This window comes from Podarcis erhardii (genome assembly GCF_964252035.2).
Source record: "Podarcis erhardii genome assembly, chromosome: 1".
Lineage (NCBI taxonomy): Eukaryota > Metazoa > Chordata > Lepidosauria > Squamata > Lacertidae > Podarcis > Podarcis erhardii.
The window spans coordinates 128,072,193-128,194,088 of NC_138497.1; the positions used below are offsets into that span (position 1 = coordinate 128,072,193).

Below are 121,896 nucleotides of genomic sequence, written 5' to 3' on the forward strand. Positions count from 1 at the left end.
GGTATGGCATAATGTTAGCGCTTTGCTTCCGCAATCTTCTAGTATGTGCCTGTGCTGTGAAAATCCTTGTCCGTTACTGTTATGCTACGGCTATCGGGACTTTGTTTTGGACATCTACTTAAGATTCTTCTGTTTATATAGGCTTTTTCTGATGTATAGCTGAACCATCATTGTCTCGCTTTCCAGATGTCGGCTAAGTATTTTTATACTGCTTTGTGGATGAGTAATGCTCGCCACCCAGATCCTTTGTTTATTGTGAGCTATGTAAGCCGATAAAAGAAAAGAAAAAGTTCTTTTGCACCTAATATTACTTCACGTCTCAGATCTCTAAGGCCGCGTACACACAATAAAGCACATTCGAAGCACAATTCCCGCCCCCCCTCAGAGAATTCTGGGCACTGTAGTTGTTTTTTTAAAAGGTATTGCTGGGAATAGTAACACTGTGGGGGTAAACTACAGTGGCCAGAATTACTTGGGGGAAAGAATGAGCTTCAAATGCATTGGAATGTACACAGCCAAAATCTGTCCAGCCAAAGATTTCTTATGGAATTATAAATATTAACAGATTGTTACGAAGGTTGTGCGGCACCCCCAATCTCTGCTGAGGGGTTGTGCTTCCGTCGGGTAAATCAAGGCACCGTGGAGGCTAGCGGCTTTGAGAAATATTGTTTATTTTACACATATTTACACCGAAAGTCTTCAGTGGGGGGGGGTGTGCAGAACATTATATTCCAAGTGTGTCTTTCATTGCACCTCTCATAGATTCAGTAAGCTTGGGTACAAAGCAGCAGTCATTCCTAGTCTCTCTCCCCCAGCCAGGGCTGAGATGGTTTTGCCAACTTCCAGTTCCCAGAACACCTTTAGATTTCAAAAAGGACCATTTTTCCTGTGACATCACGCTCCCTCCATCACCATGGCAACCTGCTCATTCTCCTGTCTCTGCCCACTCTTCATAGCATTGCAAATGGTCCTTACTGGCTGAGTACATGGTTCTCCATTGTTTCTTAATCGCTCTGCGCTTAGTTAGCCTGGCCAGGATTGGCTATGATTGGCTGTGAAAAACTGAGGGAGTTTTTCTTACATATGTTTCAGTTGAATGCCACCTGCCATGTACAAAGGCCTGGAACCAGAAACACAAAGTCTCTCTTTTAGGGTTCAGATTTCTTTTCTCTCTGGACTCTTACTGAAGTGACTTTGATGGCAGTATGTGTCTAGGCTCTGTGTTACAAAACACGTTGAGAGTTAAGAGCATGGGTAGGCAAACTAAGGCCCGGGGGCCGGATCCGACCCAATCACCTTCTAAATCTGGCCCCCGGACAGTCCGTGTATCAGCTTGTTTTTACAGGCGTAGAATGTGCCCCTTTATTTGAAATGCATCTCTGGGTTATTTGTGGGGCCTGCCTGGTGTTTTTACATGAGTAGAATGTGTGCTTTAATTTGAAATGTATCTCTGGGTTGGGACGCGGGTAGGGCTGTGGGTTAAACCACAGGGCCTAGGACTTGCTGATCAGAAGGTCGGCAGTTCGAATCCCCGCGACGGGGTGAGCTCCCGTTGCTCGGTCCCAGCTCCTGCCAACCTAGCAGTTTGAAAGCACGTCAAAGTGCAAGTAGATAAATAGGTACCGCTCCGGCGGGAAGGTAAACAGTGTTTCCGTGTGCTGCTCTGGTTCGCCAGAAGCGGCTTAGTCATGCTGGCCACATGAACTGGAAGCTGTACACCGGCTCACTCGGCCAATAAAGCCAGATGAGCGCCGCAACCCCAGAGTCGGTCACGACTGGACCTAATGGTCAGAGGTCCCTTTACCTTTTTATCTCTGGGTTATTTGTGGGACATAGGAATTTGTTCCTTATTTTTTTTTCAAAATATAGTCTGGCCCACCACATGGTCTGAGGGACAGTGGACTGGCCCCCTGCTGAAAAAGTTTTTTGACCCCTGGTTAAGAGGATCCTGCCTGTCCCCTCAGTCCTGCTCCCCCTTCAATAGATCCTTTTTTGGTCATAGCTCAGTGGTAGAGCATATTTTTTTGCCTGCAGAAAGTTCTCGGTTCAGTCCCCAGCATCTGAGGGACTGGGAATGTCGCCTGTCTGAAATCCTGGGAAGTTTCTGCCAGTCAAAATTGACAGTGATGAGCAACTGTCTGAGTTGCTATAAGGCAGATTCCAATGTGCCTTACATTTTCACTTGGAAGAGAAACTCACTTTTAAAACGTTAACAGTCCTGACAAGTAATATATATATTATATAGTGCTTTCCAAAGACTAGTTATTATCTTCATAAAGATACCATGCCACACACACACACACACACACACACACACACACACACTCCCCTCATAAGACTAGCTAGTAATATACCCAGGCCAAAAACAATTCTTTGGAGTTCTGCTGACTTCTTAAAAGCTGAGGAAGCCATCCAAGAAGTCGGTGGGTGTTCTGTCTGACAAAGGTCAGGACCAGCTCCTCTTTGTCATGCTGATTCCCCAGCCTCTGAAGATCTTCCTGACTAATACAAGGTTCTGCCAAAATCACAAGGAATCGCCAATCTAATTGGCAACGTAACCAAGCATAATTTCTAGAGATTGAACGTTAACAGTTAAGACTACAGCACATCCTTCCGTCCTGCCGCAGAGGGAAATCACCACTGCTGAAGGGGAGCGTGTGTGTGTTTTAGGATTCGCATTTTGGATCTGACAAACAAATTAAGGGTCGCGACATGTTGTCTGCACAGAGGAATCCATTTTGGGCTTTATCAGAGCCGCGTCGACTCCATTGTAAAAGGGCTCGATGGCTCTTTGTTTAGACCGTTTTAATTTCAATGCTATCGGATAGCGCAGAAGGGAGTAAACACGGAGCGTTGCCATTTCTGCTCACTGCGGTGGTGTGGTTGTGAACAAAAGCAAATTCTTCTGGGCTTCCCTCAGTTTTTGTTGATGGGCCACACAAGTGGGCAGAATCGCTCCAAATTGCTACTGTCCAGGAACATACCATCCATTTAGGTAGGACTTTTTCACGTGGTCAAGTCAAGGGAAAATCTGCGATATGATCACATACTAGGACTAGTTCATAGAGACCCTCCATTCTGAGGGCTCCACAAAACCGTTGATCACCCACTGTTGATCTTCTTGTGATCCATTCACTCCTGTTTCTGTGGCAGACAGAATGTACTGTACACACACCAGATGTAATCATAATCATAATAATTTTATTATTTATATGCCACCATTCTGACTGGGTTGCACCAGACACTCTGGGCAGCTCCCAACAAAATATTAAAAACACAATGAAACCATTTAATTATTCCAAATGATAACAGCTCCAAGAACCAATTCGTGTGGCCTCCCTGTCACCTCAAAATAGGTCTGCGTGGAATTTGAGTTCCTCCATATTCTAGCATCTCTGAGTATGTGAATCTAGCTAAAAGCTTTCTCTTTGATGGCGGGGGAAGAAATTATTATTATTATTATTATTATTATTATTATTATTATTATTATATCATTTTAAAAACCACCCTCTCTCAGCTCTGTGGCTTTCAAGCTAAATCAGCCCCTGCAGCTGCTATTAACCCGTTAAAATGTACATGGAAGGAGAGAGCCTATTCATGCTTCTCCTCTGTCTTTTAGACTTTAGACCCACTTTTTCTGCAGTGCTTTTCAGAGCACAAAAACTCACCTCTAGGGTATTTACTGGTTATTACTTTTAAAACACATCTGTTTGCAAAACTCACATGTCAGAGTACATCTTTACATTAATGGTTTGCTTCATGTTCACCTCACATGTCACTGGAAGAAGAAGAAGAGTTTGGATTTGATATCCCGCTTTATCACTACCCGAAGGAGTCTCAAAGCGGCTAACATTCTCCTTTCCCTTCCTCCCCCACAACAAACACTCTGTGAGGTGAGTTAGGCTGAGAGACTTCAAAGAAGTGTGACTAGCCCAGGGTCACCCAGCAGCTGCATGTGGAGGAGCGGGGAAGCGAACCCAGTTCCCCAGATTACAAGTCCACCGCTCTTAACCACTACACCACACTGGCTCTCTGGACGCGTAAGGTTGCCTGTTATTAAATCTTCCCTCTGAGAATGTCTGCCTGGGTCAAGGACCATTTTATAGGTGACAACCTGCAGCAACTGCCACCCCTGTTACTCGCTCAACGGACATCGAGGGCTTGGCTTTCCAGTGTCATAGACTGTGGAAAACAGTGTTGTGGCAGGATCACTTGGGGTTAACATCTGATATTTGCAACATCTGAAAACTGTTATCCCACCCCCTACTCCCAGCTGAGGTTTATTCTGCAGCTTCATAAACTTTCCATTTCAAATTAAAGAGCTTCCTTTTAAAACTATAATAAACTTTTATCTTGAAAAATGGTGTGTGCCTTTTAATCATTTCAACATATTTACTTTAATTAGGTTTTTAAAACCTTACAGCGCTGTTCTTAATTTGGGGCTGTGAGGTTTCTTCTCTACTCAGCCAACAACAGCTCCTCCTAATATAGCTGGGAGGATCCTGAGTTTGTGTGGCCTAGACGCTGCCGTCTTATCCTGAACTAAGGACGAAGGAGGAAATTGATTCTGTTTGCATTTAAAGGTGAACCTACGTAGCCTGTGCTTTCTGAAACATTATGCAAACCGAAACAGAAGCCAACCCCTGAAATTTGTGCTTCTCTGAATTTTGCAATTCTGATCTCCAACCAAGTAATACGTAAAGAAATGCATGTGCTATGTTAAAATGACATACAATGCATGTTGTTGTTGTTTAGTCGTTTAGTCGTGTCCGACTCTTCGTGACCCCATGGACCAGAGCACACCAGGCACTCCTGTCTTTCACTGCCTCCCGCAGTTTGGTCAGACTCATGTTTGTGGCTTCGAGAACACTGTTCAACCATCTCATCCTCTGTTGTCCCCTTCTCCTTGTGCCCTCCACAAATAACAATTTGTTCCTTATCTTTCCTGATCTTTCCCAACATCAGGGTCTTATCCAGGGAGTCTTCTCTTCTCATGAGGTGGCCAAAGTATTGGAGCCTCAACTTCACGATCTGTCCTTCCAGTGAGCACTCAGGGCTGATTTCCTTAAGAATGGATGTGTTTGATCTTCTTGCAGTCCATGGGACTCTCAAGAGTCTCCTCCAGCACCAGAATTCAAAAGCATCCATTCTTCGGCGATCAGCCTTCTTTATGGTCCAGCTCTCACTTCCATACATCACTACTGGGAAAACCATGGCTTTAACTATACGGACCTTTGTTGGCAAGGTGATATCTCTGCATAGATGTATGAAAATCACATGCAGAAATGCATTATATTGGGGGAGATTTCTTGAAAAAAAATTATATTAGTCAAAACAACTGCGCATAACAAAGTGTTGATGACTTTTCATGATGATTTTTTTAAAAAAATAAATTTGTTAAAAAATAGTAAACTGACATGGAAATGTGGAGAATTGAATTTAAGAAAGAAAAGGGAGAAATGGAGAGAATGGAAATGGACAGATTTATCTACCTCTTTGGTTCACCAGCTCCATTTTAGGAGCCAGCAGAGCTTGCAAAGCCAGTCTTAGCAGGTGAAAATGTCTTTGTTGGGATCCATTATCTAATCCTGCCTGACATATGTCAGAGAGTCAGGGCGCTTCCAGGCGAATTGTTTGTTGAGCATCCATCCCTAATCGTTTCGGAGGAGATTAGACCAGTGTTTCCCAACCTTGGGCCTCCAGATGTTTTTGGCCTACAACTCCCATCATCCCTAGCTAGCAAGACCAGTGGTCAGGGATGATGGGAATTGTAGTTCAAAAACAGCTGGAGGCCCAAGGTTGGGAAACACTGGATTAGACAATGCTGACTTTTCAGTGAGCATTAATTTTGCTTCATTTGTGGGGAGGTTAGATGACGGAGAGTCGGCGTAAGTGCTATCCCAAACTTTCCACAGTGAGTTTTCCCATCACTTTCCTTATCACAAAAAGGCCTTAAGATCTGAGGGAAGCAGGTTTGTTGCGCAAGATTTCCCGAGGAAGTATAACGGCACAATCTGAATTTGCCGGTGTGTGACTGAATCCCCAAAATAGTGCGTCTGGAAGCAATCTACAGTGGTGCCTCACAAGACAAAAAGAATCCATTCCACGATTCTCTTCGTCTAGTGGTTTTTTCGTCTTGCGAAGCAAGCCCACTGACGGATTAGCCGATTAGCGCTATTAGCGATTTAGCAGCTTTTAGCGGCTTATCAGCTTAGCGGATAAGCGGCTTAGTGGCTTAGAAAAGGGGGGGAGGGGGGAAAGTCGGAAAAACTCGCAAGACATTTCGTCTTGCGAAGCAAGCCCATAGGGAAATTCGTTATGGGAAGCGCCTCCAAAGCGGAAAACCCTTTCGTCTAGCGGGTTTTTCGTCTTGCGAGGCATTCGTCTTGCGGGGCACCACTGTACAGTGGTACCTCGGGTTACATACACTTCAGGTTACATACGCTTCAGTTTACAGACTCTGCTAACCCAGAAATAGTGCTTCAGGTTAAGAACTTTGCTTCAGGATAAGAACAGAAATCAGGCTCTAGCGGCACAGCAGCAGCAGGAGGCCCCATTAGCTAAAGTGGTGCTTCAGGTTAAGAACAGTTTCAGGTTAAGAACGGACCTCTGGAACAAATTAAGTACTTAACCTGAGGTACCACTGTATATGTCTATACTGTTTGTGTGCCTTTTCTAATGGGATTTCCAAATAAAATATGAATCTGTTTGTTGCTAGGAAATAATGTATTTTCCCAATTGAGGACATCAGGCCCATCAGCCAGGAGGTGGATTATAATTATGATTAGTCTTACTACCTCACAGGGTTGTTGTGGAGATCAAGTTCTCTCTCCCTTCCCATATCTCTTTCTGTTTGTGTAACCTTGCTTGAAGGAAAGGAAGGATATAAATGAAATGAAATGGATCGACATTGTTACTATGTCATCTTGCTGCAAGAAACTTCTAATTGAAGTGATGTACAGTGGTACCTCGGGTTACATACGCTTCAGGTTACATACGCTTCAGGTTACAGACTCCGCGAACCCAGAAATAGTACCTCGGGTTAAGAACTTTGCTTCAGGATGAGAACAGAATTTGTGCTCCGGTGGCAGCAGGAGGCCCCGTTAGCTAAAGTGGTACCTCAGGTTAAGAACAGTTTCAGGTTAAGAACGGACCTCCGGAACGAATTAAGTACTTAACCCGAGGTACCACTGTACAAGAATACAAAATCACATGGCAACAATTAGATAAAGCATTGAACTTTAGAAACAAATAAATCTAACAAGAAAGGACAACAGCAATGATTTTAAAAAAACAGCCATTGATCCAGCCTTCCAAATCAAGGCAGGTTTTTACCTGTTGGTGAAAGGAAGCCTGCAATGTCTCTTGGCAAGGCATTCAACAATAAAGGTAGCACCTTCATTGTCTAATGCCTCAGCAAGAGAGACCTCTGACTTCCTTCCTCAGGATCTTAGTGTGGCTTGGAAATCTTCAAGGCGGAGGGAGTTCTGAGTGGCCCCCCATGTAGTGCACATTTCATATAACTTGGTGCTTTATTATTCTCTAGCCATGGGGCCCTATCCATGTGCTCTGCAAAGATCTGAACTTTTCCACTGTCTACATACAGTACTCCACAAATGGAGCTGAAGCTGAAGCTTTTCCTTTGAAAACTGAGCATTCAAATGTTTCCTAAAGCCCTAAACAACCTCGGTCCAGTATACCTGAAGGAGCGTCTCCACCTCCAGCGTTCTGCCCGGACACTGACATCCAGTGCCGAGGGCCTTCTGGCGGTTCCCTCGCTGCGAGAAGCCAAGTTACAGGGAACCAGGCAGAGGGCCTTCTCAGTAGTGGCCCCCGCCCTGTGGAACGCCTTTCCACCAGATGTCAAAGAGAAAAATAACTACCAAACTTTTAGAAGACATCTGAAGGCAGCCCTGCTTAGGGAAGCTTTTAATGTTAGGTTATTGTATTTTAGTGTTTTGTTGGAAGCTGCCCAGAGTAGGTGGGGAAACCCAACCAGATGGGTGGGGTATAAATAAATTATTATTATTATTATTATTATTATTATTATTATTATTATTATTATTATTTTCCCCCAGATGGAATACAGTTTGAATTCAAACCAAAGCTCTTCCTACATACTAAAAACTTTAAAAGGTTTCACTCCTATGTGAATTCTCTCAGAAGACATGCTTATGGGCTGAAGTTTCCCTCCAATCAGAGCAATTCTGTGCTTTCTCTCTTATGTGGGTTTCCTTATGGCACCCTAAATCCACCATTTCCCTGCAGTTTCATATGTTTGATGTTCTGTTCCCAAGATTCCATTTCCTGTGGGAATTGCAAAATATCTTACAGGCCTGAACTTAAAAATGGAAAGCGTAGTGCTGGTGGTCAACAAAAGAGGTTTAAAGACTGTCTCAAGGGAAATCTTAAAAAATGTAGTATAAACACCATTAATTGGGAAACACTGGCCTGAGAGCGCTTCAATTGGAGAACAGCCTTTATGGAAGACAATCTTACTCAGCTACGAGTGATCGCCGAAGAAGAAGAAGAAGAAGAAGAAGAAGAAGAAGAAGAAGAAGAAGAAGAAGATTTTATAGAACCCTAAACCCACCATTTCCCTACTGTTTCATATGTTTGATGTTCTGTTCCCAGGATTCCATTTCCTGTGGGAATTGCAAAATATCTTACAGGCTTGAAAATACCTGACAGCAGGCCAGTTCAGTACTCCACTACAGAACAATGTTCTCTCCGTATCACAAAAGCTTACCTGGTGTTTTGTTGCAACCTCTCTTATTATTATCATCATACTTACGATCAAATGAACCCTGCAATGGTTCTTCAGAGGGCGGTCTCCATTTAAAGTTCACTCCTCTTCCTCTATACCAAGTGTCACAACATTAATTATTCCCCGGTGATGCCTTCTTAGGATCTGAACCTGTGAACCCTGCCTTTGTAATAGCTGCATTGCCAAATGACAAATGTACGGCTATAGATTTTCACGCCCCTAGGAAAATAATTTCCCTCCACCATGTTTGACTATCTTTCTTGAAGGCGCTTAAATACCTGCTTATGAAAATGTGGCTTCTCTGACTTTGTGACTTGTAGAAAATCGATATTTGAGCCTCTCTTGAAACAAGCCAGTAGCATCCTTTGTCTCATTCCTGCAGAGAGGAAAGAGCAAGCATGGCTATTTGTGTCTCCACCTTTGTTAGCTAGAACTAGGATTTTTCCTATCCAGCATGCATTTCCTATAATAAACTTAGAGGGGTGTGTGGGTGTGTGGGTGTGTGGGTGTGTGTGTGTAATATATATACAGTGGTACCTCGCAAGACGAATGCCTCGCAAGACGAAAAACGTGCAAGACGAAAGAGTTTTCCGTTTTTTGAGTCGTTCCGCAAGACGAATTTCCCTATGGGCTTGCTTCGCAAGACGAAACATCTTGCGAGTTTGTTTCCTTTTTCTTAAAGCCGCTAAGCCATTAATAGCCGCTAAGCCGCTAATAGCCGTGCTTCGCAAGACGAAAAAACCGCAAGACGAAGAGACTCGCGGAACGGATTAATTTCGTCTTGCGAGGCACCACTGTATAAAATTTTATATATATATATATGGATAATTTTCCATAATCAAAGTCTCAGTGTGATTACATCAAGGGTAAGTGTACTCCTCCAGGCAACAACAATAATAATAATTTATTTGTACCCTACCAATCTGACTGGGTTGCCCCAGCCACTCTGGGCAACTTCCAACATATATAAAAAAATTATAAAACATTAAACATTAAAAAGTTTCTCTATACAAGGGTGCCTTCAGATGTCTTCTAAAGGTTATATAGTTACTCATCTCCTTGACATCTGATGGGAGGGTGTTCCACAGGGCGGGAGCCACTACCAAGAAGGCCCTCTGCCTGGTTCCTTGTACCCTCACTTTTCACAGGGAGGGAACCACCAGAAGACCCTCGGAGCTGTACCTCAGGGCTGAATGATGGGGGTGGAGACGCTCCTTCAGGTATATAGCGGGCAGAGGCCCTTTAGGACTTTAAAGGCCAGCACCAACACTTCTGCTGATGCATTTAAACTCCAACTGCCACCAAGTTGGCGATGCATGAGCACACAGATGGAACTAATCTGTTGCCTCTCCACCAAATATGACCACATAGCTGCGCCATCGCGGCCACCCTTCTCTGCCCACCGCACCTCACTGACCACTCTTGAAACACAACAATGCCTTTGCTTAAATAAAGCTAAAATAGAGTTCCCTGTTGTGTACTATAGTTATCAGTAAATGGAGCTATGCAATCTGAACATTTATTTGGCTAAGGAGTTTCTCAAACTTTTAAAAGTCCCCCCTGAAAACAATTTGTGAGGGAAATTCTGTTCCCGAAAACTCTGGAAGTGGAAAAAGAAGGGGGGGGGACACACATGTGCTGCTGACTAATCATTCAGCCATCTCCAATGTTCTATCAATTGATGGACATTGACTCCCCGGTTGGCAAGGAAACCAGATGACTTGTTGAGACCAGCCACTCACCACAAATAACAAACACTTGGAGCGGTAGTCACAGTGAGTTATTCATGAGCAACTCGCAGCATGAAATCCAGTCCTATAAACAATTTGTCAAAGAATTTTTGAGTCACAGACTAATTAGTAACAACTGATGTCTGCTTATGGATGGATAAGCCATGAAGAGCAATCAGTTAAAAATTTACTTAATTAAGTGCTTGCTGGGACAGATCAAATTGATTGGGGGAGAATTGTTTGCAGAATCATTTGGTCATCTCCTTCAATATATGTTACATTTGCTGAGCCCTGTGCAGATGTTTGAGCCATGTATGGATGTATGGGATCCAGAATTCGAGACCAGTTGGGAATTGGCATCGGCTGATGAAAAGGATACAGGATTCCATTTCTATCTCACCTTCCTTCCTTGGATATCAAGTCAGTGTATACAGTGGTCGTCTACCTTGACCAAATCCAGAGCTGCCAAATTACAGAATGGTTGTGTTATTATGTGCTTTACAGCACATAATATAGGGATCTATAGTTCAAGAAGTTGGGAAGTCATCTGCACTAAGCAATAAACGTGTACAAAGGCCTACATCAATTCCTGGCTCATCCATGGACCTCTGCTCACCTGAGTGTAGGGGGAAGGAAAAGGCTACAGGGATGACAATGACTGTCTTCAGAGTAAATTAAGCCTGATCTAATCTTGCTTATGTGCACCAGAAAATCACACAGAGCAATCTCTGGACTGTGGGGAACTAACACTGTGTCTTCTAAATGTTGCTTGTTCCCTGTGGGTCTTCCTCCATGTAATCAGTTGCTGAGACTAAAGGTCCCTGTCTCCCCATAGCTGGCTCAGCTCCCTCCTCTCTGGGGCTTTTTCCAAGCAATTGGAGACTGTGCCTGTATGCAGCTGATCTCGCCTCTGCCCTTTTCATGCCTCTCCTGGTTCTGGGAGGGGAACTTGTCGCAGCAGGAAGGGGAGCCACCTATGGCTCTTCCGCAACCTGACTCATCTGTGCCTCTTTCAGTGGCGTAGCGTGGGGGGTGCAGGGGGGGGCGGCCGCACCGGGCGCAACATCTGGGGGTTAGGGTTAGGGGGCGCAAATCCACGGGTTAGGGGGCGCAAATTACTTGCCTTGCCCCGGGTGCTGACAACCCACGCTACGCCACTGGCCTCTTGACCTTCCTCTTCCAACTTGCTAGTTTCAGCTTCTGCCTCTGATTCTCGACTTCTCTCTGCCACGGATTCTCCCAGCTCACTAAACCCTGTTACCTCTTCAGCTTCTGACTGTGCTGGTCCCATGGGTTACCCAAGAGGCGGGGTCCAAGTCCAGTCCATGGTCAAAGGTGCAACGTGGAGGCAGTCCATAGTAGCTGAAGCTGGGTGCAGGGCAGGGAGTCAGGTGAAGTCAGGAACAGGCTTGCAAGCAGGGAGCCAGGGCGGGTCAGGAGCTCAGGCAGGAAAGCAGGAGAGGGTTCAGGGAGGAACTAGCAACCAACAATGTTGCTCCTGCAACTTGGGACGGGGGCTAGCTGGCTTTTATGTGCCCTGAGGCACAAGGCGGCCCTGATCCTCTGGTGACTCGCCTCTCCTGGCCTGGAGGCGAGCACTTCTCTTGCGGGAACTTAGTTCCCTCCTCCTCTCTGCCCTGAGCCTCTGCAGCTCAGGAGAGGCTGGAGAGTCCAGTCCAAGGTTGATGGTGGGGTATGGAGGCCGTCCGTCAAAGCTGTAGCTGGGTCCAAGGCGGTGAGTTGGGTGAGCACAGGAACTCTGGCAGAAGAGCAGGACAGGGTGCAGGCAGGAACAGGCTACCAACGATGTTGCTCCCACAACCTGGGACTGGGGCTGGCTGGCTTTTATCTGCCCTGAGGCATAGGGCGGCCCCGGTCCACAGGTGACTCGCCTCCCCTGGCCTGGAGGTGAGCACTCCTCCTGTGGGAACTTAGTTCCCTCCGCCTCCCTGCCCTGAGCCTCTGCAGCTCAGGAGAGGCTGGAGGGTTGCCGGACCCAGAGACAACCTCAGCTTCCTCAGACTCAGCTGATGCCTGCACCTGAGGATCCAGCACAGGTGAGGACCCATCAGGCTCAAGCCCCAGCCCCGGCTCAGCTGGTTCTGGAGGCGGGGACTCCTGTGCAGGCTGGGATTCCTCAGGTTCAGCCTCTGAGTCCGAATCCCAGGCCAACACAGCCAACTTCCGACTCCTCTCTATCTGAGTCTGAGCTCACACTGTGGCTCTCAGCCTCTAACCCTGTCCCAGAAGGCCCTTTTTCTCCTTACCCGCTTGATCACTCTCAAACCCCCTGCTTCTAGCACCTCCATTCAGCAGACTGCTCTTCAGTGTCGCACCACCAGGCTCCAGGATCCAAATAATAATTTTCCACACTTCCTCATCCAGCCAGTTCCTGACACAGCGGCTCTGGCTCCACCAACTGCTGGGGTCTCAAACTTCCGTCTTACCTGCCCCCCCACTGGTGTGAGCCACATCATATCAGCATAGGTAGAAAGCTCTTCTTGTTCTTCTTTTACAGGCCAGAACTGCATACATCATTAACGACACATATCGTTCTGCTGGAGAGGAACAAATCACATCATTTGTCCATTTTTGTAGTGTTGTCCATTTTACAGCGAAACGGTTTGCCTTTAGAATTTGGTTGCTATTCCAGTAATAGCCACACGCAGTGACCAGATGTTTTCAAACTGTTGTCACACTATAGACAAGGAAGGCCTGAATAACTTTTTGTCTGTGTTTAGTTTGTGACCATGGAAGCCAAGGCCTAGGTGATGAATGTCTCCTCCTAGGCAGCCGCCATTTTGTTTGTGAGGGAAATGCTTCCATTAGTATGCATACGAGTGTGCTCTGATTTCTTTCGGTTTCTAGCAAACATGACCCAAAGAAAGAAATTAAATTATCTATCAGGTTAAGACAAGCAATCTCTTTTACCACAGCTGTATAACTAAGTTATGTCTAATTGTTTGGAATCTTCAGAAGGGTTTGAGCATTTTTTTATTGTCTTCCTCGCCACACAATAGGCTGGGCAAGTTAAAGAGCTCTAAGTTTTCAAAGGCGAAAGCATTTGAGCATCTGCCAGAACATATCTGTTTTAACAAACAAGCTTCAGGGTACTTATTAGTTGGCTGTGGTTTGCAAGCCATGAAGCCCCTGGAGTCAGATCTGCTGATCAAATAGTTAATTTCTGTATATCACTGAGGCCATTAGATGAAAAGTGAAGCTCAACTACATATAAATATGGGTTTCGGTTATACCGCTGTAAAAGACTTTCGGCTTAGAACTCCAGCAAATGAAATATTAAACATTAGTAGAACCAACGCTTGGCTTAGAGCAGGGTTTCCCAAACTTAGGTCTCCAGTTGTTTTTGGACTACAGTTCCCATCATCCCTGACCACTAGCCCTGCTAACTAGAGATGATGGGAGTTGTAGTCCAAAAATAGCTGGAGACTCAAGTTTGGGAAACCTGGCTTAGAATCTCCTGATGGGGAACAGAGTGCCTTAGAACTTTGGAACTGGGTGCAAAATTGCTTTAATTGTCAGGAGGAGATGTCAGTGTGATGGCCTGGGATTCAGACTCAGATGCTGAACCTGAGGGATCCCAGCCTGCACAGGATTCCCCACCTCCAGAACCAGCTGAGCCGGGGCTGAGGCCCAAGCCTGAAGGGTCCTCGCCTGTGCTGGATCCTCAGGTGCAGGCACCAGCTGAGTCTGCTCTGGCTCCTGAGGTGATGGAGGACCCATTGCCTGCAGGTGCTCCACTCTCAGCCCCGTCAGAGGAAGGTGAGGTTCCTCCTCTGCTCAGACCCTGACACCCTCTGACACTTCCATCGAGGCAGATAAAGGTAGATTAAGGAGAATCCTGCACGTTGCTGAGCAATGGGCCAGACAGGCCCAGAGGATGAGCTTGCCTTCTCGACGCAGCCTTCATCTGCTTGGGTGGGATCCAGAATGAAAGGCTAGAGGGGGAAGGGCGGAGCCAGTGGTCAGTTTCAGCAACGTCTTATCTGGATTAAGAGGACTCTGCTGTGTTGTCATTTTCTGTTAATAAGGAGCTGGTTGCATTCTGTGCCTGCCCTGCGGTTGACCTGGCTCCTTGACAGCTCCTTGACACAGTGGCAGGCAGAGCTGGAACGAATGCCAAGCAGAGCCAACTAATATTTTTTTTTTAAAAAAATAATTTTTATTAATTTTACAACATAAACAAAAAACAAACAAACATAACACGACTTCCCCAAACCTCCCCTTCACTGCATCCTTGTTTTAAAATTTTTTAGCAATCCTTCATCCCTTTTTATATTTAATTCTCTTTAAAGTTTTTTAAGTTTCAATTTTTACAGCTGTAATTCTTTATATCCAATCCCTTGACATCTTAACATTCCGAAATTTTACAACAATTTTTAAGATAGATTTTGAATTTTTTCCAGTCTTCTTCCACTGTCTCTCTCCTCTGGTCACGGATTCTGCCGGTCATCTCTGCCAGTCCCATAAATTCAGTCACCTTGGTCTGCCATTCTTCCAGAGTAGGTAATTCTTTAGTCTTCCAATACTTTGCCAAAAGAATTCTTGCTGCTGTTGTTGCGTACATAAAAAATGTTCTATCTTTCTTTGGAACCATTTGGCCTACCATGCCCAAGAGAAAAGCCTCCGGTTTCTTTACAAATGTCCACTTAAGGATTTTCTTAATTTCATTATAGATCATTTCCCAGTAGGCCTTAATCTTCGGGCAGGTCCACCAAAGATGATAAAAAGTTCCTTCGCATTCATTACACTTCCAACAATTGTTATTGGGCAAATGATATATCTTTGCAAGCTTGACTGGGGTCATGTACCACCTATAGATCATTTTCATTATATTCTCTTTTAAGGCACTACATGCCGTAAATTTAATACCTGTGGTCCATAACTGCTCCCAGTCAGCAAACATAATATCATGACCAATATCTTGTGCCCACTTAATCATGGCTGATTTAACCGTTTCATCCTGTGTGTTCCATTTTAGCAGCAAATTATACATTCTAGACAAATTCTTAGTATTGGGTTCTAGCAATTCTGTTTCTAACTTTGACCTCTCCTTCTGGAATCCTAGTTTCCTGTCCTGCTTAAAGGTCTCATTAATCTGGTAATAATGTAACCAGTCTCGGACTTTAGGTTTCAATTTCTCAAAACTCTGTAGTTTCAACTTTTCACCATCATATTCTATAATTTCACAATATTTTGGCCAGTCTGAATCCATGTTCAGTCTTTTTACCGCCTTGGCTTCCCAGAGCCAACTAATTCGACCCAATCCTCCTCCCTGAGTTTTACTAGGACAACACTGAGATGAAGGAGGAGTAGGAAGCTGGGCAAAGTGCCACTGCCTGGACTGGTTGCAAGGAAGGAGGCAGGCAGGAGGGGGTGGGCCAATGGCACTTTCTGGCCATAGGTGTCTACTCTTAGCGGCACAAGTCCTTTACCCCCCCTCCCAATAATTTCTTCTTTGACGATCACTCATAGTTGAGTAAGACTGTCTTCCATAAACACGGTTTTAACAGTGAGTTTGTAAGTGACTGTAGGGGCCAATTCTGGACCCACACGTCCTTCCACAGTGGGGACATTGGTTCCTGGGCAGGAGTTGATCACGGTGTGGATTTGCCAAGCGTGCCTTCCTCTTAGCACATTTCTTCCTTGCGTTCTGAGTTTGAGTGTCTTCAAAGTCCATGACACCTTTGGTAAAGGCTGTTCTCCAACTGGAGCGCTCGTAGGCCAGTGTTTCCCAGTTGTCAGTGCTTATACTACATTTTTAAAGATTTGCCTTGAGACAGTCTTTAAACCTCTTTCGTTGGCCACCAGCATTGCACTTTCCATTTTTAAGTTCGGAATAGAGTAGTTACTTTGGAAGACGATCATCAGGCATCCGCACAACATGACCAGTCGAACGAAGGTGATGTTGAAGAATGGTGATCTTTGCTTCTTCCAGTACACTGATATTAGTTCGCCTGTCTTCCCAAGTGAAGTGTAAAATAACATATTTGAGCCACGCACCAAAGTTGGTGGGCATTGCTGCCTTTCTTTCTTTTCCACGTTTGGATTCCATTTCTCAACAAGCCCTGTAAACAAACTTGTAAAAGGGGTGCTGGATGGCAAGAGAGCTGGGATTGGGCAGAAGCCTCTGACATCATTTCTTACATCCCTTGCGATTGGAGAGGGGGAGAGAGAGAGAAAGAGAGACAGAGAGTTCTGCTAGGACGAGAAAGGAAACAGCTCTCAGGTACTTATCATTTTTAAAAAATTAAACTAGGAGCACCTAATTTAGATGACTTGGAGTATAAAGCTCTCCACCTATTATGATGATGATGATGATGATCTGGTTGTTATCTGCTTCTGCATTGTCGCCCATTCTCAATCTGCTTTTTAATGTTACTTATGTCTGTGTTTTTATTCATATTGTAACCCGCCCTGGGACTCTTTGGGAAGGGTGATTGATAATTCTTCAACAAATCAACAAATTGATGTAGTTGAATTAGAACTGGAAGGAGATTCACTGTGAAATCAGCATCACGGCGCCTTTCTAATCTTGCTTCCCAATTGTCAGGCAGTGCTGAAGTGTGTAAGAGAAAGTGCAAGTCATAGAATTTGTAGCCTGGAGAGCTCCTTGGGGAAATGTTTTAAGTGCTCAGCTCTAGAAAACAGTGTTGTCAGGAGAAACTAGACTAAATGCTAAAGGAGCGATCCCATTTCCATTAAATCAATGATGGCCAAACTTGGCCCCCCAGCTGCTTTGGGACTACAGTTCCCATCATCCCTGACCACTGGTCCTGTTAGCTAGGGATGATGGGAGTTGTAGTCCCAAAACAGCTGGAGGGCCAAGTTTGGCCATCACTGCATTAAATAAATGAAAAGGCAACTGCAGTAGTCCTGGTATGGACTGGGACCACAGCATGCCAGAAGGTGTTTTCCTCTCCAAAGAGGAGCTTTGTAGAGCGGAGTTTTCCATTCCTTCTCATGCAAATGTAATTGTGCATTTCATATGTCCTTTAACTTGACCCTTAGTCTAGGTTCTGAGGCAGGGATTGCAAAGGATTTTGGCTCCATGGACCAGATCCTTATCAGGATCATTCTCATGGGCCAGATTTCACAGACAGGTGGAGCATAAAACGATTAAAAATTAAGCGGGGAAAAAGACAAGGTAATAAGGCATTATGAACGTAAGCAGTAGGACATCACGTGTCCATCTATGTTATCAGAACCATTCCCTAACCCTTCCTTAATGTGAAAAACCATGAGTGTAGATCTGCCCTAAGACATTTTGCCAGAAGACAGCCATTAAGGGACGCAGGTGGCGCTGTGGGTTAAACCACAGAGCCTAGGACTTGCCAATCAGAAGGTCGGCGGTTCGAATCCCCACAATTGGGTGAGCTCCCATTGCTCGGTCCCTGCTCCTGCCAACCTAGCAGTTCAAAAGCACGTCAAAGTGCAAGTAGATAAATAGGTAGCGCTCTGGCAGGAATGTAAACGGTGTTTCCGTGCGCTGCTCTGGTTCGCCAGAAGCGGCTTAGTCATGCTGGCCACATGACCCAGAAGCTGTACACCAGCTCCCTTGGCCAATAAAGTGAGATGAGCACCGCAACCCCAGAGTCGGCCACGACTGGACCTAATGGTCAGGGGTCCTTTAAGACAGCCATTTGTTGTTTCGGGGGGGGGGTGATATTCCCACACCTCTTCCTTGTGTGGCCATACATCCTTCTTTGGCATCACCAAATGGGCAATCTAGGCCATGGGGAGCCTTGTGCCCTTGGAAGCAGGTGATCAGAGGGATAAGGCTGGACCAGACAGCCTGCCTTCTTCAGACATCATGATGATGTGAAACATGATGGTATGAAGACACCTAGTGGAACCTGTACATCTTGTGCATAATTTCCCTTTTCACATCCAAGCATTCGATGGATATTTCCAATTTCTTGACTTTTTGACAGCACCGAGGCAATGAGCAGGAGAAGAGTCATCCATTACTTTACTGGAAAGCCAGAAGCACATAATGTTTATTAATAAAGAGCATGGTTTACATACATTTTACTATTATTGACCATAAACTGGTGTATATTACAAGCAAGGGTGAAATTACCGGCTAATTAGCCTGTGAAGAGCATGTTTAATGGAATGTATAAATCTAGCTTCTCTGCAGCCATAAGGGTCTTATTCATTAAATGCTCACATAGGAAGCCTTTATGCTGAAACAGGGGATTTTGATACATAATTCAAGGTTAAATTATCCACCTTGAGATCTACAAAATCAAAACAGCATAATGCTCCAGTTCCTTTGACTCTGGAAATTGGGGCAGGCTTCTTTTCATCAAATTTATTTAGGGAAGGTTGGGTGGAAGACTGAGACAAAACCCCTTACATATTTCAGAAAAGTCTGAGGGAGAAGCGAGCAATCGTCTACACGGGTCACACAAATGAAGGTTTTCGCCTGGGCAAAGTCAAGCACTCCTTTAAATTGTACTGACTGATTTCAGAAGGCATTAAATATATGTGTAAGAACCTCCCATGGAATTTTAAAAGTGCTTAAGCAATGGCTGAGCAGCTGAATGGCATCTTAATTCCTGGTACTTCTAGATGTGCCCCAAAATACTATGAATGTGCATCCGTTCTGGGGAGGAGGAGGCACAATGTGACAAACTGGGGTGATTGTTTTGAACAGGAACTCCTGTGTACTTCTGCAAGAAGGAATTTGCTTTCTTAAAAAAAAAACCTAAATCAATAATAATAATAATAATAATAATATTTGCACCCCACCCATCTGATTGGGTTGCCCCAGCCACTCTGGGCAGATTCCAGCATATATACATCCTTTTGGCACAGAAGTTGTTGTAACATTTTAATTTATCTACCTCTATGCTACCTACCATATTTTTCCGTGTATAATAATAATAATAATAATAATAATAATTTATTATTTATACCCCGCCCATCTGGCTGGATTTCCACAGCCCTCTGGGCGGCTTCCAACTGAATATTAAAAACAATACAGCATTAGACATTAAAAACTTCCCTAAACAGGGCTGCCTTCAGTTGTCTTTTAAAAGTAAAATAGTTGTTTATTGCCTTGACATCTGCTGGGAGGGCGTTCCACAGGGCAGGCGCCACTACCGAGAAGGCCCTCTGCCTGGTTCCCTGTAACCTTACTTCTTGCAATGAGGGAACCGCCAGAAGGCCCTCGGTGCTGGACCTCAGTGTCCGGGCAGAACGATGGGGGTGGAGACGCTCCTTCAGGTATACTGGACCGAGGCCGTTTAGGGCTTTCAAGGTCAGCACCAACACTTTGAATTGTGCTCGGAAACGTACTGGGAGCCAATGCAGATCTCTCAGAACCTAGTATAAGACTGAGGGGGAGGGGTTAACAAAAAAAAGAGGTTTAAAATTGGGGCTCGTCTTATACACGGTTAGTGCTGAGGGGTGTTTTCTTAATTTGGAATCCCCAAAAATAGGGGGCGTCTTATACACGGAAAAATACGGTACTCCTTGTTGCTGCTTCCTTGTATAATGGCAGCCCAGGCAGCAGCAAGAACAACAGCACCACTTTCTTTTTTTAAGGTAGGCACTCCTTTTTATCTAAATCTATCTAGATACAGAGCTATAGTTTCCTTGTTCAGAATCCATCACCAAAATTCTCCTGTTTTGTCAGAAGGCATCATAGTACCACCAAAGGCATAGTGCAAGGCATGGAGAAGAAGAAGAAGAGTTTGGATTTGATATCCCGCTTTAACACTACCCGAAGGAGTCTCAAAGCGGCTAACATTCTCCTTTCCCTTCCTCCCTCACAACAAACACTCTGTGAGGTGAGTGGGGCTGAGAGACTTCAGAGAAGTGTGACCAGCCCAAGGTCACCCAGCAGCTGCATGTGGAGGAGCGGGGAAGTGATCCCAGGTTCACCAGATTACAAGTCTACCGCTCTTAACCACTACACCACACTGGCTCTCACACCACACTGCGTGACCCTCCAGATGTTGCTGGACTACAACTCCCATCATCCGTGGTCATCAACCACACTGGCAGGGGGCAATGGAAGCCAACATCATCTGCTGAGTCTCAGCTTCCCCAGAGCTGGCATAATGGAACCACAAAGTAATAATAATAGGGAGTGGGGAATCTGTGCCCCTGTGCTATGCTTCTGCCTTTGAGACAATATCACGCTGCCCCCTGAAGCATTGAAACTCCACTGGCACCCAGATCTCCCTCTGCTCACCCTCCTTCTGGCTTCTGAATGAAAATGCATTTCCACCATTGTGCCCATTGCATTGGACCTTTAACAAGAGAGAGGTCAGAACGCATGGGTGCATTGATAGGAAAAGCTGCATCAGCAGGATTTTCCCCTATCCCACCGCTGTCAGATGTCTTGCAACGGAGGAATATTGAGGGGGAAATGAGGGTGAGGTTTCCTGGCTTTACAAAAATTGGGTGTCATCCCCACTCTCTGCAAGATTCCAGGGGGTTCCAGGTGCTCACCCAGGGTCTGTCCTCCTTTAGAGAACTGAGACACAGCAGTCTGTTGTAGCTTTAAGAAATATGGTTTATTCACCTATTTACACCTTCATTCTGCATTGAGAGAGTCCAGATCTTACAGCATGGTCCTCCCAGGCTTCTCTCCCGGCCGGCCTTCGGCCAGCCTGCCCAAGATGGATCCCAATCTTTCTTCTCTCCCCCCCCCCCCCGCTTCTTCTTCACAGCACACCTTGCTAAAGAATCTCTTAACCTGACACTTCAAACCCACACCCTATCACCGTGGCAACCTCTGTGTGCCCAGGCCCAGGCTCTGAGAGGGACCATCAACTCCTTCTGTCATGTTCATGCCTGTATCCCAGGTGAGGCATGACCACTGACCTCCGACCTTCCCTTCATTTCTCCCAAAGATCTATCAAAATTTACTTTATGTCATATATAAAGGTAAAGTTAAAGGGACCCCTGACCATTAGGTCGAGCCATGACCGACTCTGGGCTTGCGGCGCTTATCTCGCTTTATTGGCCGAGGGAGCCAACGTACAGCTTCCGGGTCATGTGGCCAGCATGACTAAGCCGCTTCTGGCAAACCAGAGCAGCGCACGGAAACACCGTTTACCTTCCTGCTGGAGCGGTACCTATTTATCTACTTGCACTTTGATGTGCTTTCAAACTGCTAGGTTGGCAGGAGCAGGGACCGAGTAACAGGAGTTGCTCAGCCCGTCACGGGGATTCGAACCGCCGACCTTCTGATCTGCAAGTCCTAGGCTCTGTGGTTTAACCCACAGCGCCACCCGCGTCCCTTGTGTCATATATACTCCTTATAAATTGCTGTCTCGATGAGGATAAAGCTTCTCAACATGAGGCCCATCAGAAACACTGAAAGAAAATAAAAAACTCTTAACTTAAGAACTTAACTGGGAAGCCCACTCGGGGTCTGATAAAGTGAGCAGTGCTGGCTTACTCTAAGAGTTCCTGTAAACACTGGGTTCATAAGGACTAGAAACACATTGTTTTAAAAGCAGACATGATAAGGACTGGTGAATCCTGGCCCCCAGCATTTTAAATCCCACGCCGACCGAGTTCAGTTCTTGCAGAACTGAAAACAAGCCGTCTCCCCACCCCCAATTATATATATAACTTAGCATCCCAGTGGAGAGGGGAGGAGGGGGAAAACATTGCACAGCCTTTTGACTAAATCCTGCCTTTTGGCTCAGTCTGCTTTTTACTAATCAGACCAATATGAGCCATGTCTGGGCCAATTCTGTGATATGTGAAGGACCTTGATAAACGTCAAGCACAGGCAGGCTTCAGTCAAGTCTGGGTGGTCAGAGAATCCCAGGATGCCACTGGAAACCATAGCCCCTAACTCATCAGAAAGCTCTCCTGCTCTTATCGAAGGGCCACTTGTTTCACGCCTCGCAAAAACTGGTCCGGGCGATGCCACACAGGGGAGATTGTCACCCAGCTGAAGCCCTGCCAGTATTACGGGAAGCCTTTCCGCCAGTTCCAATCTCTTGCCACGAACTGTTTGGTGACGAGCTTGCGCTGCGGCCGACTAGTAACGAAGATTTCCTGTCATGTCAGCTGCCCAACCAGGTCTTTAGAGAAGGAAATTGGAAAGTTGGCTAAGAAAAGTCCGATTCGGACCAAATTAATTCCGACCAGCTTTATTTCCAATCTGATTTCCATTTGCCTTCTCAACAAGGCCCACGATCCCTGAACCAAACCCGTGGCTGTATATGTTAGGGGGAAGTATTTAAAGAGCATCACTTCAGCCTACCCGATTCCTGCACCAATCCATTCAGCCTCCCTGCGTGAAGATAATGCGACATGACACCATGAAAACGTCTGTAATTCCAGATTACGGATTTACTCTGTCAGAATTGAGGAGAGATTCTGGTTTTAACAAACCAAACCGTAGGATTTGTGTTCAGGAAATGTTATTTAGTAAAGCTTTTGGAATCTTTCCCACCAGGGCTGAAGCTTTTTCCCTTCCCCTTTCGACATTTGCCAGGTTTGTAGGAAGACTCTTCCACGTAATTAGAAGTTTAATGCTACCCTCTTCCGAACATAGTGGGTATTGCAGTCCCTCGCCAGATGTGTCTGTCAAAGGAGCTGCAAAAACGAAGTCAGGGTGAGAGATCTGAATACAACTCTTTGGAAAAACTTATTTAAAACGCCGTTTACCTTCCCACCGGAGCGGTACCTATCTATCTACTTGCACTTTGATGTGCTTTCGAACTGCTAGGTTGGCAGGAGCAGGGACCGAGGAACAGGAGCTCACCCCGTCACAGGGATTCGAACCGCCAACCTTCTGATCGGCAAGTCCTAGGCTCTGTGGTTTAACCCACAGCGCCACCCGTGTCCCTTTTACTTACAGTAGAGCCTTTCAAATAAGCAAATTCCACCAGGTTCCTTAATACCAGTGGTTCTACTCTGAGTTAAACTTTTCAGTGGTTTGGGATATGATAATTTGGGTGGCATGCATTTCATAGAATTGCAGAGTTGGAAGGGACCTCGGGTCCATCTAGTCCAACCCCCTACAATGTAGGAATATGCAGCTGTCCCATATGGGAATTGAATGTGCAACCTTGGCGTTTGCAGGTTTGCTCTGGGTTGGAGAGATCTGGATTTATTGTTTGTGATATCTTTCAAGGATCTGCAGAAAATCAGCAAGGACTCCTGACTCCCGTTAGTTCTACAACAGCAGCAACAAAACGATTCCCACCCAGCCATGCTAAACTGTGCTGCTGGAATGAAGAGAGCTTGGGGTAAGCAAGAGTGGATTTTGGATGCAGAAGGACTGTGAGCTCCATTCAGTTCTGGTCCTCCAAACAAATTCCTAGGCTCTGGATTATTTGATCCCACGTTTACATCTTTTGCACCTGCCTCCGATTGGTAGATCTCTAAGTTCTAATAAAACAGCAACCCAAAGTAAATCCTGTCAGCCTGGGGTCTCTCTGATGAACAGGAAGGGCTAAAAAAAAAAACAACAACCCAGGATCACGGAATTATAGAATTGTAGAGTTGGGAGACGCGGGTGGCGCTGTGGTCTAAACCAGAGAACCTAGGGCTTGCCAATCAGAAGGTCGGTGGTTCGAATCCCCACAACGGGGTGAGCTCCCGTTGCTCAGTCCCTGCTCCTGCCAACCTAGCAGTTCGAAAGCACCTCAAAGTGCAAGTAGATAAATAGATACCGCTCTGGCGGGAAGGTAAACGGTGTTTCCGTGTGCTGCTCTGGTTCGCCAGAAGCGGCTTAGTCATGCTGGCCACGTGACCCAGAAGCTATACGCCGGCTCCCTTGGCCTGTAAAGCGAGATGAGTGCCACAACCCCAGAGTCGGTCACGACTGGACCTAATGGTCAAGGGGTCCCTTTACCTTTGCCTTATGTATGTTGGAAGCTGCCTCGAGTGGCTGGGGCAACCCAGTCAGATGTGTGGGGTATAAATAGTGAAATGATCATTATGGAAGGGGACGTCCCTATTTCCATCGGAGAAATGTTGGAAGGTATGCAAGGATGTGTATGTTCTGAGAAACTCACGCTAAAATGCTATGAATTTTCGCGATGACTTAAAAATAATCAGAAGCTGTCAAGATGTGGAAAACTGATCTTAAGATTGGGAAAGAAAGAAAGAAAGAAAGAAAGAAAGAAAGAAAGAAAGAAAGAAAGAAAGAAAGAAAGAAATTGAGAGGAAGTGAAACACACATATTTGTGCATCTGCTAGCTGTGATTACAACTGGTTGCATACTACCCTGGCATTTTAAAAATGGTGAGGGGTGGCTCAGAAATGTTTTCAATGAATTTGTTTGTACAAGCTCCAGAAAAATGACATTTGGGCACTGATTGAACAAACTGAGGTGTGTGTGTAAATTGTTCTTCCCCATTTTCCAGCTTGACCCAACCGCAAATGATGGCATGGTCGGATTGCTGCAAGGATAACTAATCCACCCAATGAGATCTTATGCATTCCTAGTAGCCAGTGAGTTAAGATTGATTTCATATTGATGGACTTGCCTGGGGCCTCTGAGACACACACAGACACAATGCGCGCACACACACACACACGCCTTTCAGGGTCACAGTAGATCGCCTCCTGTTCGCCACGCATTGAAACGTTCCACTTGCCTTCCAAGGGAGAAGTCAAAAGATCCAGCCGTTTTCCCGCTCTGTATTCTAAAAATAAGCCATGGCTGTTCATTCCGTTATTTATTTTTCTCTAATTAAAAGTCACTTTAACACAAGGCATTATCTGCTTCCTCCAGGATGTGAATTAATCATGGTGTCTATAGTACTAATTGATGCAATTCTGCAAGCCCACCATGGTGCTAATGGGCACTTAATCAGAGAGTGCACAGTTGCGTGGGAGGGATTATGATGCCGGTGGTGAAACATTTTTTTAATTTTTTATTTAACGAGAACGAGAGAGAGAGAGAGAGAGAGAGAGAGAGAGGGGAAACTATGCTTTGATAGGTGCCCCATATGTGCAAACAGTTAACCTTTCAGTCCCGAAGCGCTGGTTGAGATACCACTTTCTGAAATATTATGAAATAAGGGGAAGGGGGTTTGCTTACCAAAGAAAACGGAATATATCCTTTTAAAGATAAGGAACTTGCCCGGCTCCCTGGTTATTAGAGTTCCGTTAAGGGCGAGATGGTGGTTTCGCTGCCGACATACTCCCCGGGCCCAATGTGCAGGACCACACAAGGAGAAATAATAAAAGCCACTTGATATTATTCGCACCCCTGTTATTAACGTATTAAGGCTGCTCAGCAAAGGCAGGGGCGGCGCTGGAATATCAGGCCGGCGGCTATATTAAGGTTTTGGCTCTTTTGCAGCGGTGGGACTTGGAGGTCTATTTCAGCATGGATAGCAGAGAGGAGTGCCAATCCCGAAAGCTGGTTAATCCTGACCTTCAAGCAAGGAAGCCAATAAAATCAGCTCAGGGATTTACGACAAGCAGGGGAATAGTTGGTGACATCGAAATTCTCTTCCTGCCTTATGAAAACAACAACAACAAGGTCAGCTTCTGGATGCTGGGCCCACCATCACTTTCTCTTACAATTTTTTCTCGGTGCTGTCCAGGGTTTGAGAGATAAGGCAGTTCCTGCCGGCCGGCTCGCAATCTAGCAGACATGACATGAAAGGGGGAAAAGGAACAGGGAGAGAAGCAAGCGAAACCAAGCACCAGTTGTTGAGGTTACAGTGGGACCTTGGTTCTCAAACCTAATCCATCCCGGAAGTCCGTTCCAAAACCAAAGCCTTCCAAAACCAAGGCGCCCTTTCCCATAGAAAGTAATTCAAAATGGATTAATCCGTTCCAGACTTTTAATAAACAACCCCTAAAAACAGCAAATGAACATGAATTTTACTACCTAATGAGACCATTGATCCATAAAATGAAAGCGATAAACAATGTACTGCAGTCACACAAATAATCAATCAGTAGCTGAACTGGGTTCCACACAGTCACACCCCCCCAAAAAAATATAAAACGCAAAAGAAATAGCAAAAACAAAGAGACTTCAGCATAACACTCAAAACGGAAGCATTAACACTCAAAACAGAGCATGTTCGGCTTCCGAAAAAAGTTCGCGAACTGGAACACTTACTTCCGGGTTTGCAGTGTTTGGGTTCCAAGTTGTTGAGTACCAAGGCATTTGAGAACCAAGGTACCACTGTACATCATCTCAGCAGAATCATCTGACCTGGATAGTTGGGCCCCCCTGCCTTTTAAGTAGACGTAACCCTTATCCCAATGTTGACTTCCACCAGGTAGGCTGCTTGTCTATGAAAATCAGGCAGTGCTGGCCCAAGGCATTCCGTTGAGTGAAAAGGAACCCCTATGGACCAGCAATTTACAGAGTCTGGTTTTTCCATTCAGACTCCAGTTCCTCATTTCATGTCTGCTCCCCTCTGCTTCCTGATGCTGCAGGAAGCAGGTTCCCTTCAGCCTCCCGCATGGCTGGGTGGCCCCTAAAATGGAGCTTAATGTGCACCCGGTTCCCACAGTCAGGTTCCTCTACACACAAGCAGCCACAACGACCTGTGGATTGGAGAGGGGGATAAATTCAGTTTGCACTTCTGAGGTGAATCTGCCTCATTTTCCCTTTGGTTTTTTTTTTTTTTAATTATTTTTATTTGGTTTTACAGTACAATACAAAATTATAAAAAAAAAATCAAAGACATATCCATATGCAGAGATTCCTCTGAATCTCAGGACTATCCCCACCCCCTCCCTGGAGTCCCAATTTAAACATTTAAAACTGCATTTTCTTCTAAGCTCTAAGTATTGCATCAATCAATATTTTCCACAGTAATTGTTAAAATACAAATGAAATCAAAATCCTGCCAATGTCTCCATCTGCTTACAGTGGTCTCTTAAATAACTTATAAATTTTTCCCATTTTTGGGGAAAGTTTTTGTCCTCTTGGTTCCTGAGTTTTCCAGTCAGCTCTGCTATTTCGGCATAGTCCATCAGCTCAACTTGCCATTCTTTTCTGGTAGGGACTTTATCTTCTTTCCATCCCTGGGCTAGTAGCATCCGGGCGGCTGTTGTCCCGTACATAAAATGTCTTTTCTGGTCCTTCGGAATATTGGTACCTGTAATTCCTAATAAAAATGCTTCTGTTTTTTTAACAAAGGTTTTTAAAAAAAATTTCCATTTCATTGTATATCATCTCCCAGAAAGCTTTTACCACCTTACAGGTCCACCACATGTGTTAAAAGGTACCTTTGTTTTCTTTACATTTCCAGATGGAAATACCTAAATACCTAATTTTCCCTATACCTAATTTTCATGCTCTAGCACATGCGCATGAAGGATCCATGGTTTGCAGGCACTCCCACCCAACATGTGCTAAGTAATAGCAGGACCTCTAAGAGCCTGCTGCTACCTTTCCCTTATGGTCTCCAGTCCAACTCAATGGTGTAACGTTGGAAAATGACAATCACTTCTCCTACCTAGGCAGTTATCTTTCCACAAGGGTCAACATTGATGCTGAAATCCAGCATCGCCTGAGCTCTGCGAGAGTGGCTTTCTCCCAATTGAAGTGCAGAGTGTTTGAGGACCAGGACATTCGCAGGGAAACCAAAATGCTTGTTTGCAAAGCTATTGTACTACCAACCTTAATGTACGCTTGTGAAACATAGACCACTTACAAATGCCATCTCCAACTCCTCGAAAGATTCCATCAACGGTGTCTCTGAAAAATGTTACACATCACTTGGGAAGACAGGTGAACTAATGCCAGTTCACTGGAACAAGCAAAGATTATCAATGTCGAAGCAATGATTCTTCAACTTCGTTGGACTGGTCATGTTGTGTGGATGCCTGATTATCATCTTCCAAAGCAACTACTCTATTCCGAACTTAAAAATGGAAAGCGTAATGCTGGTGGTCAACAAAGAGGTTTAAAGACTCTCTCAAGGCAAATCTTTAAAAATGTAATATAAACACCAACAACTGGGAAACACTGGCACGCGAGCGCTCCAGTTGGAGAACAGCCTTTACCAAAGGTGTCATGGGCTTTGAAGACACTCAAACTCAGAATGCAAGGGAGAAACGTCCTAAGAGGAAGGCACGCTTGGCAAATCCACACCATGATCAACTCCCGCCCGGGAACCATGTCCCCACTGTGGAAGGACGTGTGGGTCCAGAATTGGCCTCCACAGTCACTTTTGGACTCATTGTTAAAACCGTGTTTATGAAAGACAATCTTACTCAGCTACGAGTGATTGCCAAAGAAGAAGAAGAAGAAGAAGGTCTCCAGTCCACCAAAAGGCCCACGGACTTTGTCCAGGCAGTGTCAGGTACTGGCTGGATGAGGAAGAGTGATGGGAGTCGACTGCCCAAGAGGGACAACATGGAAGAAGAAGCCTTAGACTCTGGGTTGTGGTTATGGGATACAGGAGAGCAGTCTGGGGGAAGGGATGAGCTGGGAGGTGCTAGAAGCAGGAGCTTTGAGTGGTCAAGGGGTGTCGGAGAAGGAGGCCCTTCCAGGACAGGACTGGAGGCTGAGATTCACAGTGTGGGCACAGACTCAGACAGAGAGGATCAGAGGTTGTCTTTGCCACCCAGCAGCCATACAGTCCCTGTCCTACTGATTCTTCTCCTCCTCTTTTTTTTTTTTTTTAATAGAATATTTATTAAAGTTTTCACAAAGTAATACAATGTAAAAGAAAAAAGAAAAAAACAACAAAAATACAAAAATAATTAAAAACAAATAAAATTTTCATTACTTATTTTCTTTTAACTTATTTTCCAGACCTCCTCATACCTCCCTTTCTTGTATTCCAATTCATATTGTTAGTTCAGCAAATCCTCACCATTAGTATTTACTTATTTCTAAGTCTTTTTTTTTCATATCTCTTAAACATTACAGCTGGAAACCACTTAGTTTCTGTCCAACATCAATCTAACATTCATTAATTTTACAGTATTTCTGTAAGTAGTCTTTAAATTTCTTCCAATCTTCTTCCGCCGACTCTTTTCCCTGGTCTCGGATTCTGCCGGTCATTTCTGCCAGTCCCATATAGTCCATCATCTTCATCTGCCATTCTTCCAGAGTGGGTAGATCTTGTGTCTTCCAGTATTTTGCAATAAGTATTCTTGCTGCTGTTGTAGCATAGATTCTTCTCCTCCTCTGACACACCATTCTAGGAGAGTCTTGCAATGTCTCAAACTGAATGAGTTGAGGCCACGTGTTTTTGCTTTCTGTGAATAAGAGCTAGTTGCATTTCGTGCCTCCCATTATGTCCTGCTCTGTGGATGACCTATTGTCAGGGAACTGCCATCGGATCTCAGGGGGGTGGAGAGGCTCTCGGATGCTGGGGAGGGAACCAGCAGGGAAAGAGGAAGAGCTTCCGCTGAGGAAGAAGGGAAGGAGGAGGAGTCGGAGGGAAGGCTCAGGGACGCTTCCAGCGAGACCAGTGGAGAGAGCTCAGGACCTCCCCTGGGGACGCCCACTCTGCGCAGAAAGCTGACGCACAGGGAATCCAGGCGGAGACTTTCTGTCAAGGAGCTCTTATGTTGGAAAAAGTTCAGGAAACGCCCACTGACGGATCCTGCCAGTGATTAAGACAGCCACGAAGTAAGGGCTGTCCGGCTAGGGAATGTTTTAGCCAACTACTCAACTTGGAGTGGTTTGGCGCTTACGCACAAGCAACCCCTAATCCCATTACACCTATGCTTACCTGACAGCTCCTTGACAAACAGAGAGCAGGAGGCAGCTGCAGGGGGTGCAAAAGGATGGACACTTGAAGGATCTGTTTCCGCCCCACAGGGAAGGGACTGGAACCTCATGTTCCTGCATCACCCTGTGCAGGAAAATAACACTGTGTTATAGGATTGTGGAGTAAGCCTGGGTTTCACCTCTGAGGCCCTTTCAAAAGCTGTGGTTTTCTATAGGCAAAATAGGACTCCATGGAAAGAGAGACAGCTGAAGTAGTTTGTTAATTTAACAGAGGAGTCTGCTAAGTATCTATTTACATGACTAAAGAGTGCAGGTGACTGGTTGCCATGGAAACTTCTAAGTGGAAATTCTTACAGAAGGGAACAGGTCTTCCCCCTTCCCCTGACTGGAAGTGAGTGTAAGAGATCAACAGAGGAAGGCCAGTCTAGTCGGGAGCTGGGAAAATGCAAGAGCCTGATTTGTGCCCTGTGCTATGGTCTGCTTAGGATATGCGCCTGGTGGGAGAGGAATATCTGTAGGAGTGTAGCTTTGTTGTTGTTGTTTAGTCGTTTAGTCGTGTCCAACTCTTCGTGACCCCATGGACCAGAGCACGCCAGGCACTCCTGTCTTCCACTGCCTCCCGCAGTTTGGTCAAACTCATGCTGGTAGCTTCGAGAACACTGTCCAACCATCTCATCCTCTGTGGTCCCCTTCTTCTTGTGCCCTCCATCTTTCCCAACATCAGGGTCTTTTCCAGGGAGTCTTCTCTTCTCATAAGGCAGCCAAAGTCTTGGAGCCTCAGCTTCACGATCTGTCCTTCCAGTGAGCACTCAGGGCTGATTTCCTTAAGAATGGATAGGTTTGATCTTCTTGCAGTCCATGGGATGCTCAAGAGTCTCCTCCAGCACCATAATTCAAAAGCATCAATTCTTCGGCGATCAGTCTTCTTTATGGTCCAGCTCTCACTTCCATACATTGCAAAGGCACCAGCATTTTAGCCGACCTTGAGCCCCTCCAGACAGCCTGTTCATTGAGCATGCATCCTAATTTGCTTGTGCCAAGCTTACATGGGGGGCGGGTTTCCAATTGTATCCGGTCTTAATTGAGCATTTGTTCTTGCTTATTTACAAAGTGGCCATAATACAAAGAGCATTCACCCTCCGTTAATCCTGATTGGCTTGACACACATTGCTGTTCATCATTTGTTCATCTTTTCACGTCCCCCATTACTTTCCAAACTGCAAAAGTCAGTGGGGGTCTTTTGGAGGCGGGTGGAGGTTGGGTCAATTTATTGCACTATGGCGACAGAACACTTTGATCCACTTTAAATATGCAAACCCAGAGCTCTGGTCTGCAATCGGACCACAACTTGCTGACCATCCGGAGTCGCACCCTCAGTCTAAGGAAATGAAACCTGAGAAATGTGCTGGTACTCCTGAAATCGCTCACCTCTGAGACTGAGTGACAACCAGGTCACAAGCAAAGTCATTCATTGCTGTTGGAAAGACGCCCTCCAGGGCAGAAACCGATGTGAATGGCATCGTTTTTGTTATGTACTGAAGTTCTCACCCTGGGCCAGCAGGGGGATACTGTAGATAGTTATGCAAATAAGGGATCGTAAGTGACATTCAGTGATTGGATAGTTTTAGAAAATTGCTACAGTTACGTTGTACTGGAGCTCTATATAAGCAGGCTGACTGAACCCTTCAGTTCAGTTCTGTTCTGGCCTGTGAATAAACAAGAGCTGTTTGAAGAATCGCTGTGTCGTCTGATATGTTCACCCACAACTTAACAGTTTTCCTGTGGTCCATCTTGGGATCTGGAGTCCCAGTGCCTGGGCCACGGGTGAAATGAATTCTCGAGAGATCGACTTCTCTTGCCCTAGGCTAGGGCTGCGGAAGATGATAGCAGGTGCTAAGCACCTGTCTTGTAGGGCCTTCCTCTGCCTGACCTCCTCATGAGGAATCAAGGGACCTAGGTAGAGCTTCTCTCCCAGAATGAGCTCCTTTTGTAACTGTAGGTGCCAATGATTATTCAGCCTACAGGCTCCTGCGTAGATCACATTCGTACCCTACATTTAAATTACACATTGCACTTGGATGCCCAATTTGCAGTGTTTTCTCCCCCCCCTAGAACTTACATTGTTGCTTCGCCTAATTCATTCGTTTTCACATCCAGACCATCCATTTAAACTACATTTAAAGCACAACACTTCCACCTAAGAACCCTGGGAAATTGTTTGTTAAGAGCGCTGCAAATTATAGCCCTGTGAGGGGTAAAACTACAGTTCCTGTGATTATTTGGGAGAAACCACGTGCTTGAAAGGTATGTCATGGGTGTGATCTTTGCAGAAGTTAAACCATGTGCTTTAAGAGCATGGGGTTAAGTGTGGCCACACACAACTCAGGACCTGTAAGACCAAACTACAGGCCCTCTCTCGAGGTGCTTCCAGACTGCCAGAATGTTTGGCTGGGATCCAAGCACAACCCAGCAAATTCCAGCTGTGCAATTAAAGTTGATTTGACACAAAGTTGTTTCACATTATTTCCAAAATAATGCAGCAATCCCTTCCACCCAATTCGACTCTTGCCTTGTTATCCTTAGACTCAAATTTAAACAATAACCTTAAATGCAGAGATTGAGTTCCCCATTGAAATCTGGTTCAATAATATTTGGAATGTGGTTCTATCGGAATGCCTGACTCGCCAAAGAATGGTAAACAGAGGCATTTCAAGGCTAGACATTTTTGGTGACACTTGTCTTCGTTTCTTTTCCTTCATAAACGAGGCAGAACATACTTTCATTCAACCCAAAGCACAAGAATCACTGTGGAGAGGATACTTGAATTGATAATGCATAAATAAAGACTTTGCTTGTGTACGGCGTAGGAAGCTTAAAAGACAAGTTGCTGCAGTTCTAGGTTGCTGTTCTTGTATTTACAAGAAAACCAATAAAAATATTTAGGGGGAGTGGAGGTTGATCTGGCATACAAAGAAATCAGGAGGAACGATGATCAATAAAACGTATTCTCCCTAGCAGAGAGCGCGTGTTGCGGTGGGGGATACAAGCCACCTCATTGTTGCTGGGCGGATTTGCGGAGTGGCCCAGGCAGTGAATGGGTTAATTGGGTCGCTGGGGAGAATTGCTTGTTGCCAATTTTGAAGGAGGGGTCAGAGGTTTTAAATACTGGACGCCCAACTTTAGGCGTCCTCTTGGCTGCTTGCACCGGATCACCCGCCCACCCTCCCTGTATTGGGGGGGTTGTTCGCTTGACCTTGCTATGCCTGTCATGGGGTCATCTGCTTTGAGGCAGGGGCCTGGTAGGAATTTTGTCCATTTGGCTGATTGGCTGGTGCCATTCGGTTTTTGCCTACTGCGTAGCAAATCGTCACCACTTGTAAGGTTGGCGGTTAGGCATTGGTTCAAATGGTTGGTGGAGGAGTAAGTGCCTACCCCTCCAATGGTGTTGCGGAAAGGGAATTCCGTTAAAGGAACCTAGGGGCTTGCCATTCTTTTCTTCCTTGTCCCTGGCATCAGACTTGGGCCACCAGGAGCATGAGGGTGAGAAGTGAGGGACTGAGGCCCATCTTCATTTTCTCCCCAAAATTATTTCCCTCACTGGCTTCCGCTGGAATCCGGAAGTCAGTTCTGTCCCCTGGGCAAGGACAGATAGTCGGAACCAATGCCTAAGCAACCACTCACTGGTGTGTATTTAAATAAAGTTGTGGCCAAAATCGGGCCAAAAACCCAAACCAAAATTGATGTGTGAAGTGTGAATTATTGGGGGGTGGCTTGGGGACCTCGACACACAAACAGAGCCTCTAGAAGCAACTGAAGTTCGGTACTCCCTGGTTCTTGGCTTCGCTGATGTAGTGGCAGCATTTCTACATCCTCCTTGAAAACAGCCGGTCACAGAGCATGGGAAGAATCTCCTGAAGTGCTAATCGGGGCCTTGGCTGAGAGCAGAACTCTCCTGGCAAAGGTCCCGGCGTGGCCTCAGGCAAAGATGCTCTTGTTTTCCATCTCAAGGAGGTCAGGGGTTTGGGCCAGCCATTCATAGCCCGCCGCCGCCTCTCTGGTTCCACTTTTAAAGATGAAAGCCCTCAAAATAAAACAAGTGTACAAAAGGAAAATTTATTCCCATGACGAAGATCCTTGGGGAACGGCTACTGCATGGGACCCAATGGATATATTTCCCTTTGCAATTCCCCCACTCTGTCCCTGGCTGCAAGAGCCTCCCTTCCAGCCAATAATAATAATAATAATAATAATAATAATAATAATAATAATAAAATATTTACTTATTTACTTACTTACTTACTTACTTACTAACTTACTTAATGTATTTTTTGCTCTCTAAGACTCACTTTTTCCCTCCTAAAAAGTAAGGGGAAATGTGTGTGCATCTTATGGAGCGAATGCAGGCTGCGCAGCTATCCCAGAAGCCAGAACAGCAAGAGGGATTGCTGCTTTCACTGTGCAGCGATCTCTCTTGCTGTTCTGGCTTCTGAGATTCAGAATATTTTTTTTCTCGTTTTCCTCCTTCAAAAACTAGGTGAGTCTTGTGGTCTGGTGCATCTTATAGAGCGAAAAATACAGTACTTATTTATACCCCGCCCATCTGGCTGGGTTTCCCCAGGCACTCTGGGCTGCGCCCAACAGAATATTAAAAACACGATAAAACATCAAACATTAAAAACTTCCCTAAGCCTTCAGATGTCTTCTAAAAGTCAGATAGTTGTTTATTTCCTTGACATCCAATGGGAGGGCGTTCCACAGGGCGGACGCCACCACCATCTTGCTACTGATGATCTTCGCAATGGGGATTACGTTAGCTGCACTGCTAGCGGGGGCAGTCCACTTCTGTCGTATTTCATGGGATCTGATGCATCGCACACACACACACACACCGAGCTTAGATTTCTAAAATGGGGGGAAATAAAATTATGTGGTTTTAGTAGAAATGACATAAAGGTTTAGGTTAAAATGAGTTGGTGAAAGAGAGAATGTAAAATTATAGTATATTAAGACAAATGATTAAGATTAAAATAAGGTTGGAAGGATTTACTGAAATAACAAATTGAATTAGAATACAAAAAGGGGAGGCGTGAGGAGGTCAAGGAAATAAGTGAATGTAAGCAAGTGATGTACAGGTTTGACTTGTTTTTTATCTTTTTTCTTCTGTTTATTCTGGTTTTTGATGATGTTTTTTTTATTTTATATGTATTTTATATGTACTGTTTTTTCGTTTTTTCTTTGATTGTTATTATTTTCTCTTGTTTTTTCTGTAATTTTTAAAATCTTAATAAAAATGTATTTTTTTAAAAAATAGATTTCTAAAATGGGGAGGGGGTGGATTTCATCAGTGACCCCAGCTTTCATTCCTGGAAAAATGTGAATATTTGGAAGATGCTCTCGGTACCTTTTTCTGGTTCTTGTGTCAGTCCTTTCTGGTTTGAAGTTTATTTTTTTATTTTTTTTTAAATTAATTTTTATTAAAGTTTCCACGAAATTTTTATCAACACAAACAGAACATAAATACATAACAATAAAAACATAAAACACATATAATTTCGAGTCTTAATTTCTTATACCTTACTTTCCCGACTTCCTCGTACCTCCCCTTCCTGCATTCTCATGTCTATAATTATTTAACAAATCCCTCCCTTATTTCCAACTTAATTTTAATAACACTCATTTTCTTTTAACTTATCCATTACCGCTGTTAACCCCTAATTTTCTCATCCAGCATCAACCTAACATTCACTAATTTTTGCATATTTCTTTAGATAGTCCTTAAATTTTTTCCAGTCCTCTTCCGCCGTCTCTCTTCCCTGGTCTCGGATTCTGCTCGTCATCTCTGCCAAACTCATGTAGTCTATCACCTTCATCTGCCATTCTTCCACGGTGGGTAACTCTTGTGTCTTCCAGTACTTCGCGATGAGTATTCTTGCTGCTGTTGTAGCGTACATAAAAAATGTTCTATCTTTCTTTAACACCAATTGGCCGACTATGCCCAGGAGAAAGGCCTCTGGTTTCTTAGGAAACTTTCTGGTTTGAAGTTTACTTCCAACCACCGTCATTCCACTCCCAACAAGTTAATTGTAATAGATTGTAAGAGCAACACACACAGACGTACCACATTCCTAAACACAGGGCTTGCAAGGGGGAACTGCAACAAAATGTCGCAGTGTGGAAAGATCTGCTTCTATGACTAGGCAGATGGCAGTAGAGCATGAGACTCTTGATCTCAGGGTTGTGGGTTGGAGTCCTGCACTGGGCAAAATTTTCCTGCATTGCAGGGGGTTGGACTAGATGACCCCTGTGGTCCCTTCCAGATTTACAATTCTATGATCCTTTCGCTCCACTCATGTTAATTAATCAACTACAGTCATGGACGATGGCATTCTGTTGCCCTCATAGTGCCCTTCCTTCCAGGTTCTTGCAGAGCTGGAATTGAAGAACCTGTGGCTGCCTTCAGATGTCTCCTTTCTGAAATCTTTTTTATTTTTCAATGCAAAATTACAACATAAATTATACATACAAAACCAAAAAGAACAAAGAACAAAGAAAAACCATAACATTCACAATACATAACAAAACATACATAGACTCTGACTTCCTTCCACTGTTTTGGGACTTCAAATTTTCAATCTTCTTAATTGTTGTGTTATATTCATATTGCTTCTAGCTTTACACCTATTACAACCATTTCTTTGACCCTGCAGAACTTCACTCATTACATACCGATATTTTTACTCCAGAACAATGTTTTTCCATGTACTCTTTAACGCAGCCCCATTCTTTTATAAATTTTTGTTCAGACTGTCCCCTTCCTGAAATCATTTTTATTCAATTTTACAAATATGAATTTATAACATTCCAAATGCATATCCATATACAGAGATTACTCTGAATCTCGAGACTTTCCCCCATCCCCTCCATGGGTCCTATTGCCAACATTTACAGCTGCATATTATCCCACATTCTATATTTTCTATCAATCCATATTGTCCATAGTATTTGTTACATTACAATCCTACTAATGTTTCCATCAGCTTGCAGTGGTCTCCTATATAAGTTATTTTTAAAAATCCCATTCTTTTGTAAAGTTTTTGTCCTATTGGTTCCTGAGTTTTCCTGTCAGCTCCCCGTTGTATGGGACAACAGCCACCCGGATGCTACTAGCCCAGGGATGGAAAGAAGATAAAGTCCCTGCTCCTGCCAACCTAGCAGTTCGAAAGCACACCAGTGCAAGTGGATAAATAGGTACCACTCCAGCGGGAAGGTAAATGGCGTTTCCATGCGCTGCTCTGGTTCACCAGAAGCGGCTTAGTTATGCTGGCCAAATGACCCAGAAGCTGTACACCGGCTCCCTCGGCCAATAAAGCGAGATGAGCGGCGCAACCCCAGAGTTGGTCACTACTGGACCTAATGGTCAGGGGTCCCTTTACCTATGGGGGGGGACCTACCCTTTTATTCTGAGGTAATCAAAACTAAGCTTCCTGCTGGAATCACGGCTCACTTCTTGCATTGCGCATCTGGGGCCTGGTTGGAGCCACACTTGCCATCATCCTTTGAAACGCTCCTTTGGGGGAAGGGTGTGGGCCACAGAGACTCCCTCGTCATGCAGGAGGTTAAAAAGATAGATGGATAGATAGATGGATACTGTCGTGTGAAATGCTAGTTGGCCCCTAATGGAAACATTTTGAATCGCTCTTGCCACCAACTACAGCAAACAAGGCTATTCCCCCCACCACCACGTTGATTACCCTTGAGGACACTGAGGCAATTTCAGAGCTTATAAATGCAGACATTTTACGCTCCCCATCTGTAGGGAAGGGTGTCACAATAATGTTCATTTATGCGGTAGGGAGGGGATAGAATCCTCTTCACGACGGGGATTATGAAGAAGAAACACTCTCACGACGGCAGAGATCAGAGCGCAGGGTCACTGTCCTGGATGTGTTTAAAATACAACAGCCTCTAGTTTTGGTCCCGAGCCGCAGCTCCAAATTATCCAAGCCAGCTGAGGGGAAACTTTGACCCTCCAGATGCTGCTGAACTATAACTCCCATCATCCCTAGCCTTTGGCCCTGCTTGCTGAGGCTCATGGGAGACGTAGTTCCCCACTCCTGCTCAAAGTCTTCCGTGTAGGTAACCACTTTCTCCCTTATTTTATCCTGACAACAACCCTGTGAGGTTGGGTTAAGAGGAAAGAGAGTGACAGGGCCCAAGGTCACCCAGTAATAATAATAATAATATAATTTATTATTTATACCTGGGGTATGTGCTGCCCTTGATTGCCTCCTGCCTCCTATTGGAGGGGCAAGGAGTATGTGACCTTGTGCTTAAGGGATCATGGGGGCAGGGGAGCCCTGGATTCCCCTCTTCCAGAGGAGTCATTAGCTGTTGGAACCAAGGAAAGTGGTCAAAACATTGAATTTTGGCAATTATTTGAGGTTTCTACAGTTTTCCATGATCCGTGCAGGAGGCACGTTCACAACCTGCAGTGTTTACAGCCTGAAGCATCGCATCTGTGCACACACGTGATGTGATTTGGTGCTTTTGCGCATGCACTTGACATCTTTTTGTGCTTCTGCGCATGCATGAGCGCCGAAACCCGGAAGTAGCCCGTTCCAGTACTTCCGGGTTCGGCGCGGTCCACAACCCAAAAACATGCAACCTGCAGCGTTTGTAACCCGAGGTATGACTATTGGATTGTCAGAGGAAACAGTATGATACAGTGGTACCTCGGGTTACATACGCTTCAGGTTACAGACTCCACTTACCCAGAAATAGTTCTTCAGGTTAAGAACTTTGCTTCAGGATGAGAACAGAAATCATGCTCCGGCGGTGCGGTGGCAGCGGGAGGCCCCATTAGCTAAAGTGGTGCTTCAGGTTAAGAACAGTTTCAGGTTAAGAACGGACCTCCGGAACAAATTAAGTACTTAACCCCAGGTACCACTGTACATGGCATCTGCTTATTGCTACAATTTTATAGACTGCTTTTCTGAGCCCCTTTGTGTATGTATTGTGCCTGTGTCAACGGTCACTGTCCTGGCCTTAGTTAGAGGCTGTGGTGTGGATTTGGGATTTTGGGGGAATCGTTTAACTGCCCTCCCCCCATTCCTGGTTTAACAGAAGGAAAGCTGCATTCACCTGCACTGTGCAACTGATATTTCAAAAAGAGGCACAATCCAAAATAACTCCATCAGATGTACAAACACCCCAAACCAATTTCCTGCTGCCCCCATTCTGACCCAATGTCAGCTCCTGTCTCACCAAGGACAGTATATATATACGGGATCTTTCCAGAGAGGCTCAAAGGCTCTGCCCCACAAATACCCATTCATTACTGTTGCAAACAATGAAGCCATCTCATATTTACTGATTCCTTCCTTCCTTCCATCCCAGTTCTCCCCACCGCTGTGTTTATTGAAAAGGCTCCAAATGCAAGTGGTTGGGAGGAGAGAGAGAGAGGTTGCGCTAAGAGCCCCACTTGAGAACGGGAGGCCTTGCCAATTTCTTTTCACACAACAGCTCTCCTAATGCTGACTGCGTACTAACCGAAAGAGAGAGTGTGTTGGCAGATTGCGCCTCCTTGGCAGCGGCTGAGCGCGCGGCAGCTGGATGGCTTCGAGCTTGTGTACTTTGCAGCTGGTAGTTGTGGCATTTGGCAAAAGCCAACTGTCCAGATGGACACTAAATTTCCTTTAATGTTCATAACATGTCAAAAGTGAATAATCCTATGTCAAAATGGCTTAGGAGCACATTTATCTATCTGTTTACAGATACTTGTCCCTGACAGCTCGGAAGCAGGGAGAGACTCAGCGCAAATGAGTAGCCAAGCCCATTTCAGTCGCCTGCCCTGAATTTCGGTGACCGAAGCAGTGGCTCATGACTTGGGTCACAGGACAGCAGTCAGCAGTCACTCAGGTGGAGTCACCAGTGGCAGGTCGTCACCTAGAGGCCATAGATTCGAAGAATTGTATAGTTGGAAGGGACCTCGAGGATCATCTAGTCCAGGCATAGGCAAACTCGGCCCTCCAGATGTTTTGGGACTACAACTCCCATCATCCCTAGCTAACAGGACCAGTGGTCAGGGATGATGGGAGTTGTAGTCCCAAAACATCTGGAGGGCCGAGTTTGCCTGTGCCTGATCTAGTCCAACCCCCTGCAATACAGGAATATGCAGCTGTCCCACATGGGGATTGAACCTGCAACCTTGGCATTATCAGCACCATGCTCTAGGTGATGCTTGCAAGGTGGTGCTTGGAGACTTTTGTTGTTGCTTAGTCGTTGAGTCGTGTCCGACTCTTCGTGAACCCATGGACCAGAGCACGCCAGGCACTCCTGTCTTCCACAGTTTGGTCAAACTCATGCTGGTAGCTTCGAGAACACTGTCCAACCATCTTGTCCTCTGTCGTCCCCTTCTCCTTGTGCCCTCAGTCTTTCCCAACACCAGGGTCTTTTCCAGGGAGTCTTCTCTTCTCATGCGGTGGCCAAAGTACTGGAGCCTCAGCTTCAGGATCTGTCCTTCCAGTGAGCACTCAGGGCTGATTTCCTTCAGAATGGAGAGGTTTGATCTTCTTGCAGTCCATGGGACTCTCAAGAGTCTCCTCCAGCACCATAATTCAAAAACATCAGTTCTTCGGCGATCAGCCTTCTTTATGGTCCAGCTCTCACTTCCATACATCGCTACTGGGAAAACCATAGCCTTAACTATACAGACCTTTGTTGGCAAGGTGATGTCTCTCCTTTTTAAGATGCTGTCTAGGTTTGTCATTGCTTTCCTCCCAAGAAGCAGGCGTCTTTTAATTTTGTGGCTGCTGTTACCATCTGCAGTGATCATGGAGCCATAGAAAGTATAATCTCTTGCTGCCTCCATTTCTTCCCCTTCTATTTGCGAGGAGGTGATGGGACCAGTGGCCATGATCTTCGTTTTTTTTTTATGTTGAGCTTCAGACCGTATTTTGCACTCTCCTCTTTCACCCTCATTACAAGGTTCTTTACTTCCTCCTCACTTTCAGCCATCAAGGTTGTGCCATCTGCATGTGCATATAAAAGGGAAAAAAGGCTGGCAGTCTTAGTGGGCCTGGATCTGGGAAGAGGTGGGGGCTTGACTCACTCCCTGTGCAGCATTCAAGGGTATGGCTTCCCCCACCCCTAACCTAATGTGAACCCTCCCCATCTTATACTCAGCCTTGTAGATCTGTGTAGATGACAGGATATGTGTACATGAGAGAAAAAAACACCATTAGTCTTTGGTGACCTTCATTCTAACCAAAGGTATGTGATGCGACCCCTGAAATCTCTGATTGGAGGCTGGGATGTGTGTACCTGTATTCTAAGAAAGTAATGAAATTTTAAAGCATAACTTTTATTAGACTATTTAAACTGTTTTAGAAGGGTTTTTAAAAAGTGGGTATGTTTGCTGCCTTTGGGAAGAAGAGTGGGATATAAATTCAACAAATATGATGATGATGGTGATGATAATAACAAAGCAAAGAAACAATGCAATTTGGCCACTGTCTGAGGGCAGAATTGAGCCTTCTTCCCCAACCATATCCTTTCTGTTCCCTACTGTCATGTTGTCTGTGTTAAATATGGGGGAGAAAGCCCTCCTGTTTTGAAAAAGAATACAGAGGAGAGAGAGAGAGAGAGAGAGAGAGAGAGAGAGAGAGAGAGACTGAATTCAGGGGAAAGCTCAGCTATACATCTGCTTTGGTTGTGGGCAGCCATCTTGGAAACTTCCCGCTATAAACATCAATGGGGGCTGTTAGCTAAACTGTACCATTCCTCACCTTCACGTCGCATTACATGGTGCTGCTGGTGTCAATTAGCAGAGCTCCACTGCAAACCCACTCAGCAAAGCAACATCTGCCCACACCCGCCGAGCATCTGGGCGCACCACATATAAATGACATTCAAAGGTTTTTAACAGCCACAGGAGAACTAGGAAGCCTGCCGTTTTACGGATCTGGACGAGGGACCCTAGAGCAAAAGGCCGACCGCTCTGAGCTGTGAGCTCAAGTTACTGCCACATCACCCTGCTAGCCTGAACCAGAAGCAGCGCATCCTATGCGCTTGATGTGGACGGCGGCAGGGAAGGGATCCTGCATGTGTTTTGAATTACCACGGTTGAAAGGGAGCACATTGCCCTCAATTTGCTACCACATAATGGACGAAGAGGCTCCTAACTTGAGGCACGGGCGGCCAACCTCTGGGGCCTGCGCCACGGGGGGTTGTGGCATGGCTGCGCAAGAAGACATGGGCCTGGCTATGCTGCCTCTCCAGCAGAGGACGCTACGTGCTCCCTGGCTCAGAAGGCTAGAGGGGAAGTTTTTATAGGTGTTGGTAGCTGCCCAGAGTGGCTCGGGCAACCCAGCCAGATGGGCGGGGTATAAATAATAAATTTATTACTCGTATTCTTAGGGATGCGGGTGGCACCGTGGGTTAAACCACAGAGCCTAGAGCTTGCCGATCAGAAGGTCGGCGGTTCGAATCCCTGTGACAGGGTGAGCTCCCTTTGCTCAATCCCTGCTTCTGCCAACCTAGCAGTTTGAAAGCACGTCAAAGTGCAAGTAGATAAATAGGTACCGCTCCGGCGGGAAGGTAAACGGCATTTCCGTGCGCTGCTCTGGTTCGCCAGAAGCGGCTTAGTCATGCTGGCCACGTGACCCGGAAGCTGTACGCCGGCTCCCTCGGCCAATAAAGCGAGATGAGCGCCGCAACCCCAGAGTCAGTCACGACTGGCCCTAATGGTCAGGGGTCCCTTTACCTTTACCTTACTCTTATTCTTATTCTTATTATGCCAAAGCACAAGGCATTGCATATCACCTTGCAAGAGCACATTGGACTGGAATAAACACATGCTTCTGTACTGAGGTGTAGCACGCCTGGTTTGGCCAGCGCTATAGTGGTACCTCGGGTTAAGAACTTAATTCGCTCCGGAGGTCCGTTCTTAACCTGAAACTGTTCTTAACGTGAAGTACCACTTTAGCTAATGGGGCCTCCCGCTTCCGCCACTGCGCGATTTCTGTTCTCATCCTTAAGCAAAGTTCTTAACCCAAGGTACTATTTCTGGGTTAGCGGAGTCTGTAACCTGAAGTGTCTGTAACCTGAAGCGTCTGTAACCCGAGGTACCACTGTACTTCAGAAAAGAGCCTTCAAATGTTATGCAACTTCTACATGGAGTCATAAGAGTTTTAAGGGAGCGCCAGGGTCATTTAGTCCAACCCTGAGATTAAGAGACTCATGCTGTACCGACAGAGCTATTTATCCATGTGGAGGACTGCACTCACAAGCATTTTTCTGCATGTGTGTGTGTGGGGGGGAAACGACACCCATATTAGCACTTTCCTGTTTTAGGGATGCACACCTTTCCTTACACCTGAGTTTAGTCAGCTGCAGGATAAGCTGTGGGATAGCTCAGTCCAGAGAGCACAAGATTCTTAATCTCAGGGTTGTGGGTTCGAGTCCTGAACTGGGCAAAATTTTCCTGCATTGCAGGGGGTTACACTAGAGGACCCTCGTGGTCCCTTCCAACTTTATGATTCTATGAAGCTTTACCGCTACGAATGAGAGGCACTCGTGAATGAGAGGCACTCGTGAGCAGTCATCTGGCTCTGCAACTTTAATCCATGCCTCCCACTCTGGAAAATAACTTTCTTGGGAACATGTTGTTTAGTCGTTTAGTCGTGTCCCACTCTTCGTGACCCCATGGACCAGAGCACGCCAGGCACTCCTGTCTTCCACTGCCTCCCACAGCTTGGTCAAACTTATGTTGGTAGCTTCGAGAACGCTGTCCAACCATCTCGTCCTCTGCCGTCCCCTTCTCCTTGTGCCCTCCATCTTCCCCAACATCAGGGTCTTTTCTAGGGAGTCTTCTCTTCTCATGAGGTGGCCAAAGTATTGGAGCCTCAGCTTCAGGATCTGTCCTTCCAGTGAGCACTCAGGGCTGATTTCCTTGAGAATGGAGAGGTTTGATCCTCTTGCAGTCCATGGGACTCTCCAGCACCATAATTCAAAAGCATCAATTCTTCAGCGATCAGCCTTCTTTATGGTCCAGCTCTCACTTCCATACATCACTACTGGGAACATAATAAACAGCTTTCTACCGACACAGACCCTGAGGTCCATCTAAGCTCAGCATTGTCTACAACGACCACCAGTGGTTCTACAGGGTTTCAGGCAGGGGACATATCTAACCCTCCTATTTGGAGATCCCAACAGATGAAACTGGAACCAGATCTCAAACTCTACCCTTTTCATAATTCATAGTTATTTAAAAACATATTGTGTGGACAGGCGGAGTCCCCCCAACCCCAGACGACCCCCGAGTGGAATAATGACTCAAGACAATGTGCTATGGGATTAAAATTACGTAGCAGCGCCCACATACCTGTGGAGAAGAGGTTAACCTGCAAAAGAAGACTTAACTGAGGAAGGGGAGGTTGGGAGAGCCAGTGTGGTGTAGTGGTTAAGAGCGGTGGACTCGTAATCTGGTGAACCGGGTTCACTTCCTTGCTCCTCCACATGCAGTTGCTGGGTGACCTTGGGCTAGTCACACTTCTTTGAAGTCTCTCAGCCCCACTCACCTCACAGAGTGTTTGTTGTGAGGGAGGGAGGGAAAGGAGAATGTTGGCCGCTTTGAGACTCCTTAGGGTAGTGATAAAGCGGGATATCAAATCCAAACTCTTCTTCTTCTTCACTGGAGCCGACTGCCACTTTGCAGATAAGAGTCACCTTCTGTTATGTGGGCAGGACGGTCCCTCCCCTTACCTGGCCAATCCCCTGACAACGCCTCCCCAGGCAGGATTGGCCGATTGGCTGAGGTAGGCGGAGACCTCCAGGTATCCAGCCTGGGAAAAATGAAGCCAGCCTGAACTACCACAAGTCGCACTGGGATCCGGGGGGGCTGCACGCGACCATGCAAAAGGCGCCTCCCATTTGATGTGGGGAGCGGTCATTAGGAGTTGCTTAGCCACCATAGAAAGGAAAAGTGACTGACCTAGGTTAAGGTCTTGTGAGAACAGGCCACAAAGTTTGTCAAGGACATTTTCAACATGTTAACAGGGGCTGGAGGGAGTTGAATGTAATAAGTTTCAGAAGGTCACAGGTCCCCCCCACCCTGCTAATGTACACTCTTACCTGGAAGCAAGTGCCAAGGAACTCAATGGTTCTTACTCCTGAGTAGGATTGCTGTGTATAGTCACTAAACTTCAATGCATGCACTCTCTTCCTCCAGATTGTGTTTTTCACAACTTGGAATAATCCTGAGCGTTCATAAAAGAGAAGCTCAATATTTATTCCAATACACATTTATATTACAACACTGCACTTGTGTTGCTTGCACAAAATGTACTTTCCGCTGCTCAATAATGCGTTCCCACTTAATTGCTCTGATATTAAATAAAAAATCCCTGAAGAACCTTCTGCTCCCAGCAATAATTTCTGTCTTTCCTTCGGAGGCCAGGCTGACAATAATTTACTGAAATGTGTGGTGAGCAACATACGAAGGAGCATTAAGTGTTTAATATCGGTGGTTATTGTGTGAGGAGGAAGAAGAAAGCAATATTGTGGGCTGGTGCTTTTTCCAAATGGGAGGATTATGCTATAAATAGGAGATGAATATCAAAAAGTTCAGCCTCAGATATGGGAAGGCAAAGACGATTTAACAACTTCCACCCTCAGCCATTGCATGACTTTCTGCATATCTCATCTTTAGTCTTTGCAAAAATCTGGTCCATCAAACTGCCTGCATGCACAAACCTGATTCTTCTTTTTTGGGGATCATTCATAGCGGAGTAAAATTGCCCTCGATAAACACAGTTTTAACAGTGAGTCTGCAAGTGACTGTGGAGGCCAATTCTGGATCCACACGTCCTTCCACAGTGGGGACATGGGTTTCCAGGCGGGAGTTGATCATGGTGTAGATTTGCCAAGAGTGCCTTCCTCTTAGCATGTTTCTCCCTTGCATTCTGAGTTCAAGTGTCTTCAAAGCCCATGACACCTTTGGTAAAGGCTGTTCTCTAATTGGAGCACTCGCAGGCCAGTGTTTCCCAGTTGTCAGTGCTTGTACTACATTTTTTTTAGATTTGCCTTGAGAGAGTCTTTAAACCTCTTTTGTTGACCACCAGCATTACGCTTTCCATTTTTAAGTTCGGAATAGCGTACCGTATTTTTTGCCCTATAGGACGCACCGTCCCATAAGGCGCACCTAGTTTTTTGGGGGGGAAATAAAGGGAAAAAAATTATTTCCCCCCAGGCGCAGGGCTGGGGCGGGGGAGGCCCGCCCGAGCTTCCCCCGACCCCAGCCCCCAAACAGGCAGCTCTCTGCAAGCCGTGGGAGCCCAGCGCTGGCTCCCGCTGCTTGCTGAGAGGTCCGCGAAGCCTGGAGCACTGAGCTCAGTGCACGCAGGCTTCGGCATGCAGGCAACTCTCCGCAAGCAGCGGGAGCGCTCCCGCTGCTTGTGGAGGTCTGCGAAGCCTGGAGCGCTGAGCTCAGCGCGCGCAGGCTTTGGCATGCAGGCAACTCTCCGCAAGCAGCGGGAGCGCTCCTGCTGCTTGAGGAGAGGTCCGCGAAGCCTGGAGAGCGAGAGGGGTCGGTGCGCATCGAGCCCTCTCGCTCTACAGGCTTCAGCGAAAGCCTGCATTCGTCCCATAGGACCCACACACATTTCCCCTTCATTTTTGGAGGGGAAAAAGTGCGTCCTATAGGGCGAAAAATACGGTAGTTGCTTTGGAAGACGATAATCAGGCATCCGCACAACATGACCAGTCCAACGAAGTTGATGTTGAAGAATCATTGCTTCGACATTGGTAATCTTTGAGTTGGATTTGTGGCACTGCACAGCACCCTTGGGCAGGGGAAGGAGGCGGAGAAAACCCAGGTTTCTGCCTTTACTTAATGCTGATTACTCACAAGGAACAGCTGCAGAGCCACAGTTTTTTCATCCCTGCTTTTTCATTGTGGCTTCGTGAGGCATAATCTACAGTTCCCAGGATTATTTTGGGGACGTCATGGGCCTTCAGTGCAGGTGTACACACGGCCTTAAAATCAGAGCAGCTGTTAGTATTTGGGGTTGCAATGGACTGGGACGTCTCATAGGCCAGATAGAGAGAGCTGGGGGCCACATTCAGTTTACGGACCTGAGGTTTCTCATCTCTGCTTTAAAATGTGTAAAGGGCACAAGTCTCCTCCTGGGTTGCTGTTAGGCAGGATGGAACTATCCCATGGCCTCCAACATCTATCCGATGAAAATAGGGGCATCCCATTCCATAATAATAATTTTGCTATTTATACCCCACACATCTTACTGGGTTGCCCCCGGCACTGTGGGGAGCTTCCAACATATATAAAAACATAATAAAACATTAAACATTTTTTAAAAAACCTTCCCTATACAGAATTGCCTTCAGAAGGCTCAGGGGTTGGATAATTCCATACCCTCCAGCATTTCTCCCATGAAAATAGGGACATCCTACCATACTCTCATGGAGGGACGCAGGTGGCGCTGTGGGTTAAACCACAGAGCCTAAGGCTTGCTGATCAGAAGGTCAGTGGTTCGAATCCCCGCGACAGGGTGAGCTCCCATTGCTTGGTCCCAGCTCCTGCCAACCTAGCAGTTCAAAAGCACGCCAAAAAGTGCAAGTAGATAAATAGGTACCGCTCCAGCGGGAAGGTAAACAGCGTTTCCGTGCGCTGCTCTGGTTCACCAGAAGCGGCTTAGTTATACTGGCCACATGACCCGGAAGCTGTACGCCGGCTCCCTCGGCCAGTAAAGCGAGATGAGCACCGCAACCCCAGAGTCGGCCACGACTGGAGCTAATGGTCAGGGGTCCCTTTACCTTTACCATACTCTCTAACATGTCTCCAATGAAAAGGGGGACGTCCTAAGGAATAGCGGGACATTCTGGGATCAAATCAGAAACCGGGATGGCTTCTCTAAATCAGGGACGTCTCTGGAAAATAGGGATACCTGGAGGGTCTGCTATTCTCTGTGTAACCCACTGAAAAGTTATTCACTTTGAGGGAGGAAGGAGAGTCTGCATTGGCAGGTGAAGAATTCCTAAGGGAGAGTTGGCTTTGAGGCTTTGCTCAGTTACAGGTGTCTTTGCAAAGCAATTTGAACGCCCCTCCAAATTGCTTTGCAAAGACAGAAACCAGAGGCCTTCCTCCTGGGTATTGTCGGCCAGAAGGTGCTAAAGAAGGACCGAACATTCTTTATGTACGCAACAACGGCAGCAAGGATACTCGTCGCAAAAAACTGGAAAACTCAAGATCTACCCACACTGGAAGAGTGGCAGATGCAGCTGATGGACTATATGCAACTGGCCGAGATGACTGGCAGAATCCGAGACCTGGGAGAAGAGAGGATGGAGGAAGACTGGAAGAAATTTAAGATGTATCTACAAAAACATTGTAATCTGGCTGAATGTTAAGAAGGATGCTAGATTATAAAAAATCGGCCACCACTAAATTAGAATTAAAATTTGATGATAAGTGAGACTAAAGAAAATATAAAATTTTTTGGAAGAATTGCTAGATCATATTTGAATGACTGGACATGAGATTTGTAAACAAGTTGATAATTTGTTTGGAAAAAACTTTTAACGATGTAAATGGGAGCGGGAGACGTGAGGGAGTCCAAAGAAGTGATGAAACTATGTTTGTGACAGAAGTAAGATTGTTTATTATTTGTGCACTTATATTTAAAAACTTTAATAAATATCTTTTAAAAAAAAACAAAAAACAAATTGCTTTGCAAAGACACCCAGTTATTAGCCTATTGGGAACGATAATTCCTCTAAGCCTGAGAGATGTTTGGCCAGAACATCTCCAAATCATGATTTCAAACCCCATGCACTCCCATTTCTGCTGCACTGCTTTTAACCAAAGACACTGGCCAATTAGTCAGAGTTGTGTTGCCTTCTCATTAGTCAGATAATTGGCCGCAGATTTCTACCATCGCTACGTACAATTAAATATATTTTAAGCAGCATTAATCACTAATCTCCCTGCACATGTTTCAGATTTTGCAAAACGATCAAATGAAAACACTCGCAACTGATTCTGTTCCAGGAAAGGATTCCTCCCCGCTATCAGCTCCAGAATCCCACCATTTGTTGACCCCCTCCCAGGAAAAAAAGCCTGGGAAAACAGATTGGCCTTAGAAACATACACATGTTGCATATAAGTAAGTTCATCACGTAAGTCACTGAAACAGCTTAAAATGCCGTTTTAAAGTCCTTTTTAAAAAGTCATCGCCATGGTACTGCTAATTGGCTTTCAGATCGTATTTCATACACATACGTCATCATGGAGTTACTTTTATTTATTTGTTACCCAAGCAGAGCGTTATCCCGGGATGCATATTCTTTTAAGAATAAGGGCTTGGAGTTCAATTGAACTGTTGGACTCCTCGCCTCTCCCCCCATCCCCGTTTTGAATGGCTAACAAACCCCCCATTGCTCCCCCAAGGCCAAATCACAAAATGTCTTTTGAAACAGAGGGGAGTTTTATAAGCAAATCTGCCATGCGGTCATCCATTTGCCATGTGCTCTTCAAGGAAAGCAAGTCTAAAGCTCCCTTGGGCTTGTGCGGCACCAGTTGCACTGCTCTTTGGATCAAGGCCCAGGGCGATAAATCAGCATTGCTGGATAGCTGAGGTTCACTCTTCTATGGGCTGAAAATTAGGAACATTAGGAACATAGAGAACTGCTTCAGTCGGTCCACTTAGCTCAGTTTTGTTTACACATCCTGTTCTCATAGCGTCCAATGATGCCAGTGAGAAGTCCACATGCAAGACCTGAATAAAGGTAAAGGTAAAGGGACCCTTTTACCTTCCCGCTGGAGTGGTACCTATTTATCTACTTGCACTTTGACGTGCTTTCGAACTGCTAGGTTGGCAGGAGCAGGGACCAAGCAACGGGAGCTCACCCCATCGCAGGGATTCAAACCGCCAACCTTCTGATCGGCAAGTCCTAGACTCTGTGGTTTAACCCACAGTGCCACCCACGTCCCTCCATGGGCCCTTTTCTTTCTTACAACACCTGGGATAGCTCAGCCAGTAAAGCATTTTAACATTTAAAAAAACATCCCTATACAGTGGTACTTCGGGTTACGAACGCTTCAACTTACGTTTTTTTCGGGTTACGAACGATTGTAACCCAGAAGTAAGTTAGCTCTCGGAGGCTTCGCCGCTGCCTGGAGGCAAACCCGGACATCGGTGGGCCTACGGAGCTCTTGGAGGCCTCCGCAAATGCCGGGAACCAAGCCCAGACATTTGTGGTGCCTACAGGGCTCCGCGAATGCCGGGAGCCAAGCCCCTACATCCATGGGGCCTGCAGAGGCTCTGCGACTGGGCTCCAGCTACAGGAGCTCTCTGAAGCCTCCACGAATGCCAGGAGCCAAGCCGATTGTGATTGTGGAAGAGGACCCTGAGCCCCCTCCAAAGAGTGAGTGCACGTAAGAAAAGAAATAAATGTCAATTTTTTCCATCTAAAATACTGTCTTATTTATTTTATAGTACAGTACATTGGGCGCGGGGGGCGCTGTGGGTTAAACCACAGAGCCTAGGACTTGCCGATCAAAAGGTCGGCGGTTTGAATCCCCACGACGGGGTGAGCTCCCGTTGCTCGGTCCCTGCTCCTGCCCACCTAGCAGTTCGAAAGCACGTCCAAGTGCAAGTAGATAAATAGGTACCGCTCTTGGCTCTCAGGTACCGCTGAATGAGTGGACATGAGATTGTAAACAAGTTGATAATTTGTTTGGAAAAAACTTCTAACGATGTAAATGGGAGCGGGAGACGTGAGGGAGCCCAAAGAAGTGATGAAATTATGTCTGTGATAGAGGTAAGATTGTTTATTATTTGTGCATTTATATTTAAAAACTTTAATAAATATTTATAAAAAAAAAAAAAAAGATAAATAGGTACCGCTCCGGTGGGAAGGTAAACAGCGTTTCCGTGCGCTGCTCTGGTTCGCCAGAAGCGGCTTAGTCATGCTGGCCACATGACCCAGAAGCTGTACGCTGGCTCCCTCGGCTAATAAAGCGAGATGAGCACCGCAAACCCAGAGTCGGCCACCACTGGACCTAATGGTCAGAGGTCCCTTTATCTTTACATTGATTATTGCCTTCATTTTATGGATCAATGGTCTTGTGAAACAGTAAAATTCACGTTAAATTGCTGTTTTAGGGGGTGTTTTTTATCGTCTGGAACGGATCAATCCACTTTCCGTTACTTTCAATGGGAAAGTCCGCTTCAGGTTAAGAACAGACTTCCGGAACCAATTAAGTACTTAACCTGAGGTACCACTGTACAGGATTGCCTTCAGGTGGCTCGGGAGTCGGTGAACTGCTGGCTGGCTGCACACCCAGGATTTTTCGTGATGCCCAAACCAAGCAAAAATCTGGGACAGACAGAACAAATGCAGTAATTCCTATCGACTACTGTAATGCGTAATTGAAAGGAATTTATGAATCTTTCTTCCATCTCCCTTCTCCATTTCCCTTCCCTTTGAGAAAGTTTTGCTTGTAAGCTCCTTGGGGCAGGGAACTTTCCCCTTACAAAATTTAAACTGGTATGTACACTCACGGCACAACAATATTAACACCACCTTAAATGTAACAATTTACTTCTATTATTATTTTTTAATTAAAAAAAATTTACATACCAAATTTCCATTTAAACATATCAATCGCCTTTACATTTAGGATTCTCAGAATCCTTTGATTTCCCTCCACCCTTCTCTGGTTTCCATTGTGCATCCCTTTTTATTCAACTTATCCTTTCCCCCCAAATTTGTTATATCTATTATTAACTTTTCCATTATATTTTGTCTTTCGCAAATATTATTCTAATCTTGCCAAAGTTTTCAACTGTTTACAATGTTCTCTTAAGGAACCTATAAATTTTACCCATTCTCTCCTAAACTTCTTGTCGTCCTGGTCTCTGATTCTCCAAGTCAATTTACTTCTATTTGTCCATTTACTTAATCTTTGCAGATGTATGCAAAAGACAGAAACATATTCTCCTTGCATGGGCCGACCTTATCTCCAGCTTTCCCCTTTTATATTCAGTTGACGTTTCGCAGGATAAGTCTTTGAAAAAGAATGACCTCTGATTCTGGCTTTGAATCATCTACTGACACACATGCCTTCCTTTGCCAGCCGTGACCTAGTAATAATGCTCAATGGGCAATTTTCGGTCGCACTTTTAGCCTAATTAATTGGCCCTGGGCCATGCGTTTGTGCCAAGATGACATCAATGGTGAATCCAGCCTTATTTGCATTCCCTGCTTACGTGCAATCCTTTTATATCCAATGCTAGCCACCTTCCCGCCGGAAAAAATCCATCTAGAGGTATTTATTGCACTTTGGAGCTTTTGGTGTGTTTATCCTTTATAAAGGAGCCCTTAATTCGTTAGGAGAGCTCATGTCTTAATGATGTCCCAACCAGGACAAATCCTCTGTTGCCCCTGAACCATTTCCAAGACAAAACAAAAGATCCCGTGAAATATACTCAGAGTCAAGAGTGGATTTCATGCTCTTTATTCAGCTCATAGTGGTGAGGAGGAGTGGAAGTTCCCCTAGAATGTCTGCTTTATATACATTATTTACACAATGGGCCCCACGTGATTGGCTAATTCCGGGATTCTCCTGTAGGCCAATCAGGTCGCGGATTTACTTCCATCTGGAGTTGGATTGGGTGGCTCCTGTGGACCAATCAGGCTGCTGCATTCTGGACCCTATTGTTCTAGGACCAATCAGACTGCATTCTGAATCCTATTGTTCTAGGACCAATCAGACTGCTGCATTTTTGATCCTATTCAACTCAGTACATAACACCCTGCTTTGAAACGTCCACAAAAAAAAGTTAAACACCAGAACTACAGCAACAGCCAAAGAAGCAGCAGTCTATATGTCGAGATAAAACAGTGGTAATGATGTTCATAAATGTGCTTTTCGAAGTTGCATCTGAAAGTCCCCTTTATTTAATTGCTGGATTTAGCAAAACGCCCGCCCACCCATACCTCTTCAGTAAAGCTGGTATCAACACCACAGAACAAAACAAGTTTAGAACTTGTCGAAAGTTATTTTAGTGTGGCAGCTCCTTCACTTTGGAACTCCCTGCCTATGTTCAAAGTAGTACTGTGGTACCTCGGGTTAAGTACTTAATTCGTTCCAGGGGTCTGTTCTTAACTTGAAACTGTTCTTAACCTGAAGCACCACTTTAGCTAATGGGGCCTCCTGCTGCCGCCGCACCGCCGGAACACGATTTGGGTTCTTATCCTGAAGCAAAGTTCTTAACCTGAAGCACTATTTCTGGGCTAGCAGAGTCTGTAACCTGAAGTATATGTAACCTGAAGCGTATGTAACACGAGGTACCACTGTACACTTCTTGGCACCTGCTTAAAACATTTTTGTTTAGGCCTGCCTTTCCGGACATATATATGAAGATGTTGACGCGTTTATAATCGCTTTTGCTGTTAATTTTAATCAATTTTAAATGTTTTCCATTGTTCTCGATTGATAATTTAACTCAGAGGTTTTTCTGCAGTGAAGCAATATATATAGGTTTTGATCAATAAATAAAACAATATTGCAGATCGAGTTCAACAACAGCCTCTCTTTTACTGTCTCCAGTTTTACAAAAAAAAAAAGCAACCAAAAATATTTGGGTGAAATAAGCTCTCGCCCATTTCCAGTTGAACAATTTGTGTAGCTGAACCAGTTCATCAGCTGCAGAGTGAACAAGGTGGCAGAAAACAGCCTCCTTCCCTTGAAGCCCTCCCTTGCTCAGTGCAAGTTCAGTCTAAAACTAAAGAGCCATTAAGAAGGGAGAGCAGGGAGTTGCCCATCAAAAGTTAGCAGCACCTAGACAGCAGCCTGAGCCAGGCACACAGGAGACACTGTCATTTCCACCACGGTGAGATGGGTTGTATTTGTACTTCTATGTTAGTAAAGGTAAAGGTAAAGGGACCCCTGACCATTAGGTCCAGTTGTGGCTGACTCTGGGGTTGTGGTGCTCATCTCGCTTTATTGGCCAAGGGAGCCAGCGTACAGCTTCTGGGTCATATGGCCAGCATGACCAAGCCGCTTCTGGCGAACCAGAGCAGCGCACGGAAATGCCGTTTACCTTCCCACCGGAGCGGTACCTATTTATCTACTTGCACTTTGACGTGCTTTCGAACTGCTAGGTTGGCAGGAGCAGGGACTGAGCAACAGGAGCTCACTCCATCGCAGGGATTCGAACCACCGACCTTCTGATCAGCAAGCCCTAGGCTCTGTTATTGCTAAAGATGCACCTTTATTCATATAAATTGGCACCTACAATATTATGTAATATTCATCCCAATTTTAGGGGGGTGATGCATTCCTCTTTGGGGGGACAACATGTAAGCGCCCATCCTATCTGTGAGTGGACGTGGTTTTGCTTTTCTGAGAAATAACCGGTTGTACAAAATACATCCCAAGCATAGAGATGTCCATGCAAATGTGAGATTCCCAGCAACTTCCACATTCCTTTGCTCCTGGCAGAAAAGCCTCCCCTGAGGTACTCTAGTGGGAGAGAAGCAACATTACTAAGGGACACGGGTGGCGCTGCGGTCTAAACCACTGAGCCTCTTGGGCTTGCTGATCAAAAGGCTGGCGGTTTGAATCCCCGTGACAGAGTGAGCTCCCATTGCTCTGTCCCAACTCCTGCCAGCCTAGCAGTTCAAAAGCACACCAGTGCAAGTAGATAAGTAGGTACCGCTGCGGCAGGAAGGTAAATGGCATTTCCGTGCGCTCTGGTTTCCATCACGGTGTCCTGTTACTTCAGAAGTGGTTTAGTTATGCTGGCCACATGAACCGGAAAGCTGTCTGTGGACAAACGCCGGCTCCCTTGGCCTGAAAGCGAGATGAGTGCTGCACCCATAGTTGTCTTTGACTGGACTTAACCGTCCAGGGGTCCTTTACCTTTTCTTTTTAACTTTAAAAACTTCAAAAGAGTAAAAGTAAAAAATATAATCATGATCATAAATAATTTGATTAATTTATTTGATTGTCCAAACTATCTCATGATGAGCATACGTGTTACACTTTGTTTTGATTGAAGTGAAATAAATATAAAAGGGTGGATCCAGACCCAGATAGAGTAGATCCATTGAACTTAATGGGACTTAAGACTAACTTCAGCAAAGTCCTTAACCCTAGAGCTTTTATGAGCCAACAGCAAAGTTTCTGTCGCCTTTGGCTGGACTTTACCGTCCAGGGGTCTTTTAATTGAAATAACTGAAATACTTTTATTGTCACTTGTACAACTTGTACACAGTTAGATTACATGAGCACCCCCCGCTCAGCTCTCTTAGTCTTAATTCCCCTCGTTTACGGTCGCACACCAACCAAACCCGAAAGTCAGTTGCCCTGTTGTTATTTTTTCATTCAGCAGCCCATGGATAGAAGCCGTTCTTTACCCTGTTGGTGCGACTAATCATGCTTCTATATCTTCTGCCTGAGGGCAGGAGATCAAGAAAGTGCCGGCCAGGGTGTGAATCATCCCTGAGAATTTTCCTCACTCTCCTGACGCAACGTTCTTCTGCTATTTCATCCAGCGGATTCACAGGACAGCCCATAATATCTTGTGCTGTATTCACCACCCTCTGTAGGCACTTCCTATCAGATGATGTCAAACCAGCGTACTATACCGTGATGCAGTATGAAAGGACACTTTCTATTGTGGACCGGTAGAAGGAGATGATCAGATGTTGATTGACATCGTTCTTCCGCAAGGCTCTGAGTAGATGGAGTACCTTTACCTTTTACCTATATGCAACATTAATAGAGTAGAGACTTTCCTTCACTGAAACATTTTCAGGATGGAAACATTACAATGCAGAAACAGCAATATTTAAATAAATTTAAATAAATTCATTAAATAAATAAATTGTTGCATAAGGACTGGGGGCTGAATGTGAGGAGGTTGTGTTAGGAAAAGCCAGCAAGTGAGTTCAAAGGCCAGAAGTGCCTGGGATAGCTCAGCTGGTAGATGAGACTCTTAATGTCAGGGTCATGGGTCAGAGCCCCATCTAGGCAAAACAAATTTCCTGCATTGCAGGGGATTGGACTAGATGACCCTCGGGGCATAGCTGTCAACTTACAGATTTGAAAATAAGGGATTAGCAGCTTCAAAAATAAGGGAACAGTAGCCAAAACAAGGAATTTTCCAAGCACAGGTATGTTCAACTTCTGAGCCACAGGCAGAAAGCCCAGCCAGAAGCCAAACGAAGCCTCAAGCGGTGGTTCCCACAGTGCAGAAACCTGGCAAAGGGGATGCAGCAAGGAAAACCACTGTCACCTCTCCGCTGGGAAGCGCTGAGCAAAGGCAAGTCCCCAGGCAACGCAGCCGATTTGATTGGCACAAGGCATGCAAGCTCCACCCCCTAGTCGTTCTTAGACTCCTTATTGGGTGAGCAACGCAGCCAAGCAACACAGTTGGAGCCTCCCTCCTCCCTGGCCGGCAGGGAGGGAGAGAGAGGAGCTGCTTCCTTTGAAACCCGGGAAATTTAAGGGACATCATCAATAAGGGACAGCAGCGGGACATGGCGCTGGGATAAGGGAGTTTCCCGCCAAATAAGGGACTGTTGACAGCTATGCCTCAGGGTCCCTTCAAACTCAACAATTCTATGATAAGTGAGATTTGAACCAGGATTTTTCCTGGGTGTTCATTCATGCCACCACACAACGAGGCATGCTAACATTCGAGCAGCCCAAATGTAGTCCATAACACATACACAGAAACTCACTTCTTCCTTTTTAATGAACGGCAGCCACTACCCGACACCAAGACTGGAAACTACGCAATAACATTTGCATGTCAATAGCTCATCCTTGAGCACGTGCACTATAAAACTTTCCTTGCTGAGCAGTCCTCCCCTTAGCCGCTGGATGGCAAAACAAGAGGAAAGCAAAATAGCAAAAACTGTCATTTTAAAGGGAGGATTTGCAATTGCTGCCCTCTGGTGGAGATGATGCAAAACCTAAGGTGCCAAAAACAGGCAATTGCTTCCACGTTTAGCCTTGTTATCCTCCCGGAATACGTCAAACGCCTCCGAGTCACCACCGCATCTTGCATTAATAGTCAATTTTGCACACATCAAATAGGTAATTTGTGGGATTTGCCGGTTCACATTACGGCCACTGCCTTAAATAGCTTCTGAAATGCAAAGGCAAATCTTCTATTATTGGATGATAGGTAGCTCTAAAGGGAAGCACCCTAGAGAGGGCATCATGGAAGCGCGAGCCATTTCCCCCAATAATTATACCAGGGATTCTTGCTTGCTCTTGGTTTTTATCGCTATCAACGCAACAGCCTCCCAAGGGGGACGTGATAAACCAAGATTAACCTCCAGGGAGATACTTTGGTGCTCCACTTGCCGTCGGGAGACCAGATTGCATCAGCTCTAGCCAATATGGTCAGGGATGATGGGAGCTGTGGTACAATGAAATGTGGAGGGCATCAAGCTGGCTCCCATGCAGCCTCTTTGGCATGGATGGGGCACAAGAAGAAAGGGAGGAGCGAGGCTCTAGGACAGGGGTGAGGGAACTGCCACCCTATGGCCAGCTCCAATCTGCGAAGCCTCCCCATCTGGCCCACTGAGGTTCCAGCCAAGACCCTCTGGAGTCCATCCCTTTGCCACCCATTGCTCCTGGAGAATCGAGAACTTGTGATTGTGCTGGAACCACTAGCTAGGTTTTGGGGCAACTTTCCAAATCACATATGTTTTTCTGCTTTTCCTAGTGTCTCTGAAATATACTCAGAATTGAGCGTTGATTTCATGTTCTTTATTTCAGCTCATGGCAAACAGTGAATGAGTGCTTTCCCCAAAAACCTCTGGCTATATCTACATTGGGACACGGGTGGCGCTGTGGGTTAAACCACAGAGCCTAGGACTTGCCGATCAGAAGGTTGGTGGTTTGAATCCCCGCCACAGGGTGAGCTCCCGTTGCTCGGTCCCTGCTCCTGCCAACCTAGCAGTTCAAAAGCACACCACTGCAAGTAGATAAATAGGTACCACTCTGGCGGGAAAGTAAACGGTGTTTCTGTGCGCTGCTCTGGTTCGTCAGAAGCGGCTTAGTCATGCTGGCCACATGACCCGGAACCTGTCTGCGGACAAATGCCGGCTCCCTCGGCCAATAAAGCGAGATGAGCGCCGCAACCCCAGAGTCGGTCATGACTGGAACTAATGGTCAGGGGTCCTTTTACCTTTATATATACATTATTTACACAATGGGTCCCACGTGATTGGCTGATTCAACTCCCCTCCTGAAGCCTGATTGGACTGTTCCTACAGGCCAATCAGGTTGCTGATTCACTTCCTCCTGGAGCCTGATTGGGCTGCTCCTGCAGTCCAATCAGGTTGCTGCCTTCCAGGATCCTACCTGCCTTTTGTTCTAGGATCCAAGCTTAGTACGTAACACTCTCGGAGGTCGTACGCCTTAGAACACCATTCACTGGAAATCACAAATGAGGACTGTTGCATTCAAGTCCTGCTTACAGACTTCCCATAAGCATCTGGTTGGCCACTGTGAAAAAAGGATGAACTTCTGGCCTAATCCAGGATGTCCCAATTCTGGGCAAAGTGTTAGTTGGATACACTCTACATAAATGCACATATAAAGTGTCCTTTCATACTGCATCACGGTGTGGTACGCTGGTTAGACATCAACTGATAGGAAGTGCCTACAGAGGGCAGTGAATACAGCACAAGATATTATGGGCTGTCCCGTGAATCCGCTGGATGACATCGCGGAAGAACGTTGCCTCTGGAGAGTGAGGAAAATTCTCAGGGATGATTCACTCCCTGGCCGGCACTTTCTTGATCTCTCGCCCTCAGGCAGAAGATATAGAAGCATGATTAGTCGCACCAACAGGGTAAAGAACAGCTTCTATCTGTGGGCTGTTAGGTGGTGAATGAAAAGATAACAACAGGGCGACTGACTTTCGGGTTTGGTGGGTGTGCGTCAGTAAACGAGGGGGATTAAGACTAAGAGAGCTGAGTGGGGAGTGCTTGTGTAATCTCACTGTATACAAGTTGTACAAGTGACGATAAAGTATGTAAATTTATTTCTACCTTGCATTAGTCTCCTGGCCCCCAAAGGCTGCCTTGGAATTAGCAAGGAGAAGAATTTTAAACAGTGATCAGGAACGGTATTTCAGCCTGACGGCCGGTTTCTGGGAGTTTCATAACAGGGGTGGGCAGCGCCAGAGGTAAAACCGGGCACAGCAATTAGTGTGATTTTTTACCTTTGTACAGTAGGCTAATTCACACACAATCTGACACAACCCTTTCCATCCTTCCTACAGGCAAGCCAGAAGCAGGGTCAGAGTTCAATGATGCGCTCCAGCCAGGCAAAAACATTTGAGGGTCACTGAGTGGGGCAAGAGTCTGTCTGGGGAGAGGGTGTGACTCCCAGATCTGAGGCTCTCCACCCCGATTTAAAGCCAGCAAACAGCAAGGCTATCACATGAAAACGCTGCCCCGCATCCTCCAGAATTCATGGACACCGCTTGTCAATGCGTAGGCAGCGCATCGTGCGCATTCCTCTGGCGTAAACCCAACCAGCGCGGTCCCAACAGTGTTTACTCCGCGGTCTCTGGCTGACTTCTTAATGGACGCCTCTATCAGCCAAGGCGACACGTAGTGATACGTTCTCCCGAGAAGGCTGTAGGAAACATATCCTGACCTGTCGCCCGTGGCCCAGCTGGTGTCATGCTCGTCAAAGCTTTCCACGTTGCACGCTATTTCGATTTGCCCGTTGTGTGGGAAAGCCATCGACTGCACGCCCTTCAGGCCTCCGGCACTACTGCCCCGGACGGAGCCTGCGATCGCCTTGGCCGTAGTCAAGTCTTGTGTGTCGACAGTCACGTTGCAATTCATCACGTAAGGGCTGGCCCCGACCCCTGAAATGATCAGAAAATGAGCCACCGGTGCGAGTCAGAATTAATGGTTATGTGATGGCCTGGGATTCAGACTCGGAGGCTGAACCTGAGGAATCCCAGCCTGCACAGGAGTCCCCACCTCCAGAACCAGCTGAGCCGGGGCTGGGGCCTGAGCCTGAAGGGTCCTCACCTGTGCTGGATCCTCAGGTGCAGGCACCAGCTGAGTCTGCTCTGGCTCCTGAGGTGATGGAGGACCCAATGCCTGCAGGTGCTCCTCTCCCAGCCCCGTCAGAGGAAGCTGAGGTTGCCTCTGGGTCCAGTAACCCTCCAGCCTCTCCTGAGCTGCAGAGGCTCAGGGCAGAGAGGCGGAGGGAACTAAGTTCCCGCAGGAGGAGTGCTCGCCTCCAGGCCAGGAGAGGCAAGTCACCAGAGGATCGGGGCCGCCCTATGCCTTGGGGCAGATAAAAGCCAGCCAGCCCCAGTCCCAGGTTGCAGGAGCAACATTGTTGGTAGCCTGTTCCTGCCTGCACCCTGTCCTGCTCTTCTGCCAGAGTTCCTGACCTCACCCGACTCCCTGCCTTGGACCCCTCTTCAGCTTTGACAGACAGCCTCCATACCTCACCCTTGACCTTGGACTGGACTCAGACCTTGCCGCACGTTTAACCCTCGGGACCAGCACAGGTTGTTAGGCTGGTTTGGCTTCTGCATCTATTCTTCAGATACGGTCGAGTAGTTTCTAAGCCTCGGAAAAGGACTTTGGCTAATCCTTCATTTATACACCAGGCAATATTCAGTATTCTTTATCAGGAGGCAGAGAGTAGTACAGTCGTACCTTGGTTCTCGAACAAGGTTTCCCCAGCCACTCTGGGCGGCTTCCATAGAAACCAAAAATACAGTAAAATATCACAGATTAAAAACTTCCCTGATCAGGGCTGCCTTAAGATGTCTTCTGAATGTCAGGTAGTTATTTATCGCTTTGACATCTGCTGGAAGGGCGTTCCACAGGGCAGGCACCACTACCGAGAAGGCCCTCTGCCTGGTTCCCTGTAGCTTTGCTTCTTGCAATGAGGGAACCACCAGAAGGCCCTCGGCGCTGGACCTCAGCGTCTGGGCAGAATGATGGGGGTGGAGACGCTCCTTCAGGTATACTGGGCCGAGGCCGTTTAGGGCTTTAAAGGTCAACACCAGCACTTTGAATTGTGCTTGGAAACGTACTGGGAGCCAATGTAGGTCTTTCAAGACCGGTGTTATGTGGTCTCAGTGGCCGCCCCCAGTCACCAGTCTAGCTGCCGCATTCTGGATTAGTTGTAGTTTCCGAGTCACCTTCAAAGGTAGCCCCACGTAGAGCGCATTGCAGTAGTCCAAGCGGGAGATAACTAGAGAATTCACCACTCTGGCGAGACAGTCCGCAGGCAGGTAGGGTCTCAGCCTGCATACCAGGTGGAGTTGGTAGACAGCTGCCCTGGATACAGAATTGACCTGAACCTCCATGGACAGCTGTGAGTCCAAAACGACTCCCAGGCTGTGCACCTGGTCCTTCAGAATGCGTTCCAGGAGTCCATTCAACACCCGGAACCGCTCAAAAACCAAGACACGGCTTCCGATTGGCTGCAGGAGCGTCCTGCAGCCAATCAGAAGCCGCAGAAGTCGCGCTGGACGTTTGGATTCCGAAAATGGTTCGAAAACTGAAACAGCCACTTCTGGCTTTCGAGTGTACGAGTTCCAAGGCGTTCGGCAACCAAAGTATGACTGTAGTTGGATCCAGCAGACCCAAGGAGAGTCCAAACCAGGCCTGGCGAGTTTTATGGCCTAGAGAGACTTCCCAGGACTGCAAATAAAGGTCTGGAGGAGGGCATATGCCGCCCCCCCAGGCCCGCAGTTCCCAAGCTTTTACATAAATGCTCTGGAAGAGTATTCCAGGAGAAGGGAAGTTGCAGAGCAAAGTCTGTTTCTCACGCTGAGCTACCTCGGTGCAAATAGAAGTCAGCCAGTGGTGAATCCAGTAAATAAATCAAAGGTACTGCACTCAAGACCTATTCCCCAGTGAAAAGCAGTTTTATATCTGCCTCTTCGTAAGCAACATGAAAGAAGGAAGGGGAGAAACTCCACCTGGGATAAATCATCATTGCAAATTGTTCATGATGAAGAAAAGAGTGTGAAAGTTTAATATTTCTCCGAGGTCTTTTCTTTTCCTTTCCTCCTTGGAGTTCTGACTCATTGTCTTTGTAGTTTATGAGCCAGAGCCTGGATAGAAACAAAGATCTTTACAGCAAAAGAAAACCAAAAAAACACAAACCCTCAAGGCCAAATTGTTGAGGTAGAGGGAAAATAAAAACAAATGCACTAATTAACATCTGGTGTGTGTCCCTTTCTCACAAACGCAAATGCAGTATGTGTGTGACAGCGCTGGCAATAATAACTGGTTTAAGGATTCTTGCGGCAGAATGACGTCTGAAGTAACAGGATTTTTTTTTAAAAAAATGGATTATTCAATCAAAGTACATAAGGAGCTTTGTTTTATGCAGAGCGTTTTTTAAGTAAGTTAATTCTAAGTGGGTCAATAGGAGAATAATTACTGTTATTCTCTTGATATCTACCCCCCCTCCCCATTCTATATTAAATATTTAATCAATTCTCTTCAATGGATTGTAGCAATGCCTCATCCGTCTTCCTTTCAAAACATTTGAAATAGTTTACTGGGCACAATCCAGGGTACGAAACAAGCCCAATTGATATCGTGCAGCTTAAAAAGAAAAGAAAAGAAATCAATGGTACACAAATGCTCAAGAACAGCTATAATTGACTGCTATTGACCGCATGATGACCAATTGTAAACTCACATGGAAACTGAGAAGTCAGGTGATTTAACCCCCTATTATTGCTGACAATTAATGTTGTTAATGAGGGTGAAAGAGGAGAGCGCAAAATATGGTTTGAAGCTCAACATCAAAAAAAACGAAGATCATGGCCACTGGTCCCATCACCTCCTGGCAAATAGAAGGGGAAGAAATGGAGGCAGTGAGAGATTTTACTTTCTTGGGCTCCATGATCACTGCCAGTGGCGTAGCGTGGGCTGTCAGCACCCGGGGCAAGGCAAGTAATTTGCGCCCCCTAACCCGTGGATTTGCGCCCCCTAATCCGTGGATTTGCCCTAACCCCAGATGTTGCGCCCGGTGCGGCCGGCCCCCCCTGCACCCCCCACGCTACGCCACTGATCACTGCAGATGGTGACAGCAGCCACAAAATTAAAAGACGCCTGCTCCTTGGGAGAAAGGCGATGGCAAACCTAGACAGCATCTTAAAAAGCAGAGACATCACCTTGCCAACAAAGGTCCGTATAGTAAAGTCCATGGTTTTCCCAGTAGTGATGTATGGAAGTGAGAGCTGGACCATAAAGAAGGCTGATCGCCGAAGAATTGATGCTTTTGAATTATGGTGCTGGAGGAGACTCTTGAAAGTCCCATGGACTGCAAGAAGATCAAACCTATCCATTCTGAAGGAAATCAGCCCTGAGTGCTCATTGGAAGGACAGATCCTGAAGCTGAGGATCCAATACTTTGGCCACCTCATGAGAAGAGAAGACTCCCTGGAAAAGACCCTGATGTTGGGAAAGATGGAGGGCACAAGGAGAAGGGGACGACAGAGGACGAGATGGTTGGACAGTGTTCTGGAAGCTACCAGCATGAGTTTGACCAAACTGCGGGAGGCAGTGGAAGACAGGAGTGCCTGGCGTGCTCTGGTCCAGGGGGTCACGAAGAGTCGGACACGACTAAATGACTAAACAACAAAATACAGCGGAGACCAAAAGAGAGTTCTTTAGCCACTCCAGGAATTCTGGGATTTTTGTAGTTGTTGCCCCATTTGGTAATGCCCTTCCAGGTCTCACACCTTTACACAGGGACTTAAGATACACAACGCTCAAAATGCATCTTATAAGACAGCGATAGGGAAACCGTGACCCTCCAAATACTGTGGGATTCCAGTTCCCATCAGTTCCCAGTGAAGACAGCCCATGGTTATTGATGATGGGAGTTGGAGTCCAACAACATCTCTAGGGGTCACAATTCCTCCACCCCTGTTATAAGAGACAATCATTTATTGGTTTATTTTTCAAAAAATAGCCTGCGTGGGGAAGCCAAAACCTTCGTAGACTTCAAGAAGGTTCTGGAGTTACCTAAAGGGATACAACACAAAATATTGTTTACACTGGAATAGATTAATTGATTTGTGACCATTAATGGTTGCCATTAATTTGATTTGAACTGATTTTATAATAAACTGATTTTAGAATGCTGTATTATTTTACTGTTGTTAGCCGTTCTGAGCCCGGCTTCGGCTGGGGAGGGCAGGATATAAATAAAATATTATTATTATTATTATTATTATTATTATTATTATTATTATTATTATTTATTACAGCCTACATCAAATTAAGAGCAAAAAGCTGCCAGGTGCCTCAAGGTCTTCTGCTCTTAAATAGCTCTATGCATTTCCTGTTGCTTCTTGGTGCTTTCTCTTCCTCAACACCCCCACAAGTTGTCCTCTCCCCAGTCCTTTTGAATGACACTTTATTCCCCAGCCCCATCTCAAAAGCCTAAGCCTTCAGTCCTACAAGTGCAATTGGCTTGGGAATAAGTTCTAATGAACTCTGTGACGCTCCAAGTAAGCAAAGACAGGGCAGCAAGCCTATGCAACTTTAATCACTTATTAGTCTTCCTATCTTCCCTCTCTCAATTTTTGGTACACTCACCATAGCTGTCAACTTACAGTTTTGAAAATAAGGGACCAGCAGCCAAAATAAGGGATTTTCCTAGCACAGGTATGTTCAACTTCTGAGCCTCTCTGAGCCAAAGGCAGAAAGCCCAGCCAGCAGCCAAACGAAGCCTCAAGCGGTGGTTCCCACAGTGCAGCAACCCGGCAAAGGGGATGCAGCAAGGAAAACCACCGTCACCTCTCCGCTGGGAAGCGCTGAGCAAAAGCGAGTCCCCAGGCAACACGGTCAATTTGATCGGCACAAGGCATGCAAGCTCCACCCCCCCAGTCATTCTTAGACTCCTTATTGGGTGAGCAACGCAGCCAAGCAACCCAGTTGGAGCCTCCCTCCTCCCTGGCCGGCAGGGAGGGAGGGAGAGGAGCTGCTTCCTTTGAAACCCGGGAAATTTAAGGGACATCATCAATAAGGGACAGCAGCGGGACACGGCGCTGGGATAAGGGACTTTCCCGCCAAATAAGGGACAGTTGACAGCTATGACACTCACCTGTCTCTTATCTGCATTCTCTCCCATTCTCAATATTTATATGTAAGCTCCTTGGGGCACAGACCACTAGGGAGTGGGCTATATTCCTCTGTGAAGTCCTAGAGACATTGATTGCCTTGTACCCATGACAAAAAACAGCAACAATGAACACTGCCATCATTTCATACCTGTTAAACCGTGTTTTAAGGTAGGCGACAGTCCTATATCAGGGATAACAGTGGCTGCGTTGAAAGCTCTGCGGTTAAACCATCCCAGTTGTTTTCTTCTTTGAACCAGACTTTGCTTCTCTGGGAGATGAGCTTGCCCAAAAAGAAATATGCTGCATTCGGGAACACGGCAGACCAGGGTCTCTGCTATATCTGAGGGAAGAGAGGAACAGAAGGGAAGTACAACAGCTAGAACAGGGGTGGCAGCCTGTGGGGGCCAGAGGGTACTCTGGAATTTTGAAGGAGCGATGTGGGTGCAATCACAAAATGGCTGCCGTGGGAACATGATGGAACACAAAATGGCGGTCAAGGGGATGTGGTGTAGCACAAAACTGATGCTACATCTATTAAAAAAAACAGAAAAAAGAGACAGGATGAGCAGGTCTGGGCATGCCCCACACTAACGGACGGGGCAGGGAAGCACCTCTCCTCTGTTCAGAATGGAAGAGGCAGCGATGATTGTCCAATCCTGGCCTCCAACGAAACATGGGCAGGTTTGAGGAAGCATGTTCAATGTAGTTGAGGCCCTTGCCAGCGCCAACAAAAACTGAGCAGGAAAAGCAAAGAGTCTGTTGCGCATTGTGGGTTTTGGAGGGAATCATTACTGGCATTTTTCGCAAGCGCCAGAGGAGGTAGTGTAAGGCATATGGGCACCATGCTGGTGACCCCGAGCGAGAAGAAACACAACAAGAAAGACTAAGAGAGCAGCTAGGCTGTAGACTGGGGCTGCCTACTTTATACATATAATGCCACTTTTGAAAAAACTGCAGTGGCTACAAATTTGCCATCAAGCCAAGTTCAAGGTTCTCGTGTCAACCTAAGAAACCCTAAACAACATGAGACCTGGGTACCTGAAAGAAGATGGGGGCCTAGCTGGTGGCCTGCTGAGATCTATCTTGCAAAAGAAGAGGCTCGTATCCTTAGGCGCCAGGCAAAAACATTCCTCTTCTTCCAGGACTTTAGCTAATGAAATGATCAACGGCCTTTTAAACGGACCTTTAAATATGGGGTTACTGTTTTTGTTTGTTATCATGGTATGTAATTTTGTGTTGTCCTTTCGTAAACCTCCCTGTGATCCTTGGATGAAGGGCGGTATAGAAAACAAACAAACAACCAGAGGAAAAGCCTTTTCCATTATGGCACCCAGTATGTGAGGGACATTTGTGGTGCTGTGGGTTAAACTACAGAGCCTAGGACTTGCCAATCAGAAGGTCGGTGGTTCGAATCCCCGTGACAGGGTGAGCTCCCGTTGCTCGGTCCCTGCTCCTGCCAACCTAGCAGTTCGAAAGCACACCAGTGCAAGTAGATAAATAGGTACCACTCCAGCGGGAAGGTAAACGGCATTTCCGTGCACTGCTCTGGTTCGCCAGAAGCAGCTTAGTCATGCTGGCCACATGACCTGGAAGCTGTCTGCGGACAAACGCCGGCTCCCTCGGCCAATAAAGCGAGATGAGCGCCGCAACCCCAGAGTCAGTCGCGACTGGACCTAATGGTCAGGGGTCCCTTTACCTTTTTAGCCAGTATGTGGGCACCCTCATCTCCCTTCAAAAATAAGGCAAGTTCTGCCTTTTTGTTACATGATTTGATGCATGATAAGAACATTTCTAATGCACCCAGGCATATGCTAGTTATTAATGCAGAGCTTTTAGTAGAATTGGCTGCTTTTACTGTGATGGCTATATTTTAACATATTGTTTTTAACATATATATATACATATATTTGTACTGCTGTGAACCTCCCTGGTGTTTCTTGCGAAGGGTGGGATTTTAATGTGTTAAACAAACACACAAGCAGGCAACAGATCTGAGAAAGTGTGAATATGTGAGCAAGGTGGCAATTGGTTATCTAAAATGCTGTGCTGTCATTCCAGTTGTAAACTGTACAACCATGCTTTGGAGTATATATTAAACAGCTGCACTAAACGGTTCAGAATGGGGTTAGCCAACGCCATCCCCTCCACTTGTTGTTAGACTTCCCATCACCACTGACGATGGGTCATGCTGGCTGGAGTTGGCGGGAGTTTGAATCCCAAGAACATTTGCAGAGTGCCACCTCGCCCTACCCCTAATAATAATATTAATAAATAATCATAATTTATTATTTATACCCCGCCCATCTGTCTGAGTTTCCCCAGCCACTCTGGGCGGCTTCTAATCATGTGTTAAAAACAATACAGCATTAAATATTAAAAACTTCCCTAAACAGGGCTGCCTTCAGATGTCTTTTAAAGAGAAGATAGCTGCTTATTTCCTTCACATCTGAAGGGAGGGCATTCCACAGGGCGGGCACCACTACCAAGAAGGCCCCCTGTCTGGTTCCCTGTAACCTCACTTCTCGCAATGAGGGAACCGCCAGAAGGCCCTCAGAGCTGGACCTCAGTGGGGGCTGAACGATGGGGGTGGAGACACTCCTTCAGGTATACAGGACGGAGGCTGTTTAGGGCTTTAAAGGTCAGCACCAACACTTTGAATTGTGCTCGGAAACGTACTGGGAGCCAATGCAGATCTCTCAGGACTGGTGTTATGTGGTCTTGGCGGCCACTCCCAGTCACCAATCTAGCTGCCGCATTCTGGATTAATTGCAGTTTCCGGGTCACCTTCAAAGGTAGCCCCACATAGAGCGCATTGCAGTAGTCCAAGCAGGAGATAACTAGAGCATGCACCACTCTGGCAAGACAGTCTGCAGGCAGGTAGGGTCTCAGCCTCCATACCAGGTGGAGCTGGTAGACAGCTTCCCTGGACACAGAATTAACCTGCGCCTCCATGGACAGCTGTGAGTCCAAAATGACTCTCAGGTTGCGCACCTGGTCCTTCAGGGGCACAGTTACCCCAGTTAATTTAGAGAGATGCCTCTGCTTTGACAGAGGAACAATCCAACATCCATCAGTGACTACATTAAGGATCCTTGGGTCAGATCTTGTGCAGCCAAGATGGGGCCCTCCAGTTGTTGCTAGACTACAACTCTCATCATCCCTGACCAAAGGCCATGCTGGCTGGGAAGGATGGGAACTGGAGTCCAACCAACCACATATTGAGGTTGCGACACTGGCTACCCCTCCCTGTGCTGGATGTTCAGGTTCTGCTTACTTCGAGCCACTGTTCCGCACTCTTCCACATCGACACCCGACAACGGGTAAATGGGCACCAGGTCTACTGCGCCAAGGCAAGGGTGGATTCCAGAATGTTCCGCCATATCTATTGAAGCAAAAGCCTCCACACAGGCAGCAACGACAGACCTGCCTAACAAAACACAAAGAGGGTGAAAGAAACTTTATCAAACCCATTATTAACTAAATCTGAAAAGGAAAACTAAATCTTAGCCACTCTTGCCCCAAATGTGTTTTAATTTAAAACATTCGCACACAAAGAAAGAGCATAGACAAACTCCCTCCCGCCCCTTGCGACTGTTTCTAGCAACAGTGATAAGGTAACCCCTCTTTCTTATTTACACAAAGCACTAATTTTGGGAGAAATGTGAAGCTCTTACGACTCTTACAAATCTACCCACCTTGAAGCAGGGCTCTTATTATATGCAACAAACACACTTTTAAAATATACTAACAAAATAACCCACTTGGTATCTTGGAGGGTTTGCTATTGAATCACAATCTACAAGGGTGTATTTTTTTAGTGAAGTGCTGAACACAACCGTGTTAATTATGGCCACCTGACATCCTCCTGCTAACTTTGTCTGACAAGACTGCTTTTGATTCACTTTGTAAACATCCCTACAGAACGTCCTTAGCAGAAAAGATAAGAAAGAATATTTTATTCTGCTCCTCCTCCACACAGCCTGAATTCAAAAGTAAGCTTTGCTGCAGTCCAAACACAAATTACCTGGGAATAAGTTCCCATTGAATTCAATAGAATTTAATTCTGAGTAGACCTGGTTAGGAGTGTGGTGTTAATTGGGCAACTGGCTCTTGTAAACCAGTGTTGAAGGAAAAATCTACACAACACATCCCTCTCAAATCTAGTTGAATGTTATTTATTTTCAAAAATGGTTAAGAGAGCTTCCAGACAAGAGCTTCTTGTCACAAACGATCAGTCACACCATAATTTTCTGTGTTTGTGATTCTCGTGCAACCATCCACCAAGGGGATTAAAATGTCACCCTTTTTTGGAAATATGTGCCTTTGTGTTGGTACTTGGTATTTATATAATTTTTCAGCTGAGGATTTTTTTAAAAAGTCCTCATTTATCAAGGAAGCTAAACACCAGAGCATGTTTTCTGAGAGAAACAATGCGTTTTAAAATGTACTGTTTTACTCTCAGGCAAACATGTATACAACTGCAAACTTTGCATTCAAAAACACAACATTCAAAGGCCAATAATAATAATAATAATAATAATAATAATAATGTGAGCTGGGATATTTTAATAAATATGTTTAAAACTTACCCAGTCTGTCAAATGGAGCTGCAATAGTTATGACGGACCTGTTATAGTCATAGTCAGAAAATATATTAAGCACAGTTGCAGGGAGATGCTCCTGGCCTACGGGGAGGGAAAAAATGGAACAATTCTTGTGGTTCAGACAACAAATAAAGGCTTCCAATTTAGCTTAAGCACATGCTATGTTTTGAAGAGGTACATTCTGATCCTAAATCCATTGAGTGCAAAATAAGTTCTATCAAGCTAAATGGAGCATACTTCGGTGCAAGAATGATAGATTAGAAAAATATTGAACAGTTTTGCTCAATGCAATCTGTGGCCTTAAAGATATTGATCCCATCAGCTACAGTCAGTATGGCCAGTGGCCAGAGATGATGGGAATTGTAGTCTAGTGTTATGTACTGAGTTGAACAGGATCCAAAATGCAGCAGTCTGATTGGTCCTAGAACAATAGGATCCAAAATGCAGCAGTCTGATTGGTTCTAGAACAATGCAGCAGTATGATTGGTCTGCAGGAGCCACCCAATCCAGCTCCAGATGGAAGTGAATCCACAACCTGATTGGCATACAGGAGAATTCTGGAATTAGCCAATCACGTGCAGCCCATTGTGTAAATAATGTATATAAAGCGGATACTTTGGGGAAACATATTCCTCCTCACCACTATGAGCTGAATAAAGAGCATGAAATCCACTCCCGACTCTGAGTATATTTCATCTAGCAACATGTGGGGGGCAACAGGTTCCCCACCCCTGTCTGAGAGAGTACAGATAGGCAACACAATCCAGGGCTTGTCATTATGAAAACCATACTGGCTGAAATTCCCAATTCTTGGCAACTTCATTAATGGGCGAGGGCTGGTCCTCTTCTGCATCTGTTTGCCCTAAGTTTGTTCACACAATGAACTTAGCCTGAAAGAGATGCCAAGATAAAAAACTCTTACAAGTACACAAACAAAAACGCCACCCCGAAGTTTTAGAATGTGTTAGTCAGTGATTCACAGATCAATGGGCTTCTTTTGTGCAAACACAGCTCATGCAAACTATATCCAAAAACTTCACAAAGGCTGCCATTTGGTAGGACTTCAGAAATGATTGGCTGACCAAACCATAGCTATCATAAAAACCAGAGGGCTGGAAGGGACTCAAGAGTGTCGTTTAGTCTCAGCTCCTGCCCCGAGGCAGGACTTTCTATACATACTTCACACACACACACCCAACATACGGCTTCAGAGCTTCACGAACATCAACGTCAATGTTTGGTTGGGTGGGTGAGAACAGAAAGCTTGAAAGCTCAACTAATGTTTTCTCATCAAAGCTTCATTTGTGCCAGGGGGCTTAGATACACCATCGGTTTCCAGGACGACGGCTAATTTTGGAATACGTACATTCAAGTGCCTCTGAGAATGTGCAGAGTGCAATTTTCTTACCGAATCAACAACCCTGAAGTAGCAGGTAATGGGAAAGACTGAGACCCTAGGGAGCCACTGATAGCCAGAGCAGATAATGCTGGACTACAAGGACAGATAAGTCGGACATGGTATAAGGAAGGTTTTAAAAATTATTTTGATCTCCACCAGTTAAACAACCATTCAATGGAAAATCATAATAAATAAATAATAAATAAATAATAAACACACTTGCATTGATCATAATCATAGAACTGTAGAGTTGAAAGGGACCCTGAGGCTCATCTAGTCCACCCCCCTGGAATGCAGAAATGTGTAGTTGTCCCATACAGGGATCGAACCTGCAACCTTGGCATTATCAGTACCATGCTCTAAGCAGCTGAGCTGTGCTTCTGGTACAATGGAGAAAGAGGCTTTGGCATGACCTACTGTATTTTTTGCTCTATAAGACGCACTTTTCCCCTCCTAAAAAGTAAGGGGAAATGTGTGTGCGTCTTATGGAGCAAATGCAGGTGGGAGGCTCTGCTCGGCGCTCCCTTTAAAGAGCCGCACACACGCTCTTAAAAGGGAGTGTGACTCTTAGGGGAGCCTTCTTCCCGCTGCCCAGGAGAGGCTGCATGCGGCTATCCCATAAGCCAGAACAGCGAGAGGCTATCCCAGAAGCCAGATCCCTCTTGCTGTTCTGGCTTCTGGGATTCAGAATACTTTTTTTCTTGTTTTCCTCCTCCAAAAACTAGGTGCATCTTATGGTCTGGTGCGTCTTATAGAGCAAAAAATACGGCAGTTATTCACTCCAGCTAACTGACGTCTGCCCTTTTCTGTCAATACACAGTTTTGGATCTATCCTAAGTACTTTTGGCATTCAAGTATGACTGCATGGAGGGGCTCCCATGAAAGAACAGGTCACATCCAGTCAGCATCAGTCTGAAGGGGATCCTGCTCACATAAGACTCCCTCCACCATCAGGGTTTGCATCCCAGGGCAGGCTGTCCTATTATCAGGGACTGGGCAGAGGAGGAATGGTGGAGACCCCCTCCCCAGCCTGACCCTTCCAGAGAAGAAGGAGACAGTTCAGAATTATAACAGGGGTTTGAGGGAGGTCACAGCTCAGAGGCAGGTGAGGGGGAAAGCTGGGAAATAATGGGAGAGGAGGGAAAAGAAGGAAGAGAAAGCACCAGAGGGCCAACAGCTGATGGACACAGTGTCTTTAGAAAGCATTCCAGACACCACCCCTATCCCAGAATCCGGCAAGCCTTGAAAGTAGGAGAGCAAAGGGCTCAGAAGGCCCTCAGCACCACCTGTAGGGGAGGTGACAATGACGAATGAGGAAGTGGGAGAAAAGAAGTGTGGAGAGTCACTCGGAACAACGCTGTTATCCCAAGAGGCTGTGTTCCAAGCCTCTCGCTGTAAATAAAGCCAGTGTGGTGTAGTGGTTAAGAGCAGTAGACTCGTAATCTGGTGAACCAGGTTCGATTCCCTGCTTCTCCACATGCAGCTGCTGGGTGACCTTGGGCAAGTCACACTTCTCTCAGCCTCACTCACCTCACAGAGTGTTTGTTGTGGGGGAGGAAGGGAAAGGAGATTGTTAGCCGCTTTGAGACTCCTTAGGGGAGTGATAAAGCGGGATATCAAATCCAAATCCAAACTCTAAATACTGAATAAAAAGCAGATGGTAAGAATTTTTCCTTGTCTTGTACGTTCCTGGAAACCAGACATGGGAGCTGACTACTGCCGCCTGACACCTATATGCACTCTCTGCCCTGGCATTGGTCCCCTTCAAACAAACACTGGCCGCACATCGGACAGAGGCCTATGCACATGAAGATGGATAGGGCTCCTTCCACAGGCAATACCGAGGGCGGGGCTAGCCAACTGCATTCCACAGGGCTCCTCCACACCACTATAGGAAAGGCCTTATCTCTTGTTTCAACCATCTGGACAAACTTATTCCACACATGCTTAAGTTCCAAAGAGGAGTTCAGTGGAATTCTAAGCAAACGTGCCTAGAACTGGGTTGCAGATGTTTTAATTTTGGCTAGACCAGGTATATTTGGAGTAAGGTAAAGGTAAAGGAAAGGGACACGGGTGGCACTGTGGGTTAAACCACAGAGCCTAGGACTTGCCAATCAGAAGGTCAGTGGTTCAAATCCCCACGACGGGGTGAGCTCCCGTTGCTCGGTCCCTGCTCCTGCCCACCTAGCAGTTTGAAAGCACATCAGAGTGCAAGTAGATAAATAGGTACCACTCCGGCGGGAAGGTAAACGCGCTTCTGTGAGCTGCTCTGGTTCGCCAGAAGCGGCTTAGTCATGCTGGCCACATGACCCGGAAGCTGTACGCCGGCTCCCTCGACCAATAAAGCGAGATGAGCACCGCAACCCCAGAGTTGGCCATGACTGGACCTAGTGGTCAGCGGTCCCTTTACCTTTACCCTTTAGGTGCAGGATGATGACATTAATATGCAACCTGAGGGTTTAAAAGCATTTTCACGTTTGAGATATCCTAAACAAAAATATATATATATATGCTTGAGATATTCTAAAACGAGAAATTATAAAGAAAGTGCATATTAGGTCCTCGCTTTATTGGCTGAGGGAGCTGGCCTTTGTCCGCAGACAGCTTCCAGGTCATGTGACCGAGCAACGGGAGCTCACCCCGTCGCGAGGATTCGAACCGCCGACCTTCTGATCAGCAAGTCCTAGACTCTGTGGTTTAACCCACAGCGCCACCCACGTCCCAGATTTGGAGTAGATCTACATTATTCTTACCATTATCCTCACGAACTGCAGCTCTTGCTACTTTCTCAACAATGTCCGTTCTTCTTCCTTCTGAAATGTTTAGCAAACAAGCAGCCAGACGCAATCCAGCTCTGCCAGAAGTCATTTTCGCCCCTGTAATAAAAGGATACTCCTTAATTCCAACAGAACAGGCAAGGTACCGGTTGCATTCTCCAATGGTGATGTCAAAGTGTTGCTTCTCTCTCAACAGGAGGAACCGCTTCCAGTCACTTCATGATATCCCTTAGCCCAGGACAAAATCCCTACATGAAAGCATTTGTTTCCATGCTGACATTCACACGAATCTTGTGGATGCAAATCATAGCATATGACACCGCCACGTAGGTCTCTGGCTGTTTTTGGACTACAACTTCCATCATCCCTACCTAGCAAGCCCAGTGGTCAGGGATGATGGGAGATGTAGTCCAGAAACAGCCAGAGATCAAAGGTTGGGAAAGCACTGTTTTGTGGCTTTAAATCCCTGTCTCTCTGTGCATTGGGAAGCTAAAATTGGACACCCTTTCTGGGGAGTACATATACAGTACAGACATGGACATGTGTAGTTAACACTGTCATAAATTACGATCTGCACCATGCAATTCTGCCTAGCAAGCCCGTCTTGACCAAGTGCAGTTGTGTTATGAAATTCTTCCCATTGTTATAGATTAAATGCCAAATTTAGGTTGCAATCTAGATGCTTCCAGACGATTGTTTAAAAATGGTCTCCTTGTGGATGTTTTTTGCTGCACCCACATGACACCACTGACATTAAAATGACAGCTTGTATTCCCCCCCCCACACACACACACACATTTAACACAGATTCACTCTTTCTCGTGGAAATCAAATAATTGTTTTCTCTTTTTTGATACCAATTACCCTTTTATCTCAGTGCCCTGTACTAAATCCCTATATAAGGGAATAGGCTCCACTGAACAATGTGTGCCTTACTTTTTGAGTAGACTTGTAGAGGATTGCACTGATTGTTTTCGCTTTTAAAACATATTTTGCTCGAAATGATTTCAGTATAAGGAAGAAAACAATGAGACTTTTGTTAAAGTACTTCTATCTTATTTGATCGCGGCATGTATGATCGGGTAAAATTATACAGCAAACCCAAGCTGGGGGGGGGCTGCCGCACGAATCCCCAAAATTAAGACAGAACTGTATCTATTCTAGACTAACTGGTGGTCTACTTACAATGTTGGAAACAAGCCTGGTCGGCTAGCAGCGCAGCTTCAGGGTATTTTGCTATTAACCAATACTAGTATCTCTGGTTTGCAGCATCCGACCAGACAGCAACTGCGCCAAAATCTGTAAAGCGCGGAGGCAAAACAAACCTAAGACTTCCAACAACAGGAACTTTTTCTTTCTTTCTGTGACTGTCCCTCCCAGACTGCAAACGCCACGTGAGTTTTGGAAGGTTAGTGCTTTGCTGGGAGCCTCTTCCGGGAAACTGGCGTGTGACTATTTTCACACTGCTGTTGGTGCGGGAGGAGTGCGGGATTTGTCCTCCCCTCGCTCCTCCCGGGAAATGCATCGCTCCGTGGATTCATTTCGCGCTGAGATTTGAATCGCTCTGCAGATTCCTCTGCAAGAAAAGGCTGGTTACAGGAAAGAGCTCGGAGATGCCAGCTTTGTTCCTCTTCCTCTGCAAAGTCTGCTTTCCCGCAATCTTGTGTTTGTTTGTTTTTTATATTGGATTGGCACTGGCAAGGTAGCATCGCCTACCTTACCAAGGGTGTAGGGGCGGGGGGGGGAGCAGCTGCCGCCCCCCAAAATACAGTAAACAAATAAAAAATAGAAGTAGAAATTGTAGAAAGGTTTTGACAGATTGGTTCCTTGCACTTGGGGTCAAAAGGAAATAATTTAAAACATTTCATCCCGAATCTGCTAGACAGAGCCAGACAGAGGATGGTGGCATGTGAGTGTCTTGCACACACACACCCCCAACATAAATCCTGGCTATGCCCATGCATAAAAAGCAGAGACATCACCTTGCCGACAAAGGTCCGTATAGTTAAAGCTATGGTTTTCCCAGTAGTGATGTATGGAAGTGAGAGCTGGACCATAAAAGAAGGCTGATTGCCGAAGAATTAATGCTTTTGAATTCTGGTGCTGGAGGAGACTCTTGAGAGTCCCATGGACTGCAAGAAGATCAAACCTCTCCATTCTGAAGGAAATCAGCCCTGAGTGCTCACTGGAAGGACAGATCGTGAAGCTGAGGCTCCAATACTTTGGCCACCTCATGAGAAGAGAAGACTCCCTGGAAAAGACCCTGATGTTGGGAAAGATGGAGGGCACAAGGAGAAGGGGAGGACAGAGGACGAGATGGTTGGACAGTGTTCTTGAAGCTACCAGCATGAGTTTGACCAAACTGCGGGAGGCAGTGGAAGACAGGGGTGCCTGGCGTGCTCTGGTCCATGGGGTCACAAAGAGTCGGACACGACTAAACAAAAAAAAAAAAAAAAAAATATGCCCATGCAAGGGAACGTCGTAAATCGCAAATCAATGGCAACATTTGCTTGGTAAGGTGAGGTCCAGATTACTGCACTTTCGAGCAAGCAACAGCAGCAGCAGCAGGTTCTCTCTTACAACACTCCATATTTTATGAAATTTACATCTTGACTTTGCTACAAGGAGCTCACCATGGCATAAATGCAGTGACGGATTTACATATAAGCTAAACAAGCTATAGCTTGTTGTGGGCCCCCAAAAAATTTAAAGGAAAAAAACCCTGGATGTACATTTCCAAAATACAAGATAAAAAAACATTTAAAATATAATCTACATACAGTTAGAGCTCAATAATTATTTCACTGTTAATATACTTCTTAATTGTATTTCACTATTAATATCCTTCTTCTTAACTGTATTTCAGTTCAACAATTACTTTGATAAAATGCATATTTTGTTACGTGCAAATGGCTTTAGATACCTACTGTATTAGGTCCATAAATTACCATATAGCATATATTTAACACAAAAAAACAGCGACAATTTGTTGTTGACAAAGGACGGCTGGACATATAAAGGGCCCCATTACGTTCAGTAGCTTAGGGCCTCATCAAACCTAAATCCGGCCCTGCATAAATGACATGATTCTGCTCCCCCTTTTGCTCTCACAACAACCCTGTGAGTGCTTCACCCAAGGTCACCCAGTAGATGCTTTGATTTCAGCTCCATCTACATCTCTTGCAGAAAATTCTTCCTATATTTTTAGATTGTTAGCCTGTTGACAAGGACTTTATTGTTTGTACCGATCTATAAGATGGTCTGGGGGCCTTTGGGGGCTGAAAAGTGGAGCGCCAATAACAATTATTAATTGAAACAAAATTTTGTGAGATAATTTAAGGACAACTAGAAAATGTGAGAGTCTCACAGAGACAGCTATTGCGGGGGGAACCCTCCATGTAAAAAACTCAAATGTTAAAACTTTACAGTTGTGCTGCTTAATCAGTTTCTTAACAAATGTCAAAAGAGTTTGCTGGTATATATACTATCACTGAAAACCTTATGGGTAAATCTAATAATCAGATGGTAAAATATAGGACATAGTAAATTTATTATTCAAGCTAGAATGTGCAGCACCATCTTGTGGTGATCAGAGTTCATTTTATATTTAGAAGCCAATAGAATATTAGCTAGATAACAAAAGTATATTTCACATTAAAAAGTAACAGTGTGATCCTACCCACCTCATGCCACCTAGATGAGGGAAGGATCGCTATTAAATCACCTTTCACCAGCAAAATAAAACATTATCCTTACACTGACAGAACGCAGCCATTCCAAAGGACACAAAATGTGTGGGGTTGCAGCAGGAAAGCAGCGGAACAAATAAGATGTGCAACAATATGTTTTATTTTCCTATGAATACTTCGTGTTCTGTGGCTGCTGAGAATGCTTATTGGGCCGTTCTTCTCCTGAAAACTTTGAGGTTGAAACTCCTGAAAACTTTGAGGTTGAAACTAAATTGACTAAAGGGTTGCTAAAAAATTTTAAAATAAGGATGCAGCGAAAGGGAGGTAAGGGGAAGTCGATTGAAAGAAGTTACAAGAAAATAAGATTATGAATTTATTTATGTTTGATTTGTTTATGTTTGTTTGTATTTCGTGATGTGTTTATCTTGTAATTATGTGTTTTAAAAATTGAATAAAAATTATTATAAAAAAAAAAAAAAGAAACAGTATCTTCCGCAAAAAGGATAATGGGCTTAAGTGCCACATATTTCTAACTGCAAGTGTGCTTGCACCACATTTTAGGAAATGTACAGTGGTGCTTCGCAAGACGAAATTAATTCGTTCCGCGAGTCTCTTCGTCTTGCGGTTTTTTCGTCTTGCGAAGCACCCCTATTAGCGGATTAGCAGATTAGCGCTATTAGCGGCTTAGAAAAGGGGGGGAACTTGCAAGACGTTTTCGTCTTGCGAAGCAAGCCCATAGGGAAATTCATCTTGCGAAGCACCTCAAAAGACGGAAAACTCTTTCGTCTAGCGAGTTTTTTGTCTTGCGAGGCATTCGTCTTGCGGGGCACCACTGTAATGAGAAGTAAAATCACTTTTGTTGGTAAGAAGAAGAGTTTGGATTTGATATCCCGCCTTTCACTCCCCTTCAGGAGTCTCAAAGCGGCTAACAATCTCCTTTCCCTTCCTCCCCCACAACAAACACTCTGGGAGGTGAGTGGGGCTGAGAGACTTCAAAGAGGTGTGACTGGCCCAAGGTCACCCAGCAGCTGCAGGTGGAGGAGCGGAGACGCGAACCGGGTTCACCAGATTACGAGTCTACCGCTCTTAACCACTACACCACACTGGCTCTCTTCACCGGTTGCATTAGCATATATAAAAAACATTTCAAAATAAAATATTACTAAAGGCTGTCAGATGTAAAATGCACATTTAAAACAGCACAATTAACAAGAGAATCAAAGATTATCATAAGCTAATAATAATAATAGTAATTTATTGATACCCCGCCCATCTGGCTGGATTTCCCCAGGCACTCTGGGCAGCTCCCAACAGAATATTAAAAATGTGATCATATCAGCTGTTGTTGCTGCCAATCCTGCCAATGGTGGTTCATGGCAAGCAGGCGACTGTGGAAGCTCAGGCTCAGTGACCTGGGTTGGCGCTAAGAGACAGCCAAGATGGTCTCTGGCCTCTTCAGCAGCCTCAGCTTTTGTAGTTGGAGTCAGTCATGGCACTGCCATCACAGGCCAGGTGGGAAAGGCCTGCAAGGCAGAGAGCCGGTCTTCCAGGCCTAACAGCCAAGGTGGTCCGAGTTCAAGGACACATTTTGGCTGGGAAAGTATTCTAGGAGGGTACAGAGCACGACTGATGAGAGGTGTGGCCTTGGAGAAATGTCTCTCTTTATTATTATTTTTTTAATAATAATATTTATTCAAATTTTAAAAATTACAAAGAAAATATTAGAAAAAAAACAGAAAAAAAGAAAAACAGAAAAAATACAAACAGTTAAAAAGAAAAACAGCTCAAACCTTTACATAGCTTTCTTTCCCTTGCTTATTTCCTTGACCTCCTCACACCTCCCTTTTTTGTATTCTAGTTCAATTAAGTATTTCAGCAAATCCTTTCCAGCTTTGTTTTTATCCTAATAATTTATCTTAATATACTGTAATTTTACATTCTCATCTTTCACCAATTAAAAAGTCAATTTTTACCTAATCCTTTATATCATTTCTGCTAAAACCACTTTACTTCATTCCAACATCCTTCCAACACTCCTGGATTTTACAATGTTTCTGTAGATAAACTTCAATTTTTTTCCAATCTTCTTTATCCTAATAATTTACATCAATATACTGTAATTTTACATTCTCTTCTTTCACCAATTAGCCTTCCATTTTTACTTTATTTAATCTTACTTCTCCTTAAATTTAATATATTTGAATTTAGTCTCTTAAGACATTTCCCCTAAGGTCATAAAAATTTCATTCCACAATTTTTCCAACTCTCATAATTTTTTTTTTTTTTAATCTCCATATATACATTTTAAATTCCCAATTTTCTTCCACCGTCCCCCCTCCTCGGTCTCGGCCCCTATCGTCAGTTCCATCAACCTCCAACAGTCCATCAACCTGGAGATCTTATGTCCGAGGCTCTTAATTCTTCTTCATGTCCCATCTGCCGATCTTCTTGATAATCTTTGGTGCTAAAAAGCAGATCTCGGGGGAGCTCCAACCCATCGATGCTCATATTCCTTCTTACCAGGTCTGCCAGATTTCCATAGTTAAGACTAGGGCCCATAAAATATTCCAAATCTTGTTTCACAATTCTTCCAAATCCAAAGGCCCCAAAAGCCTTGGAGAAATGTCTCAAGGGCCAGACAGAGGTATGGGAAATGCTGGTGCCAAGTTATTTTGCACCCTAAAGGTAAAGGTAAAGGGACCCCTGACCATTAGGTCCAGTCGTGGCAGACTCTGGGGTTGTGGCGCTCATCTCGCTTTATTGGCCGAGGGAGTCGGCGTTTGTCTGCAGACAGCTTCCAGGTCATGTGGCCAGCATGACTAAGCCCTTCTGGCGAACCAGAGCAGCACACGGAAACGCCGTTTACCTTCCCACTGGAGCGGTACCTATTTATCTACTTGCACTTTGACGTGCTTTCAAACTGCTAGGTTGGCAGGAGCAGGGACCGAACAATGGGAGCTCAACCCATCGCGGGGATTTGAACCGCCAACCTTCTGATCAGCAAGTCCTAGGCTCTGTGCTTTAACCCACAGCGCCACCCGCGTCCCTCCATTTTGCACCCTAGGCAAGGCTAATGACTTGCACCTCTACATCCACCAACTTGCTAACTTTGGTTTTCAAAAACAGATGTGGGGGGGGGATGAAAGAATAAGTTATTCAGGTGGCAGACATTTTGCGTGCATCCAATTGACATGCGACCGACATGCGTACCACTTTCAGCTCCGGAAGGTGTTGGAACAGGCTTAAGTGTGACCGCAATGACCATTGCACAATGACACCCGCACAAACAGGGTGTTGTTGCCTGGGCAACAACCTTTGGTTCTCTTTCTCAAATGCAAAAGAAAATGTTTTAGCACACAAATCATTTAGAATAATATTCATAGAATCATAGAATCATAGAGTTGGAAGAGACCACAAGGGCCATCGAGTCCAACCCCCTGCCAAGCAGGAAACACCATCAGAGCACTCCTGACATATGGTTGTTAAGCCTCTGCTTAAAGACCTCCAAAGAAGGAGACTCCACCACACTCCTTGGCAGCAAATTCCACTGTCGAACAGCTCTTACTGTCAGGAAGTTCTTCCTAATGTTTAGGTGGAATCTTCTTTCTTGTAGTTTGGAACCATTGCTCCATGTCCGCTTCTCTGGAGCAGCAGAAAACAACCTTTCTCCCTCCTCTATGTGGCATCCTTTTATATATTTGAACATGGCTATCATATCACCCCTTAACCTCCTCTTCTCCAGGCTAAACATGCCCAGCTCCCTTAGCCGTTCCTCATAAGGCATCGTTTCCAGGCCTTTGACCATTTTGGTTGCCCTCCTCTGGACACGTTCCAGTTTGTCAGTGTCCTTCTTGAACTGTGGTGCCCAGAACTGGACACAGTACTCCAGGTGTGAATTAGTATAAAACAGTGCACCCTGAGGTAAGTGCCCTGGGATATGGCCCCATCCCAAGGTGACCCCATCCTTAGATAGTGAAGGAGCAGCTTAAAAAGGAGCCCGTTTTTAAAAAATCAAAAAATCTTGGCCAAAAATTGGAAATTACAAGAAGTACCAACAGTGGAGGAATGGCAGATGAAGATGATGGACTTTTGGGAGCTAGCCGACCTGACCGGAAGAGTCCGCAACCAGAAGGAGGAGGAGTACCAAGAGGAATGGAAGAAATTTAAATACTATTTATCTAAATATGTTAAGATAACCTAAATAGAATTACTTGCTTGCCCAAGAAAGATGTTAAATTATTTTTGTATGCCACAACTGCTGCTCTTATTTTGTTAGCTAAAAAGTGGAAAACCCAAGAATTACCAACGATAGAAAAATGGCAGATGAAGACTTTTGGGAGCTAGCCGACCTAACCAGAAGAGTCCACGACCAGAAGGAGGAGGAGTATCAGGAAGAGTGGATTAAATTTAATGATTATTTAGTTAAATATGTTAAGTTAAACTAACTGAAAACAGCTTGCAGATACTTAATTGGCTTAGGATTTTATTTATGTTAAATGATGAACTAATATGTTTAATTTCATAAAGTGAAGCTTTAAGGATGTTAATGTTTAAGTTAAATTTTATAAGAATTGTGACTTGGGAAACCATTAAAAGGATATGCAATGAAATTCAACCAAGGGGAAGCAGGGAAGTCACTTAACAAAGTTAATAAGTGTAATTTTCAATAAGGCTATGATTTATGTTTGTTTGTCTTGTGTGTTTGTTTGTTTGTTTGTTTATAATATTGTGAAAACCAATAAACAATTTCAAAAAAATAAATAGAATTACTTGTGAGTATCAGATAGCCTAGGACTTAAATAAGTGATGTTGTAGAAGACTATGGCAAAAAAATAATAATGAAAAGAAAGATGTTAATTGACCAAGTAAATTTTCTGTGAAAATAGTTTTGGAAAACTGCTACAATGATTTATATGGAAACTCAGCCAGGGGGACTGGAGGAAGTCACCTAACAATTTTAACAAAAGTGGAATTATTACAGTTAGGATAAATGTTTATTTGTTTGTTTTTTGATGTTTTCTTTTTATTTGTTTGTTATAAATTTGGAAAACAATTTTTTTTAAAAATGGGAAAATAAATAAATCGTCGTACTTATTTGCATAAAGTCCTCTCTCTCTCTTTTTGAAAGAAAAAAACCCGTTACAGAACTAACTGCGCGCGCAGCCGCTCCCCCCCCCCCGACTTTGAGCTTCCCTCCCTGCCACCCACACCCAATCAGCGGAGAGGAACCGAAGCTTCCCACCACACGATAGGGCGACTCTTTCGCCGCCCCTCCCCTCGCAGGAAAGCTCCTTTCGCTCCCTCTCGGGCGCCTGCGCGGTCGGCGTGGCTCCGCCCCGGAGGCGTGGGCGGTTGATTGGCTGGCCTGTTTGTTTGTTGTCTGCGGGAGCCGTTGGCAGGTCTGTCAGTGCGCGAGCGCGCGTCGAGGGAGGAAGGCGGGGCCTGCGCCGCGGAGCCTCCATGAGCAGGCGCTGCCCACCTGCCGCCTCCGTCCTGAGGGGACTCGTCGGCTCCGCATTCCTCTGCCTCGCGCGGACTATGAGCCTGCGAGGAGCTCCGGCCAGCTGCTTGTCGGGGCCCTCGGGCGGCGGGAGCGCCGGAGGAAGCGGCGGCGGCGGCCGTAGTAGTAGTAGTAGCGGCGGCGGCGGAGCCTCCTCCTCCTCCTCCTCGTCGTCGCCTCGGCTGAACCCGCCGTGGCTGCGGCTCCCTGAGGTGCCGGGCGCCGAGCCCTTCCGAGCCAACGACGTGCTGCTGCTGCTGCCGCCGCCCTTTGCCGGCCCTTTGCCGGAGCCGCCTCAGCATCACGTCGTCTATTTTCCCGGCGACGTGCAGGTAAGGCGGCTGAGGGGAGGAAGGTACCCGGCGGCGGTGTAGGAAGAAGGGAGCCTGGGAGAAACGGAGCTTGCATCTTGAGTAGACGTGGCTAGTTAGGGTTTGGAAAGGGGGTCCCGAGGGTCATCTAGACCAGGGTTTCCCAACCTTGTGCCTCCAGATGTTTTTGGACTACAATTCCCATCATCCCTTGCCACTGGTCTTGCTAGTCGGGGATGATGGGAGTTATAGTTCAAAAACAGCTGGAGGCACAAGGTTGGGAAACACAACCCCCCCCCACCGCAATGCAGGAATCCTTTTGCCCAATGTGGGACTCGAACCTGCGACCCTCGGGTTAAGAGCTTCATGCTGTACCGAAAGAGCGTGTGGCGTGTTATTTTCCTGAGGGATTCCGAAGCTGCAGACTGAGGGGAGACGACCCTCTTCCTGTTGGATACCCAAGCAGAGGTGATCTTCTGGAAGAAGCCATAGCCTCTGTTTAGGCCCTAATTTTTTTCATTCCGCTCGCCAGAACTTAATATTTCTTCCTGATGATGCTGGTTTTTCCAGCATCTGATGGAGCACCTGTGAAGGTTAAATCCTTTCGGCCAGGGACTCTCGGGCGTTTCTGCTCCCGGTGTTAAGATGTGCATCTCTCCTGCATAGTTCCATTTGCGAGTGCAGACTGCTTGTATTTGTATTATGCAAGGGATCGCACACAGAATAGTAATAGAAATGCACAGGTGTAAGCACCAAGGAGATGGTTGATGGTGCCCAGTGTAGAAGGAAAACTGGCACTTGGAACTTTCTTCCCTTGGTGCCCTTCACCATGGGCATAGCGGGGGGGGGGGGGCAGCAGGCCCCCCTGAATTAAGTAGATAAATAAAAATACTTAACTAAAAGTAGGAAGATTTTGACATGTTTTAAAAGCACTGTATACCAGTAGTGACAATGCAGAAGTTTGCAAGGATTCTTCATCATCGTTGGATGAAAATTGAGAGTGCCTTGCTTGCTGGGGCAGGGGGTGGGTGACAGGTTGGGAGGAGGCAGAGAAAATGCCTTTCTTACTTGAGAAACTGTACGTGTTTGCTTGCAGGGAAGGTGTTCCAATGTTCAATCACTTTAATATGTCTATTGAGATGAGGCAGTCAGAGCTACAAAGTATTCTAAAGGTGTTCACAACTTTAAATTATATAATGGCATAATGATACTTGATTTGTTTTCAGTCTCTTTCCTAATTATTCCAAACATTTTAATTCTGTTTCAGTTGAAATTCACATACTCCACTTTGTGCTGTTTTCTAATTTCATTTTCAAGTGCATGCCTTATTAAAATTTTGTTAGCTGCCAAGAATAACCTTTCCCAGCAACCTACTTGTACAATTATAATTTAAGTGATTAATTGTTCATGTTGTGTTCCAAATAGTAAGGCTCTTTATATGTTGTTTTATTTCAGAACTATCATGAAATTATGGTTTGCCATCCAGAAAATTTCCAGTGGGAACAATGGTGCTTAGAAAACGTTGCTTCTCTTCTGGGTCGCCGTTTCCCTCAGAGTTACATTTGGGTTATAAAATGTTCCCGTATGCATTTGCACAAATTCAGCTGCTATGACAATTTTGTGGCAAGCAATATGTTTGGTGCACCTGAACACAGCACTGATTTTGGAGCCTTCAAACATCTTCATGCATTACTAGTTAATGCGTTTAAACTTGCTCAAAATGTTCTTCTGTCTCAGAAAAGCCTGTATAATTTCAGCAAGGATGCAAAGACCATTGCTTGTCAATCACCTACTGTTGCTACTACTAATGGATGCCCCACAACGGAAAGGGGAAGAGATTGTGAATATTTCAACAGCTCTGCCATGAACCTCATTGAGCCTTCTGTGATTGGTGAAGCGTCATTCACTTTAATAGGGTTCAGTAAAGGTTGTGTTGTCTTGAATCAATTACTTCATGAACTAAAGGAAGCTAAAAAGGGAAAGGACACAAATGCCTTCATAAAAAACATAAGAGCAATTTACTGGCTTGATGGTGGCCATTCTGGAGGAAGCAATACTTGGGTGACCTACCCTGATGTGCTGAAAGATTTTTCAGAGACTGGGATTTCAGTTAATGCACATGTTACACCATATCAGGTATTTGATACAATGAGGGCATGGATTGGAAAAGAGCATAAGAGATTCGTGCAAATTCTGGAGGAGCTTGGTGTAAATGTAAATAGCCAGCTTCATTTTGCTGATGAAGCACCTTCCTTAGATAACCACTTCAGAGTTCATGAAGTATTTTGACACAGTGAATATATCAAAATACTATGTTAATTGCAAAAATACATTTTAAACTTTGACTTGACAGTTTGAGAATGTGTTTTCTCCTAAGTCCTGGAAAGGCTTAATGCTGTGTGCGCTAATACTTACTTTTTAAGACCTTCAGTGAAGCCAGTCTTGTCTTGCTTTTGCAATTGAGGAGCAACAACAAATTTCTGGCTTAAAGAAATTATTTTGTTCTGGTTGAAACGATAAGATTCCTGAGGAAAAGCCACACCAGTTCATCTGACTAATTTTCTAAACATCAGTTGGAACTAATGTTTGCTTTACAAGTGTGGATTTTTGTGAGCAGAATATTCAGATCCGGGCTCAATAATTTGCATACTAAAATGTCTTGGATGGCATACATTTATGAGTGTTGAGTATTTTTGAATGATTAGTCGCGTTTAAAATACTCAACACTCAATTCTAGAACTAAAGAAGTATGAGATAACATAGATTATGTTGCTAACATTGGTATTTAGCCCCTTGGCATAGCCATAGCACAAGCAATGCAGTAAGTTGGTAATGGTGCCAAGGGGCTAAATATTCATTACAACTAAGTATAAATGACACTTTGCATGGGAAATAAGGTGCATAATGACTATACTGTTGCCTTAGAGGTGCTGTGCAACTTCTAACCATTGCTGAACATCTACTAGTGAATAACCTTTTTTAAGACTTAAGAGTATTAAACATCTATTTTTGTTAAGTGACCAAGAATGTATTATCTTGCTGCTGTTTCAACATTCCCTATTAATACGAAAGCTTGATTTAACTTAATGCATTTTTGAACTTTTATATTGTGAGACTGTTAGGCAATTGTGGCAAATGCATTTTGCTAAAAATCAAACCACAGGTTCTTACAGATTGATGGTTACAGGTTATGGTACATCTTAGAATAATATTAGTTGCACCAGTCTTTGGAAAAATTCAGATTATACTAGGAATTTTTCCAAAGACTCGTGCAACTAATATTATTCTAAGAGTAACATTATCAATCTGTAAGAACCTGTATGATTGCCATTTGGTAATAGAGGAACTTGTAAGAGATAGTCTATGGATGCTGCAGTCGCTTCTTAACCATGTGGATGTTAAGGTGATTCATCCACATGGTTAAGAATTTACGGAGAGCTATCGTTAAAGTGACTGCAGCATCCATAGACTATCTCTTACAAGTTCCTGTTACCAAATGGCAATAATACAGATAATGAGGGTTTTTTGTGTAGCCAGGATACCAGTTTGCATTACTGAATGTTAGGAGCAAGTTTTGCAGTTAGCACATTCCAATCATATGTTTCTGCAGCACTTTTGATTTACTTATGAGAAGTAAGCAAAGTTTTTGCACTTCCATTTGTGGAGCTCACTTTACAAAATAATTGAAAGCCATTCCTCTTGGGGTGGCTTAACCATTTGTGTTGTGACCAAAATATGCAGATTTTAGCAGTGACAGTTCTATTATCAATTTGAAAGCTGATGTTGACCAGAATAGTGGAATAAGACTAACTTCCATAGTATGGACATGTTAAGTTGGTTTTCTGTGCCAATAATTTTTTTTCCAATGTGGCATACAGGAAACTGCTGTTGGCCTTTGAAAGCTGCTTTTATGAATAAGCAATTCCTTTTCCAAACATTAAGTGTTGATGTATTTTGAAATGATTCTCTTACCAGTTTAGCAACTGGCAACCACTTTTTTACTCTTCAAATTATTTTCAGTTTTAATTAAGAATGTTCATATCGAGTCACCATTCTTAATTAAAACTGAGAATAATTTGAAGAGTGAAAAAGTGGTTGCTAGTTGTTCCAGTCAGTACTTAAGCTGTTCTGATTGTTGGACATCTATTTTACAGTGTTTTTAAAAAGGCTGCCATGTCGGAATGAGACCGTTCAGAGTTGTCACACAAACGAACATTGAATAAATGCATCCTTAGATTTCTATAACCAAGATGAAAGATTTCTAGTGTTTAAGGAAGAATATATTAAATCATGTTCTGACCTTGAAACATCATCCCCTTGGGCAAAAAGCAAAGGAGTAGAATCCTGTGCTGCTGCTCCACTTAATGGGATGTCTTTTAATCCAGTGGAGGTGTCGACTAATATAAAGGGTGATATTCTTCTTTTTTCCCTCTTACATCCCACTGCGTCCCTCAATCAGTTCCAGAGAGTTGGGGGATCCTCCAGAACATCATAGAACACAATGTGGGGGATTACAGAGGGAAGAGGGAGAAAATTGCTTCTCCATGTCTTACGCTAGCAGATGCCTCTCCTGTGTCAGAAGCTGTTACATAATCATAGTGGAAGCATTGGATTTCATTCAGTGACTATAATGCTTGCCTGTTTTACAGTCATTAAGAGTATTGTTACCCATTCATGTGATAGAATGCTGTTTTCTCTAAATTGCTGCTGTTGACAAAAGGAGCTCACTGAATAATTTCTCCAGTGTTCCAAGAGGTTCCCCCCACCTCCTGCACAGACCGTTGTTTCTCTAATAGTAGTGCTTTCATTAGTGTTCCATGCTTCATCAGATAAATCCACAGCTCTTGACTAGTTGCTCTCTTTTAAGAACTCCCATTTGATGGCAGTAGGTTGAGCAAATAGCAGCAAAAAAAAGAATGCACTAGTTTAAAGCTGCTTGCTTTAAACTAGCCAGTCCCCTTCAAACACTGTAGGTTTTGGTCTAGAAATGTGAATGTTACCTTCTCATATACCAAGTATGTCTATACAGGAGACTTAATCAATTACCAAGGCAAGGTGGACTAATTAAGTTTGGCTTTAAGAAACAACCAGCCAAATTTAAAGTGCTGTATTTTTCGCTCTATAGGACGCACCAGACCATAGGAGGGGGGAGAACAGGGGAAAAAAATGTTTTTCTTGTTCTGCCCCTCTAAAACAAGGTGCGTTCAAGAGCAGGTCAGGGAACAGCGCAAAGGCTGCGTGCAGCCTTGCCGCTGCTCCCCAAGCTTGTGGGCCTGGCAGTGGGGGGAAGCGCTGCTTTCCCCCACCGCCAGCCTCAAAGATCCCTGAAGCCTTTGGAGCGCAGCTGCACTCCAAAGGCTTGAGGCTTTGGGGACAGCCTTTCAAGCCTCCGCAGGGCAGCAGGGTGAAGGCTTTGTGCAGCCATCCCCAAGCTGGAACAGCAAGACGGAGGGCTGCGCAGCGCCCCGTCTCCCTGTTTTGGCTTCGGGGACAGTCTTTCAAGCGGAGGCTTTGCGCAGCCATCCCGAAGCTAGAACAGCTTCAGGCTGCAGGCTGCTATCTGCAAGCCTTGGGAGCCTGGCGGGAACTCCCGCCGGGATCCGAAGGTTTGCGGATATCTGCCCCAAGCCCGGGGTGCGCAGCGCTGTGCTCCCCAGGCTTCGGGCTTCAGGCTGCTATCCACAAGCCTTCGGAGCCCAGCGGGACTTCCCGCCAAGCTCTGAAGGCTTGCGGATAGCTGCCTGGAGAGCAAGAGGGGTTGGTGCACACCGACCCCTCTCGCTCTGCAGGCTTCAGCGAAAGCCTGCATTCGCTCCATAGGACACACACACATTTCCCCTTCATTTTTGGAGGGGGGAAGTGTGTCCTATAGAGCGAAAAATACGGTACTTTGCCATTGAAATGTGGAATATACTGTATTTTTCGCTCCATAAGATGCATTTTTCCCCTCCAAAAATTAAGGTGAAATGTGTGTGCGTCCTATAGAGCGAATGCAGGCTGTGCGGCTAAGCCCAAAGCCAGAACAGGGAGACGGAGCGCTGTGGAGCGCTCCATCTCGCTCTTCTAGCTTGGGGATGGCTGCGCAAAACCTCTGCAGGGCGGCGGGGTGCCTTCACCCCGCTGCCCTGCGGAGGCTACAAGGGCTGTCCCCGAAGCCTCAAGCCTTTGGAGTGCAGCAGGAACTCGCGCTGCGCTCCAAAGGCTTTGGGTCAGCGAAAGGAACCCGAGGAACCCTGGGTCAGCGAAAGGAACCCGAGGTCCCGCTGCGCTCCAAAGGCTTCAGGGATCTTTGAGGCTCCCGGTGGGGGAAAGCAGCCTTTGCGCTGTTCCCCGACCTGTTCTCCCCCTCCTATGGTCCGGTGTGTCCTATAGAGCAAAAAATACGGTACTTTCAGCTTCATAAATTTAGACTGAATGCTTACACCTGCATCTATTTTTAAAACGCAAGTGTTACACCATATTGAATGAGTTTTAATTTAAGATTTTGTGGTAGACAGCCCAAAAATGCTTATGGTAGACCACTTTTCAAACAGAAGCTGAAGAGTAGAGCTAAACTCAAAAGTGTTCTGGTTATAGAATCACTTGCACAAATATGAGCATGGCTATAGAAGCTCCCTATTATGGCACCATATGAATGTTTGCACCTGCATTTTAAGGTCAGTTCCAGCATCTGTTGTCTTCCTTGCGCAGTTCACTGGATCAAACCTTGTGATTTGCAAGCTAAAATTTCATATTTTGAAATAAAAATGCAAAGACATTTCTAGAAAGTGGGAATGGAAGTTAATGAGCAGAAATGTGTTTTGTCATGAGGATAATAATGTTAGGATAGTCTCCTCAAACGGGAATAAGATCTTGGAAGAAATAAAACAGGTTTAATAAAGCACTGAGGGGGTGCTCAGTGGATTATAAGAGTGGTATCTACTGGAGCCAGATATTTGATAAGGCACAACCTGCTAATTTGTAACCCCCAGCATCAGTTGTTATTTTGCAATACTTTATATGCTTGACTCAGTTTCATCTTCATGTAGAAAAGCAGCCATTAAACTCTGTTCAATACCCCCTCATGGATTCTGCCAAGTGAATTGTGTAGGCTTTGCTTGCATAAAGTTTGTATTTCAGTTCGGTGGGGCGGATACTTTACTGTTTTTTATTCTTTATATATTTAAAATCACCTGGTCCAGAGAGCTCTGTGTGCAAATAGTTGCTTGAAGCTACCACAAAATTCAGAGCAGTTTTTAGAAGAAATGTTAGAGGAAACAAGCACCACCCACATCTCTTTGTATTGTGTAATCTAACTATTTAAAACAAGTTTTAAATAAATTCTTTTGGTGACAAATTATGTGTCTATTCATTAATGGACCAGTACTCCAGCTTTACTTTTATATAAACTTGGGGCAAAGTTCCAACAAACACACACATAAAGTGAACAATGGAAGAACCCATGGCAAAGTATCTATGTGCAATGTCTGTAGGCCAGCTCATGAGATGTTTGTAAAAAAACTATTCATAGTTAGTACTGTAGGTTTTTTCTTGAATCCGTAAAACCATTCTCCGGCCGTAAAAGTCTCTGTATTCCTCTGGTAGCTCTTCTAGGGTTTTCAGTGCCCTGTCTAAAATCTGTACTGCCCTTGAGGCTGCCGCAAGGTCTTTGTTTCCATAGGTGTCTGTCTTATCATAGCAATTAGAAGGAAGGTGTTTCCAGAAAACATTGACTCCCACGCCAAACTCCTCAGAAGTCACATTATGGAACCACAAAGCTATAAGGAGAGAGAGAAAAACTTTGAATGAAAATGCCTTACAGACAATGCAGTAACTAGAATCTGTAAGATATTGCTGTGAACAGTTAAAGAGAATGCTGTTCCAAATGCTCTAGTTTTGTTTTAAAAAAATAAAACACCAATTTTTATGGCTAGCAAACAGTAATTGTACTTTAAGAATGTTTCAGCTTGGCAGAGGCTGCTATATTTTCAGTATTCAGCCTTCAGAATTTTGTGTAAATATTAATTATATGCACAGTTAGGTGGAGCTTATGATTTTCTACAGCTAAGACCACAGTTTGACAATAATCTCAGCCCTAATATCCTGTGTGACTAATGCAATACCTAGGAGCAGGGCTATGTAATGCCCTCGCCAAGCGGCATATAATATAGCATGCCTTCCATGCAATCTGGACCTGCCAAGTGCTTGACACCCCTGTTTCTACAGCCCAAGCCTGGCAGCAAAAATGGGAGGTTTATTTATTTGCTAGTGATCTGCTTTGCCATGGGCAGACAGCTAGGTTTGATTTAGTGGCTCATAATTTGCAGAGGGCCTGATTTAAGCATAAATTGAAATAAAGACTCCCAATGACACATTTTGAAGAAGACAGTATTTTAACCTCAAACCTCAAAGATCAGTTCATAGAAATGAGTCCTTATCTTGATAGTATTCAGACATAGCCTTTTGTAAGTCTTCAGGGACTTACTTTTTACTGTTTAAAGGAAGAGAACTTGAAAAACCTGTATAGCAGAGGACTCGGGTTGCTAAAATGCAGCACCATGGTTAACTGAAAAAAATGGCAGTAAGTGTTAAGGGGGGGAAATGTGATTTTCTGCTTTATACACCAATCCTCATTTCCAGAAATGTTATATAATTCAGTCAACATTGCATTCACGTTTTCTAAGAAAACTGAAGTGCTAAGTTTGTAACAGTCCACTCTGCCATTTTCCCAGGTAGGCTAGATTAATCACACTTATTACAAAACAAAGACTTGTGAATGCAACTATTTCCTCACCTGAGCATTAATGCTGTCTTTAACTGCATGTCATGTATTCTGATGCAAGTACATTGATTAGATTTTAGTCCGCTCGTGTGCTATTTAAACACTTAAACCCTCTTGAGGAGAGCAGATAGCTACAACTGCCTAGTGTCCTCAGCGTCTGCAACGCTGTCAGTACTCTGAAATGCTATTATTATGCTAATATAATTATGCCAGGTCAGTTTTGAAACAAGCTATATTGAAAATGTATCCACATGCAAAGCATACCCAATACATAATTTTTGTAGGTGTGATGTAGCATTCATTTGGGTGCAGTTTTTAAAAGATGCATCCTCTTGGAAAAATCCACAGAGACACACACACGGCTGCACCATGCGATTTAAGCTGATTAATCATACCACCGTAAGTTTTTTGGATTGTTACATACATTGTACACCTTTAGCCCCTTAAACAGCAATCCAAGAAGTAATGGAGGAAAACAAAACGAGATTTCTGTGCCCACTTACCTGGAATAAACAAGACATCTCCTGCATTTAGCTGGCATTCATAACGTCTGGCCTTGACAAAGAGAGGGTATTTTTTCAAATCTGGCTCGTCCACATCTAGCACCTCGGATTTGGTACCTAATGAAGATGTGAACCAACAATGGACATGACTGTTTTGCTATTCGATTACTCTCAGGGATGCAAACATACTATGCAGGTATCCCAATGTGGGAAAAGGCAGAGAGGAAAAAATGCATGTGTGTGTATACACTCCTGTGTGCTGAAGGCTGTCAATAGTACCCTATTTCTATTACTCTAGCTGACATTTGCAGCTATCAAATATAAGTGAATCCAATTCAGCCACGGTGTACTTTTAAAGGAAACATTCATCAGAACGGCTGACATACTTACCCTCAATCCTAAAAATACTAGAACCTGTTTCACTGAAAGTGAAGGGACAGGATACCCAAATCCTGTCTGTGAAATCACCCCAGGCCTCAAAACTGTCCAAAATTCCTTTTGTCTTCTAAAAATCCACAGCTAAAGCTTTCCTCTGCTTATTCTCACAAGATGATGTGCATAGGCAAACCGTTACTTTTTATCAGTACAAGAAGGCTTCAAAAAGCTAATGAATAGGCAAGGCAAGGCCTGAGAACTGAATCTTATCTCATTCCAGTTGCAACACATCTGAACATGCTGAACACAAGGCTTCTCTCATTCCCCCTTTCCTGGGAAGGGTGCCAAGAGTCCAAAAGAGTCCCAAGACAGGGGAGCTTTCTGTTCATGCTCAGAGGAACTCATGGGCAGGACTCCTGAGGGAGGAGAAAAGGGGAGGGAACTGGAATGGATATATACTCTGTGCACACGACTGTGAACTTGTGCATGCCTTTTGTGAGTTATCACACTTGCTCCTTCTACCAGTTCATGGATGGTAGAAATAAAGCTTTCTCTCTGAAACTATTCCTTGAGTGTCTGTTGACTCCCATTTTCCCTTTCCCGGGCGCAATATTTTTCCCACCCGAGGGCAAAGCCTCATAAGGCTACAAAAGTAAACATAGCACAACAGGATTTTGCCACAAGCCTGTTATGTTCCTCCACTCGAGTGATTTCCGTAAAGATTGCTTGAATGTATGTATCATTCTGAACAGAATCTTCTACTCAGTCTCATCTAGAATGCAAACTGCCAATCAGAGTAACTGTCAAATGATCTCTACCAATTTGCACCTGGTTCATAAGTTGCCTGTCTAGCTATCTCAGTGGAGAAAAGGACTGGATTTGTCTGGTTGGGGTTTGGGGGTGTTCCCCCCCCCTTTTTTATAGCTTGGAAGTGACTAAGTGCTGACCCAGGAGATGTGGAGTTGTTTAGAAAGCAATGTGCTCACAATCCTAGGCAATGCTATTTTTTAAAAAAAAGCATCCTGAAAATTACAGGGCAGTTCGCTTAACATCTGGTCTGTAAAAAAAGTGGAATAAAGCATTACTTAGTATGGAATAACCCTGAGATTAAGAGTCTCATGCTGTACCAGCTGGGCTATCCCAGGGCCCAATGACCATCAATTGTTATGGCTAAATGGAAACTTCACGTCCAGAGGCAGTTTGACAGCAAATAACAGTTGCCGGAGGGCAACAGCGGGGAAATGTTGCTGTTGTCATGCCCTGCTTCACGTGGGCTCGCCAGAGGCATCTGGTGGGTCACCGTGGGGCAGGATAGGCCTTTGGTTTGATCCAGCCGGTCATGTGAGTACTAAGCTACCCAAGAGTGAAGAAAATGGGTTGTATCCAGCGAAGTCAGAGCAGACCCACTGAAATCAATGGACATGACTAATTTAAGCTCATTGACTTCAGTGGATCTGCTCTGGCCTAGCTAGATAAAACCCCATGGGCAGAATCCATTGTTAGGAAAGCAGACTTCCACTTATGCAACTGGATTTCTCCTTTCGCTTGTGTGCCCCCCAAATCTACTCTGGAGGGTCTCCATTGGAGTAGTTTCTGGGGGGAGGTGTCGCAGGTGGGACTGGGGGGGAGGAGGAGGCAGGGAGGGGGAGTCCCACTGCACAAGTGAAAGTGAGTTCCTGTGGCGTGTAACATACCTGATAAATACAAATATGGTGCATCACGAGGACTGTACAGTACAACCTTCTTCTTTCCGGTCACCTGAATTAAGAAGTTATCCATTACCTAAAAATGTGAAAATGACAAGTGTTACTTGGCATGCATCCAGAAAAGAATTTCAGTTATCACAATACAGTGGTACCTCGGGTTACATACACTTCAGGTTACAGACTCCACTAGTGGTGCTTCAGGTTAAGAACCGTTTCAGTTACACTGCCAATAAAGCGTAAGATGAGCTTGTCATAGTTCTTTGTTAAAAGATGCTTAGAGGCATGTTACCTACATCATAATGTGTCCAAAGTTGCATTCCTGCTGAGCTTATGCGGAAGACAGTGGAGAAAAACTGCTCTTTTTCAAAGTACTCCGGGATCTGAATATCATCTGCCAGCAGAGGAAACTGCTTTCTGAGATCTGCAATCTCCTGAAACAAAAACAAAGAATAAAGGGAGGGGTCATATTTAAGGTTTTCTATGAAGTGTCCGATCCAAGGGGAAAGGGTGGAAATCATTGGGACACTACATACAGGCATGATCTCATTCCTCAGCAGGTGCTGAGAATAATTAAGGAGCAGATCCATCCGTATTTCTTCCCACATAAACATGAGGGGCCATTGGAAACTCGACTGAATATTTTGACTTAGTAGACGAACTGGTAAAAAGGTTAAAGGGACCCCTGACCATTAGGTCCAGTCGTGACCAACTCTGGGGTTGCGGCGCTCATCTCACTTTATTGGCAGAGGGAGCCAATGTACAGCTTCTGGGTCATGTGGCCAGCATGACTAAGCCGCTTCTGGCAAACCAGAGCAGTGCACGGAAACGCTGTTTACCTTCCCGCTGGAGCAGTACCTACTTATCTACTTGCACCTTAACATGCTTTCAAACTGCTAGGTTGGCAGGAGCAGGGACCGAGCAACGGGAGCTCGCCCCGTTGCGGGGATTCGAACCGCCAACCTCCTGATCGGCAAGTCCTAGGCTCTGTGGTTTAACCCTGCCCCTAGATGAACTAGTACGAGCTGCCAAAAAAAAGGCCTTTTTGTTTGACAAGGATAAATTGGGTCCCTGAGCCACAATAACCAGGGTTGTTCGTGGTCTACGTTTGGATAAATAAGGCACAATAGGATGTGTACGAATGCGGTAATTGTGTGTACATTTTGCATCTTAAAAAAAAGAAAGAAAAGGTCCCAAACACCACATTCAGTTCCAAACCCTGCAGAAACAGGGGTTTCTTTTTTGCAAGGGGGCAGGAGAGGTACGAGTAGATTAGGAACATCTGGCTGGAATAACATGGTTGAAGTTTGCTTAGGAAACATTACACATTCTTCAGAACCAGTAGCGTCTTTTGCAAACACTACCTGTACACTTTCAGATCAATCTCCAAAACCGTATGAATCAGCAGGGCCAGATTTAGGTTTGATGAGGCCCTAAGCTACTGAAGATAATGGGGCCCTTTGTAAGTCCAGCAGTCCTTTGTCAACAACAAATTGTCACTGTTTTTTGTGTTGAATATATGCTTAATGGTAATTTATGAACCTAATCACTATCTAAAGCCATTTGCACATAACCAAGAGGTGCCTACACAACACAAAACACTGTTGCTGTATGTCAGTTTTATTTTATTTCTTTTTTAACTTATATTTTGGAAATGTACATCCAGGTTTTTTTCCCTTTAAATTTTGTTGGGGGCCCCCAAGAGAGTGGGGCCCTAAGCTATAGCATGTTAAGCCTATACGTAAATCCAGGACTGTGAATCAGGGAGGACTGTGACAGGGAATGGTCCGGCATTTTGTGCCTACATGTCCTCTAAATGAGTGAAAAGGGTTCACTCAATTCTCCCACCCACCCCCATCAGATCCAAACTGCCCTCTTTTCCCCTCTTTTCTTTTTCTAAGACAAGACATATTCCAATGAAGTGTTTTATAGGAAAGCAATGAACACTCCTTAAGAAGAGACACCATTACTCACCTTCCTTGGGTCTTCTCCTAGGGATCGCAAATAATATTTTTCATCCTTAAGAAAGACAGAAGTCATTTCAATGAACACACATCAACATTTTGCTGTGGGTCACGAAATTAAAAGACGCCTGCTTCTTGGGAGAAAAGCAATGGCAAACCTAGACAGCATCTTAAAAAGCAGAGACATCACCTTGCCGACAAAGGTCCGTATAGGTAAAGCTATGGTTTTCCCACTAGTGATGTATGGAAGTGAGAGCTGGACCATAAAGAAGGCTGATCGCCGAAGAATTGATGCTTTTGAATTATGGTGCTGGATGAGACTCTTGAGAGTCCCATGGACTGCAAGAAGATCAAACCGATCCATTCTGAAGGAAATCAGCCCTGAGTGCTCACTGGAAGGACAGATCCTGAAGCTGAGGCTCCAGTACTTTGGCCACCTCATGAGAAGAGAAGACTCCCTGGAAAAGACCCTGATGTTGGGAAAGATGGAGGGCACAAGGAGAAGGGGACGACAGATGACAAGATGGTTGGACAGTGTTCTCGAAGCTACCAGCATGAGTTTGACCAAACTGCGGGAGGCAGTGGAAGACAGGAGTGCCTGGCGTGCTCTGGTCCACGGGGTCACGAAGAGTCGGACACGACTAAACGACTAAACAACAACAACAAATGGCTTGATGGATCCAGTCTAATTTGCTAAGTTGATGGGGTTTTTTTCCTGTTGTTTGCTGAAGAAATGGAACATTATTTAGAAATAATGCAAATCAATGTAAGCAAGGTCCTGATATCTTGGACAATTATTGACTCATTTAAAGCCCATCCAACAGTAGCTATTTAATTAGCATTCATTCTGATTTGTTTGCATCAAAGCAACTGTTCACCTCATACTTTGCAGGGCATTTTCCAGTCACTTTCCCTATTGCAAAAAATCTCATTTTTGAAAAAAGTGGGCTGTAGATGTGTAAAACAGAGTTGCAATTTGCCACTCACCTAATTATTAGCAGCTAACTGAATAAATTATTACAATATTAAAGTCTGGTGATCTTTAGCCAAGAGGAACCACTGTCTTGTCTCAGCAAAACATGTATCATTTAGCTAATCAGCTTAAAGATTTTAGGTCAAGCTTCCTCAACCTCGGCCCTCCAGATGTTTTGAGACTACAATTCCCATCATCCCTGACCACTGGTCCTGGTAGCTAGGGATCACGGGAGTTGTAGGCCAAAAACATCTGGCGGGCGAATGTTGTGGAAGCCGGTTTTAGGTCTTTGTCCACTCAAAAACTGTCATGCCAAAGAGAGAATGAGCCCCATGCTTAATACAGTGGGAGTTATTATTAAAGGTAAAGGTAAAGGGACCCCTGACCATTAGGTCCAGTCGTGACCGACTCTGGGGTTGTGGCGCTCATCTCGCTTTATTGGCCGAGGGAGCTGGCGTACAGCTTCCGGGTCATGTGGCCAGCATGACTAAGCCACTTCTGGCGAACCAGAGCAGTGCACGGAAACACCGTTTACCTTCCCACCGGAGCAGTGCCTATTTATCTACTTGCACTCTGACGTGCTTTCGACCTGCTAGGTTGGCAGGAGCAGGGACCGAGCAATGGGAGCTCACCCCGTCGCGGGGATTCGAACCGCCGACCTTCTGATCGGCAAGTCCTAGGCTCTATGGTTTAACCCACAGCACCACCCGTGTCCCTACTCACGTCACATGGCAAATACTAAAACATTTTGAAATAAAAGGAGAAATGTTTAAAGTAGCTACTCAGCTAAAGGGGTCGAAGTGCTTCAGAAACTGTATGTGAAACAGCTTCGAATCCAGCATAGAACAAGTGCTATTAAAAAGAACTCTTCTGCCTATTGTCATATAATCAGCCACAATGCAGTCAATCACGCTGCAAATATAAAGTATAAGTCACCGGGGTGAATATCATAGAAATGTAGAGTTGAAAAGGACCCCCAGGTGATGGTGGTTTTTAATGCTGGATCCCACCATAGTCTATGTGCACTGGCTATAAATGCATCAAAGATTGGGCCGAAGTAAGGCACTGCAATCCTGCACACACAAACACATACCTGGGAGTACTTACTTTTGAGTAGACAGTCCTAAGATTGTACTGATATAATGCAACCCTGCCCACAGTTACTTGAGAGTAAGAACCACCCACACCCAGTAGAATTTACAGTGAAATACAGTTATTATCTCACATTTTAAGGCATTTCGCGGGATTAATATTTTGAATTTCAATCTACACCTCCCCCCAAAAACCCCTATCTCAGTGTAATTACAATCTCACAGTCTTACCTCTGAAATAAAGTAATCTGTATGTTTGGCTTCAGCAGCTCTCCTTATGAATACATCGAAAGGTAACGTTCTGAAATAAAAATATATTTAAATTAAAACTCTCCAGGCGTTTCACATGGAATAGGACTTTTGCCAGATATGGGGCACCATTGCAATAACAACTCCAAATAGATTGCTTCACTTTTTAAAACCCACAAGGCTAAACGGGGTGGGCAGGGGTGTGTGGAACCCCCTGCAAATTGCTTAACTGGCTTATATTTATACTGTTCGTTGATTTATGTTTTTAGCTTTGCACAGCATTGGTGGTTTTAATGTTTTAATGTTTCAATTATGTTGTGTCATGTTAATACTGGCAAGGAAACATGTCATTGGACTTAACTCTAAGTGCATTCCTTTAGGATTGTGCTATGAGCCCCACTGTTTACAATGGAAATAATTACAAGTAGCCCCGACACACCAAATTTGTGATTTTCAATTATGCTGGGGCATTATATTCAAAAACCAAGGCTCTCGTTTTCTTTTACACGGAGCAGCCTGAAGTTTAAGTAAGAGCAACAATGTCCCCCTTTGGTGTTTAAATGGGTCACGAGAATAGGAGCTGTCTAAGACAGGAATTTCACAGGCAAATGATAATGGACAACTGGATAAACTGGCTCTTGGTGGTGATATTACCCTGCTTGGTTCACTGGGGAAGAAGGAACGATTATTCAGAGCCACAGCGGAACAAAAAGGTCTGTCCATCAAGGGTTGTGAGGTGGGGATACAGCAATTAGGCTTTGAAAAGCAGTTCCAACAATTCAAGAAAAAAACACTCCGGGTAGCAGAACAGCTCCCAAACCCAATGCCAAAAAAGTTGTTTTTTCATTTTTCATTTTAACAAAACTGCATTTTTTCAGTTAATTGGTGCTAGATCAAATCAATTTTAAACTTCCAGTCATGGAAACTTATCAGAAACCTGTTAAAATACATACTGTAATTGTCATATAACCAGACATACTTCTGTCAATTACACTGCATATATAAAGGGTATATTCTCCTGGGGGTTTTCCTGAATCTCTGGGGGGTCTCCTGAATCTCCAGTGGGGGCGAGAATCCCATTGCGCTAGTCACTGTCCAAACTTTTTTCAAAGAGGGCCAGATTTGATGACGTGAAGGGCCGTGAGGGCCGACCAAAGGGCCAACCAAGCTTTTTTAAGGATTGAAGTTTTGGGATTTGAAGGGGCCGGATTAAACCAACCGGCGCCAGATTAGGCCCCCCGAAACGGACTTTGGACACGCTAGTAGGATTCCTTGTGCTGCCTTCTGCTAATGGAATTGGGTAGTTGAATCCCAACATATTAGGTCTTTTGTATGTCACCTTCCAGTTGTTGCTGAACTACAGTTGACCACTGGCCATGCTGGCTGAGGTTGATGAGAATCATAGTCCAAAATCAACTGGAGGGCAACCCAAGAATTACCAACGATAGAAGAATGGCAGATGAAGATGATGGGTTTTTCGGAGCTAGCCGACCTAACCGGAAGAGTCCACAACCAGGAAGAGTGGATTAAATTTAATGATTATTTAGTTAAATATGTTAAGTTAATATAACTGAAAACAGCTTGCAGATACTTAATTGGTTTAGGATTTTATTTATGTTAAGTGATGAATTAATATGTTTAATTCCATAATGTGAAGATTTAAGGATGTTTATGTTTAAGTTAAATTCATAAGAATTGTGATTTGGAAAACTGTTAAAAGGACATGCAATGAAATTCAACCAAGGGGAAGCAAGGAAGTCACTTAACAAAGTTAATAAGTGTAATTTTCAATAAGGTTATGCTTTATGTTTGTTTGTCTTGTGTGTGTGTGTGTGTGTGTGTGTGTTTGTTTGTAAAACTGTGAAAACCAATAAAAAAAATGTGGGGCAAAGAATCATCTGGAGGGCAAGACACTGGCTACCCCTGGCCCTTAGCCTATAAACCCCCTTGCTTATTTTCCCCAGGTTCTCTAGCACCCACTTTACTGCTTCTTCACCACATACCCAGCTCACACTCTCTCTCTCTGCCTCCCTCTCTCTCACACACAGGAACATAGATTCTCAGCACAATCTGGAACCCCTTCCTTTCAACAATGCTAGTAGGATCACCCATTTTAGAACTCCAAGTCTTGATTCTTTATTGGCCTACTACCAACAAGACATGACACAGGTATATACAGTGGTACCTCGGGTTACATACGCTTCAGGTTACAGACTCCGCTAACCCAGAAATAGTGCTTCCGGTTAAGAACTTTGCTTCAGGATGAGAACAGAAATTGTGCTCTGGCGGCGCGGCGGCAGCAGGAGGCCCCATTAGCTAAAGTGGTGCTTCAGGTTAAGATCAGTTTCAGGTTAAGTCTGGACCTCCGGAACGAATTAAGTACTTAACCTGAGGTACCACTGTATAGCATTCAAAGTGTTGGTGCTGACCTTTAAAGCCCTAAACGGCCTCGGTCCAGTATACCTGAAGGAGCATCTCCACCCATGTCATTCAGCCCTGACACTGAGGTCCAGCTCCAAAGGCCTTCTGGCGGTTCCCTCACTGCGAAAAGTGAAGTTATGGGGAAACAGGCAAGAGAGCCTTCTAACAGGTGGGTGGCTCTCTTCTGACAGGTGGGTGGGACCACTAGTCAATTACCTGATGTCATAAAGATGGCAGGTGATTGACACCTGTCAAAGTTCAGCGGTTAATCAGCTGCTTGGCACTTAAATGAAATCTCCTGAAAAGAGAGCATTTCTGTCTGCTAAGAACATGGTTGGGATTCAGAAATGTTTTCCCCCAGCACCTTAAATCCAAACTTCATCCTGTAGCCTTTCTAGGCCCTTTAACCATGGGTAGGAAAGCGTTGCACCCGGGGAGGGAAGAAAAGAGTCAAAACGACACCAAGGGGTTAAATACAGAGAAAGAGTGTTTATTCTGCCATTGGGGGGGGGGGGCTGAGGCACCTGTGTGATGAATTCACAAAACAGGCCGTGCGGAAAACATTTTTACAAGCAGGTTTTATCCTTTTTCCAAACCCCTTTTTTTCCTCTCCCACTTCACAGGTTTGCATAGAAATGTTTCTCTCTTGTTCCCTGGCTCTGTTCCCGGAAGAAAGTTTGCAACAAGCTGGATGTGCTATTGACAAGGTCAGCTAGCCTGAGAAGCGAAAAGGCATTGTTCTTCAGCTACCTTTTTGCTACAAAGAAAGATGCTTAGCTAAAAACTTTTTTAGCCTTAGAGAAAATAATTTGAAAAGTGCAATTTGAAAAGTGCTTGAGGCTTTGAGGCCTGGTTGGGGGGGGTCCCCCTTCACCCCTACAAACAGCGGACAGTTCCTTCAAAGTTCCTTGCAAAGGGCTTTCTGGCCCAGCCACTACTTTACGTCCTCCACAGATCATGTCATAGATGAAGCAAGGCCTAATTAGGCCTACAGTCCAGAAGTTCCACACTCCTGGTATATATATTTCCCAGTCCTGGTTTGAAAAAGCCACAAAACCCAATTGTGATGTCATGACAGTAGGAAAACAGCAGGGTGAGTGTACAGAAGAAAGCACAAGTCATCAGCAAAGTGGTCCGATCTGCACAATATTTGAATGTATCACAAAGCCACATAGGCAGGGAACTGCTTTTGCCTTGGTGTCCCATAAGATGTGAAGGCCTGAAAATTAAACTGAGGAGCAGAAGAGGTCACAGATAGCACGGGGCGATATATCAATATATCATCCATATCTTGATATTGGTTTCATGGTTTTTGACCTAGCAATATATCACGAATCATGGTGTGTTAGGGCTGGGCAATGTATCATCCAAAACCGGTTTCAAGTCCATATGATATTGGTTTTATAATTTTTGACCCGGCAATATATTGCGAATCATGGTGTGTGTGTGTGATGCCAAAATCAAATGGGGGGGGGGACATGAAGCCAGCCAATGCCTCTACACAGCTCCAACCTTACAATCCAACATTGTGATACAGTGGTACCTCGGGTTAAGTACTTAATTCATCCCAGAGGTCTGTTCTTAACCTGAAACTGTTCTTAACCTGAAGCACCACTTTAGCTAATGGGGCCTCCTGCTGCTGCTGCGCCGCCGGAGCACAATTTCTGTTCTTATCCTGAAGCAAAGTTCTTAACCAGAAGCACTATTTCTGGGTTAGTGGAGTCTGTAACCTGAAGCATATGTAACCTGAAGCGTATGTAACCTGAGGTACCACTGTATATCAGTATGTCACAATGTTTAACTGGTAATATATCACGTTGAAAACCAGATATCACCCACCACAGAACATCAGGTCAGCCGTTCTTGGAAGGAAAAAAATCTCTTACAGCTTCAAAAGCAGCACAAGATAATTCAGAATGTCATTTGCAAAGTTAAAGCACAGATCCCGTATAAAAAGTTTCAAGCAGAAGTACCGAGTCTCTAAAAGTCTGGAGCATTCCTCCAAAAGCAGAGAAAGTATTGAAACGGAATACCTATACAGAAAGTTCTTACTGAGGAAGTCCATCTGTGGCACTGCAGAAACATGAACCTTTACTTCTTTATTTCCTGATGCTTGACTGAGGTAATCCACGGTCCACTTGGTCATGCAAGGGCCCAAATCGATACCTTTCAGAACTACTGGCTTTCTCTAAGAATTAAAAAAATATATCATTGCAGAACATTTTTGCAACCATTCTCAACAGTACAGACAGTTATGACATCTAAGAATATACAGTGGTGCCCCGCAAGACGAATGCCTCGCTAGACGAAAAACGCGCAAGACGAAAGGGTTTTTCGTTTCTTGAGTTGCTTCGCAAGACGAATTTCCCTATGGGCTTGCTTTGCAAGACGAAAACGTCTTGCGGGTTTGCTTCCTTTTTCTTAAAGCCGTTAATACCCGGGGAATCCGCACTCCGCAAGACGAAGCAACTCGTAGAACGAATTAACTTCGTCTTGCGAGGCACCACTGTACTCGCATAATGTTACTAATCAATGCAAATACATACATGCTTTCAAACTTTACATCTTTGTTAAGTTGAGTTTCAACTTAAAAATGCTGAAAGTCAATATGAGCGTCATGTTGACGTTGTGATGTTCTGGTAAAATACAGGGCAGGGCAGGGCGGTTGGTGGGTGACTTGAAAGCAATCCATTACAACCTATTGCAGCCTAACAGGAGGACCTTCCTGGACTCTGTCACCCACATACATGAATTTGTAGACCTGTTTGGGCCTGGCTACAACCTAGCAGTTCGAAAGCACACAGTGCAAGCAGATAAATAGGTATCTCTCCGGAGGGAAGGTAAACGACCTTTCTGTGCGCTGTTCTGGTTCGCCAGAAGCGGCTTAGTCATGCTGGCCACATGGCCGGGAAGCTGTACACCGGCTCCCTCAGCCAATAAAGCGAGATGAGCGCCGCAACCCCAGAGTCGGTCACGACTGGACCTAATGGTCAGGGGTCCCTTTACCTTACCTACCCAGGGCTTAAATGCATGACCTTTCAAACACATGCATTTGGAGAGGACATCATGTGGCGTTGCTGTTTTACAGAAGGCGAAGCAGCAGCATGGCAATCAGTCCGACGGTTTTGTTTTTGTTTTTTTAAGAGTTCTACAAAAATATAAAGGTTATTATCGTTACAACGCTGGGAACCAGAGAACCAGGGAAAGTGCGGTTTTTTCCCCCTACCAGAGGGTAGATGTCCTGCAGAAAGCGCTCCCGGGTGACCCCGGGGTACTGAGCCAGGGGGATGACGCGCTGCCCCTCCATGCCGGGACCAGATCCTCTCTCCCTGTCGTTTTCGCGATCGGGTTGCTTCCTCCAGGGAAACCAGGCTTTCCAGGCTGAGAAGACCGCGCGGTTGTTTTCTCCTTTCTCAAGGGGAAGGTGGGATAAAGCAGACTCCTGCCTGGAAACCCCTCGCGAGGCGCTTCCAGCCCAGAGCGTAGTAGACGATCATGGGCTGGGTCAGCTCAGTCGGTAGGGCAGGGTTCCCCACACGTGGGTCTCCAGCTGATTTTGGACTACAATTCCCATCATCCCTAGCTAGGAGGACCCAGTGGCCAGGGATGATGGGAATTGTAGTCCGAAAAAAGCAGCTGGCGACCCAAGTTTGGGAAACCCTGCAGCAGAGCATGAATCGAGCGCTTTGTTAGGCTAAAACAATATTTCCCAAGCTTGGGTCTCCGGCGGCTTTTTTTTGGGGGGGGGGGGAGACACACAACTCCCACCATCCCTAGCGAGCAGCTGATTTTGGACTACAACTCCCACCATCCCTAGCGAGCAAGACCGGTGCTCGGGGATTGTAGTCCGAAAACAGCAGGAGTTTGGGCTAAAAGATCCCTGCTTTGCAAGGGTTTTGGGGGTGAGATGGTCCCTTCCGACGCTTCTATGGCTCGGCCCTAAGGCGCTGAAGGAGCGGCGAGGGGAGGCGCCCGGAACCTTCCTCCCGGCGGAACCTTCCTCCCGGCACTCTCTCGCTCCGCCCGGACCCCTTTCGCGGCCGGACTCCCGCGGGATGACGGGAGGGCTGAGGCGGGGAGCGATGGCGCTGCCCGTGGGCGCCTCCCGCAGCCGCTGCCCGTGGGCCCTGCGGGTCCCCGCGGCCCACCCGCGCCGGTACTTCCTGCTCCCGGCGGCCGACCAGGCCAAGCCCGGCCGGGCCGGGTTCCCACGGCTTCCCTCTCCCCGCCGGGCCGCCCTTTCGGCGCCGCCCCGCTTGCCCGTGGTCCCCGCGCGCCCCTGCAGCGGCGGCCCCGAGCCCGGCGGGCGGCGGAAGGCCGGCGTGGTGGTGGTCGGGGTGCCCAACCCGCTCATGTGGCTCCGCACCCGCCTCTACTTCTTCCTCGTCCGCGCCTACTTCGACCAGGAGTTCAGCGTCCACGAGTTCACGGAAGGGGCCAAGCAGGTGAGGAGGCGAGGGAAGGAGGGCCGCCTCAGGGGGTCAGGATCCACGGATCCAGGTCCCCTCTTTTTCCCCATCGGCCCTTGTCAGGGCCGGATTTCACGTACAGTGGTACCTCGGGTTAAGAACTTTTCGTTCCGGAGGTCCGTTCTTAAACTGAAACTGTTCTTAACCAGAAGCACCACTTTAGCGAATAGGGCTCCTGCTGCCGCCGCGCCGCCAGAGCACAATTTCTGTTCTCATCCTGAAGCAAAGTTCTTAACCCGAGGTCTCTAACCTGAAGCGTATGTAACCCGAGGTACCACTGTATAAGCTAAACAAGCTATATCTTAGGCCCCCACTCTCTTAAGTAAAGGTAAAGGGACCCCTGACCATTAGGTCCAGTCGTGACCGACTCTGGGGTTGTGGTGCTCATCTCGCTTTATTGGTCGAGGGAGCCAGCATACAGCTTCCGGGTCATGTGGCCAGCACGACTAAGCCGCTTCTGGCAAACCAGACTAGCGCACAGAAACACCGTTTACCTTCCCACCAGAGCGGTACCTATTTATCTGCTTGCACTTTGACATGCTTATGAACTGCTAGGTTGGCAGAAGCAAGGACCGAGCAACGGGAGCGCACCCTGTCGCAGGGATTCGAACTGCCGACCTTCTGATCGGCAAGTCCTAGGCTCTGTGGTTCAAACCACAGCGCCCCACACACCACCTGCGTCCCACTCTCTTGGGGGCCCCCAAAATAATTAAAGGAAAAAAACTGGATGTACATTTCCAAAATATAACATAAAAAACAAAACAATAAAACCTACATACACAACAGTGTTGTGTGTTGTGTGTTGTGTGGGCTCCTATTTGTTTATGTGCAAATGGCTTTAGATACCTATTAGGTCCATAAATTACCATATAGCATATAATCAACACAAAAAAACAGCAACAATTTGTTGTTGACAAAGGACAGTTGGACATATAAAGGGCCCCATTACCTTCAGTAGCTTTGGGCCTCATCAAACCTAAATCAGGCCCTGCTTGTCCCTGATGCTGATCTTCCCTCGCCCCTTCTTTTCTGGCAGGAAGGGGGCGTCATTTTGGGATCCGCCTCAGGCGCCAAAATGTATTGGGTCAACCCTGGGTTATGGCGATCTTGTCTTTCTTCTTCTTTGGCAATCACTTGTAGCCGAGTAAGGTTGTCTTCCATGAACACAGTGTGAGTCCGTGACTACGGAGGCCAATTCTGGATCCGAACGTCCTTCCACAGTGGGAACATAGGTTTCCAGATAAGAGTTGATCACGGTGAGGGTTTGCCAAACCTGCCTTCCTCTTAGCACATTTCTCCCTTTCGTCCTGAGGTCGAACGTCTTCAAAGTCCCATGACACCTTTGATAGAGGCTATTCTCCAACTGGAGCACTCGCAGGCTAGTGTTTCCCAGTTGTTGGTGTTTATGCTACATTTATACCACTTATGGTTCACTAGGGACACTGGTGGCTCTGTGGTCTAAGCCACTGTGCCCCTTGGGCTTGCTGATTGGAAGGTCACCATTCGAATCCACACAATGGGGTGAGCTCCTGTTGCTCTGTCCCAGCTTCTGCCAACCTAGCAGTTCGAAAGCACGCCAGTGCAAGTAGATAAATAGGTACCACTGCGGCGGGAAGGTAAGCGGCATTTCCGTGCGCTCTGGTTTCCATCACGATGTCCCGTTGTGCCAGAAGCGGTTTAGTCAAGCTGGCCACATGATCCGGAAAGAAGTCTGTGGACGAACATTGGCTCCTTTGACCTGAAAAGCAACATGAGCGCTGCAACCCCATAGTCGACTTTGACTGGACTTAACTGTCCATGGCTCATTTACCTTTTTTTACACATGGTATAGTGTCCTCTTACCATGCCATTAGGCCTCCTCACTGCAGCAAAGCATAAAAGTAGAAAACTGTAGAGTTGGAAGGGACCACGAGGGTCATCTAGTCCAACCACCTGAAATGCAGGAATCTTTTGCCCAATGCGGGGCTTGAACCCACAACCCTGTGATTAAGTGTCTCATGCTCTATTGATTGAGCTAAGGCAGAAGTTCGATGGGTGAAGCTGCCCAAGCTCTGACTTCTTGAAGAAAAAGGTAACCTTGCAAACGAGCCCACAGGGGTTACTGGCTTTTCCTCTCTCAAAACCAGCAACTACAGTGGTACCTCTGGTTACGTACTTAATTCGTTCTGGAGGTCTGTTCTTAACCTGAAACTGTTCTTAACCTGAAGCACCACTTTAATAAATAATAATAAAATTTTATTTATAATAGTAAAATTTTATTTATATCCCGCTCTCCCCAGCCGAAGCTGGGCTCAGAGCGGCTAACAACAGTAAAATGATACAACATTCTAAAATCAGTTCATTCTAAAATCAGTTCAAATCATCAGTGGCAACCATTGGGCTAGTGTTCTGTGAGGATTGCCAAAGGAGGGGGTCAGGCTGTGCTCTGGCCAAAGGCCTGGTGGAACAGCTCTGTCTTGCGGGCCCTGTGGAAAGATGTCAAGTCCCGCAGGGCCCTAGTCTCTTGTGGCAGAGCGTTCCACCAGATTGGAGCCACAGCCGAAAAAGTCCTGGCTCTGGTTGAGGCCAGCCTAACCTCTCTGTGGCCCGGGACCTCCAAGACGTTTTTGTTTGAAGATTGCAAGGTCCTCCGTGGGACATACCAGGAGAGGCGGTCCCGTAGGTACGAGGGTCCTAGGCCGTATAGGGCTTTGAAGGTTAAAAACAGCACCTTAAGCTAATGGGGCCTCCTGCTGCTGCCGCCGCACGATTTCTGTTCTCATCCTGAAGCAAAGTTCTTAACACGAGGTACTATTTCTGGGTTAGCAGAGTCTGTAACCTGAAGTGTATGTAACCCGAGGTACCATTGTACTGAAGTAGCTTGTTTTTCTATGCTGTCTGCAGAGGAAAGGTAGCCTACCCCCCTCCCCTGTCTAGCATGAAAATCCAAGTGGCAAGCATTTTAGCAAGCTAGTGTTGTTATTTATTTGTTTGTTTGTTTGTTTGTTTGTTTGTTTATTTCATATCCTGCTCAGTTGTACAAAAACAAGAACGAAGTGGTTTACCAAAATGATAAAACAATAAAATCAAGAAACAATCACAACCATACATTAAAACATTACAAAAGTTAAAACATTAAAAAGTGATTAAAATTACCTAGTAAGGTAAATAAGTGAAATTATCTTATATCAGATAAAGTGGTGGAAGAAGGATGCAACAGCCCAGCCCACTTTCGCCAGCCTTCTTGGTTTCAGTGCTGGTTGTGGTTCTACTTTCTCTTCAGTTACTGTGGAAGCCAAGGGAATAATAATAAAACTGTGCTACTTCGACCTAGCAGCCCACTCATTCCTGGTTACATGTGGCAAGTTGTTAAGTGTAAGTCTCTTACAAGTGAAATCCATGGAGGGTACCAGTGATAACTAAATGGCCCCTCTGGGCACATGGACTGTATCCCTTTGCGTATTAGATGCCAAGGAGAACCAGTGATGGGTGTTGAATTAGATGAATCCTTGGTCTGATCCAACAGGATCCTACCTCTCTTTCCCTGCCTCTCTACCACAACTACTCCAAAAGTCTAGTGATGAAGACTGCAGTGACTATTCCATTCCTTAGTTTTCAGGATACTGTTAAAGGTACAGCAATCCAGCTAAGAAAGAAAGGTGGCATCCCTAACTCTGATTTCCCAGTTGCTTGAAATTCTTCTCTAATGATCCTTTTTCTACTGCACCACCTCTTGGTTGTGTAGGAGAGCCCGTCTTCCTTTTCTCTGGCACTATCCATCATTTGAGTCCGTTTTCAAGTTGCAGAAACAGGACACCATTAAGCAGTCTAGGCAACTGAGCATAAAATAACTACTGTATCACTCCCTGTTTGCCGTTTGTTTGGGAATATAGCTGAACAACAAGAGCACATTGATTTGTGAGACATAATATGTACTTAATACACAGAGAGAATACTGTGAATTTACTTCTGAGTAAAAAATTGATATTTGTTTGTGTGTCCTGTCTTCTAGGCTTTTGCTCTTGTTTCAAGGCTAATTTCTCAGTGTAAATATGATCTACTGGAGGAGCTTGTATCAAAAGAGGTAAATGTTTATTTCCATTGTTATGGTAAAACTGATATATCCATTGTTCCTTAAGCTGACGTAGTAGACGAAGACTAGAATATATTATTCAGGTCATATCTACTGCTTAAGCAGGAATAGCAACTGACACCTCAAAAAAATGGGTTTAGCACCTGAGCTTCTAGGAACAGAAAGCAGGATCTATCCTCCCTCCTCTGTGTCCTGCAGTTTATAACCTACTCATTGCCACTTCATACTCTCTTCATTCTTTCTTCAGTTCCCACCCACCCAATTTAACTCCCTCAGTTCTACTGCCATCTCTTAAAGAAGCATATGAGCCAAGTCACAGGCCCATAGCTCTTTCACTAGGAAGGCTCATTCCTGGAAGATGCAGTACAACTAGGAAGAACAACTATGAACACATGCAGAGTACTTCTCCCCTCATCAATGAGCAATCTCCACCACCAGCCACTCATGGGGGGAAAGGCTCCCAAGTTAGAGTCTGTAACCTTTATGTAGGGACTAAGTTGTGAAACCTGAATCTCTCAGTTAAGCCCCTTGTGAAAAGGCGTGTGCCTGGTGCCCAAACTCAGCTCCCTGTAGAGCACATCCTTGGAGATCCTGCCATTCTGTAAACTTGTCTTCCATTCTGTAAACTTGTTAACAATGATCCCTTCTCAATCAGATGCTGCAGGTGCTGAAGGAGAAGCTTTCTTCACTCTCCGAAAGCCACAGAAGTGCCCTAGCTGCCGACGTGGATGAAATAATGTACACAACAGCAGGAGATGTTGGCATTTACTATGACGACAGTGGTATGTAACCGGCTCAGAATGCTTTACTTTAAATCCTTTGGCCGCTTTTGGGAAACACTTATCATCCGTTCTCTGTGATACTGTTCAAAGTACTTTTCTTCAATCTGATGCTAACATTAATAATATTAAGAGTTTGGATTTGATATCCCGCTTTATCACTACCCGAAGGAGTCTCAAATTCTCCTTTCCCTTCTTCCCCGACAACAAACACTCTGTGAGGTGAGTAGGGCTGAAAGACTTCAAAGAGGTGTGACTGGCCCAAGGTCACCCAGCAGCTGCATGTGGAAGAGCGAAGACGCAAACCCGGTTCACCAGATTACGAGTCTCCCGCTCTTAACCACTACACCACACTGGCTCTATGCCACTAGGGCCCTGTACATTGTTCATCTCTTGGTGTGTCCTTGCCGCACCCTGTATAGGAGGGATGGAGAACTTTGGACAGCAAAGCCATTTTGGGCAAGCCATGCCCATCCGGCCTACACATGTTGTTATACACAATAAAGCATGGAAGTGCAGAGCTGTAGAGGAGCAATGGGGAGCTTAAGGTGAACTCCCGGTTCACCTTTTGCTGGAGCAAGGTGCGCTCCTACTACCCATTAGCTTTGAATCACTGGTTCAAAGATCAGCATGGAGGTGTTTGAAATCCCTTTTGCGAACAGTCCCATGCTGCTCTTCAGACCTCTGTTTGTTTCTCTGTCCTTTGTGGTCCCGACAATTGGGCCTTCAAAGGGCAGCATCACCTGATGGCGTAGTGGTGTCAGGTGATTGACAGGTGGGCAACCTGTCAAATTTGTGGTGGCAGGGATGGTGAGATGAGCATCTGGCCTGCTGCCTAGGAAAGGGTCCCCAACCTTGGGTTAGAGTGTGAACTAGGGCTGGGGAAACCCAGGTTCAAATTTCTGCTCAATTGGGAAGCTCACAGGGGTGAGCTTGAACCAGTCGCCCTCTCTGAGTGCAACATAATTGCTTGAACTCATTGGAGGATGGGCAAAACATATGTGTAATGAATGAACAGCAGTAATTCCAGTGTTTGGTCCAGTTCATATTTGATCAATGAGCTCCCATGCTTAGAACTTTAAGCATACATAGGGTTCTGTGCTGACTCTCTTTGCATGGCAGCACTTGGAGATAAAGAGGTTATCCCAGATGGTAAGAGCAGGTTCCATGTTGTGGGGGGTGAGAAGGAAGAAGAGGGCAAAAGGGGTAGATATAGGAGAATCAGTAGCCCTGTCAGGGAGGCAATGAGATGCCTGAGAGAGTAAAGGTAAAGGTAAAGGGACCCCTGACCATTAGGTCCAGTCGTGACCGACTCGGGTTGCTGCGCTCATCTCGCTTTGTTGGCCGAGGGAGCCGGCGTGCATCTTCCGGGTCATGTGGCCAGCATGACTAAGCCGCTTCTGGCAAACCAGAGCAGCGCACAGAAACGCTGTTTACCTTCCCGCCGGAGTGGTACCTATTTATCTACTTGCACTTTGGCATGCTTTTGAACTGCTAGATGGGCAGGAGCAGGGACCGAGCAACGGGAGCTCACCCCGTCGCGGGGATTCGAACCGCCGACCTTCTGATCGGCAAGTCCTAGGCTCTGTGGTTTAACCCACAGCGCCACCCGCGTCCCTGCTTGAGAGAGTAGCTTGCTTGTAATTAGAGGTCTACTCATAATCTAGCCAAGCGACTGAAATTGGTTATGACTGAAGAGCCACTAAACTTGATGGAGGAATTCAGTAGCTTTTTGTGTTCAGAGATGCAACCAAGAACCTTTGAATGGCTGAGTGGAAGTAACATCTTTTCTCCATCAACGATCTGTCGCTTATCCCACCACCTTCCTCACCTCCTTGAAAGCTGTAGTATGTGTATAATAGCCTTCCAAATTAGGCTGTATGTGTGTGTTTGTTCTTAAATGGAGCATCTGTCTGCTCCATCCTTTTTGTACCAATCCATGTGTCTGAAGCTGTAGAATAGTATTTCCTCTTCTAATACCCCTTTTATCTTGAAAACAGGAAGAAAGTTTGTTAGCATCCTGATGCGTTTCTGGTATCTGACGAGTGCTGACCTCCCTGATGAGACTCCAGATGGAACCAAAATATTCCAGGTCGTGTTTGGAGATGAAACTTCACAGGAAACGAAGCGTCTTTTAACAGCAAATTATGAGTAAGCACATCTTTGGTTTTCTGCGTAGCCGCGGCATTGTGCTCTGTCTATAAAGAAACTCCCATCAAATCAGTGCATTTTTGTTCAGGGTTTACTTTCCTGAAAAAAACCCCATGCCATTGTGAGAAAGCCACTTAGTTGACTATTTTCTCTCTTGAAATGTGAGCAACAGTAAGGTGGGTGAGGGGGATGAAGAAGATAATCAAATTTATGCACTTATAATTGTGAATAATACATAAATGTGAAAAAATGGCAAATAAAAGTTGAGACCAGGAATAGGTGCATTAAACTTCTCCGGCAAAAGAGGAAGTTTTAACGGGTCTCCAAAAGTATCAATACAGAATCATTAAAATTCGATTGGTTTATTGTCCCAACATTTATTGTACCATTGGAAAATATCCAGCTAAATAAAAAATTGTGAGAGTGGAAGTACCATTGGACTTTCCCTTTCCCTATGCCCCACACAATCCCAAAATCTGCTCCAGAGGGCTGGGGGGAACCCAAAACAGATTATCAGGGGCACAGGGGGAGAAGAGTAGGGAAATGTTTCCTTTTGCAAGGAGATAACCTTGTGCTGGTGGAATATTTGCCTTATTTCTACATTGAAAACAACCCACTGGGATTAAGCAGCCAAGTTTGAGCCTATTATTACATTGTCAAACCATACTTTATCCATCAGTTCAGTATTGGATTTGCTACAACACTAAAAGCTTTATAAAGGATTTGGGAACGTTTTACTGCTTGGCTTGTGTTACAGTCTCTTATTTCTGTTCTCTCTCTCCGCCACCCCCCCCTCCAAGATTTCGAAGAGAATTTACACAAGGTGTGAAACCAGACTGGACAATTACACGGATTGAGCATCCAAAGCTATTAGAATGAATTGACTGGACACTTTCATAGACAGTTATTAATATTCTGGCATATCAGAAGACATCTCAAGATTTGTGTGCCACAATCTTTTGTGGACTGCTTTTGTACTTCTTGATTACCGGAACACAGTCTCGCTCCAAAGCATAAAAATAAAATCTTTTTCAGCAGACTTGGAAACTTCACAGATGTGTTCTTTGCCCGCCGTTGAAACCATCATTTGAAGTCACTTTCAATATGAAGCATGCTAAGTGGTTATGCTGAGAAATATTGGTGTAAATTTGAAAGAAAGTGATGCATCGTCTGGCAGTTCATAACTGAATGTCCTGTCTCCCCCCCCCCCCCAATGATCTGTTCAAATGGTTTTTTCTTCGGGAGGGGGGGTGCACAATAAGGAAAGAAGAAGAGTGAGTTCTAAACTTCCTGTTTGATGTGTCACTGAAGTAGAAGTTAGATAATGGATACAGTCAAAAATCTTTGTTTTTCAGGAACATTAGAACTAATTTACAGCCTGTCTCAGTGGTGTCCAAACTTTGTTCAAAGAGGGCCAGATTTGATGAAGTAAAGGACCGTGAGGGCCAACCAAAGTTGTTGACCTTTTTTTTTTTTAGGATTGAAGTTGTTGATTTTACCCCGAAGTTGTTGAGCTTTCTTTAGGATTGAAGTTGTTGAGGTTTTTAGGTTTTTTTAGGATTTTACCCCAGTAAATAAACTGCCACAGACACCAGATTAGACTAACCAGCCCCCGCAACGGATTTTGGACATGCCTGGCTTATCTCATCTGTAGCATTCCACTGTGAAAGAAAAGATGCTTAATAACTTGTGGTTGTACAGCAAGTTACGCTTTGTGATGAGCTCTCTTCCTTCACTGCCCTCCCCCCCCCATCTGTAAAATATTACATTTTTATAATGTAATATTTTTAGAATGTGTGAACATTTGATTGTTTGATTGTTGATTGTTGTTAGCCGCCCTGAGCCCGGCTTCGGCTGGGGAGGGCGGGATATAAATAAAATTTATTATTATTATTATTATTATTATCTCTTAAGGTGAGGTACATTAAAGGGTAAGAAGAAAGGGCTACTATAGGCTTGGTTTGATGAGCTCAATATGATTGTGGAGAGCTCTGTAGAGCATGAAGCTGGATCCTTATACATGCAAAGTGTGTTCTCTACCAGAGATCTTATAAGTGAATATTCTCACCCTATTGAGAAGGCATCTGTTTTTTAGCTCCTGACTCAGCAATGAAGTGCACAGTCGTATTGCAATTTTGGTATCGCCTGTATGACTGTGGAAGGATTTAAACACTGAACCTATATGGAGGGTTAGGTATATCCTAACTCCACATCAGACTAGACTGTCTCATTGGCAGAACATGTTCTGTGACTTCTTGTTCCTCCTCCTACAATGACCCGCTCCTTTCTAATGCTGACCATAAGCTGGCAGCTTAGGCACTCATGGAATAATCACTGTAGGTGTTACATCAACATCAGCCAGTGAGCCAGTGTGGTGCAGTGGTTAAGAGTGGTGGACTCGTAATCTGGGGAACCGGGTTCGCGTCTCCGCTCCTCCACATGCAGCTGCTGGGTGACCTTGGGCTAGTCCCACTTTTCTGAAGTCTCTCAGCCCCACTCACCTCACAGAGTGTTTGTTGTGGGGGAGGAAGGGAAAGGAGATGGTTAGCCGCTTTGAGACTCCTTCGGGTAGTGATATCAAGTCCAAACTCCTCCTCCTCCTCCATGATAAATGGATGCCCTGACTCTTCCCATATGCCACAAATATATATTGCCATTGATAGTGCCTACCAGCATCAGACAACTCATTCATATGAATGGCATTCTAGTAAGCTGTTGGAGGAGGCAAAGCTGTTAACAAATGACCTAGAGGCTGCTTTCCCAAAATGCCTACCAATTCGGGGTGGAAGGTGGGATGCTTTTTCTGCTGCTATCTTGCTTTTATCATTGTCATTATCTGAAAGCTACCACACCTACTGGAGAGGGAATATAATACAGTGGAAGAGAACTGATTTGCATGCAGAATCACTGGAATCTTCATTTAAAACAAGTGTGGAGGACCTTTGATGCTCCAGATGTTGCTGAACAACTCCCATCAGCCCCAGCAAGCATGGCCAGTGGCCAGGAATGATGGTTCAGCAATATCTGGAGGGCCAAAGGTCCCCCACACCTGATTTTAAAAACATTAGTTAGCAGGTGATAAGAAACACTCTTCTGCCTGAGACTCCAGAGGGCTGCTTACAGTCAAGAATAGTCAACACTAGGCTTGGTGGACATATAATCTGACATGATATAAGAAAGCTTTCCTACATTGCATAACCCAAAACACATCTGATGTATGCTTGCAGGGTGTGGACCAGGCCAGTGATTATGCTGTCTCAATAAGTAGGGCTGCTCACCAATTACCGTATTTTTCGCTCTATAGGACGTACCTGACCATAGGACGCACCTTGTTTTAGAAGGGGAGAACAAGAAAAAAAATTCTCCCCCTCTCTGCTCAGCGCCCCTTCAGCAAAGCAGCAGGAGAAACGGAGCCCCTTTCATTTCTCCTCCCGCTTGGCTGAAGGGGCGCTGCACAGCTCTCCCTCTCTGCTGAAGCCAGGAGAGTCTTGCTCTCCCGGCTTCAGCAAAAGGAACCCGAAGCCTTTGAAGTGCAGCGCGAGTTCCCACTGCGCTCCAAAGGCTTCAGGCAGCCACCCCTGAAGCCTGGGGAGCGAGAGGGGTCGGTGCTTCGAGAAAGCAACGCTAAGCCTCCGGAGCGCGGAGGGAGCGCTCCCTCTGTGCTACGGAGGCTTCGCATTGCTATCGCTGAAGCCAAGGAGCCTGCATTCGCTCCATAGGACGCACACACATTTCCCCTTAATGTTTGGAGGGGGAAAAGTGCGTCCTATAGAGCGAAAAATACGGTAAGTATCTGAACTACTGTCTCTCTCCAAAACTGATCAATTTCATTAACCAAACCTTCATAACATCTTCCAACCCAAGTGCTTGAGCAGGAGGCTCAAGTTTGGGAAAGCTTGACCTAAAGGAAGCATAAAAGACCTTACAGTTTAAAAAAACAACAACCCAGCAACAAATTGCTAAGGAGAAAATCTATATTATTTTTAGGTTTGTCCCATTAGAGTAACACATTGATGCTGAAATGATTGTATAAAAATATAGTGTCATTAACTCCCGGTCTCTCCTATTATCCTCCCCCCTCCCCCCCCCGATCAATTAGAATTTGCTGTATGTAATATTTGAATTAGTTTTACAGGTAGCTTAAACAAAGTATGAGGCGCTGTTTGTGATGCTTTCAGAACCTTGTATGTGATTCTGTGATGTCACTAAGGAATGTAAGAAGTGCTTTGCTGGGTCAGGCCAAAGACTCATAAAGCCCTGCATTCTGTTTCCTGTATACCTGAAGGAGCGTCTCCACCCCCATCGTTCAGCCCGGACATTGAGATCCAGCGCCGAGGCGGTTCCCTCATTGCAAGAGGTGAGGTTACAGGGAACCAGACAGAGGGCCTTCTCAGTAGTGGTGCCCACTCTGTGGAACACAATCCCTTCAGATGTGAAGGAAATAAGCAGCTATCTTATCTTTAAAAGACATCTGAAGGCAGCCCTGTTTAGGGAAGTTTTTAATACAGTGGTACCTCTGGTTACGTACTTAATTCGTTCCGGAGGTCCGTTCTTTACCTGAAACTGTTCGTAACCTGAAGCACCACTTTAGCTAATGGGGCCTCCCACTGCTGCCGTGCCGCTGCTGCACAATTTCTGTTCTCATCCTGAAGCAAAGTTCTTAACCCGAGGTACTATTTCTGGGTTAGCGGAGTCTGTAACCTGAAGTGTATGTAACCTGAATCGTATGTAACCCGAGGTACCACTGCATTTAATGCTGTATTGTTTTTAACACTCGATTGGAAGCCGCCCAGAGTGGCTGGGGAAACTCAGCCAGATGGGTGGGGCATAAATAATAATAATATATTATTATTATTATTATTATTATTATTATTATTATTATTCCAGCAGAGGCCAACCCGATGCCTTTGGGAAACCCCTAAGCAGGATATGAAGGCAATTGTCGTCGCCTGTTATTCCCAGGGTAGTCAGAAAGCTACCCTTCCTCTCATCCTGGAAGTTAGTCGCTGTAACGCCCATATGTACTTAGACATGCATGGCTTAATCTTTGAGACAAGCATATGCTGCTGGCAAGATCAACCAGGTAGCCACGACCGGCGGGTGGGTCGTCGTGGTTGGAACTGTGCTCTGGGGCCATCCCCTTGGCCGGGACCCCACTGGCGGACAGCACACGAGCAAGCGGAGGGAGCGAGAGAAGGATCCACCTGTGGAGGCAGGCGGGCGCCGAGAGGACGCACACATTGAGGTAACTTTGCCTTTACCTACCTATATTGCCGTCACAACTAGAGAGTCAATGCCTAAAACGGAGAGATCAGAAAAGTCAGGGGAAGGAATATTGCTGGGTTAGAGATAACTAGAGACGGATGAATTGCGGGCAGTGGCGCAGGGAGCAAAACAGATTAGCAAACATGAAAGCCCTTGCCACAATCTCGTGCGCAAACTGAGAAAACTCAGCATTAACTAAAAGCGTGTTGTTGGTTTTTTAAGTTGCAATATTGTGATCCATGCTTTACGTTGATGAATGTTCTACAACAGGCAAACATTTTCTGAACTGAAAGTGGAAGGAAAGCACTACCTTGCCCAGGTAGGGTGGAAAAATAATCCTTGGTAAAGGCGACTGAAATATACTCGGAGTCGAGAGTAGATTTGATGCTCTTTATTCAGCTCATAGTGGTGAGGAGGAGTGGAAGTACCCCCACAATATCTGCTTTATATACATTATTTACACAATGGGCTGCACGTGATTGGCTAATTCCGGGATTCTCCTGTAGGCAATCAGGTTGTGGATTCACTTCCACCTGGAGCTGGATTGGGTGGCTCCTGCAGACCAATCATACTGCTGCATTGTTCTAGGGCCAATCAGACTGCTTCATTTTGGATCCTATTGTTCTAGGACCAATCAGACTGCTGCATTTTGGATCTTATTCAACTCAGTACATAACAGCGACAATGATTAAATGAGCTATAGATATTGGTTATAATATATAAATGTCAGGGTGAGAAAAAATATGGAGGGAACCTAACTTCTTTGCCTGCTATCTTATTAAGGAAAATTTACAAAAGGTGATACTTGACACCCAGCAAACGGGGGGAAATGTACAGAAAGGGGTCCAATCTATGTTGGAAGTGCCATGAGGTAGAAGGAACCCTGATCCACATGTGGTGGTTGTGTAAATATGTTAGAGAATTCTGAGAGATGATTCATACAGAATTTTAAAAGATCCTTAAAATCACATTACCCCAAAGACCTGAGGCCTTTCTGTTAGGGATAACAAGCGCTGAAATCCTGAAAAAGGCACTCAGTCTCTTTTTATATGTGACTGTGGCAGCTAGAATGGTATATGCGATAAAAATGGAGTGAATAAGAGATACCCACAAAAGGAATAATATGGCAGAATAAATGGATAGAATACACAGAATTATGTATAACTATGACCGCAAAACTAAGAAATAAGGATGAGTCACGGATAAGAAATGAGTGGAAGTGTTTTGAAGAGTATCTCAGAGGGTATGATAGTCGGTTTAACCTACAAGTAGGAATGAACATATGAGCAGAAGATAGCATTAAATAAAGGAAGATCTGAGATGAAAATGCGTGGAATATTAGATTATGCAGCCGATAAAAGACTACCTAGAATGCCATGGAGAGATGGATTGGGAAGTCCGAGGATAGGGGATAACGATGAATATTGTACGGTATATTTATAAGTTGTAAAAATGCATAAACAAAAAGTGGGAAGAATAACCCTTATATAAAACATATGTAAGAGGCCTTATTCTTTGCACTTCCCTTCTGCAAACATTAGGTGGGAGTGTTTTTCTACAGCCAGAACATTTTGTTGCCACTCCCAACTATTTTATTCCATCAACTTGAAACACCAATGGCTGATTTGTTCAAACAGCTAGTTTTTCCTAAATGGAAGGGTACGCCTCTGGTTGAACCCAGCCTAATGCTTTTTATCTGCAGCAGATGGTTTGATGACTCAGTGGGGAAGTGAAAACATGAATCCCAAATCTCTGCCAATTAAAAGTGATAATCTCTGATCTCTCCAATTTTGCAAATTAAACGATTTGTTCCTTGTTTACTTCTTTGGTATTATTATAGCTGAAAGTAGAATGAGCAGAATCCCACCCTCTAAGCACTAGTAGAACTTCTTGGGCTATTCACCTCCATCCTGCCGACCTCCCCCCCCCCCGCCCCGCCGACACTTTGAAGCCTATTTTGCATCCATAATGACTATAATTTTCCATTTAAAAATAAAATGGAGACTGCTGGGACTATTGACGATTTTGGGGGTTTTGGGGGTTTTAAACACACATTTATTAGCCTATTTCTCAATACTATATAGGGCTTTCTATTGTGCTAGGAATTTTGAGGTCTTAGATATATGGTAATGTTCATAAGCGTACCAGCCAAGCTCCCCATTGTCTCTTTCCTCACAAATACTGTTTTAGGGGCACATTGAAGATATGAATAGGGTGTGAGCCTGTGACCTAACCCAGGAACTAAGTATTTATCGTTACAAAAGACTGGCCAGGCTCCCCAGGCAATCCAATCAAGTAACCTGCCAGACAGGAGATAAACAAGGACAGGAGAAAAACAACATTCAAATTTCTGTTTTAAGACCGCCTTTTCTGTGATGTAGGTATGATGTATCTGAGCGGTGGTCTTAGGTTACACCCCTTCTGTGATGTATGTATGATGTTTCTGGGGGTGGTCTTGATCTATGGGGTGGCAATTTCAAAAGTCTTCAGGCCTTGCTCGCCATTTTTCTGGGTTCCTCTTCCTCTCCTGCGGGTAAGGGGAGCACCCTGTTGCAACAGATCAATAAAGATCAAGCTTACTAGCTGCTTTGCTTCTCAATATTCTCTGGCTGGCCTCTGTTATCTTCTCCTACCAGTAGGGAACCTATGTAAGGACTCTATATGGGCTCTTGGATACCCCATAAGGGAAAAGGGCAATTTTTGTGTACAGCACTATAGTCTCCCATCCAAGAATTGACTTGGGCCATAGATTCAGCCAAAGAACTGCATTATTCTTATTATTTGCTGCATCCAGCCCTGTACGACATTCAGTTTTTGCCAAAGTTGCAGTAGTGGAATAATTAAAACAAGATACACAGTCCTGGTGCTTTTTTTTCTGGGGTTACTCAAGGGTACTCAGTACTGGCACTCGCGCCCCCCCCCAATGTTAAACATGTGGCACTCACTATAACGACTTCATGGTAAGTACCATAACCTTTATTATTATTATTTTTAAATAGCATGGCACAACCCTAATTATAAACCACCGTTATGGAGAAAAAATATGATTTTGCAACTGGTCCTAATAGGCATATGTAACAGAAAAGCATCAGAGGCAAAACGGATTGCAGTAGAAAGTCTTACAACAAGTAGGTTTTCTGTTTTGTTGTTTTGAATGGTGTACAGTGGTACCTCGGGTTAAGAACTTAATTCGTTCTGGAGGTCCGTTCTTAACCTGAAACTCTTCTTAACCTGAGGTACTACTTTAGCTAATGGGGCCTCCCTCTGCCGCTGCCACACAATTTCTGTTCTCATCCTGAAGCAAAGTTCTTAACCTGTGGTACTAACAAAGGTCCGTATAGTTAAAGCTATGGTTTTCCCAGTAGTGATGTATGGAAGTGAGAGCTGGACCATAAAGAAGGCTGATTGCCGAAGAATTGATGCTTTTGAATTATGGTGCTGAAGGAGACTCGAGAGTCCCATGGACTGCAAGACGATCAAAC

At 45.2% G+C, this 121,896-nt stretch overlaps 4 protein-coding genes across 8 annotated transcripts; 2 read left to right on the forward strand and 2 right to left on the reverse strand.

Annotated features, from left to right (window-relative positions):
* Positions 1-59,448: 59,448 nt before the first annotated feature.
* Positions 59,449-75,540, reverse strand: FTCDNL1 (formiminotransferase cyclodeaminase N-terminal like). 2 transcript variants are annotated; one of them, XM_081849290.1, is made up of 6 exons: positions 75,324-75,540; positions 74,115-74,237; positions 69,948-70,043; positions 68,633-68,785; positions 65,507-65,698; positions 59,449-60,102 (listed from the first exon to the last, which is right to left on the reverse strand). In XM_081849290.1, exons 2-6 carry the CDS (start codon positions 74,227-74,229, stop codon positions 59,663-59,665), a joined length of 996 nt encoding a protein of 331 aa, XP_081705416.1. In that variant the 5' UTR covers positions 74,230-74,237; positions 75,324-75,540; the 3' UTR covers positions 59,449-59,662. The 2 variants fall into 2 exon arrangements, with proteins under 2 accessions (XP_081705416.1, XP_081705417.1); XM_081849291.1 differs by having other exon boundaries at positions 75,464-75,479.
* Positions 75,541-83,187: 7,647 nt separating this feature from the next.
* On the forward strand, positions 83,188-86,720 carry LOC309332934 (mitochondrial protein C2orf69). Its single transcript, XM_081846304.1, has 2 exons — positions 83,188-83,659; positions 85,094-86,720. Exons 1-2 carry the CDS (start codon positions 83,288-83,290, stop codon positions 85,925-85,927), a joined length of 1,206 nt encoding a protein of 401 aa, XP_081702430.1. The 5' UTR covers positions 83,188-83,287; the 3' UTR covers positions 85,928-86,720.
* Positions 86,721-90,344: 3,624 nt separating this feature from the next.
* TYW5 (tRNA-yW synthesizing protein 5) lies at positions 90,345-105,347 on the reverse strand. Of its 4 annotated transcripts, none has more exons than XM_081849365.1 (8): positions 104,905-105,334; positions 103,712-103,866; positions 99,240-99,309; positions 96,955-96,999; positions 95,277-95,414; positions 94,972-95,059; positions 92,903-93,019; positions 90,345-91,395 (listed from the first exon to the last, which is right to left on the reverse strand). In XM_081849365.1, the coding sequence occupies exons 1-8, from the start codon at positions 104,983-104,985 to the stop codon at positions 91,139-91,141; spliced, it is 951 nt and encodes a 316-aa protein (XP_081705491.1). In that variant the 5' UTR covers positions 104,986-105,334; the 3' UTR covers positions 90,345-91,138. The 4 variants fall into 4 exon arrangements, with proteins under 4 accessions (XP_081705491.1, XP_081705493.1, XP_081705492.1 ...); XM_081849367.1 differs by lacking the exon at positions 104,905-105,334 and adding an exon at positions 104,694-104,882; XM_081849368.1 differs by lacking the exon at positions 90,345-91,395 and adding an exon at positions 91,525-92,583 and having other exon boundaries at positions 92,831-93,019; positions 104,905-105,347.
* Positions 105,348-105,718: 371 nt separating this feature from the next.
* Positions 105,719-114,188, forward strand: MAIP1 (matrix AAA peptidase interacting protein 1). Its single transcript, XM_081849599.1, has 5 exons — positions 105,719-106,123; positions 110,139-110,210; positions 110,875-111,001; positions 112,999-113,149; positions 113,950-114,188. Exons 1-5 carry the CDS (start codon positions 105,734-105,736, stop codon positions 114,026-114,028), a joined length of 819 nt encoding a protein of 272 aa, XP_081705725.1. The 5' UTR covers positions 105,719-105,733; the 3' UTR covers positions 114,029-114,188.
* Positions 114,189-121,896: the final 7,708 nt, after the last annotated feature.

Excerpts from the sequence above, each read along its gene's own strand:
- FTCDNL1 (XM_081849290.1), bottom strand. The coding sequence starts at position 74,229 with ATGACTTCTGGCAGAGCTGGATTGCGTCTGGCTGCTTGTTTGCTAAAC. Across the intron at positions 70,044-74,114 it reads TGCAGTTCGTGAGGATAATG|GCCAGGAGCATCTCCCTGCA; the intron begins GTAAGAATAATG and ends CCCTCCCCGTAG. Across the intron at positions 65,699-68,632 it reads GTGCGGAACAGTGGCTCGAA|ATATAGCAGAGACCCTGGTC; the intron begins GTAAGCAGAACC and ends CTCTTCCCTCAG.
- TYW5 (XM_081849365.1), bottom strand. The coding sequence starts at position 104,985 with ATGGAGGGGCAGCGCGTCATCCCCCTGGCTCAGTACCCCGGGGTCACC. Across the intron at positions 99,310-103,711 it reads AGTAAGAACTTTCTGTATAG|AACGTTACCTTTCGATGTAT; the intron begins GTATTCCGTTTC and ends TTTTTATTTCAG. Across the intron at positions 93,020-94,971 it reads ACCATATTTGTATTTATCAG|GTACCAAATCCGAGGTGCTA; the intron begins GTATGTTACACG and ends CATCTTCATTAG.
- LOC309332934 (XM_081846304.1), top strand. The coding sequence starts at position 83,288 with ATGAGCAGGCGCTGCCCACCTGCCGCCTCCGTCCTGAGGGGACTCGTC. Across the intron at positions 83,660-85,093 it reads ATTTTCCCGGCGACGTGCAG|AACTATCATGAAATTATGGT; the intron begins GTAAGGCGGCTG and ends GTTTTATTTCAG.
- MAIP1 (XM_081849599.1), top strand. The coding sequence starts at position 105,734 with ATGACGGGAGGGCTGAGGCGGGGAGCGATGGCGCTGCCCGTGGGCGCC. Across the intron at positions 106,124-110,138 it reads TCACGGAAGGGGCCAAGCAG|GCTTTTGCTCTTGTTTCAAG; the intron begins GTGAGGAGGCGA and ends CCTGTCTTCTAG. Across the intron at positions 113,150-113,949 it reads CTTTTAACAGCAAATTATGA|ATTTCGAAGAGAATTTACAC; the intron begins GTAAGCACATCT and ends CCCCCCTCCAAG.